The 123825-nt window shown below is 43.6% G+C and overlaps 14 protein-coding genes across 18 annotated transcripts; 6 read left to right on the plus strand and 8 right to left on the minus strand.

Moving 5' to 3' along the window:
- Window positions 1-6927: 6927 nt before the first annotated feature.
- On the plus strand, window positions 6928-61208 carry LOC6496091 (exostosin-1). 2 transcript variants are annotated; one of them, XR_004310015.2, is made up of 11 exons: window positions 6928-8741; window positions 31387-31539; window positions 39132-39206; window positions 39400-39526; window positions 41018-41137; window positions 58650-58753; window positions 58826-58976; window positions 59047-59385; window positions 59447-59763; window positions 59927-60211; window positions 60817-61208. XR_004310015.2 is itself a non-coding variant. In XM_001960170.4 (10 exons), exons 1-10 carry the CDS (start codon window positions 7939-7941, stop codon window positions 60033-60035), a joined length of 2298 nt encoding a protein of 765 aa, XP_001960206.1. In that variant the 5' UTR covers window positions 6928-7938; the 3' UTR covers window positions 60036-61208. The 2 variants fall into 2 exon arrangements, 1 of the variants encoding a protein (XP_001960206.1); XM_001960170.4 differs by having other exon boundaries at window positions 59927-61208.
- Window positions 23365-25635, minus strand: LOC6494505. The gene is made up of 3 exons (XM_001960171.4): window positions 25018-25635; window positions 24834-24910; window positions 23365-24771 (listed from the first exon to the last, which is right to left on the minus strand). The coding sequence occupies exons 1-3, from the start codon at window positions 25030-25032 to the stop codon at window positions 23442-23444; spliced, it is 1422 nt and encodes a 473-aa protein (XP_001960207.3). The 5' UTR covers window positions 25033-25635; the 3' UTR covers window positions 23365-23441.
- Window positions 46862-51726, minus strand: LOC6494504 (lamin-C). 2 transcript variants are annotated; one of them, XM_014907331.3, is made up of 4 exons: window positions 50878-51726; window positions 48384-48978; window positions 47513-48324; window positions 46862-47445 (listed from the first exon to the last, which is right to left on the minus strand). In XM_014907331.3, exons 1-4 carry the CDS (start codon window positions 51276-51278, stop codon window positions 47325-47327), a joined length of 1929 nt encoding a protein of 642 aa, XP_014762817.1. In that variant the 5' UTR covers window positions 51279-51726; the 3' UTR covers window positions 46862-47324. The 2 variants fall into 2 exon arrangements, with proteins under 2 accessions (XP_014762817.1, XP_001960208.1); XM_001960172.4 differs by having other exon boundaries at window positions 47596-48324; window positions 50878-51702.
- Window positions 61209-69751: 8543 nt separating the features above from the next.
- On the plus strand, window positions 69752-72905 carry LOC6496092 (cocaine esterase). The gene is made up of 3 exons (XM_001960173.4): window positions 69752-70260; window positions 70318-70410; window positions 70471-72905. The coding sequence occupies exons 1-3, from the start codon at window positions 70144-70146 to the stop codon at window positions 72316-72318; spliced, it is 2058 nt and encodes a 685-aa protein (XP_001960209.1). The 5' UTR covers window positions 69752-70143; the 3' UTR covers window positions 72319-72905.
- A 4300-nt stretch (window positions 72906-77205) lies between these two features.
- Window positions 77206-81368, plus strand: LOC6496094 (F-box/LRR-repeat protein 14). Its single transcript, XM_001960175.4, has one exon. It carries the CDS (start codon window positions 77538-77540, stop codon window positions 79170-79172), a length of 1635 nt encoding a protein of 544 aa, XP_001960211.3. The 5' UTR covers window positions 77206-77537; the 3' UTR covers window positions 79173-81368.
- Window positions 81369-93928: 12560 nt separating this feature from the next.
- On the minus strand, window positions 93929-95480 carry LOC6494503 (YY1-associated factor 2). The gene is made up of 2 exons (XM_001960176.4): window positions 95089-95480; window positions 93929-94782 (listed from the first exon to the last, which is right to left on the minus strand). The coding sequence occupies exons 1-2, from the start codon at window positions 95225-95227 to the stop codon at window positions 94469-94471; spliced, it is 453 nt and encodes a 150-aa protein (XP_001960212.1). The 5' UTR covers window positions 95228-95480; the 3' UTR covers window positions 93929-94468.
- Window positions 95481-95760: 280 nt separating this feature from the next.
- LOC6494502 (lipopolysaccharide-induced tumor necrosis factor-alpha factor homolog) lies at window positions 95761-97087 on the minus strand. The gene is made up of 4 exons (XM_014907330.3): window positions 96948-97087; window positions 96563-96882; window positions 96359-96488; window positions 95761-96290 (listed from the first exon to the last, which is right to left on the minus strand). The coding sequence occupies exons 2-4, from the start codon at window positions 96807-96809 to the stop codon at window positions 96173-96175; spliced, it is 495 nt and encodes a 164-aa protein (XP_014762816.1). The 5' UTR covers window positions 96810-96882; window positions 96948-97087; the 3' UTR covers window positions 95761-96172.
- Window positions 97088-97321: 234 nt separating this feature from the next.
- Window positions 97322-98054, minus strand: LOC6494500 (lipopolysaccharide-induced tumor necrosis factor-alpha factor). The gene is made up of 2 exons (XM_001960178.4): window positions 97732-98054; window positions 97322-97667 (listed from the first exon to the last, which is right to left on the minus strand). Exons 1-2 carry the CDS (start codon window positions 98052-98054, stop codon window positions 97562-97564), a joined length of 429 nt encoding a protein of 142 aa, XP_001960214.1. The 3' UTR covers window positions 97322-97561.
- Window positions 97746-98898, minus strand: LOC6494499 (lipopolysaccharide-induced tumor necrosis factor-alpha factor homolog). The gene is made up of 3 exons (XM_001960179.4): window positions 98706-98898; window positions 98501-98636; window positions 97746-98436 (listed from the first exon to the last, which is right to left on the minus strand). Exons 1-3 carry the CDS (start codon window positions 98845-98847, stop codon window positions 98331-98333), a joined length of 384 nt encoding a protein of 127 aa, XP_001960215.1. The 5' UTR covers window positions 98848-98898; the 3' UTR covers window positions 97746-98330.
- A 3615-nt stretch (window positions 98899-102513) lies between these two features.
- LOC26515599 (lipopolysaccharide-induced tumor necrosis factor-alpha factor homolog) lies at window positions 102514-103125 on the minus strand. Its single transcript, XM_014908659.3, has 3 exons — window positions 103041-103125; window positions 102774-102908; window positions 102514-102708 (listed from the first exon to the last, which is right to left on the minus strand). The coding sequence occupies exons 2-3, from the start codon at window positions 102902-102904 to the stop codon at window positions 102606-102608; spliced, it is 234 nt and encodes a 77-aa protein (XP_014764145.1). The 5' UTR covers window positions 102905-102908; window positions 103041-103125; the 3' UTR covers window positions 102514-102605.
- Window positions 103126-104211: 1086 nt separating this feature from the next.
- Window positions 104212-105451, minus strand: LOC6494498 (protein TEX261). Its single transcript, XM_001960180.4, has 3 exons — window positions 105268-105451; window positions 104905-105206; window positions 104212-104642 (listed from the first exon to the last, which is right to left on the minus strand). Exons 1-3 carry the CDS (start codon window positions 105449-105451, stop codon window positions 104418-104420), a joined length of 711 nt encoding a protein of 236 aa, XP_001960216.2. The 3' UTR covers window positions 104212-104417.
- A 173-nt stretch (window positions 105452-105624) lies between these two features.
- LOC6496095 (protein mahjong) lies at window positions 105625-111711 on the plus strand. 3 transcript variants are annotated; one of them, XM_014908140.3, is made up of 11 exons: window positions 105625-106046; window positions 106105-106255; window positions 106311-107132; window positions 107188-107460; window positions 107520-109664; window positions 109733-109853; window positions 109913-110010; window positions 110069-110431; window positions 110859-110919; window positions 110972-111190; window positions 111248-111711. In XM_014908140.3, exons 1-11 carry the CDS (start codon window positions 105625-105627, stop codon window positions 111250-111252), a joined length of 4680 nt encoding a protein of 1559 aa, XP_014763626.1. In that variant the 3' UTR covers window positions 111253-111711. The 3 variants fall into 3 exon arrangements, 2 of the variants coding, with proteins under 2 accessions (XP_014763626.1, XP_001960217.2); XM_001960181.4 differs by having other exon boundaries at window positions 110972-111711; XR_004309850.2 differs by lacking the exon at window positions 111248-111711 and having other exon boundaries at window positions 110069-110919; window positions 110972-111060.
- Window positions 111712-111887: 176 nt separating this feature from the next.
- On the plus strand, window positions 111888-114156 carry LOC26514647. Its single transcript, XM_014908551.3, has 3 exons — window positions 111888-112378; window positions 112762-113106; window positions 113161-114156. The coding sequence occupies exons 1-3, from the start codon at window positions 112190-112192 to the stop codon at window positions 113959-113961; spliced, it is 1335 nt and encodes a 444-aa protein (XP_014764037.1). The 5' UTR covers window positions 111888-112189; the 3' UTR covers window positions 113962-114156.
- Window positions 114157-114439: 283 nt separating this feature from the next.
- On the plus strand, window positions 114440-117898 carry LOC6496096 (zinc finger protein 853). The gene is made up of 2 exons (XM_001960182.4): window positions 114440-114740; window positions 115137-117898. Exon 2 carries the CDS (start codon window positions 115169-115171, stop codon window positions 117698-117700), a length of 2532 nt encoding a protein of 843 aa, XP_001960218.3. The 5' UTR covers window positions 114440-114740; window positions 115137-115168; the 3' UTR covers window positions 117701-117898.
- Window positions 117899-123825: the final 5927 nt, after the last annotated feature.

Below are 123825 nucleotides of genomic sequence, written 5' to 3' on the forward strand. Positions count from 1 at the left end.
GATCAATACAATTGAAAGTATCAATACAATTTAATAATAAGGACTCTCCTATAATCCTTTAAACAACTCGATAGATAAACAGAAGCATAAATTGTCAACACCATTTTGTATCTTTAGTAGCTGTCCACACAAACTACCCCACAGATACGCACTCCCATCCTGCCATCCGGGCGCACCCGTTCAAGGACACTTTGGTAAAAGTTACTGACTTATGTAACATATATATCAAAATATGCATGGAAAATATGTGCATATATGTGTGTATATTTGACAGCTGACATCGAGGAGGAGGTGGCATGCCTTGTGCGTGCGAAAAAGGAATGCAATAAAAGAAAATGTGCTAAACAGGGAAAAATCTCGAAATACAATAATGGAAAAAAAATAAGAAGAGAAAGGAAAATTATTCAGGAAAAAAGAACACATTTGCATGGCGAGCTGGGAGAGAAGCAAGCTATTTTTTTCTGGATATAGGATAAAGGACTAAAGAGATGGTAACAAATAGACTCCTTATATGGAGTGTGAATTCCAAAGATCTAAAGGATTATCTCTATAAGGAGAAGATTAATATTAAATCCATATTACCTCGAGCCATGATCCTAGTCTAGAATATATATTTTATAAATAAGGATCAGAGATAATCAGTTTAAACTTCAAAGTTCTTAGTTCCATCTTTGGAAGCCTGATGAAGGCTTAGGTGGCACTTAGCCGAGTCCTTTGTGTTCTGAAGGATCGAAGCTCTACGGGCTGGGGGAAACAAAAGCTATAGCTTATGCGGAAGCTTGTTGATAAGCTCCATAATGTCGCCATATGCAATCCGGCAACTAAAAACCACCAGAAACAACAATAAAAGCAACGCAAAAACCGCGAATAGAGAAAGGCGGAGGCATTTGGGGGGAAAAGAGATAAGGCAGCTGGGAGGTAAAAGAGACAGACATACACTAAGTGAGAGAGAGCCAAGTTATCAAAAGTAATTATCAACAAAAGGCAGCAACAATGCCAGCAAGCGGATTTTGGGTCCAGCTGGGAGGTAGAGGCAGGGACCTCGGCATTCGAGGGTTAACAAGGGAGATGGTCCGCCAGGGACTAAAAACAAGGAGGTCCTGGCAACATGAGTAAGTCAGCGTTAATTAAGTCAGGACACAAAACAAATGGCCAGCGCATCTAAAAGTGCATTCCGTTCCTGAACATTTGCATTTGTGTAGAGCGAAGGGGAAAGTTTCTTTTTTGTGTTTAGAACAGCTTCAAGTTGTTGAATTATTGTCTTAATTTAAAGAATTTTTATATTGGATTTAAGAAAAATGTTACAAAATATTTGTTTTCTTTTTTTATAAGAAAATAAAGAAGTAGGGATACATTAAATCGTAAAAATATTTTTTTATCTCAAAGATCTTATATTCTTTAATTTTAGTTGGTATAGTTAGTATATCTACAAGTCGTATTTTTATTATTAAGATCGTTTCTCGATTCCAAATATGCTCCCATCTTTAAAATCCCATTAAAGTTCAAGAGCTGGGCCGACGAGGACGACTGTCAGGCAGCATTGACCCTGCAAACTCACAGATACACGAATAGCCCCAGACATGTGTAATTGTGGCAGCAATTTAAGCTGCATCATGCAACATCGCCAAACCGGAAGCAAGAGCTAACCACAAGGAGCAGGAGGACGTCTGTGTGTATGTTTTAGAGAGCGTAGAGCGTAGAGCGAGTGCATTGAAACTTCAGGACAGCTTTCGGCCGGGTACTTGGTGCCTGATGCCTTTATTAAGCCAGCAAATAAAATCCTAAAACGTCAAGGATACACTCGCACTCATGCATAGTCAGGAGTCGTTGCATCTGAAGTACACTGATACAGAAAAATAAATTAAAAGCGCATTATTTTTTATTTCAGTGGAAGTGCCCCTAAATGTATGCTACGAATAATAACACACATCTCGAATCTTTAATATTAATCCATAATCTTTATAAAAGTATTAAGAAATAAGAATTTAATATCTTTTTTTATAGTGCTTGGAACTCGAAGCCGCATTGCATCCTTCACGTGTTTTGTATACAAGCCCAGGCAGTTGCAATTTATGCACACAACTTGTCAACGCAGGGCGGTGGTGGCATGAATGGCTCGAAGGGTAATGAAGGGGCGTTTTCCGGGGGCGGTAGCTGGCGGATGGTAGGTGGGGGGAGGCAACATGCGGGCTCACAAGTACTGCATTGGTTAGCCAGATAGACGAGGTGGCAGGAGCATGGCAGGGGATGGAGATGGGGATGGGGATAGGGGGATAAGGTCGATAGCAGCAAGCAATTTACACCGCACAATGCGTTGACACACGTCGTCCGCAAATGTGCGGCCAGAAGACAATAGAGAAATAGGGAGCCAAGTACCATGGATGGCAGCCACCAAGACGGTAGGACGGCAGGCACTCGCTCTCTGCCTCATTAAGCCTGAAAAGTGTCAAATGTCCTGGCTGGCAGTGGCATCTCATCCTTTAGCAGCAAGGACCCGAAAGCTCATCTCTTTCGGCTTCAGTTGCAGTTTGCTCCGCTTAAGCTCTCTAATCTTGAGCCTGAATTTACGACTGCAGGATTGCGAGGAGTCCTGCAGACTATCCTGGTTGACTTTCAACGTCCTGGCAGCACCACCCCCCACCCCTTTCCCCCATCATAATTCACAAAAGTGTTGACAATGAAAACGAAATTCCCATTAAAATGCAATATGTTGCAGCAACAGTGCCACATGAAACTCACTTGGCCAGGACAAATGTTTATCTGGCTAAGTGGGCTGGGGAGGCCTGAAGCCGAAGGGGATTGGGCATTGGAGTTTGGAGTTTTGGGGGCGGAATCCAGATCATGAATTTTGTGAGCCTCAGCCTGTGAAAATTTGCACCAAGTGTATGATTAGATTTTCTGTGTGCTTTGCCACGTAATTCAATTCACAGAATTTAATTGAATCGAGCAACGAGGATAACGAGTTAGGGGTGGGGGAAGGATAATAAAATGGAAGCCCGGAAAAGGACTTAATTTCTCTTTAATGTGGTTCTTAAAATTATTTATAATTGTAGTAACCTTACGGAATAATTTGTGGCAGTCATGTTTAATTAAATGTTTATTGAAAATAATTTAGTCGATTTGCATAATTCTATAATTCTTCCGGTCGCTATCGCAAAATAATATCTGATTTTGTTTCGCAATTCAATTAAAATGTTGCCGAGCCAGGCCAACTGTCCAAATTAAAGCAATTATTTTCCCAGAAATTTAATTTATCCAGCATGCATTTCCTTTGGCAAGCAAACAAATCACGGAATGTATTCCGCCGTAGGGCACTTTGTGTGGCTGCTTAATCGTTCTTTTAATCATTTTGCGGTTGAGATACTGAAAACAAGAGGTGATAGCCTTTAAGGACCCTGGAAACTGTCTATCCCAAAAAAAGCTGGAAAATATTTAAAGCTATTCATAAAAGTTGAATGGTTGTGACTGATACATATACAATCTCAATGGATTTCCGTAAAAATGACGACCTTGAAATCAGTGCCGCAACCTACGCACACAGCAAAAATAAAACTCGTCCTGAAAGTGCAGTAAAAGTTTGTGATATTGCCTCTCAAAATTGCGTTACGCATAAAATAACACATTTTCCGGCTCACTTAGCAAGGAAAAAGGCGGAGAAGGAGGTCTCCTGTTCAAGGATTATGCATAAAATTGATGTTGTTGTTGGGGGCTGAAGCTGAGAGTTTCCTTTCCCATCGACATAAATACATATATTTGGGGAATAAAGCACATCCAGAGACTGAAATCAGCAACAGATATTTGTTTCAAGCGCTGGTTTTTTGTGCTTTGGTTTTTCCTTTTTATTAGCCTCGCTTATATTTATTTATTTTTATCTTTCTTTTGGCTAAAACAAATTGAATTATACCAGCGTCGACACAGTCGCACATGTTTGTGTTTATTTCGTGTATTTCTGCTGCCAGCATGTGCCACATGGCGTATGCGTTATATTGAAAGTCAAACACCTTTCTTCTTCGTTTCGAGGTTGTTGCTTTGATTGGCTGCCTTTGTTGCTACTGTTTTATTTTTTTTTAGCTCCTGTTTGATGTTTGCTAAACTAATTTAACTGAAGCAGCAGCAGAAATAAAAAGAGGAGTGTCAGCGGCGAAAGTTTCTTTCCTCCTGTTTGCATTTCAAGTATACGCAACGTTGATTGGATTTGTAAACTGACCAAGATACAGTCCCTCGTCCAGGACTCCCCCTAGTTAGAGGAACCAGCATAATAATCATCTCCTCCTAAAGTGCCTTCAGATTTATATTCACTGAAAGAATTAGAGTAGCTTTCCTCCATTTGAAATGGAAGTCCTTTAGGTAAAGACACTCCAATTTTTCTCGGTGTATGTGTCGGGCAAAGGTATGGAGTTGTATGCCAATGTGGGCGTGTGTGCGCCAGCGTTATCCTTGGCACGTCCTGCAGGCATCGACGTTGGGCCTGTCATGTTCACCTCCGCCATGGAAATCTGACAAGATATGGCATCTGTTCTCTCTGTCGCCGTGAGTTTTTGCATATAGATATTGCATTTTCGGCATTACGGAGCTTGATCGGAGCGGTGGAGTAATGGGTTGACACCTCCGCACCCATAATCGTTCACATCCGAGTCGTAAAACGACAAAACCAGTAACATGACCACTTTATATTGCCGAAGGGCTTTTGGGCTTTGGATTCAACAATGTGTGCTTGGCAACATTATATGTTTGCCAATAAATGTTATGTTTTAAAGGAATTTAGATACAAATCTCAACCACCAAGAACAAGGTCAGGTGTGAAGATTAATTATGAAAATTAACCACTTCTCTAAGACTTCCTAATAATTCTCTCAACCCTATATCAGGATGACATCCTTTTGGCTTTTCCCCCCAAACAAGCTCGTTACAAAATTTACAATAAAGACTTGGCCAAGTGGGGAACCGCCACTCCATCACTCCACCACCAACCAGTCAGCAGCCATAAACTTTAGGTGGCAACTAAAAGTGACGTCATAAAATTTTGGCGGGCACTGAAAGTGGCGGCACTGACTTACAGTCTTTTGTCTTGTGGCTAATGAATTTATGTTGCTGCTGCTGTTATTTTTCCGGGTTACTATTTTGATGAACAGGATGATGAAGAAGTGGCATGGCATGCCAGGGAATGGCAGCAGAACTTAACTTTAACTGAGCGTTTTGATTGCCGTCCTCTTGATAGTCTGCTATCTCAAAGTAGTTACACAGAGCGAAAATATTCATGAGAACGATTATATAATCGGGATGAGTGCTTGGACGGTCTAAAGCGAAAACGGTTTCATTAGCATCACAATATCCATCAAAGTGTTGGCCCAAAAAAAAAAAAGAGATAGGGAGGAAGTGGCCCCATCTGGCAGACAGACACCTTAGAATCTCCTTTAGGAAGTCAAATTATGCAGCGTGTGCATGATTGATTAACTTTGAATTGGGGGCGGTGTTCGTGATTTAGCAAAAAAAAAACAAATGTGAAAAAATAAAAATGAAGAGTAAAAAAGTGAGAGGAAAATGGTATGTGAGCAAACCCAATAAGCTCACAAAGAACCCAAAGGGAAATGTGGGAAATGGGGACGTCCTGGGGCACGGACGGCTGACACTTAATTAGAGGCACGCCGGAAACGGAACCGAGATGCATGGCCATCAAGTGGGTCGTGTGCAGTGACAGAGCGGAAGAGCAATTTGCACTACAAGGTCGCAAGGACATGGGACTGGGTTGCAAGTGTATGAAACATTTCACACACAATCATGGAGTTAAATTTAGCAAACCAGAAAATATTTCTTTTGAAGCTATTCAAATTTTAGGTAATCCCAAGCATTTTTTTGTGTGTGTGTCTTATTAGCCCCTCTCTGGTTTGATTCGCGGGGGAGTTTAGCCCCTTATAAGCCCATAAGCAAGGGTGGTGAGTGCGGGGCGGATAAAGGGAGAAAACAAAAACAGCAATGGAAAGGAATTTCCAGCGGAGTCACAGCTGCCTCGCCTCGCTATGCCTCGCATATTTCGTTTTCGGGCGAGTTTTCCATCTATGCGGCCATATCATAATTGCGGCCACATCGCAGGAAGTGCACAGGAAGAACAAGAGCACCAGGAGGTCCTGACCAAAAGGGGCGGCGGGGTGGGACGGTGCGGTAGCGCCATTCCTGTGCATAATTGAAATTCCAGCCTAAACGCGTTTGTAACGGGAAATTGCGCGAGTTGCCAAAAAAGAGCAAACCGGACGCAGGGATGCGGATGCGGGTGCGAAATGTCCACTCCACAAGAACAGTTTATTTATTTCAATTTTTAAAAATTACACGCATATTCAGAGTGCACAGCTAGAAAAAGTGATTTCTTTTTACTTAATAATAAAACGTCATATTTTAGTATATTTTTCCTAACAATTTTAATCTATAACTTCAATCAAAACCAATAGTATAAGCCCAGGAAAAGTAATATTTTATCCAAATAATAACCATGAATTACAGGTTGTAATTAGTTTGGCAAATAATTAATAATAAATACAATACCTATGGGAAACATTTGGGAAAATCTTCAATTCGAAAAACGTGATGTGTGTGTGACGGTCGAAAATGTAATTAATTTCAAACCAAACAATAATTATTATGATGCACCAGTGTTGGCTGCTTGTTTGCAACAGTTATTGTAGTGGTAATTACATTTTGTAAGCATATTACGCCTGGGGGATCATACTGCCCCGCCCCCAAACGCCCCATGTTGAGCTCCCTGAGCAATTAGGGACTTACAGGGAAAAACATTATTTCAAATTTTGAATTTGAATCAGCTGTTGGCGTAGCGTTGCCATCTGGTTTTCGGAGCGCGCGTTGATTTGCGCATGCGCATATTTTCCAATGGTTCTTCATTTACGATTTCCAGCGAGGCTGCTGGGAAAAGGCTCGTTGATAAGTTCGCCAGTACACGCAGAGCTATCAAAACGCATACACGCGTTGCATTTTCGCGTATTTTCGTGTTCTTATCAAAGCAGCGCGCAACTGCCTTCGTAGTAAACCCAAACACATGAACCGAAAAGTTTTAAGCTTAGACACCTACTATACCTACTATAAAAGAGAATGAATTTTTCCTGTGCATTTTCAATAGTTAAATAACATAGTTAAACTAAAATAATAACTAAAAACAAGCATTTAATAACGGCAAATTTTTGAATAAGTTAACGCTTTCTGATTAACGCGGCAACCCTAACGGCTGACTCTTGCTGGCTCTCTTTCAGTGTTGAACAATGCCAGGACAACAGTGCTGCTCAACACGCGAATGCCGTCTGATTTTTACCAGCTAGAAATGTTTTGTGTGTGTTGCTAATGTTTATATTCCTGAGAAACAAAATTATGTTTTACATTAAAATGAAGTGAAACAGAGTGAAGGGATTGATTTTTGTGCGATGCCACGCCTCGCCACGAGCGAGGTCCATTCCCGCCCCCGACGTCGTCGACGCCATCCCGCGCCGCCCCTCCGCCGCCCCCACAGTCGCGCCAGGAAATGAGAAATCATAAAAGATTATGAACGAAAATATGAACTATACCGGACGATGTACGTTAATACATGTGTTACGCGCAAGGTGTGTGTGAAGTGCATGAATAGTAGCAAGCCTTAGACTTGTTATCAGTCGACAAACAGCAGCGGGAACTCGAAATTCCGAGCCAACAAAAATGCGCGACAACTAAGTGTGATTCTTATATTTTGTTGTTGTTCGCGGTTGCTGTTGTTGTTGTTGTTGCTGCTGTTGGAATCCCCGCCTCACATAGATATATACCCCAACACACAGACGCACTTGCTCCATCACACCCCCTTCCACGAGCCACTAAGCGAGAATAATTAGAAGAAACCCAAATATTTGGGTAATCCGAAAAATAAGCAACAATTATAACGGAGATTAAGAAGAAATTAGCCATAAAATGCAGGCCAAGAAGCGGTACATCCTGGTCTTCGTGTCCTGCGCCTTTCTGGCCTACGCCTACTTCGGCGGCTACCGGCTGAAAGTCTCGCCCCTGCGTCCCCGTCGCGCCCAGCACGAATCGGCCAAGGATGGCGGCGTCCAACCGTACGCCCAGCTGCCCGGCTTCCTGGGTCGTCAGGAGGCGCTGGAGATGCAGCAACTGCATCGCAGCCAGGCCAATCGCACTGAGATTCCGGAGAAACCGAAGGCCATCAAGAGTTCCGAGTGCCGTATGGAGACCTGCTTCGATTTCACCCGCTGCTATGATCGCTTCCTGGTCTATGTGTATCCCCCGGAGCCGTTGAACTCCCTGGGCGCTGCCCCGCCCTCGTCCGCCAATTACCAAAAGATACTCACTGCCATCCAGGAGTCGCGCTACCACACCAACGATCCCTCGGCTGCCTGCCTCTTCGTCCTGGGCATCGACACTCTGGATAGGGACTCCCTCTCCGAGGACTATGTGCGGAATGTGCCGTCGAGGCTAGCGAGATTGCCGCACTGGAACAACGGACGCAATCATATCATCTTTAATCTGTACTCGGGCACCTGGCCGGATTATGCGGAGAACTCGCTGGGCTTCGATGCCGGCGAGGCGATCCTGGCCAAGGCCAGTATGAGTGTCCTGCAGGTGCGCCATGGATTCGATGTTAGCATACCGCTCTTCCACAAACAGTTCCCCCTGCGAGCCGGAGCAACCGGATCGGTGCAGTCGAACAATTTTCCCGCCAACAAGAAGTATCTGCTGGCCTTCAAGGGCAAGCGGTGAGTTTTTAGAAATAAATGATAATTTAATTAATCTATCTGTGATTTTAGGTAAGATATAAAATAGGATACTATGCAGTCTTTAAGGTTTAAGCCACCAAACTGGAATGGAATAACTTTCCGTTGACCTCATCGTCTGGCTTAGTCAGGCGGCAAATTGCAGGTTGCATCTATCACTGGCAACCCCCCATGACAGACATGAAAAAAGCCTCAAAAAAAATAAAAGGCGAATGCCAGGACCAATCGAAATCCGAAACGTTCGAGTTTTTGGCCTATACTGGCCTGGCCTATACGTTCCTTTTGTGTCCTTGCGGGCGGGGGAGCGAAAGAGGCGGCATTCAAATTGAAAAATTGTCTAGCAACGCGTCATTCGTCATGTCCTTTCCATATTCCAAAGTTGCTAGTTGCCAGTAGCTCCTGGTGTGTCCTTTGGTGTGCTGTTTTTTTGATACTCTTTTGTTTGTCTCCGCTTTATTGTTGTTTACTCGCTTGTGTCGCCCCCCACAACAACAACAAAAACTGGGATGGCCCTTCCTTTGACATGTAACTGGATTCAATAGCGTTGATACACAAGGATACATGTCCTTAAAATACTTGTTTTATAAACTGTAATAGAAATGTATTCAAAACCCTTATTTTCCGGGATAGTTTTTAGATCTAAAATATTTTGAAATATTTTTAAAATCTATTCCTATTGTTGCTTGAAAAGTTTCTCTCTCTGTAGGAAGCCCCTGTTCATTTGACCTATGCGCAACCTGTCTCAGGTTAGGAGGGGAAGGACTCCTATATCACCTGCTAGCCACGTGCCGACATGAGCTCATTGTGCTCTAATTTAAAATTGATTTTCGACCCGCTCCGATAGTGAGCTCCGGAAGAACTCCAGACACATCTATGGAAATTCCTTGAGGACAGGTTTCATTAAGCTAAGTGACGGCCAACAGCACTCAACACTCGACCAATTAATATTGCACAAGTGTGTGGCCAAGGGACTGAAGCAGCTCTTTAAAAATAAATTGTCGCAGGACACTCTCCATGCCCAGAGTTTCAACAAAAAAAAATGGTATGGAAGTGGCTTTAAGGGACAGTGATTCGGTTGCTTGATTTTCATTAACTTGATTATAATTTGGGCAAAAAGGCAACTATTTAATGAAGAAATTATCAAGAATAATGTAGTGACTTAGGTATGAGATACAAATAGCCATTTATTTCCATCATTTTGTCTGATATGCCCCTGATGATCCATTCAGGATATAGGCCGGCTCTCAAGCAAAATCGACAACAATAAACAGGGCCAACACGGCTGGCACGGCTGGCGAGGGTACGCCAAAGTGATGTTCAACTTGTTAACAACACAGCAACGTAAAATTGTACATACGCACTCTCGGGAGGGTTGGTAAGAGGCAAGAGGGAGTCCACCAGGACCTCCCCAGGACTACTTCACACTAGGCATACAATTAAAAGCGGAGAAGCAACGATACAAGCCGGGGCACTTTACAATTATGCGACCAAAACACACCGACACAGCAGAAAACAATGCCACACTGAGGGAAATCTTTTAAAAGCTTTCTATAAAGAAGGAGGAGGAGGGTAGCTAGAAGCCCCGTTTCTCCTTGTGTATCGATATGGTGGAGCCAAGTAGACGGAATGAAGCCTTAACCAACTAGCCACATAACCCAAGGACGCCCGCCGCCAGGACAACCACCCACATTTACATACCCAGTTGCCTGGACATCCTTTGCGGCTTCCCTGTTGGAAGACTGTTTTGGGGGGGGAAGTTTCCTTTTCCCCGTTTAATTGGTGCTCGTCCTGGTCCTCCACCTACCCGTGTGTGTGTAAATTGAGAGAAAAGTGTGGGAAAATAAGCACAAGATAGAAGTGTGAGTAAAATAACGAAAAAAGTAGAAATCAAGAGAGGGAAAGTGTATGCTTTTTGGGGTCAGAGTTAATCTGCGGTCGGGAGTCTGCATTTGACATTCTTCTCCGGCTAGCTGTGGTTTCTGTGGCTTCTGCTTTGTGTCCACTATGCTCACAAAAAATCTCACAGATTTCACGCCGAATAATCAATGAGCAGAACAGGTTCTTATGAGATCATCGCCCAAGAAACCGAAAGAGCTTCGTCTTCAATAATTAATTAATCATTATCATAGTTTGTGAATAGAAAGATAATGCATCCTCTTAAAGAAATCTCCCACAAGACCTCTCAAACATCAAATAATCAAAGAATAAAGTTGAGAATTTGGCGGCAATTTCTTTTTTGGGGAAACCCTCTCAGAAAATCAACTTGACAAGTTTTTCCGCAAAAACCCTCATAAAAATAAGCAAGTGTAACCTTTCCCCAGGTGACAACGCCATGGTTAGCACGTCCTTGTCTGGGTTTTATTAACTTTTTCATATCAGAGGGAATGGTGTGCGAACTTCATATGCTTCGGCATATGTACCTGTGTGTATCTCGTATCTATATCTTGGTTCTTGGTTCTTGTGACAATTGCTTGCCGCTTAACAGAAACTTTATGGAGGCGTGTGTTTTTGGGGTTTTCATGAGTGAGTTTCCGCAATTAGAGGGAAAAGTTGAGCAGTTCACCTTGAAGGGCCTGTGCCTGGGCCTGGGCCTGGCAAGTTGTGCTCATAATTTGGTTTCCTCCAATTAGCAGACTCACTCCTCATCGAGCAATTATTTGTTATTACTTTTTCCCTGCTACTGGGTGAGGGGTTTGGTGTGTTTTTTTTTTAGTTTGTTGCCTTTTTGATTGACCCAGGATGGACATCCATATAACCAGCTATCCAGTCCAGAACTTCTGACATTCGAAATTCGCTGCAACATGTCTATCCATTGCTCTGAGGGATGTAGTTGGCTGGTTGTAGTTTTTTCTGGTTTAGTTTGCTTTGAGTTTCATTTGGTCTGGGATTTGGATTTGGCCATGGACTGGAGGATTGTGAAATGTTGTGGATGTTCGATGTTGTGCTGTCGATGCGTGCGTTGGTGGGCATGCCGGCCATCCCGAATTGCAATTGCATTTTACAGGCAAACATTTTTTGCTGCCACTCCGCAAATCGCTCAAATCAATTCGTTGCGGTTCGCATTCGGTTTTATTTCATTGCGATTCAGTTCGATTCGATTCGCCTTTGGTGAGTGCGTTTAAAATTAGCTTGCAGCTACCATCTCGGACGTAGCTTTAAAGTTAATTAATTTTCCACAAAATTGCATTTCGAGCCATGAAACGGCCCAGCCTTGGGCTTGACCACTTGGGAATCATCCGGAGAAGAGCTGGAATCTAATCAAAGAAAGTAAATTGCAAGATTTCAGGTGTATATTGAGTTTGGGAATAATAGAACCGAGAAAAAGGTAAGAAATGATAATCATTTTAGCTCTGGCAGTCTGAAAATTAAATTCCTCAGCGATTAAATCATTTCAGGTTTAAACAATAATTTTATTATAATTTTTGGATGCTTCGAGTGCACCACCTGACCACCTAACAGATTCATAAACAAAAGAGCCATTAGATCCGTTGAACTGGAATCTCTAATGCCAGCCACATGTTCAAAATCTATGCTCACGATTTGAACTGATTCTGGGCCTGGTCGTGGGCCTCGTCCCTTAAAGATGCCAATAACCAGACAAGTTGTGGCGGGGAATCCGAGGCCCATCGGAGTAACCTTATCTGGGGAAGTGGAACAGAGACCGAGCCCAAGTACTCTCTACTTATGACGTGTAAGCGGCTCAAACAGTTTATGCGATTTGCAACTTTATTGGCGGCACGTGCCGAACGGGCCAAAACAGGGATGGATAGGATGGCTGGTTGGTTGGTGGAATGGGAATGGGGATGGGATACCCGTCCATCCTACGCCCCAAACGTGTGAAATATTATACGCCCAGGCCCTGCGTCCCACCACAATCTCGTTTGACCCGCCCAGTCGCCCGGTTTTAGGTCGCCCATTTCCTCGAGAAACTCATTATCAATGAACTGAACTCCGGGAGAGGTTATCGCACTAGAATTCCGCTTCCATCTCATTTCAGATTTGCGACAGCCGCGAGCAATTTCAAAACTGTTCTTAAATTGTCTCGAATTTCAGCCTTCAGTCGTCCTAAGTGACATTAGTTGGCATTTTTTGTTCATCTTGTCCGTTTACTTTTTATGCAGATTTCGCTGTGAGGGGGCTTGAGGTCAGCCAAGTTAGTATATTTGTTTTAGGAGGCCATTGCTGGGCCATGGTTGGGCCATGACTGGGCCCTCTGACTGGCTGCCAAATAAAAGTCAATAAAACGGCAAAGCGACTTGATGACCATAAATAATGTTTATTTCTCGGACCTTCTCGGAATTAGCTTTTCAAAATGGATTTCTTACAATGATATATGTATAACCACAATATATATCTTATTTAACTTGGTCCATTGCATATTTCTGCACTGCCACTCAATTAACATTGCCACACAATCTTCGACTTTTCCTGCCACAAGCCGAGATCCCACAGACGCCACAAAAATCTTTTAGTTTTCCAACTTTGTGGCGGATGCTCCGAAAAATGTATGAATAAAAAGGCCCGCCACATTCTGGGGCACTCTGAACAAATTATAATTCAATTGCACTCAATTGAGTGCCACCAAAAAAAAGTGAAGAGGAGTGGCAGAACCACTAGAACCACCAAACAAACCACCCACTCACCCCACCCAGTGCATTTTCACATTTTATTTTGTGATTATTATTACTCCGCAAGCGGCTGGCACAACGTTAATACAATAAAAGCATTTAATTTTAATTTAATTTCGTAATGAGTCATGATAAAGTGGCGAGTGGAGTGGGAGTGGCAGTGGATTTGGATCCTGATGCGACCAGGATGGCAGAAAGTTTGGCCTAAATATGCGATGGCCTCTGGTTTACCGACTCGCTCTCTCCCACTCTGACCGTTGCAAAATGCAAAAATGTTTTTTAATTATGCCTACATATTATGCCTGTATATGCGTGTGTGTGGGCTGGTCCTTTCACTTGGCTTGACTTTCCTTTCGGCCTCTTGGTTTTGCGGTTCGGATCCGTGCTAAATGCGCATATGGCGCGAAATGAATTTTCGTAAACCGAAATGAAAAATAGAGATGAAGAGACTTTACTGTGGGAGCTTGGAATCAGCAATGTGATGGGCTTAAAGGATACCTTTTAGAGATGCAAATATTACCAAAAAAACATCGTTCAATACCGTTATCAATAAAAACATCGGAAAACATCGCTCAAAATGCTATTCCTCAAGCATCGATAAACATCGGTATAAGCTAAAACATCGCAAAAGATCGGAAAAGCTTGTCAAAGAATCTACAATATATTAATCCCAATAATTTGCTCATGTTCTAAGAATAAAATGTGTAGTAGTTTTTTCGCGCATTGGCGGGAAAATAAATTTTCGTAAACCGAAATGAAAAATGGAGAAGGAGAAACTTCAGTGTGTGAAGCTTGAATCAGGAAGGGGATAAGCTTAAAGTATAGCTATTAGTGATGCAAATTTTACTCAAAACATCGCTTAACAAAGTTATCAATAAAAACATCGCTCAAAATGCATATTCGATAAAACCATCGATAAGATCAAAAAAGCTAGCCAAAAGAATCAATCTTAAGCCGTATGACTAAGATTTCCACTCTTTTACAGTCTGATATCCTCCTATTTGAAATGAACTTGCCACACAACAGCTGCCGTTGCAGGAAAAACAGCCATGTCTCATACACTCCCATACATAGTTGAAATAATATGTCATATGTGCACTTTCCAACCAACAGAAGCAACAAAAACACGAGCTGCGAAAACAAGCATCACAGAATTTTTGTTGTTGTTATGGGTCTGCTGCAGTGCATTTATTTATGTTTTGTTGTTACTACTACTCGTACAGCTACAGCTACAGCTGGTCCTGCTCCTGCTATTTGTTTTTTCCATTATTTTCATGCTGGCCAAAGTTTTCGGGGGGCTTGAAGAGTTGATTTTAAAGATTTCGCGGCTTGCCTACTTTCGGGGATCTGGTTAAAATTTATGGCCAGAGGCGGGGGCTGCCAGGAGCTGGAGCTGTAGTGTTAATGTAATTATGATAAAATGCGTCACCGCAACGGGTTGAATGGTAGTCGTTAGCCTCCCTCCTCCGATACTACTCTTGTTGAACAAATTTGTTGCCAAAAACACGCAGCAACACTTGAGTACACGCGTCGTAGAAAACAATAAATTTATAAACGTTCGCTATGCGCCTCCTCCTTCTCCATCTCTAGCTCCTTTCACATCCTTTTGCCTTTCCCTTTGTGTGTGTGTGTGTGTGTGTTGGTGTGGAGTTATGCCAACAATAATGGCACAGAACGTTCTCTGAAGAGGAACCAAAAAAGGGAAGGGGTGGAGGACTGACAAATGGGCGTGTTTGGGTAGGAGGCGGAAGAGCCAGAAGGCTCTTCTGGCCTGCGTACGTGCTTGGCAAAGGAGTTTGTAAAGGATTTTCGTTTAGTCCTATTTCCTTACCCTAAAAATCGTGTTCTATAACTTTTTCCCAGAGGTTTGCCGGAAAAATTAACTAAAATTGTTATTCGTCTAAGAGAGTTAAGGACCTAGTCCGAGTAACTATAAAAAATATCCTTAAAATCCAGCTTGGACATGTCGCCTGCAAGCTCATCTAAACTTCGTTTCAAAATTGTAAACTTTATTTCCCCTTGAGTTCTTTATTTTTTGTTTTCTCTTCAAATATTATGGCCCAAAGAAGCGTCGCGTCATGTTTGAGGGTTTGAGTGTATAAATATGTGTATGAGTATCTGTGTGAGGAGTATCTGTGTGTGGTTTAGTATCCCTGCGTGTGTGTGTGCGAGAGCTCTGTGGCGTGCGGTTATTCCCGCTTGCTAAACAATGAAACTTTATTTGCGATATTTCAGCTCGTTTCCTTTGCTTCTTTTGGCTTTTGTTTCCATTCCATGTAGGATGTAGGTCCTGCTTTTGGGGAGTCCTCGCTTCCTTGCTGTTGCTACTGTTATTGCATTTTCATTGTTTGTTATTTACTTTGGCACTTTTGCTCTGTTACAATTTTTAGTTGAGCCACCGACACACAGCGCTGATGTTATTTATGGCGGCAGTGGCAGGGGCAGCGGCAGGGGCAGCGGCGTGGCGAATCCGCTCACGTTTCAAATAAATTGATTAAATTTCATGACACTTCATCATGCCATACAGAAAGCCACAGCCCGAGGCAGCAACAATCAAATTTCCACGCTTTTCCACTTCCGTTTCAATATTTCTTTCTATGTTTTTTTGCTTTTCTCCTTTTTTTGGCAAAAACTTTTCCTCACAAAGCATACTTTTGAGGGCGGATGTGGCGGCCATCTTGCGCCATGATTATTATTATTATCATGCAGGCATTTCCGGGCAAAAAACCACAGCATACTTCTAGGAGCTAATTAACCCACTTGTCGCTGCATTTGCCTCAAAAACCCACAAACACCCCCTCAGTGCCCTCAGTGGGCGGGGCCCCTGATGTAATAAATATTTGAAAAGCGTTTTTTAATTGAATTTCCAGTGTAAACTCTCAGATGGGCGGTGTGTGACGTTCTTTTTGTGCATATTTGTAAGGAGGCTGCGGGGGCTGTGGCATAAAAACAAGACTGAAAATACATTAAACAAGCCGAAGCACAAACATATAATCAAATTAAAAAGCTAGCAGAGCCACCCACATATATATATTTGATTTAATTAAATTTTTTCCCCTCGTTGCCACGCTTTTTTGCCCTTTTTTTCGCCTTCGGTTGGCAAATGAACTGCATGAAGAGAAAACCCCAAAAAGGAAAGATCCGAACCGAAACGTAAAAATAAATATTCTTGTCAATAGGAGAAAGCCAAAGAAGTATTTCTAAATAAGTACTAAAGTCCACTTTTTTGTTTGGGGTATTTGAACCTTTTTGCCGGATCCTTGTGGGTTGCGTTTGCGTTTGCATTTGAACTTTGAAGTGAGGTGGCCGAGGAAGGTCCTTTGCGTGGGCTTCGACTGTTGTTAACGGTCGGAATTAATTACCCGCAAGTATTTTTGCAACCAAGACAGCTGCAACTAATTCGAGGGCATTATAGGAATACATTTGATAAAGAAGGTTCCTGCTACTCCTAGAAACTAGAACCACAAAACTCATTCCTTGTACTATTTGTTCTTCATACTTCGAATGCCATTCAACTTTTGGGATAGCCACTTGAAAATGCCAAAGCTACCGCAGGAATTCGCACTCTTTACTTTCTTTTTGTTACAAAATAAAAAGGAACTTCGTTTCATCCTTGAAGCCTGGAGGAAAAATCTCTTCACAGTTCACAGTTTGAGCTATTTTTTTGGCACTTGACGCTGGTAACCTCTGGACCGGACCAGAACCATTCGCATTTCTAACATATTTCTACTTTTATTTCACTATTAATGTAATTCCATTTTACGCTTTCTCCAGCCCATCTTTTCGCGCCCCCCCATGGAATTTGTGAAGGACTTTTCATGTGGATAATTAAGCAAAATACCAACAAAAGAAGCCAACAAAAATAAGCAAAAAATCTAAAAGAGAGAGCGGGCTGGCGAACCGCGCATTGAAGCGTAATATTTTTATGTGTGCCACTTCCACAGCTCCTGTATTTTCCCTTTCACTTCTTTTATATTAAATTGCATTTCTTTTATTTATCAAAGGACTTTGTTTATGGTTGAGTGTGTGTGTGGCTGTGTGTGTCGGTCCTTTTCGGAAGGTAATTAAATCAGAAATCCCTGGATGAAAGGTAGAAAAGCTCCAAACCGGAGTCTAGACTCTAGCCCCTATTTGGGTCAGTCTTGCTCCCAAGCTTTATATTTTATTTATCAAAAGTCGAGTATAAATCCAATTACTCTCAGATCAAAAAAACTTTATAGCTTCTGCTGGAGAATAGAAATATAGAAGAATCAATACAAAGGACCTTCGTTCGGGGCCAACAAATTGCAGTTCTTTCGTCAGTTAATTGAAAGTCTAACTACTGCTGCTGCACTCCTTAAATCTTCCCTATTTTTTTTTTTTTTGGGTTTTGCTCGAGGGCAATGGATGGGGGGGGTGGAGTGTCGAGGAGAAGCATTCAATTGCGGCAGCTGCCACATCCTGCCACATGGCCAGGATATGGAGTTTGGCTCTGCTCGACTGCTGCCTGCAATCGACAAAATGTGCTTCAATAGTTTTCTAATGGACTTCATCCGCCATTTAATGCACACACACCCACTGCCACATCCCCGGAGCACATGGCCATGGCAATTGAGGTCCGAAAAAGGCGAACACGTTGGCAGCTTGCAAAGATTAATGATCAATGCAGGCGCAGGACATGGCAGGATACGCCCAAGACCCACACACTCCCATACTCGAAGCGATAATATGCGATTTGGAGCTCGGCATAGGGGCGTATCAATAAAAATTCTCTTGCCACTTCAGCCTGCCGCCGTCCAGATGCTATGGCTCCTGCTATTGACAGAGCCATCGAACAGCGACAGGAGGACACCCACATCCACATCTCACATCCTCATCCTCCTTCTTGTTCAAAGCGAATCCTTTCGGAGGAGAACTGGCAACGCAACGAAGCATTTGCCATGCATGAAGTTATTTAATAAAAATTGAATGGCTCTCCTCCCTCGGTTGCCGGGGAAACTTTCTGTTCCGTTCTGTTCTGTTTGTGTTTGGTTATCGATATGAGCAGCCAGGCAATCGCTATCGCAGGACGAACTCTGCTTCCTTCCTTATTTCGGAGCTATTAAAATCATTGCAAGCGAATAAACAGAAAAGGTGGATCGGAGCTGTGTAGGAAAATCCAACAGAAAGCTGATAGAGTGGCAGGATAACTGGCAGGTTGATGGCAATTGGTTGATAAGTAATTTAAGATTTCATTTAAGAAATGCTTTAAACGTGATTTTATTTATATACTTTGTTGAGAAACACTTCAAGTAATCCCAATAAAAATGGAAAACTTATAATAATGAAACTTATTAAGTCCCAGCTGTAACCCCATCGAGTTCCATCGAGGCTCTAATGAGCCGATTGCCTCTCGAACTCCCCAACCAATCGCCATTCAAAAAAGTTTGCCATAATTTTCATGCACTTTTCCGGCAGGTATAGTTTTTCCACCTGGATTGATCCAGGTGGATCTCCCCACCACGAGGGAGAAGTAATTCAGAAGGTTCTCTCTATTATGATTTTTTGTGTTTTGTTATTTTTGAAAGCCAGAAATTCAATTCGTGATGTGAAATGTAATATTCATTAAAATTATAATGCGCACAGGTGGGTTAGAGAACGGCAAACGAGGGCCTGGTTTAGTAGGTTCTGGCACACAATTCCCAAAAGCAGGGGGAATGCCATAATGCGAGTAGATTTTCCGACTTTTCCGACCCCCCTTTTCGGCGCATTTTAGCCGTTTGCTCTCAATCCGCTCAGTGCAGTTTTGGCAAATTGGGCGGCGTTTTCCACTAACAACTTTCATGCCTACATGGGTCCAGGAATGGGGAATGGGAAAAGAGGGCTTTTACATACACACTCACACACAAGTGTCCGTAGTAATTGCCGCCGTGCTGTTGATTACACTTCAACGGTCGACCCACTCACCCACCCTCCAACTCAACTCCTCCACCATAAACTTCACACACACTCGCCCAGCTTCCTTCTGGTGGCACTCGCCCGTTGGGCTTTTAACTGCGCTAGTTTCCAGCCATAAACTCGCAGACGATGCCCCGGTTGCAGCAGCAGCGGCAGCAGCAGCTTCACAAGTGCAGCATCTGAATCTGAGGCTGGAGCTGGAGTTGGAACAGAGGCATCCACCAGCCTCCAGTCCCCAGCCCCCAGCCAGTGATTGCCAGCCGACAAACTTGCTTCTTACGTTTTGCCCAACTGACTTTGTTAATGAATAATGAATAATTATATCTCTGCCGATTTTTATCCTATTTGAACAAATTTCTCAATAAATATTTTTGTAACATTTTTCCATGAAACACCTTGGGGAGACGCTGTTTTTCATATATTTTACTTATACGACTTATAACCAAGATGCATATCTTTGCCATCTTCCCTCCAAATCTCATACTTTATACCCCCAAACTTCAGTAGCTTGATTCCCTATAAAATCAGTGTTGCAGAGAGTAAAGAATAAAACTCAGAATATTTATTTCCCTCCATAACCATATAGAATAAAACAATTTTGTCTCCCTCCATGCATGAATATGGATGTGTGCAACTGCTCGTGTCCCTCTTTAGTTCGAGAGTCCTGCATCCCCGAACTAAACGCCTTCTGTTCCACCCGGCCCTGCCCCTCTTGGCATACTGTGCCCCTTTCGTGTTGGATGCCTCTGCTGAGCTGTGGCAGCAGCTATATTTGAATATTTAATTTTTTAGCGAGCAGGGAACACTTCGCACTTCGAAACCTGACGCTAAACACTGCCAGAGAGCTATCGTTTCCACCCGTCGGTTAGTCCACACCCTCGCAGCAACCCATATATCCCCTCGATCCAGGCCCTGTGGGTGGAAAGGGGACTGTGTGTGGGTTTTGGAAAGCAAACAAAATGTTTTCTACGGCAAATGAATCAGCTCGTCGTATAAGCGCCGTCGACTTTGCTGATTGCGAGTTCAATGCTCGAACGGCAACGAGGACAGGCACAAATTGGCTTCAACAGAATTGTTCAAATTCATAATTAATATAATTTGGACACGATTCTGTTTTGATGTGCCACACCCACCCTACCACACCACCCGTTCAATCCAACCAATCCTACCATCCCACCGAACTGTCCATTTTTCACCTGTCATCTTTTTAATTAAAAGAATTTCGCTTTAATAAATTCAACATTGACAGCAGCAGGTCGCCAGAAGGTGTCGGGAAAATTAATGAAAGTGTTGGATGAATAAAATACATAAAAAAAACGTTAAATGCACGCATTTCATGTCCGTCTGCTTCTCTCGTTAAGTGTGCTACAATTTAAATGCTATTTCAATATTTAATGTAACTCACGGAGGCTGCATTGTAAAAAGGACATTTTCCCCACCCAAGCGATTGACGGAAAGAGAATTAAAATGAATCGTAAAAGGATTGACGGTTTTAAGGAAGTGCTTTTACTTCGTCTATATACTATGGTACTAAGAGGGGCGCTGCCACATATCGTACGGCTGGAAGATAGATAGTCCGATAGACAGTCCCATTAATCCATTTGACTTGTTGTCGTTGAGTTAAGACCACTCGTTTCTAAATGGACTTTACCTGTATAGGTTCTACTTTGGTTACTATACTATGGTTCTATTCAAAAGGGTCTTAAGTTTCTATGAGGGGCGCTGCCACATATCGTACGGCTGGGAGATAGATAGGCTGAGAGTCCGATAGCAAGTCCCATTAATCCATTTGACTTTTTGGCGTTGAGTTAAGGCCACTCGTTTCTTAAAGGACTTGGCTAAACAAATTTCAAAAACTACTTTTTTTTTTGAACCATTTAGAAGTCTTGCAAAATAAGGCAAAAGAACACGTTTAGATGGAAAAAGGTCAGACGAGAGAGAGTGGTAGAAGAGTACGCGCCAAACTGTATGACATTATGGCCATTGCAGGGGATGTGGTGTTGTTGATGTTGTTGGCCCACGCGTACTACGTGCAATGTCACCAATAATGTCACCCATATATACCTACAAGGACATACACCCACACACCCACAGACACAGTCACAGTCACAGATACAGATACAAAGAAATCCACTCACACCCGTGAAAACTTCCGCTCTGGTTGCATTGTTCATTTAAATTCTAATTTGTATTTGGTGCACCCGACTCGACTCGACTCGACAGTGGGACTTCAGCCTTCGGGGCATGAGCAGAGAGGGCCAGACGGCAGGACACGTTTCCTGTCAGTGGACAGGTGTAGGTAGGAGCAGGTCGACATGGGACCTGACTTCGAGATCTTCCACCCACTGCCACTCCATGAAAAAAACTGCCATGCCTCGGCCATGTTCCAATAATGTCCTTGAAAAAAGGCAAATTCCACTTGGCAACTTTTGGTGCGCCTGTTTTGGTGGGAGTAGGTGCGACGTGGGGCGTGGCACCGCACAAATTGTTATTTTATTTGTGCTCGCCTTGCTACAAATTTGAATTTCCCCAGAAATTTGCAATCATATTTCCCCAAAAAAATACAATTTTATTCTTGAGAAAATCCGCGGCAAGTATAGAAAGTCCGTAAAGAATTTAATATCCTGATAAATGAAAGTTTTGCAGAAACTTTCCGACTTTTTTGGCCAACTTAAGAGAAGAATCTTGCCATTCTCTAGAAAATAAATTAAGTGGTTTATTGCTTTTTAAAGATTAATCTTGGAATCGATAGCAAATTATTTATCTCGTTGGCCTCGCTCGGGTCTGAAAAATTAAGATGTTATATGGGGGGAATGGGTTATCTTGTGATCGGCGGGCCTTAATTTGTGGCAAGTTGTGTGTATCTGTATCGTGTGGTGTGTGTACTCAACCCAGTTGTACGTAAATCCAGCCCGGATAATTTCATTCCCTTCTCGGGCCGGGTCTTTCGACGTGCCATTCCGCAATCTAGAGTTCTCTTATCTTATTGCACGGCACATTGCCGGCTATCGGCCATTCCAATCTGTAGGCTTCTTCGCCTCCTTGGCTCGCTCGCCCCCCGTTTTGCCGGCATTTCCCTTTCATTTTCCTTGCTTTTCCCCCAGCATTTTCCCCGGCCTGTTAAGCCGACATGTCGTTTCATTTAAAGTTTATCGCGCGCTTTCCCTCCTCTGTCTCTTTCACCTCCAGCCTAGCCATCTCTTTCGTTCTGCTCTTCTTGGTTTTTAGTGGGCATTCTCGGTCTTTCTTCTTGGATTTTTTTCTCAGCTTTTAATTCAGTTGCAGTTTGTTGTTGTCGCTGCTTTAGTTGATTAAAAACCGCACTCAAAGTGGAAATGCGCTTTTCTTTGTTCGACCCTCTAGCCGTCTCTTTCACCATGGAGTCGCCCCTTCTCTTTCGGTCGGTGTGTCTTAGGGCTTTTGTTCTCCGGCCGCGGCTTCTGCTGGAATTTATAGCAGGTTTAACCCACTTTGCCGTAAATGTTCTCGATTTCAATCCCCCAAGGCTGTCGGCCATGTAAACTTTTTAAATTAGTTGTCAAATGCAAGCTGCTAAGCGGAATGCGATAACCCACACAACTACAAAAAAAATATATATATAAAAAGTATATAACTGGCATTAATTAAAAGGTAAAATATTTTCAGAGTTTTATGTCCGTTGCGGCATGTTGCATGTTCGTTGCGTGCCTTGGGTGCATTGACTTTGGATTTTGATGGGAAATTGCTGTTCAAATGCCACGTCTGGCTAAGTAAACTTGGCTAAAACGCCAACTTCAATCTCAGATAAGGCCAATAAAAAGAGTTCAAATACGCCTAAGCATTATTGTTCCACAGAAACCAAAAACTTATTATTTTATTTTTGTGTGTTTGATTTTATTTTATAATTTTCTTCTCTTCAACAAGGTTACATTTTATATTTTTCAACTTAGGAATTTTGTTTTATATTCTCTAGCATTTAATTTTTTCAACTGTTTAAATATTTTATAATTTTGTACTAATCAATTTTGGATTAAAAACAGACTTCGACCTAAAACCGAAAGTTCCCTAAAAAAACTCCTTTATTTCTCTCTGTGCAGCTGTGTAGCCTTGACTCTTTGGTTGACCCTGCTCCCCCTGTAAGTGATGTAGATTTTCCCCCTCAGGCCTCGTCGTAGTTGGGCTTATCCCCGAACTTGATGGATCCTCGCTGCCGGATATTTTCCCGGGTCTGCCGCTTGTACTGGCTTTTGGGCGCCTTGGGAGCCACCGGCTGCTCAAAGGCCACGGCACTCGGGCCGATGGGACTGGCCAGCTGGAAGCTACTGTGCGCCACCTCCGAGGGCCACTTGTCACCGTACATCGCCTCCACCAGGGCGGACTCCAGCTCCTCCTCCTCCAGCTGCTGCTTGTGCTGCTGCTTCTGCTGGCGCTGCTGCTCCTGGAGACGGGCTCGCAGACTGCTCATGGAGAAGCTGGGCGGCGTGGTGTTGGACTCGGAGTGATCCTCCCCCTCGCGGATCACATACACCTCCTTGTTGTGGTGATGATGGTGATGTTTCCTGGGCCGCCGGGTGGTGGTGGCAGTAGCCTCCCTTTCGCGGTACTTCTTGAGGAACGAGGCGGGGTAGTTGGGCGCCTCTGTGGTGCTGGTTGTGGTGGTGGTACTGCTGGTGGAGGGGCGAGTCCTGGGCCTCGCCGTCTGCCTAAAGCCCATGCCCTGGCTGGGAACAAAACCACTCTCCATGGAAGCCACCGACTCCAGTTCCTCGCTGCCCTCGCCGGTGTGCTCCGTGACCTCGTAGCGGTGACCCATCTGCTTGGCCACCTCGTTCTCCGCTTCGGCCTCCTCCTCCACATCCCGCTCGTACTCGTAGCTGACCAGCTTCTCGGGCTTCGGCAGCATCTCGTGATCCCCGCTGGAAATGTCCGTGTGCAGGCGGGTCAGAGGGTGGGGCTTCAGAGTCACAAACGAGCTGGGATGTTCGCCGGGCTTGTAGACGGGCTTCCAGCTCTGGTACTCCATGATCTTGCCGGAGATAACCTCGTTGGAGGAGCCACCGCGTGGTCTCTTCGACTTGAAGTACTTTTCCATAATGGCCTCGTCGCTGGTCATCGGCGCCTTGCCCTCGGCAATCAGCTCCTGCTCCTTCTCCAGCTGCCGCATCCTGTTGTCGTACTTGATGACTGTGGTCATCTCCGTCACTGTGGGCTTGGAAATGGGTCTCCTGAACTTGACCACCTTCTTGGGCGATGGCCGCATTTTGATGATCTTCATGGGCTTGTTGTTGTGGGGATTCCGAATGATGTACTTGACCCGGGTCATCTCGGTGGGCAGGAAGTCCACGGTTGTCTTCTGGTTGTGGCCTGACCCATTCGGCAGCAGATCAGTTATCATGGTCTTCATGGCCCGGGCTCCGTTGAACATTCTTCCCAAGACGCCGCCCATCACGGAGTTGTTCATCTCTTGCCACATGAAGCGTCGTTGAATTCTGGATGGGGAGGATATTGAAGATCCTCCTCTCTAGCAATAGACTCTATTAGTTCCACTTACCTGTGATCATCGGCCTGCTGCTCACTCTTAATCCCATTCAAGTTGAGCAACAGCAGCATCAGCGAAATCCCATAAATCTAAAGATTTAATAATCCACAATTCGAACCGGATACGGATCGGGTTGACAAGAAACAATTAGCTGATGTGCTACACTTCCTTGGTAATCCACTTGTGGCTTACTTACGCAATGCTTCCTCATGTCTCCAAAAATATTCCCACCGATTCGATTTGAATATCTGAAGTGGCAACTAGTGACTGTCGGACTGAAGTTGGCGGATTTCGGAATTGAAGTTGCAAATTACGAGCTTGTTTTGGATCTGTTGGCGAAAATCAACTGTCGGCGCATGCGCGCCAAGCACTTGCTTTTATATACTAGCTAGTAGTTGCAACTAGCTGTTGCAAGTTGCCACTGCCTCTTGCTCCAATTACAAGAGAGCTCGTTGAGCTTGGCATTGGCATTTTCACTTTCGTTGGGAACAATGGCTATAGCTTTTTGGGCTGGCCCGGGCTGGCCTGGCCGCCTTTCGTCAGGCAATTAGTTCCATTACTTTTCAAGTATCTTGTGGTTTGTCTATCTTGCCTTTACATATTTCTTTCCTTCCTTTAGTTTTCAGTTCACTTTTTTTTCTACACTTAGCTTTCAGTTTCCGTGTGCATTTTCTTGCTGCTTGATTTCTTGCTGCATTTTGCAGCTGCCTCTTGCCTACCGGGTGGCGTGAACTGAACGCTTTGGTTATTGTAGTAGTTTTAAATATTTGTTAAATTTTTCATCGAAAAAGCTTCTTCGATTTGCACCAGGCACCAGTGCGAGGCACCAGCCCCATCATCATCAGCAAGAGCCGCCGCAGCAGCAGCCAAACTGTTTAATTATGACTTAATATTTATTAATGAGCGTTTTCGGTTTCTGCCTTGCCTCTGCACTTCAATTTATTGACGCCGCACACTACATATTGCATCCTCATCATTATTATTTTCGCTTTTCTTCATCAATGGCTGGCTAGCTGGCCGGCTGGCTGGCCGGCCATCTCCATCATCTGTTGGCCAAAACGTGCCAAACGATTCGCTTCTCCAAATGACTTTGTAGCGTGTATGCATTTTTCAACTCGCAACGATGATGATGATGGGCATGCTGTTGATGTTTGTTGAGATATTTCCTTTTGTTTGATCAAAGTGCTCCACTTGAACACCTACAGCTACAGATATATGCATATGATATTATCGTATATATATTTTATGGCGCCAGGTGTCACCACTTCAAAGTCAAGTGCCTCATTACGAGGGGACGTGTGTCAACACCATATACTCGAACATTTTATTTAATAAAATGCCTTTTGTGCAGCCGAGTGGTCATGGGAGAGATTTATATACTATATTCAGGAATTTCAAATGCCAAAGGGCCGAAAGGGCAATAAAAATATGAGTTTAATTAGATTTAATTTGCCTTTATGGCAGGACACCCTTTGAGCGGAAATATGTGGACAGTTGCATACTTTCGAACTAATAAAGTGGAAATAGTTTTAAAGGAATTCGGTTGTGGGGCTAAAAGGGTTTTAACATTAAAATGCTTGTCATGCCATGGGAATAGAGAGCAGTTTGAAGCTATTAAAGTGTAAATCCTTTATTAAGTCCTTAGGTATCTATCAAATATTATCTAGTTTAAGCCCTAAATAAATTTTGATGGGCTTAGGGTGTTTAGGCCTGTTAATCCGATTTGTCATGCCCTTTTGCAAGGCTATCAAGTTGTAATAATTGCATTTTGTGTACTAATTAAACATCTGTTAAATGCAAACGCCGACGACACAGAGAAATTAATGTCTTTATGGTGTGTTTGCTTAGCTCTCTTGTCTTAGAACATTGCGTATACGCAGCGTTGTTCGTTCGTTTGTTCGATACGCGCTCCACGCTTCAGTCAATAATGTATTTAAAATGCCATTTGTGTAAATGGATTATTTAATCGATGCAACATTGTGGCACGAGTGAAAGCAACACAGCACCGAGCCATCAGTAGCCATCTCTACTGAACTCCTCTACCCCTGTAATGCAATATGCCTTTACATTGTCGGACTGTACATGCTCCTCATGTACGTCCTGCGTATATAGACATATTTGTGTTATTGCTGCCTAGCCTGACTTTCCCGATAATGCTAGCTTACAGCTAGCACTCCTTGTTGTTGTACTCGTCCTTGCATAAAAGCAAATTGATGCCCTAAGCCAAATATAAACACAATAAAACCAAACAGGCCACAGCAACAATGAACCAGCACACACGCACACGCCCAGAAAAAAAATACAAAGATAAATATTTAATTGTTTTTGGTGGCAAATAATAAAGGGAATTTCAAATATATGTTTTAGGATGTTTGATTTTTCAAAAGGTAGCATTTAAACCAATACTTATACTCATTCAGGAAAGCCTCTTTCATTTTCTTCCTGTGTAGTCGATTTGGAAGCCTGAAGGAGCTGAGAGGACTCTTGGGTTACCCGTCCTACTGCCATATCAGTTGGCCGAGCATAAGGCGAGAGCTAACTGCAAATTGTATGAGCTCGAAATTTGCCTGGATTCTGCGATATCTAGCTGCCTTAGATTTTTCGCCTCCACACCCCACCCCTAGTAACACTACCACTAACACTTATACTACATCCACCCCTAGACAGATACCTCACCCCCAAAATCCTTGATAACGTTCGCATTTCGGTGCCTTCCGTAGACACTCTCTTAGTCCGGATAACAGAAAGCATTGTTTGGTGCAATAACTCTGACGAGTAATGGAAACAGGCCTCCGAATCGTACCCTGATTGATACGGATCGATGGTCACTTACATGTGACGGCTGTCAGGATATCAGGCATGAAAGGATAGCTAGAGGCTTGGCTAGTTGATACCCAGAAGGTGATGCTTTCCTTCACAGGATGACAGATATAAACTCCTATTATGTAACGGAAGTGAACCGTTTCAGGCTTTTAATTTCCATTTATTTTAAAACACTTATAATTTCAGAATACAATTTATTGATATTGATTCTGTTATTGTGGCAGTTGTTGAACTTAATAGTGTATTTACGTATATTTTTCGAGGGTAAACAAGCATTTACCTGCCCTGTTTCCTTTCAACAGACTTCCCATTTTTTTCATATATATGTTCAGATCCCTACTATCCTGATGTCCTGCTGTCCTGGCCAGTCCATATACTGCTTTTCTACTGTTTTTTTCGGACTGATTTAATGCCAGGGGCGATTCCGTTGTTCCCGATACATTTTTTTCCAGTTTTTAGTGTTGTTCCTGGTGCTCTGGTTGCATTTTTGCCTTCAATGGCGACACCATTTTCTGCTCCACAAAAGCAGAGCTGAAAATATTGCGCATACGCCACGTATTCTCAGTTTTCTATCCATGGATTGTCAACTCTGCTGAGTTCGTGTGTGTGCCAGTGGGCTAGTAGTGGGTGTGTGTGTGTGTTTGAATGTGACTGGGCCATCACAAAAGCTTTGAAGTTGCATAGATAAGCTTGAGCCGGAGCCGGAGCAAATGCTGCATAACCCAAGGCGCTTGGCCCGCGAAGACGACAACTTCCAGACGACCAGAGTCTGTGCAGCGGGAATAGGATGAAAAAAAAAAAATATGGGGAAAAAACATAAACTTATGTCATAAGCCATAGCCCCTTGGCAAGCGCGCACAAGGGTCCGCTAAGGCATTAACCCATGTAAGCCGAAAGTGTCAGGCAATGGCCACGGGGGCTCCATTCTCCATCCTCCAGGGCGAAACAAAAAGAAAAACTATATCCCAGACACACACATACACATTTTAAGCTTATTTAATGCGCGCATAAATTATTCAGAGTGAGTGCGGATAGGGGGTGCAGGTCCTTCGCGTCCTGGGCATACTCAATTATTTTAGATTATGTTTGGATTAGTGGTCAGGAGCAGGACTCCCCAGCTCCACTATGGCCTGGTTCAACGGTCTTTGTGTCTGGTTATTGCACTTTATTGTCATTGGAACCGAACTGGCGATGACAGGCCCCTCGAAATGGATTTCGAGTCCTTTGGCCTCACTTCCTGTACGCCTTTCTTCCTTTTTTTGTTTCGCTTTCGGGTTTGGTCGTGGCTTGCAGCCTGGTCCAATCAATATTTAATTGACCCATTTCAGGGCATTCATTCCCTATGAATGGCGAATGTTTTGTTCTTTTTCCTTTTTTTCTTTTTTGGGTGAAAACAATTTATCCAATTGCAGCCGATTAAGAGTCGCCCCTATCCTTTGGCTTGATCCTTTGGCGTTGAAATGTAAATTGCAGTTTTCACAGAAATCGTAAATAAAATAGAGAAATATTTATTCATTCTTTTAAAAATCCTGTGCTTACTGCTTTAAGTGGCATTACCATTTGTTTCACGTTAATGTTGCCTTTAAATTCTTTGTTGAAACAGAGCCACTTTGTATCAGGATACTCGGATACTCGAGGCCATTGAGCCATTTAGGGCATAAATTAGATTAGAACAGACCATAGCCAGTTGGTAATGGGCGCTGAAAGCATTTTTTTAGCCGCTTTGCCAGGCCCTTACTTAATTTATATTAATGTGGCTGCCATCTTTCTCCCAGTCTCAGTCTCAGTCTCAGTCTCCGTCTCAGTCCCGGCTCCAGTCCCTGTTCCATCTCATTGTGGATCTGCGAACGTCCTAAATTAATTTACACGAGGCACGACAAAAAGGCACAAGTATCTGCTGAATCCCTGTTGTCCCATAAAATTCACGTCCCTCGCCATTTTTTAGAGGCCTCCCAATACCAGTATGATTCTGTTTTTTTTTGTTGCTATGGCGGCTGTCATATTCAATCAAATTTGTTATGGAAATAAATTGACAAATAAATTGTTGTATCCATTTATTCGTATCATTAGCGTGTCCCTTGGCGGCAAATTGGTTTTCAATTTGATTCACAAATGAATTGATGGAATTTGTAAAGATTTGGGTTTCTCTCTCTTGTGTTTTGTGATTATTTGGCTTTAATAATTGTTTCACTTCCTTAATCCTCATATATAGAATTGATTAATATCCTTTTAGGTACTACCATAGCCCATGTGACCCACTTCTTTCCTTGCCCATTGATACGCACACATTTGTGTTTCATTTTGATTCTGAAGCCGTAACCCCAGAAAGCGCCGCCGGCAACGACACGCTGATTAAATCAAATAACTTATGGCTTAGCCGCCGCTCCTTGCAGTCCTTCTCCTCCTTCAGCCAGGAAGAGCCAGGAGAAGTAGAGGATACTCCCAGTTGTCGGACAACGGAAATCAGCGCTGCCCAATCTGCTGTGTGGCCGAGTTTGGTTTGGCTTGGTTTAGTTTAGTTTTTTTTTTTTGTTACTTTCGTCCTTTTTGGGTGGATTGTTCGGCAAGGAGCAAGGACCAGCCGAGCAGTGCTGGCTCATTGTGTATGAAATTTGCTCAACTGCAAGCCAAGCAGAAGGAAATTGCACACACACAAGCACACACTCTCTGAAAACCGCACAACCTTATCCTGCTCAGTGGATTCTTCACTTTTTTTTTGTTGTTTTGCTACCAGAAGCTTCTCCTTTTCTGCTCGACTGCTGATGCGAAGGCTTCCTTAGGGCACTGAAAGAAATAACTTCAAACTAAAATAATATTATAATAAAAATATTTGATTAAATACTTAGCTAGAACTTGGTATAATTCGGATATTTCTGACATTTTTCAAACTTAAAACGCATTTTAGGTGTGCCCATTTCCTCTCTCACATAGAACTCCCTAAAGCGTGTGTTTTTAATACTAGATTGATTTTAAATACTAAATACTGTATTTAAAAAAAAGTTTCCAAAAATGAAGCATACTTAATAGCTTAAAACTATGTCCTAAGATGATTTAACTTTAGGTATGAATTTTTGTCCAGTGCCTCACTACCGCCACCATTTTTGCTTAGCCATATACATATACTTGAAAACGTTTACTACTTGCTTGTATCTGAGCGTGTGTGTGTTAGCCATCCTTTGTTAGTGCCCCTGTCGCAATGTTCATCTTTTGTTTCAATTGCTGTGCTCTGCTGACGGTCAGCTTAGATTTCAGCCCGTATCTAAGCGGAATCATCCCGTCCACAACACTCATTTTGGGAGCCCAACTCCCCAGTGCTGTCTGGCCTGCCTTCCTGCCTGCCTCATTTTTGCCGTGCGGTTGGTTTATTGCAATTGATTTTGACGCCGCTGTTTATGCCAACTGAACAATCGAAGCATTTTAATCCAACTGCCAACTGCCACTGCCACATTCGCATTCGATTTCGCATCTATTGCCTTGTTCGCTTTTGTGTTTGGGTAAGCATTTTCCCGATACGGAGCGATATGGATGCGATAGGATTTCAATGTAAGACAACAACTTCAGACGCTGAAATAAAATAGAAATCAGAGCTTAGGTGCACAGGGGGCGAGAAACAGAAGGCAATTTCATTGATAGACAGCCATAAAGATCAACTTTAGAGTTTTCTGGAAATCTCTAATAGTTATTTTTATAAAAAATTTAACCAGTTCTCTAGTGACAATCCTGTTTACCCTTCATTTTTCAGTTACGTGCACGGCATTGGCTCGGAGACGAGAAACTCGCTCTTCCATTTGCACAATGGACGGGACATGGTCCTGGTCACCACCTGTCGCCATGGGAAGAGTTGGCGGGAGCTGCAGGATAATCGCTGCGACGAGGACAACCGCGAATACGACAGGTAAGTGAAGATCATGATGATGATGGAGGTGGATGGACCTTAGATTCCAGGACATCCCCATCCAATATAGTCTGAGAAGATGATGGCCAGAAATTGTTTCGAGCTGTCATTGGGTCGGCAAGTAATTTGTTTAGCCTCCGCCATCGTGCTAATAGCTGCCACGCCCCATCCTTTGGCCATTAACCGGAGTATCCTAGACACCGCCCTGTTCGTCCGGCTCTATCTCTATCCATCCTACTTGGCTGTGCCTGTGCGTGGTGATTAATGTCCTGAAATCCGACTTGACAAGCTCATTTAAATGGCACGACACTCGGGCCAAAGGCATTTGCAATGCCAATGGATTTCGTTTAGCGCCAGAGTCGGATAACCAAGGGCGGTGACTTTTCAATCATGGTCAGATGATTTGAAATGTTTTTCGGGCCAGACGTGGCTCATTTACTTTCACCAAATTAATGGTTCGAATGAAGTTATAGAAGTGGTTGTCGGGAACTCATCACTTGATTGAGATTGAAGATAAAGGAACTACACAGTCTATTCTTGTATCTAGATACTTTACTTCCATGACTGATTTTACAATAAAAAGAAATCTATTATTTCACTTTAGAAGGAAGCAAAACTGTCACCTTTTACCTTTAATTGAATGCAATTTTTCAGATTTTTGCGCCCAGCTTGCCGTCACTTTCTTCGCCACTCGTGTCTACTCTTTGGGGGGCTGTCTGTCTCCTCCCCGCCGCCGTAATATGACATGACTTATGCGACAAATCTGCTTTTGGCGTCAAGCGTCAGCGATTTATGCTCACCCTCCACCGCTCCCCTATATCCTTTTGTGGGTCCTTCCTCCACCCCCCACACACACTGCCCTGCCTCCGTCCAATGTTCTACATAATCAAGCAAATTGCTTTCCCACTCACATCATTTTTTATCAGGGGGCCTTCGCCGTCTGGAAACTTCGTTAATGCACCTGTCAGATATATCTTTTCCATACTTCCTTCTCAGTTCCCCTACATGTTTCTATATATATATATTTTTTGGTTGAAAATTGCATAATGCCCTTGAATAGCATCAGCGATTTTTCCATTTTTTTTTTTTTTTGTATTCAGACAATCTCTAAAAGCTCATGAAAGTTCCTTTGGATTTTTGATGAGTTTCCCTCCCCGACATTAATATGCAAAATGAGGAAGCTTGTTGTTGTGAGTTCCTCTTGATATACATAGTGATGAGGGTACCTCCTGTGTATATAGTAGTGGGATCCAAAGCGTATCAGAAACCAGCAAACCGAAATCCATTCAATACGACAGTGACTTGGGAAACTTTTCCCATTTTCTATGGCCATCAAAAAAGTCAGTCGCCGGCCGGCCAGTGGAGGAGTATCGAATTAAGGTTATTAGAGAACCAAAGATTGTTTTATGAATATTTATACACGGTTTTGAAATTTATTTATGAGCCATAACAAATTTCTTGAAGGCTTTGATGAAGTACTCGCAGTGGCTCGTAAATTTTAAGACATATTGCTGTATATTTTCCATTTTAATATTTATTTGCAATTTCAAGTCCATCCGAAGATCGTAAAAACTTAAATTTAATTGTTCTTGAAAATATGTGTGTGTGTGTGTGTATTGAATAAATAGCACCATATTCTTTAAGGGAAAATCCATTAAAAAGTTTTGTTATTACTTCATTCTTACGAGGCGGCGCCCCTCGACACCCAGCCGACTCCGCAGCCGAAAAAAGAAAACTTTTCCAAACTGCATTCAGAAACCTTGAGCTGCTTTTAATGAAATATTTTTTTGTTGCCACCGCTGTCGCTTTACAAAACGTCTCTCTCTCTGTTTTTTTTGGCGGTTGTGTTGTAATGAGCCTAAGGCGTCAATGGCTTTTTCCGCCACGACCACATTCGCTGGCGCTGTCGTGCAACATATGTGTGCAACAAGGACATTAGGGAGGCGGGATTGGAGGTTGATGAGCCGCCGCCGCCGATGATGACAGCAATGAGTGCAAAAACATGCCGCACGGCGCCAGTTTCAATTTTTTTTGTTGGTTCGTGGTTTCTGATACGAGGTCAACGATTTTATCCATTCCTTGCCACAATCAGTTGGACTATGCGGTTGCCAAAGGACGCTAAGGACCCTAAGGACTAACCAGCTTTGCAGAGTGTTTTTTGTGAAGCAGTCTGTGCCTATTTTGGAAGTCGGCTCAGAGCGGCAACTGTGAGAAATAATAAGAGACGCCATGTAAATGTCCTTGGGAGCAAAAGTTGTTCCTCATTTTCTTTTGGCCTCCTTAGTGTGTGTTTTTTTTGTGGCTAACAGCAGACGCGACGAAATTACGTATACGCCACGTAGCAGCCAGGCTACGCCAACTGTTGCAGCCACACGTAACCAAGTTTGTGGATGTGTGTGTGTGTGTGTGCTATAAGAGTGTATGTGTGTGAGTAACACCCCATTTCCTCAAGGTTGTCCCGCGGCAACTTTCAACTTTTTGTGGCCCTTTAATTTGGGCTTAACAATTTATAAAGTTTTCTTTCTTTTTCTTTTTTTTTTTTTGCCAATTTTCAATACGTAATTTTGGAAACTTATTTGCGGGTGTGTTGGGGTATGCCTAGTTGTGTGGAATGAGGTGCAATATAATGTTTCCAGTCTGCCAGAAGTTGAAGGACACATTAAGGATACTCCTTGGAAATTAATTTAAAGCTCAACCCCCCGTTTTCGAACATGGAAACTAATTTAAACATATGAAAATCGTGAAAGCCAGGATCTTTGGCAGTCAACTCATTACAGGACTCTCCTTCCATCCCTTTCGACCTCCTCAAATCCGGCTTTATGCATTTTTCATAATGTAATTTCCCAAGTAATAAATTTTCATGCCAGCATCATCATTATCAACAACAAGCAGGAGCAGGCAGGAGTGAAAACTTCGGTAGTTCGGTGCAGCAGCAGCAAGGTGCACCTGCCATTGCACCTGCTTGTGGAGCCTCGCCTCCTGTCCCTATACCACCTCCACCCTACTCGCACTGCCGCCCTACTCGTTGCCACTTTCCACGTTAATCTCAGATTTCCACATAAATCACTTTAAAAAGGCGACACACTTGCAGGCGGCGAACAAGGAGCAAAGGTAGCTGCTGGAACAGAAGGCGCCGGCTCCTGAAGACTCCCGAGGAAAGGCGAAAGCAAGCAAGTAACCAGTACTGCCAGTGCAATGGCAATTTCTTTGAGTACTTTCTCCTATTTCCCCTTTCTGCTATTATACAGCTTTCCTGGCTAGCAGTGAGGAGTGTGGCTGTGAGTGTAAGTTGCCCCAAAAAACGTGCCAAGTAATTGCCGGCCATTGCCTTAATGTCCTGGGCATAAGGACCTGCCATGAACTGAGAAAATAATAACCAGAAACTTTTAATTTTCACAACGTTCGAAATTGTATATTTATTAAATTTCAATGGAAATTGACAAATAATTGTTAGGTTTCGAGGGGAAAGGATGTGTCTTTCAAAGGAAATAATAAATGATTTCTTTCTTCAAACTTTTATGGAAGTTTAGAGCCACACCGTTTTCATGTTGGGCCATAATAGTGTCTTTGAATCTCTGTAATAATCATAAATGCATTTGTTTTTCATGCATTTGGAATGGCCTGGCCAAGTGGGAAACCAAAAGGAAAAACCTTTTTCCCCTTTTTGCGGAAAAAGTCCCATACGCATTTTGTGCAATTGCACAGCGTCTTCGTGCGGTTATGCTGCCTTTTCTGCTTTCATTATGAGCCATTATCACAAGCTGGCGACAAGCGACTACCACGATGGCCACAAAGAAAGCTTGGGAAATGGCCAGGAGAATGGCCAACAGAGAATGGTGGGTGGAATGGTAGAATGGGCCACCATGGCCTCTCCAGAGAACGTTTGATGCGAGCTTTGCACTTGTAACTAATGCGCCATGTTTAATGTTTCGCTGCCTTTTCCACTAATTTTTATGCTTTTCTTGTTGTTCTTATACACTTGAAAAAATTCTCAAATAATTCTAGATTAGATAAAGTAAAGGTTTTATGTTCTAAGTAACACTTTTGTGATTTAAAATCTGTACTAAACTATTTTCCCGCGGTGTCCTTTTTCTTATCATCTCGTTTTTGTCGTGGCTGGTACCCTGCTTTTTGGCCAAACAATGGCAACTTTTACAGCTGCGTTTTCCACCCACTTTTTCACCATTTTTCCTCCTTATTTTCCCTGTTTTTGCTGCGCTTCTCTATCTGCTCCTTTTGTTTAATTTTTTGTTTGTTCTTTGCTCTCTGGTCTTGTTCGCCAACTGCAGGAACGACGACGGGCAGTGCATTCGAAATGCTTTCCAAATTGTCTTTATTTCAAATGCTGTTTTTGAAAAATTTAATTTCCATTGAAATTCATCGCCATTTCTCACACTCCTCCTTACGCCTCCCGCTTTTGGCTTAAAGCTATCGGGCCAAAAAAACTTTTTAGCCAAGTTGAGTTCTGGCTTGACATTTCGCCCACTTTTCATTTTTGCTCATTTATAGTTTTTGCTTCATTTTTGCCTCACTTTTGCTGTTTTAGGATCTTTTTAATTAATTTTGCATTTCGCTGCAGTTGACAAACAATTCCCAGCCTTCAAGCAATTAAGTAAATGTTGCGTATACGCCACCGGGGCCAATGAAAAGGAGTGTACAAGAGCACTTGGCCAAAATCAAAGATGACAAGGCACAATGCAAAACACACACAAAAGAAATAAATGCCTACTTGGAAATAAGGATTCTCAAGTAGTCGTGAGCCGATATGCGGAAAACTACAAAAGGTGGATTACATTCCAAAAGAAAAACAACATTCCATAGAAGAAAAAAGTGGAAAAGGGCCAAAGGTAGAGGCTGCTGTGCCTGTCAAAGGCAAAGCCCAAATGATGGGACTAAATAGGAAATCACAATGGCCCCCGCCCCCAGTCAGTCAGTCAGTTTGTCAGTCACTCAATCAGCTTGAGCTCCCAGAACAACAGAAACAGCAGCAATCATGGCACAGGAAAAAATCAACAGAGGCCAGGAAAATGAAACCACAGGAAGGGCAACCTTTGACAGCTGGAAACCACTTAAATTATATGCCTGCTGCGAGCTGGGAGCTGGGACTGGGCTGGGGCTGGGCCACCCTCTTCTCAGTTTGCCAGTTGCTTATGTTAATTTTCTGCTGGCCTAGGCTCAAGCAATTGACATGAACTGAAGTGACTTACTTTGTGGCATGAGCTGACTTCCTGCCCAGAGACTAGAGACTCGGCAACAGGTGGAGACTGACAAAAATCGAAATGTAACCAATACTATAACATTCCTACTCTTATAAAGTGAAGGGAACTTATGAAGTCAACTTCTATGAAAATTTTTAAAAGGAAATACTTCCCTTGCTTAGTGATGCTTAAAAATGCAAATGAGAAAAATCAAAAGCAATATTAATTATAGCTGCACGGTGGAGAGCCTCGGTGGTGCCTGGAAGCCATCTCTGCCGCTGATCCTGTTAATTCCCAGCCATCTGTCTAATGCCTAATGAAGTGGCCAAGCGCTTTTCGAGCTTAACTAGGCTGGCAGGGCCGCCGGCATAAACGGGCAAAACACTGAAGCAGTAGAGATGTAGTTGCTGTGCCACTACCAGTGGCAGCAGTAGCAGTGGCAACAACTTTTGACAACAAACGCGTGTAAATAGCAAAAGTTTTGCTCGCATGATGTTGAAATAACCCGGAGCCCCGACCAAACTTAACTGAACCAAAACAGTATACACTGCTGTATAGTACAGAACTGTTTGCTTAACTTGGCTGAAAGCTAAAAATCATTTAATTAAAGTTGGGCCGGACGGCATGGTGGGGCAGGGCAGGCCAGGGCATGATGGGTGCCCTGGCAAATGGGTGGCGAGTTTGCTGAGAAAACTAAGCTGCTGTCTAAGCAACAAAGGCAACAACGTTGCATGTTGGCGGCTCTTAATTGCTTAAACAAGTAGCTAACAAGCGAACAGCAAAGGGGGCTTCGCGAAGGTAGGGCTAGCAAAAGGATAGCACAGTGCCAAGTGCAGTGACCTGCACAAGGAGCTCACATTTTTGCTTCCTATTTAGAACCGCGAAATATGCATACAGACATGCATTATGTTAGTTAGTCTAATTAGTTAGGCGCTAGCCACACCTCCACATAAAATACATTCTATCACTTTTTGAAATCAAACATGCAACTTCAGATGGTGCTCCTAATCAGAGGCAGTTTTTTTTTGATAAATGAATAAATTTTAAACGCTTTTTAGTCCTTGTTGCATAACTGGTCTTGGTCTAAGCTTCTAAGAGAAGCAGTCATCTCGGAAGCAGAAATTGTTGCCTGCCTATGCAGTTGGCAGTGCAATTTTTCAACTCTCGCCGAAATGTCAGAAGCAAGCCAACATGCAATTTATGTTGTTTGCTCAAGATTATTCATACCCGAAGTCTGGAACTGTTGCAAGTTGGCCCTCTCTCTTTCTAGCTCTCCCTCTGCTGCTCTATCTCCCTTGCTCCAATGCGGTGCGTTGTCAATGTCCAAAAAGCTGCGCATGCAGTTTCCTAATAAATGTTTTTTTGCTGATTTTGCTTTTAAAACGCGACTGTACGGAGCTCAAATTGCTGACCATTTAGGGGGAGTTTCAGGACGAAAGGGGGAACTAGGAGCAGCAGGGGTGGGCTTGTGGAATTGTGGGCGGAAAAAAGGGAGCAGCGTTTGCTGCCTGGAGGGCTGGACATGCCCAACTACATGTAATTTTACGCGCAACTTAACTTGTAAACTGGTAGCTCTACTGCCCGCCACTGCCCCCTTTACAGGAACAAAGCACTTCACCGCCCCACGCATACACCTGGATCAATGTTTGGCGTACATGGCGTATGGGTATTATGGCAGTTTGAAGCATTTCGTGGCTTTGATTTTGAAATTAAAGATTAAAGTGGCCACACAAATCGCGCTCTGTGGTCTCAGTCGCCATTGCCCTATCCCCGAGGCGCCCCCTACACACATTCACCCCTTACGTAGTCGGATAACGTGGCGTATGAGTAATGTGATCAAATGTTAAGCATACGCCCTGTTGAGCATTAAGCTGGAATTACTGGAATTTCCTCCGATATCAAAGAGCAAAGGAAAACGAGTTGAATGAAATAGATTTGGATGAAAGGGTGGTTTTAAATTAATTCTATTCTAAAAATTCAAAGGAAAGTAATCTGGCCAAGGACGAGCCAATAGTCGAAAGGATAATTACACTAATGCAAGGAAAAGAAAATCAAAATTCGGGAAATTCGTGGTGTAACAAGAAAATGTATCCAGGAAAGGTGAATAATTTCTTCCGTTTCTCTTTTTAAAGTTCCTGTGTCCAAATGGCATTAGCAAGGAAATTTTCGTCCTTTTCGTGTCCTTTTTCGTCTTTTTCACGTAACTATTATCATAGTGGAGCTCCAGCGGATGTCTACATCTCCTTGGGGTCGCATTTTCGTCGCCTCGTGGCATTGTTCGATTAATTGCTTCAGAATCCCATTATGCAATGCCATGGCCCTCACTAATTTACATGTCCCCCTCTCTCTTTCTCTTCCACTCCATCCTCATGCTATCCATCTCTTTCGTTGCAGGTACGACTACGAGACTTTACTGCAAAATTCCACTTTCTGTTTGGTGCCGCGTGGACGTCGTTTGGGTTCCTTTAGGTAAGCAAAAAAAAAAACAAAAAAAAAAAGTATAATAAACTTTTGCAAAAAGAGTAATAAAAGTGGTAGAGAAAAAAAAAATAATAAAAAACATAAAAAACAATTTTCATTTTACATTTCACAATTCCATTTTTTCATGGCTCTTTTTTTTTCTTTCACTTGGTGAATTTTTTTGCTTTTTGTGTTATTTCAGATTCCTCGAAGCCCTGCAGGCTGGCTGCATACCTGTGCTATTGTCCAACGCCTGGGTGTTGCCGTTTGAATCGAAAATCGATTGGAAGCAGGCCGCCATTTGGGCCGATGAGCGCCTCCTGCTGCAGGTGAGCCGATCCGGATATGGTCTGGAACATATATATATATTTATTGATATCTACGAATGGTTATATAGTTGGGGGCTATACACATGCACTATGGGGGATATGAAATATTGAATGCCCATTGCACTGGCCTGCCCGTCCCTCTGCCACTTTTTTTTAGTGGCAGTTTTGTGTGCCACTTTCGGAGTCAGTCGTTTGGCCAAAGCGATTTCATTTGGGCTCCCCCAGCCTGTCTAAAAAGGGAAAACTTTCCATTGTTTATGGGCACGATGGCTGATGGCGGTGGCAAAGACACACGCCGTAACTCTGAAGCTCTGAAGCTGCATGCCACTTTACAGTACAGTCGCAAATATTTGTTGCACTTTTTATTGCCGGCCCCATTTGCCATTGATGAATATTTTGCCAGGATTTACGGAGATTTGTGCACCTGTAGCCGGTGCTCAGGTGTATCAGGCAGTAAGTCAGGTCCTTGGCCAAGTGCATTCGAGCGTAAAATGTATTTTTGTTTTTGCTTCAAGAAAATTGAATATATTATGTAAATATATTTGCGGACAAATAAGCTTATTTTTTTTGTGCCGGGCACTTGAGTAAATATTCGTATGTTATTTTAACCTGGTTTTCTGCCAGATACTTATGCTTCTCCTGCCTCTGTTTAATTTTAAGTTACAGAAAAAATAATATTAAAGCTGTTAGAGTCCTGCGTCTTAACTCTAAGCTGGCCTGTGTTTGCGGCCAGGATTTGCCAATCACATCCACGTGAGTGGCTTTCCGAAAAAGGACATTCCTTTTGGATGACCAAGACTTACTTTTGTTCTATTCTTTATGCATTGAAAAAAATATGGATAGAATATATAATATTCCTTAAATCCTTTCGGTTGATACATTTTCTCAGTGTCCTTAGTGCCACTGTCGCACTTCATTCGCGACAAAGTCTTGGCGCATTGTTTGCCAATTGCCCTGGCATCGTTCCTTTTTCTCCCACTGCTCTGCTGCTCCTTTTTCCTTCACGTCCTTCCACTTTTTTTTTCCTCCTGCACTTCCTGTCCCCAGTCCCTGGTCTTCAGTCCCCAATCCCCCGTCCATTGGCATGTTTGCCTTTGTAGTTTATTGGCAGGAAATGCAATTAATTAAGTTAACTTGAGCAGGAAACTTGAGCACGGACTCCAAACTCGAGACGACTCGAGCTCGACTGGCTGGGCAAACTCTTTAAACTGTTTGAATTTAGTGCCCCACCTACTGGGGCGCCATTGCTACCGCATTTTCCATTTCTCCCCTTGGCCCGGGTGCCCCATTGCCCTGCAATTATGATGGATGGCACCCGTGGGTGGCTGAAATCCTTTAACCAATTAAGTTGTGCATGGTAAATTAATGCATTGTGGCTCAGGTGCCCGGATGAGCTGCATCTATTAAGCTGGGATTACGTATACGCCGGGTATAACGCCGGATCTCTCATACCATTCTATCTTATTTCTCTTCTTGTGTTTTCGCTTCCAGGTACCAGATACTGTGCGCTCGATATCGGTGGAAAGAATCTTCGCTCTACGCCAGCAGACTCAGGTCCTGTGGGAACGCTATTTTGGCTCCATTGAGAAAATCGTCTTCACAACATTCGAGGTGAGTCCCTAACTCTCTGGAGAAACATTTGCATATGTACACTCTGCCACCTATTTGCGGTTGATAAGTGGGGGGTGGCAGGAACTTTTGTGGGTTGATGTGGGATGATGGCCTAGGAGAGTAGGGAGAGTAAGGCTTCGAGTGAGAAATAGCGACTTCAAGTTACTTCTCCAAGTTGTTGCGGCTTTTGTTGGTTCACTCAATCGACAAGAAACAAGTAACGAAAATGTTCTTTGCTCTACTTAGCATGGAGGATTGCCGGGAACTTGCAACCGGGAACTTGCTGCTGCCGTGTCCTAGAGTGCTCTACACTGCGTGCAGTAATTAAGCGAACAGAACTTTCTTCCGACGATGTGTGTGTGGCTCTGGCCTTTGGCAACTCAGCATTCTTTGTATTTTTATGTATTTCAAGGATCTTCTGGGTGGGAAAAAGTAATAAAATCTAAACAGAAATTTATTTTCTAAATGTCCTTCTCTTGCCAAAAAAACAAGTGCATAAATTGTAGCTCCATTTCGGAATACTTTTGGAGGAGAGTGTATTTTGGCCATTGATTTGTCGGGAAACTAGAGTCTAAGCCGCTCAAATGTATCTTCCAGATACTTTTGCTCCTTAAGTAGCAAACTTCTACTCCAGCCATTGAATTTGAATTTGGATTTGTCTACGCTTAGGGGGTGGTGTTAGTGGCAGTGGTAGAAGTAGGGGTGGTGGCAGTTGTGGGGGTGTATAAATAAAACACACACGCACAAGCGGGAAAACAACAAACAAGCCTAACAACAAAGTTATCTGCACACAAATGGCAAGCAAAAATTTGCGATTCCCGCCTGAGAGAGAGGCTGAGAATTGCTGTTTGCCGACAGGGGCAGGGGGAGAAGATACATAGAAGACTAGGGGGGCGAAAAGCAAACTAAACCGCCGCCACTGGAGACCACTTTTCAACACTCAAATTGACACACAGACCGGGACGGACGACCATGTAGAGATGTAGCAACATGCACGCGAAGAGGATGCACGGCCATTCAATTTTGCGTAATCATCAGGGGGCAGGGGGGCGGTTGGGTAACAGGGCGAGAGGGAAGCGGTGGAGGGTCTGGAAAGCTGAAGCTGTCAACTGAAACCAGAGACTCCCAGCTCGCATCTCAGTTCGCGTTTGTGGCGAATCTTTCGAATATTGAAGCACTGGAAGAAATGGAACCTAAAACAGAGTATTTTTAAGGGAAAGAGTTCTAAGGTTGATGTCTAAAAAGTATCTTAAAAATACATACCAGAGAAAAACAATTGTTATTATAATAATACTAATATTTTTGTACAGTGCAGACACACTTTAAGACCTACATAGTCATGTTAACCCATGACGACCGACAACACGGCCATGTCGTCGTCGCCGTCGTGCCTGTCGTGGTGCCCTCTGCTCGTTCACAAAAACCGCAGTCCAATGGAGCGGCAAGGGAAATGGGAAGCCGAGAATTGCGCAGATTGCGGCTCCAATACCACGATCCTCGTCCCTCATCCTACCTCCTGCCAAAAGTCCCTGTTACCAGCTCCTACACTCCGGCTAGTAATAATCAATTTGCAGCTCCTCCAACCCGAAATGTGTGTAACCAAATTAAACACAAATATTTTTCCTTTACCTTGTGACCAAATGGAAGGCGGTCCTGAGTCGTTTGCTGAGCCAATTAACCACTTGGCCCACACAACCGACCAGAATATGGTCAACAAAGGACATGCATACAGGGTTTAGTTTGATTTATGGGCAGAGTAGGCCCCGAAAGGTCCTTGTTCTCCCCTTTTGCTCGATAATTATTGTTATTGGCCGAGTTGCCGGGCCACAGCAGATGCTGTTTCCTTTAGAAACCGAACATTAATTGGATTTTGATCGACCAGGTTAGCAGATTATTATCATTATTAATAAAATGATAAGGGCCTTTAAAGGACTAGAAGTTCCTTTAATTTCAATTTAATAAAGACAAATTATTAGTTATTTTTTTAAAACTAAAATAAACACAAAAAATGACCATTGCCATCCTTTGAGTCCCTGGAGAGCAATTACTATTACACAGATTTCATCTTTATATATGGTAATTTTTACCTATCGCCTCTAATTTCCACGGAAAACTTAAAGCCCGCCATGAAGTGTACCTGCAACACCAGGAATTTCTCTTTTGGCCTGCATTTTTGCGGCGCACATTTGATTTATGGGTCGCGATTAAAAAGATGAATTGTGGCATTTTCGACAGAGGCGGTAGAGAAGGGCGGGAACTATTGCGAGTAGGGGAGGGGGAGGGCCGTCAGAGACATTTGGCCCCGCCCACATACTGAGGTGTGGCACGTGCATCACGTAATGGTTCTGCGCGCAATCCTTTCTGGCTTATTTGACCCACATTTTGCATATGGCCAAGAATGCAGTTGCTTCACAAGGGTCAACATCATGTCTATCCCGCCCCTTAGCCCTTCGCTTCACTTTGCGGCTTTAATATGCGAAAAAGTTCCTGAGCTGTAGTATAGCTATGAAGCTATGGAGCTGTGGAGCTGTGGACCTGAAGAGCTGTGCATTTTTATGGCCAAATACTTGATGTGTGTGTGTGTGTATGGAAGGCACACAAAACGCATTCACCAGCAAGCAGCGAAAACAATTCCAGAATATTTATTAAGAGATAGCACAAATTCCATCTCTCCCTTACCGTGCTACAGAATTTCCTTTATAATTTGTTTTTATTAAAAAAAGAAAGGGGAAAATAAACAAAAACAAGATGGGAATAAGCACAAAAGCCCACACTACCTCCCTCTGTAGGCCACTCACGTCTTCTCACTGTTGCCGAGTGGAAAGTTCCTAATAATCCTTTAGTTTGGGACACGTATGAATATGAATAGAGGAGAGGAGGAGGGGCTGGGAATGGGAGAAGGACAAAGGCTGGATGCCTTTGGGGAATCCTTTTCCTTTCGCTTACACTTAAGACCCGTTCATGCAGCAAATTGATTTAGGCATAAACAAGCCCGGAACGCTTTTAACCCCCTCAACAGCTACCGAAAAAGTGGCAAATAATTTCTGCTGCCTCAACTGGTCTGGTCTGGTTTGGAAATTTCATCTTTCTGGGCGTTGAACCGCATGTGACCATCATCCGGTGTCAGTTTTTGTTTTTTTTTTTCGTACTTTTCATGGTAAAGGAGGCGGGTAAAGGAGCCCCCTCTCTACAAGAACTCTGGTCCATTAAAGTCAACAAACTAACAGCCAGGCCAGAACAACAACAATAACAGATGACGGTCTTTGGGTTTTTCGGGGTTACAGCTTTGGGTTTTTGGGTTTGAGTTTGGGTTTGGGCTTGGGCTTGGGCTTGGGCTTGAGTTAAAGTTTGAGTTTGGGTTCAGGTCAGCCTTTGTTTGTCCCCATCGCCTGATGTTGCTCCGGCTGCCATGCTTTTGCTGTGGAAGCAAACAGCAAAGGTGAAATGGCTGGGACGGGTTAAAGGAAAAACAAATTAAGCAGTTATTTGGGTTGTTAGACGCATCGAGTTGAGCTCTCCATCCACCCCCAGCGGAGACAGAGACATACACGCATCCTCCCGACATTGTCCTGAATGACAATAGCCCTTCAGATTGTCGAGGGTGCAGCATAATTCTTGGCTTTTGAATATGCCATTAAACGCAAATTAGATAATTAAGCTGCTTTGCTTTGCCATTCATAGCGAAGTTAAGGTCTTCATTTTGTTAGAGACATATGGAGTATGATTTATATTTAATTTTAAAGCTTTTTGAAGCTAAAACTAGATAGTAGATAGTACCTGATTTCCATATCAAAGAGAGATTAAAGAGAATCGTAAAAGCCTTAACCACGAACCATTAAATATTCCAAGAAACGGATGTCTTCTTCAGCAGATTGAATTCCTTGGGAGGCCCTTTGGAACTCGAGCAATTACTTTAATTAATAAATCAAAAATTGAACCCAAAAGCAAAACCACAACGAAACTTTTGCCTTGCCACTTGCCACATGCCTGCGAAAATAGCCTATTGCAACACATAGAAGTGCGAGTGTGTGCGGCTGATCCCAAGATTTGCATAATTTTATTGTGTGTGTTGAACTTTCGACTAGCCGACCATCCGACAGCGGTCCAATCTGAGTGGGCCAGAAACCGAACGGCCGCAGGACGCAGGACGGTCCCCACAAAAAAGGTCACTCCAAGTCCACTTACCGAACTCACTTCTGGCCCCACAGTTGGCCCAAAATCTTGGCCTAAGCCCCAAAAGCCTCTCCTAATGCGTATTGTGTGTGTGAGTTTCTGGGGCGAATGGATGTGACCGATAAGCGTGTGGCATGCACTTAAGTTGCACAGGGCGGAAAAGCGGAAAGCGGAAGCTGGTAAAAGTTCAAAAGTGGTCACCAAAAATTCACAAAACAACAATATAAGGGACTGTAGTTCGAGAGGTTCTGCATATGAAACTACACAGCAACAAAAAAAGAATAATTGTCTTTAGTTTTTTATTTATAACTAAAGAATGTAAACTCTTTAAATAAATATTTGTTTAATGAGAAGCTTATATGCTCTAAAAGCATTTTTAATAGCAAGATATAATCGCATTACCTTTCCTTGAAAAAGGTTTTAAATTTCCGTTGATGCTTTATGGTATTTATGGTATTTTATGGTATTTTTTGTGTGGCTGTGGCGGTGGCTTTGGATTTCTTGCAACAGAATATGTTGCATACTCGCAGGCAGCTGTCGAAAAAAGTTAGCTGCTCACCTGTCGCCTGTCTTTGTCTCGTCGAGATTTGAATTTCAAAGTACTATCCCCAGCCCGCCTTACCCCCCCCCAGCCTTGGTTGAGAAAATCTTGGTAGCAGTATCTTGGTAGCATCGAGGCGGCCAAAAGTGAAAGAGAAGAACAACAACTTATTACTTTGAATAATCCTATTATGCGCATGCAAACTTTTCGCCAGGAACACTACTTTGAAGTCAACTGTCTGGCTGGCTGGTCGGCCGGCCGCCTTCGCATTTCTCCCAGCACTTTCTCTCGGATTCATTCCATTGAATCGTGCACTCACTCAAGCGCCACTAACTCGCCTTAGTGGCCGCCCGCCCGCCCGTGCACTGCAAGAAATATCCGAGCACTAGATAACCCAATTTGACAGCAGTGGGTGGAGGTGGACTAGCACAGTAGGAATAAGTAGGTTAAATAGGTTTTTGCGTCCAAAAGTGCCAACACGCTGACACGAATATTTTTGTGAAAATTTCCTTTGGACCTGGCGCCTATTAGAAACTCCACCTTCGACCTCTTGCAGTGATCCAACCTAATTTATTTTCAAGTTGCTTTGAAAAACTTTGGAAACTTTTTCGTTGACCTCGTTCGGTTTTAGCTCCCATAGTTTTGCTCCCAGCTCACTGGTTAGCCAGTCAGTCGCCAGTAGCCACCTCTGGCCCTCTGGGTTGTCCTGTTGTAGTTAATTTCTTCCACTTACCTGTCCATTATGGCCAGGGTCCTCGGACCAGTTCAGATCCTGGTCTGAGAGCATCTGAGCCCCAGAGATAGTAGAAAATGCCGCGACAGCAACTCAAAAAGTTTTCTTTCGCGCAAATCCTCTGGCCTAAGCTGATTTGGCTTCCTCGTAAAGCCCGGCAAACAAATGCAAGCTGCAGAAACTTGTTCATTAATTGATTTTCTGTTAGCTGCTTCCCTTTAGCTTAACTTGGCTGTGATTATTCGATTTCTTACCAAAATATATGAAAGTAAATGGCTTTCTATTTTCATATCTTTTTATTTTTTATTATATTTTTACCAAAATGCATTTTATCTTCTCATAAGGACAAACATAAATTACAGAAACTGTAAGGCGAAAAAATCTTACTTAGCATAGGATACACATAGAGCCAAATATAAACAAAAAATAGTTGCGTCATTAGATCACTTAAGGCACTTAAACATTTAAACATTAAGAGTTGTTGAACCAAAGTTGTGTTTCTTGTACATTATTCACTTGACATTGATATGCTGGTACGGGCATCCTTTATAGGGGATATTCGGATATCCGTGTGTGATTTCTGTGAATGTGGGGCAATATAGCAGTTGCTCTCGGAGTCTGTGAATCTCTGCGGTGAGTTGTGAGTTGGTGGCGACTTGGAGATGTTACTTCTCCAATCCGATTCGAATTAAGGTCTGGCTGCAGACCGCCGGCTTAGAAGAGCAGCGAGAAGAGACTCCTTACGCCAGTGGAGCCAGCTCCGGAACCGAGGGTAAAGCCCGTGCTGGGCGTGCCGCTGCTCCTGTGACGCGAGACGTGGCTGGAAACGTTAGCACGGACACGGTCGTAGCTGGCAACATCCTGTAAGAAAAAAGGACAAAAGTTAGTGCTAAAATTCTAATGGCGAGAGGGGGTGGGGTTCGCGTACTGGTCGAGCACAAACTCGAGGTGTCTGCAGTGGCGGCAGATGTCACAAGTGCCGCACGTGTTGTATATCGACAAGACTCTCACCTCTTTGTCGGCGTTGGCCAGGACGGAGCGCATCGAGTTGGCCACCGGCCACTTCTTCTTCATCACCAGGTTGGTGGGGGGATCGTGAGCAGTGCCGGCGTCCACCGACCAAATGGTAACACTGGCTCCGCCCAACACCTTCGATCCGCGCGAGAACTTGAAGGCCAGCTCCTCGTCGCCGGCGATACGGGTCAGCTGCCAGCCGGTGAGATTGATCTCCTCGGTGCCCTTGTTGTGCAGCTTGATGAAGCGTCCCTCGACGTCCGCCTCGATGATCTCCAGGTCGCCCTTGGCAGCGGCGTTAACCGAGTACTCGGACAGGGTGCGATCCTCGCTCTCGTCGATCACAGTGCGACGGCGCTTGACGGCGCTGGAGCCCGAGATTCCCGGGGTGGCTGAACGACGTCCGCTGGGGGTGACCCTGCCGGATCGGGAGCTGGTGCTGGCGCTCAGGTGGGCGCTGTTGCCGTTGCTGGAGATGCCCGAGTCGGTACCGGCGCGTCCGGGGGACTCGATGTTGAGGCGACGCTCCTCGCCGCAGAGCAGCTTGTCGTAGGCGGCGATCTCGAGATCCAGGGACACCTTGATGTCCATCAGATCCTGGTACTCCTGCAGCTGGTGAGCCATCTCGTCGCGCATGCGTTGCAGTTCGGCCTCCAGGGAGGCGATGTACTGGTTGTGGCGCTGTCGCTCCGTGTCCAGCAGGTTCTCCAACTCCCGGATGCGAGCCTAGAAAAGGGGAGAGGTTACATTACAAGAAAAGAATTAAGCCTTAAGATGGCACTCACATTCAATCCTGCATTGGTGTTCTCCAGATCCTGCAGCTTGGCGTTCAGGCCGTCGATCTTGGTGCGCATGAGACGAACCTCTTCGGTGGCATGAGCAGATCCCTGAGCGGCCCTGGCGGCAGCAGCCTTTAGGTTCTGGATCTCGTTGTCGTAGAGCAACTCGATCTCCTCGCGATTGGCGCGCATCTGGGCCTCGTACTGGTCGCGCAGCTCCTGGAGGGATTGCTGCAGCTTGGCCTCGTACTGGCGAGCCAGGCGGCCGTCGATCTCGCTGATCTCGATCTGACGACGCGACCGGGTCTCGGTGAGCTCCTGGGTGTGCACCTGATCCTTGAAGGCCAGCTCCTCGCGCAGGCTCTGGTTCTGGTTCTCCAGATCGACACGGGCCAGGGTCTCGGCCTCCAGCTGCTTGCGGAGATCGTCCAGCTGGCGACGCAGCCGCTCGTTCTCCAGAGCCAGTTCCTTGGCCTGATCCTCGAACTTCTTGCGGTCCAGCAGGGCCTGGTTGTATTTGTTGTTGACCTCATTGTAGCGAGATTCATAGAGGCGGGCATTGTTCTCCGACACGGTCGCCTCCTTGGTCTTCTTGTCGAGTCTGGAAGTGAGAAAATGTGGTTTAGATCGTGGAATAATAGTGTAATGTTTTTGAAACCATGTGCTATGGATATGACGTCATCTATTCACTTTTTTTGCCTTAAACTGAGTCACATTTTCTCTCGAAAGCTATGGCCTGCTCTCTGCCTCGTATCTCTCGGATGTATTATTCATTTTATTTATTTAAATTCGTATCACTCGCTTGGAAACTCGTTCACCGTTCCCCCATCCCCCCATAGGAGACTCAAATATTTAAGCATTTTAAGATTTTTGTTTGAGGCCTTGGGAGGAGAAGGCGTCACATGCCATTAGCATAAAGTAGCCCGGCTATTTCTGACCAACCACCCCTTCTTCCCCCAGCCCACCTGATTTATGGCCCCGATCGCGTTCAAAGCGTTTTTTTATTCTATTTCCAAAGCGATTTGGCCGAAAACAAACTTGTTTAAAAAAAATTCATAGCATAGCTATAGAAAATTCCGCAAATATTCCCCAGAATACTTGTGACATCTGTCGCCAATGGAGCTCCTCGCGTGGTCGGCACGTTTTATGATTCAAATATAGACTGTAATATAGCCATGAATATAAATATGGAATAATTGGCATTATGTGCTATGACTTTGAAATGGAAAACAGTAATTTTAATAGCGGATAGTTTATCCCGCCTTATACCCCCTGGGACAGCCTCTAGAGTTCAGTCTTACTCTGACTTTTGTAAACAGTTCGCCTCAGTTCGCGTAGCTAATCAAGAAAAGTAGTGTAAAAATAGGAAATAGAATCAAGGTTGTTATGTTTGTGTTTTAGTTTTTTCGTAGCATTTTTCCTAGTTTTCCGCTTGTGCGTGCTGAAGTTCCATCTCTTTTTCCCTCAATTTCCTTCTCTGACCCAATTTATGTGACTTGTTTTTTATAGAAAATGACGTAGTAACAATAAAATTTCATAAATATTTCATAAAAAAGCTGGTATAATTTGGTTCAAAATTCCTCATAAAGCCCTCCCAAGTGTTGCAATCTTATCGGGTTCGAATTTCCTTAGTTACTTATAGTTTGTTACGTTTTTAACCATTTTCTGGCACACCTTAAAAACCTGAAAATTTCAAGTTTATCCACCATCTATCCCAACTCCGTCTGAACCTCATTATCACCACCATGACCATCTGTAGCTATTATGAATCAAAAAAAGCTTCAGGTCCATAAATACCTTTTTTATAAACATGCCCCTGATAACGAAAGCCCGCCGAGCGGAAACCGCGGAAGGGGAAAACTAAACATTTGTTGACATCATACCGAAAAAAATAAAGAAACTGGTTGGGATTACATCGCTCTTCGAAAAAACTGCGTGCTGCGATTGCTCTAATGACATCATAGTCTTGTAACCTTCATTGAGATTTACGGCTTCTGGTTGGTGTATTTTTTGTGTTTTTATTATCGTTGCTCATTAACCGAGAAGCTTAAAATTTGCATAAAAATAACCGAGAGACTTCTGGAAGTGTTAATGTAAAAAATAAACAAAAACCCGAGCGATAGGGAAGGAACACCATGTGCGTGGCTTTCGAAGTGTGCTTTTTGGCATGACATCATCGGACTCATTGGCTCTCTCTCTCTGCACCTTGAAAAATAACAGAGTATATCTTACTTTTTATCAAAATATAAAGCTATTAAATGGTATTCCTTTGTTATTATACTCTATTACTGTTTACGGATAGATGATACATAGTTTGGAACTTTCTTTCTCTAACAGATTGCCAGATAGCTTAGTAGCTTAGTAGTCAGATACCTTCCACTAACAAACTTTCCTGCCTTTGTTTCTCCCTGTGTATGGCTTTCGCGGTGAGCTTGTGTACATGACATCACTGGCTGATAATACTCTGCTACCATTCCACCCATTCCCTGGCGAGCTTTACCTCTGCTTCAAGTCGTCGTTCTCCTCCCACCAGCGCTTGCTATCGATCTCCAGCTTGGCCTTCTCCTTGGCCGTTTCGTCCAGGAGCTTGCGGGCGGCGGCCAGCTCCTTCTCGTAGACGGCCTTCAGGTTGGAGGTCTCGCGGTTGACCGTATCCTGGGCCAAGTGCAGCTCCTGGGTGAGACGGCTGTTCTCGTTCTCCAGGTTGCGCATGCGATCGATGTAGCAGGCCAGGCGATCGTTCAGGTGCTGCAGTTCCTCCTTCTCCTGCAGGCGGCTGGTGCGCGTGGGCGAGGTGGGGCTGGTGGCACCCACCCGCGACGAGGTGGACGCTCCACCCACCGGCGTGGAGGTGGAGGCGCGCGATACGCGTGTGTTCAATGTGACGCGGCGAGCTGACATTTTTGTTTCTTATTTATTATTTTTTTTTAGCGAGGTTCAAGTACAATGACGATTTCTTAAGTACGTAATATTCTCTCCTATCTCGACGTATGTGCTGGCTGATATAAATATTTTTTGTACGTCCGCTTGGCTTGACTGCTTGGAATTGACTGAAACTTTGCCTCGAGAAGCCGAACGAGCTGAACGGGGCCATCATCGACAAAATTAGTCGACGTAGCTGGCCCGGCGGTGGAGCAGCGGTGGGGCCTCCATAAAAAAAAATACACGAATGTGTGCGGCTCTCTCTCTCTCTCTATTTTGTTTCGTCTCTTGCACCTTTTGGCTTTATTATTATTGTTGTTTCGCCTTCCTACCATTCGTATTTCGTACTATAACTATGTACAGCTGTTTGTGTTGCTTTCCAGCCGCAAATAGAAATCACCTCAAAAAAAAAAAACAGAATTAATGCCCAGTTTGCCGGCTAGCCTCAAAGAACTCTATCCCTAATGCTAGTTTAAGAAAAATATTAAAAATTTATATCTTAAAAGTATAAACACATAGCTTACTGAGGAGGTGTATCTCAGATACAAGTTACACTGTATCTTCAAATGGAATTCCTGAAATGCACTCCAATTGCCAACTTCTGTGGCTTTCACAAGGTTAATGAACGAAAGGAATGCCTTAAGATACTTTTACTTTAAAGATATAGCTAGGTCTAGGTCTCTCTCCACCAAAGAATGCATGAAAAATTGCCATTTTCCGTGGTATACACTTTTCTAACCAAATATTATCACTTTGGCCGAGACTTTCATTATGATTTGTTAGACTTTGGCTGGCCGCATGAATTAATGGCCCTTAATAGTGATTGCGACACATGAACATCGACCACAATGGACACCCACATCATCAATTCCGTTCCATTTGGCCCACAGCCGGTCTACGGCCTATGGTCTCTGTGCTATGTACTGTGTATGTCACTCGAGTTTATCGATCAGCAGCGGGTCAATTATGGCCCAAATTATGAAATACGGCCAAGAGTGGGTGGGTGGGAGTGGGAGTGGGTTGGCGTTGCAATGTCGACTTGTCATAAGCGGAATATTTATTGACATTGACTTCGGGAGCGTTTTAGGAAAACCAACAGTCATAATAATAAATAACCAGTCAGGAGGAGAAAGAGAAAGCTATAGTGGGGGAAAAGAGAGAGCTGTCAGACAGAGGGACAGAGACAGCAGACCTTTCTATTTTGCTTTTATTTTCAAATGTAAATAGCCGGCAAACCATTTTTTATTTCGCCCCAGAGTATAGCCACAGAGAGAGAGCTTTGGCTTCTCCCAAGCTCTTTTTCTCTATTTTTTATTATTTTATTTGTTATTTTCTTGGTATTATTCCCCAAGTGAAAATATGTGAACTTATCATGCAATGTGCACGCCTGTGACGTCATCACTAAACTCGCTCAAAAGTATACTAGTGTGAGAGTGTGTGAGTGTGTATGTGTTTGTGTTGAAAACAGTGACCTCCAAAGGCAGCCGCTTCTCTGTGACGTCATCAAATTATTTTTAATCATGCCGTCGTCTATATTTCTTCTCTTTTTTTTTGTTTTTGTTTCTTTTTTGCTGGCATCTTTCGAAATTATAATTATACTTTACCAGTTTGGTCTGCGAACCGTGCGCGTTAGCTAATTAAGCCTAATTAACGTGCCCAATTGTTTGGACAAAACGGGCATTTAAGCCTTAACCGATGTTGAATTGCTATTTCCCTTCTATAAGTATGTTTGTCTTTTATTTTTATGCTCCCTTGGCATTGGAATTTTGAGACTTCTGGCATGCCCGGCTTGTCAATTTGTCACTTGACGAATTGCTTGGGATTAAGGTTATAAATTGATAAGAATTATTCCGCTGCCCTGTGGGAAAGGGGATTATTAATAATTGAAGTCTGTTCTGTTTACACAAACAGAAACCTATTGAACCATTGTAATTTAAATAGTATAACCCCGGGCTTTTCTAATTTAAAAATATGTCTCTCTCCCCAGTAGATAGTAGATAAAGTATCTATTAACTTTCAATAAAGTTCGGTAAACAGAACGCCCTTTGGGCCTAAAACAAACTGCCATTGTAAATATTGATTTAGTATTTATTTGCTTTTTGTTACATTTTGTTTCTGTTTCTTTTTTTTATCCCGAATCAAATACAGATTCAGATACTGACTAAATGCAAACAAAATTGAAGTTGGCTGGCCGGGCCGGGCCGTCCAAACTTGTTTGTTTTTGAAGCTTTTTGTGTTTTGGTTGTTTTGGATGTTTTACGAATTTGTCAAAGCAGCTTCATAACTTCGCGAACGCGAACAGCGCCAGCGACAACGACAACGACAGCTCCCAAGTTTGCTAACAATAATGACATCATCGTCAGCTTAAAGTTTGAAGTCATGGCAAATGACGTTATGAGATGAATGAACGCCAAGAGCCCCGAACTCTGAAAACTAAGCTGGGCGAAAAAAAATATGCGACTGGGCAAACTTTAATTTACGATTTTCTATACAAATATTTACGAGTTTCACGCTTAAATCATTGAAAATTTGTGTTTGTTGAACTGACAACGCGAAAACCGAAAGAATTTTAAACCCAATATATATTCACACATCGCCAGATAACCCGTATATACATTTTTCCCAATTTTTCCAAACTTCTGCCTGGTGTCGCACTTAATTAACATCGGTCAACAAGTTTAGATCGATATACGAATTTTTTTTACAAAAAAACACGTTTTAAATAAAATAAAAAGTAATATAGAATTCAGAGTGGAATTGGTTTAGCGAATTGTTGCTGTTTTCGTTTAATTGTCAAAAGCCAGAAACCGACCGCTGGGACCTAAATTGTTTGCGTTTTATGCGGAACGTGCTTGTAATTTTTTAAAAAATATTTCCTACCCACTGGATAAATACATATATTTTATTATTTTTCTTTCATAATTGAATTTGTGGGATTCGGAGTTTATTTTTGGGAGAAATCAAGAGCCAGCGCCATTGGAGTCATTACGCATACGCCATGTTGTTCTGACTTTCCATTTGTGTTCTTCGACGTTTGTTAATTTTTAAGCAAGGAAGTTTCTTCGGCAAGCATTTACATAACATTTTTTCACTTCCTCCACTCGGTATCTGTGTGTGTCTGCTCTGTCAGCTACTTGCATAAGTTAATTTAGTGTTTGTCTTCGGAGGAGTTGGTTGCCCGTCTCCTTGGGTCTTGCTTTTCTTTATTTTTTCAACAGCTGCCGGTTGTGCCGGAGCAACGTTTGAGTGTTTTTGGTGTCACCGAGTGCAACTTTTGGCCTGGTCGACAAGGCACAACATTTTATGTATGCAGCTGCCTTTGCAGAGCTTCCAACTTCCACACTGCCAACACAACTGGCAGCGAATCTTCAGCGCCCCATAAAGTATGCTAAGAAAAATATCAAAGAAAAAAAATACATACCAGAAATACCATCCTTTTTAGGGGAATTGAATTTTCAGTTTTAAAAATGTATAAAATAATGTTTTTTAAAAGGAAACTCGTAAATACTGTGAAACTGAGTCTCTGTTTGGAGCCACAAAACTCCTCAAAGGGATGCCTGCTCAAAAGGCTCAATTAAAATTGCATTAATGGGCCACAAAAAGTCCTGATCAACAAAATAAACATGTAGACTGCTAAAAGCGGCCCAAAGGAATCTTAACTTGGCTAGGCCAAAAGAATTTCTGTGCGTTGGATTGCAATTAATTTACGCAAATTTCCCCCCACATGCATGCAACAGACTCGAGTGTTGCATGTTACTTATGCGTGTGTGTGTGTGGGTGGGTGCCAGAAGATGCAAACTTTTGGGCAAAACTGTTAAGGGGTTATATACAGTCAGGCGGTCAAAAAAATGCAGTTTTTGGGTATTTTTTTTTTCAAGGAAATATTTATTTATTAAAGTTGAATTTTTTCTATATTATTTTACATATTTTAAAGTTTAAAAAAATATATTATATCTGTAAAAATATTATTTCCTTTGGCCTCTGCAGCTTATCTCCCAATGGTCTTCGAAAAAAAAGTGTCTCGCGGTGAACATAATAACTATTTGCAGAATCATCAGAAATCAAAAATTCAAAAAGATGCTTTTAGTATATTAAAAAATGTAGTCCTTAATCGAAGGAATTAAAAAAATATCACTTTTTGACAAAATGGCAGCTTCCAAAAAAAAAAGTTCATTTTTATGGAAAAAAAAATCGACTTCAAATGTTGATATAAATTATAATTTTAATTTTATTTAAAAGATCTTCGATTAAAGACAGCAAAAAGTAGTTATTAATTTTGTGTGAAAATTAGAGCTAAATCGGTTCAGTGGTTTTCGAGAAATCGTGTTCACCGATTTGAGAAACATAGTTTTGAGAAAAACGATTTTAAAGTTTCACAAACAGTTTACATTGAGTCAAAAATTTTTTCTAGTTTTGTCTGTAACTTGGGAAATATTTCTCGAATCTTCATAAAAATTTTTTTCACAACAGAGAAATATATATTCTTTAAGAAAATGCAAAAAAAAAAAAATCGATTTTTTGAAAATCCTGACTGTATATAACCCCTTAATGGAATACCAGTCAAGTCGACTGAAAATGATTTGGTTTGTTTGAGGGCCGCCCGGCAAGCACTTTAAAATTCGTCTTGAAGCCAAAATATACCCAAACGGCATGCAAATTTGTAACGCTTACAAGGTAGACATGCATCCACCTATTTTATTTGCTTACATTATCCACTCTATTGGGTTTTCGGGGGGGCCCCCAGCAACCGGCAGATATTTTGCAAAACTACCTAAGTTGGCAACTTAATCATCACTCAACTACGCAAACCTCCACACCCCGCCCCAAGGTTGATGCGAAACGGAAATGAAGTTTTCCTTTCCTTCCTGCCACCTCACCTCACCTCACCTCACCTCACCTCACCTCACCTACACATGTATGTATGCACTCCTTAAGTAGTGCCACTGGGGGGATTATTGTTGTTGGCGGTGCAGCAGCGATAAGTCTCCTGGCTGGCATCCAAATTTCGCCTGGCACGGGACGAATGATGGGAAAGAAATGGCTGCACTTGAATGGGACGCTCCTCCTGACATGTGTAGCCAAGCAGATGCAGGAATACGGAAGGAAGTCGGTAATGAGAACCATTTTCTAAAGGGCATACCCTTAAAACATTTTTAAAACTCAATCATTACGCGACTTGAGTTAAAGAAATGCACGGCACTGCACTGTCTGAAAGCTTCTTAAATATTCTCCCTGTGCAGCAGGGCTTTAAGCCAATTAAATGCACTTTGTTGGCCAATTAAAATGTGGGCAAAAGTGAGTCGGTGTCTGGGCCAGGCCAGGCCTAAAACATATATGCCATGTGCATAATTGAATCGTAGGCTATGGCCTCTCCATCCTCCTTCCATCCATGTTGGCTATCCTCTATCCCTCAATTATGCTGGCAACGTCAACAGTACGAGATTGACTTAATTATGTCGCACAGGCTAACGTGAAAAAACACACAAGCAGCATTGGGCCAAAGCTGCAGATACAGATACACAGATACAGATACATCCACACTTTCGCGCAAAAAGGAGGGAAAATGGTAAACAAACACGCGCTACGCTTCCCGCGTTAGTTGAGCGTTGATTATGCAAAAATAGCAGCGGGATGGGGGAGTGTGAAAAGGTGAAGCTCCCGCTAAAGAAGAAATTATAATTACAAAATATAAAGCAGGCACTTGAGACACGTTGGCAGACAGACAAGGCAGGAGCAGCTGGGAGGAGCAGCGGGCAGGAGCCAAGGATCGGCAGGAGCGAAATCCTAGTTTGGTTAGTTGGCTGCACCTGCACCTGCACCTGCACCTGCAGGTGGTAGCTTAACGAGTTAGGTGAGGTGCAAATGATGGATGTAAACAAAAAGGATGCAGAAAATGAGTTGAATCCTTGCAGAATGGCTGAATGAATTATAAAACAGAATTACTAAGCTTAAGAGGTATTATAAAGATTCTGGCAATAACTAGAATATGTGTTTGACCAATTAAAGGACATTCCATCCGATCAACGGCATTTGCTGAATAATTGCTGTGAGTGGTCCCCAAACGTCTCGTTAGGTCCTTTAGCCTGAATAGCAACGGAATTCCACTGGGGACTGATTGTTCCCGCATTCAAATTCAACTAACCACACGCACAAAAGTAAAGCGTGCCAACCAGAAATAATACGATGAACCGAGTGCTTAGCTTAGGAAAGGGAGTGGCAGGTGGCAGGTGGCACAGTGCCGATGGAGATGGGGCTTGCATAACGTTCTGTCTTCTGTTTTCTGTCAGGTGCACGTGGCTGCACTCGTACTTGCATAACTCAGCCCCAAAGCCGCGCACTAAGCTCTTAGTTGGGGTCAGGCTTTGCAATTATAATTGCATTCAACCCGGACTGAGACTCGACTCAAACTCGGGCCAAATGCAGAAAACCCACTCTGCTGTGCTGAAGCGAAGCCAAATGGAGGAGGACTTGGCGAGTTAACTGCGGCCGGGATGTCTAACTAATTTGGCATGGCATACTTTAAGGCGCGCTCACACTTTGAGCGACAAATTAACGCCGCATTAATGACACGCGAGGTTTGCAACACGCTTTCCACACCTCCTTCCCCCTCTGTCTTTGTCTAACACTTAGTGGGGAAAAGAGTCAGATGGGTGGGGGGGATAGAGATGGGAAGGGAACGGTGGCAACATCCGCCCATGGAGGTTGCTGTGCGGCTTCCGTTGCGCAGCGGAAACTGCGGTAACGCCCCTCGCTCTGCATATATGCCACAGAAAACAGCTACAGCCGAGGCTAGGATAATAGAATCCATAAATCCTAGTCCTGGGGAGTATGTATATTTAATCGTACATGGATATCCCTAAGTGTAGACTAAGGATTATAATGCTAGTACAACTACAATCACAAATACCTTTTTTGTTTATAATTTTAACCGCATCTGTGCCTCTGAATGGGAAAAGGTGGCCATCTGCGCCAAGCGGAAAATTAGGCAACAACTCAAGCCCATTGAATTATCGCACTCGGCGGAGGACAAACCCAACAGATAGACAGGGGCCCAGAGACCAGAAATTTGGGGTGGAGGTGGAGATGGAGGTGAGAAGGATAACAGACATTTCGGGGAGGACTATTCAAAACGCAATTTGGCTCGCTCCTTGAAATGCACTCGAATCCCGTCAACGGAAGGCATGGAAGGCAAGTGCTTGCTCTCTGCCCTCCGATGCTCTGCTTCTACCTCTCCTCCTCATTAGGCAATCAATTGGCAATCACCACTCGAACGTATCGACAAACCATTAAACAAGCCTTAACCTAACCCCCTCTGACTCATCCCCCTCTTTTTTTGTCGATATCTTACAGATCATACGCGAACGACTGCCGGATTATCCGGTGAGGAGCAGCCTGGTGTGGAACAGCTCGCCGGGTGCCCTGCTCACGTTGCCCACCTTTGCCGATAGTTCAAGGTTAGTTCCTACACAGCTAGTGAGTTATAACAGTCATTAAAAACAACTGCAATCGATTGCATTCACCTTCAGATACATGCCATTTCTGCTGAACTCGATGGGTGCTGAACCGCGACACAACTACACGGCGGTTATTTACGTCCAAATTGGCGCCGCCCTCGGGCCAAATGCAGCGCTCTATAAACTAGTCAAGACCATCACCCGGAGCCAGTTTGTGGATCGGGTAAGTAAAAGATATTTTCCAGCATTTAATAAAATTCCTAAACAACTTCCATCTACATTATTTCATTCAGATTCTTGTGCTATGGGCAGCGGATCGGCCACTGCCACTGAAGAAACGCTGGCCACCCACCAGTCACATACCTCTGCACATCATTTCATTGGGCGGAAGCACAAGAAATCAGGGAACGGGAGCGGGAGCTGGACCCACAAGCCAGACGACTGAAGGACGACCGAGCATATCACAACGTTTCCTGCCCTACGATGAGATTCAAACCGATGCTGTGCTCTCCCTGGACGAAGATGCCATTCTTAACACGGATGAGCTGGACTTTGCTTACACAGTGTGGAGGGATTTTCCGGAGCGCATTGTTGGCTATCCGGCAAGAGCACATTTTTGGGATGATTCCAAGGTAATCCGATTACATGATTAATACATGCAATCAAATAAAAATGTGTATTTATTAATTGCAGAATGCCTGGGGCTATACGTCCAAGTGGACGAATTACTATTCTATTGTGCTAACGGGAGCGGCCTTCTACCACCGCTACTACAACTACTTGTACACAAACTGGCTGTCGTTGTTGCTCCTTAAGACTGTACAGCAGTCCTCCAACTGCGAGGATATCCTAATGAACCTGCTGGTCTCGCATGTGACCAGGAAGCCGCCGATCAAAGTGACGCAGCGGAAGGGCTACAAGGATCGGGAAACAGCCCGTTCGCCGTGGAATGATCCTGATCATTTTATTCAGCGTCAGAGCTGCCTGAACACCTTTGCGGCTATTTTTGGGTGAGTTTTTCTTAAAACTTTAAAAAGAAGTATGCTTTACTTGAAAGTTTCTTGTTTATCCCGCCATTATCCTTCCTCACCCCAAAAAGTATGCTTTAATTTATAGTTTCTACACTTTTCCCGCCATTACTTTAACAAATATCCTTGTGATTTATCTTTTTAGCTATATGCCGCTGATACGTTCCAATTTGCGCATGGATCCTATGCTATATCGTGATCCAGTTTCCAATTTGCGCAAAAAATACCGCCAGATCGAGCTGGTCGGCAGCTAGCGATATGTGCATCCTGGCAATAGCTACAAGCGTTAAGAGTACTGACTACATACATATACACCACAATCACAACCACACCAACACCCAAAACTACATCCACATTTACACGAAAACCAAACACGTACATAAGTTTAGATGAAATGCTGTTTACTGACGCTGGCCAAGCGACGCAAGAAGTATGTTAATTATTATTAGTAGAAACTACAAAAAAAAGGGAAAAAGAAAAGAAAAGTAATGAGATGACCTTAGTTAGGAACCACCCCAAAAAGGGGCGTATGTAAATGTATGTATGTGTACATCGGTGTAAGCGCAGCCAGAATTGCAATCATATATGCAATTCGTGTACATATAGACTTTAATATATGATTATGTGTATTAGCCCAGTTAACTGCAAGCGACGGAAACGATTTTGCCATCTTTTTTGCTAATTACAAATTAGCTAAGCTACACGACATTTTTCTACAAGAATGCATACATGCATACATACATACTATAGATACATGTAAAGAGATATATATATATATATATATGTTTAGGTATATAAGTAGCCGATTTTTTGTACTGTGCGAGTTGAGTTTTTTGTATGTGTCATTGTAAATGTTTGTATGTCATTGTTGTAACTCTCCTCCATGTATAGTTAGTGGTTTATCAATGTGAATGTGTGTGGACATGGCAAGTATTCTCAGTTTGAGGCTCACGCTAAGGCAACATTAAATTCCGTATCGATTTAAATGTAAATTTTGATTAACTATGGCCATTTTATATACTATATGTGTACTAGCGCAACAGCAGCAGCAACACCAAGAGATCGAACGACACTCTTTCCAGGCCATTATTCAACAAATTGAAGCACAAAGTCAGTTAGAAGCGAGGCAATTGAATAATTTTAAGTTTAAAGTTAAGTAGCTTTCCATTTCCAATTTGTTATGTGCAATTTTTATTTGGACAATTCAGCTTTTAGTTTTTAGCGTGGCCATTTTACTACTGTACGTAAATCAATTAACAATATGCAATCAAACTTTTGTATCATAGTGTCGCATATCAAAGTAATACTCCCCAGAGAAAGGGGGCACCAAGTTTTATGTTTAAGAAACCAAACATTTATATATACAATATCTTAAGTGTGAAGATATTTTTTACAACAAATATACACGATTACGAATGAATTTTCAATATATTTTGTTTTATTTGAAACTATTATTTATTTAGCATTTTGTTGACAAAACGTGAAAAATGAGCAATAATAAAACAATAAAACGACTGGCTTCTACATATCACAGAAATTGATTAATAATTTTTAATTATAATACGTTTTATTTGCTAATAAGATATATCAGGAGATGAAAAACATGGTATTTTTTGTTGAAATTGAATAACTATTTCATTTTTATTTATGACAATTTCATTACCAGACTATTGGCTCTTGAACTGTAGAGCGGCAGGGATGCCAACCAAGAATGTTGCCCAAAACCCTCAAAACTCTTGACTGCCAAACGGCAAAATTGTTTAGCATTTATCAGTCAAATATGCTTATCGGCAATATGAATATATGTATGCGAATAGTTGCTGTGGATGTCAAAACATGACTGCACCAAAAAGCAACGGACGGACAGGCGGACTGAACGGACAGACCAAAGGACCGAGACGACAAATGCAATGAAATGTTCCCTATCAGCATGCACATAAATCAAACATTTCAAACAAACATTTTTGCCGTTGACTACGAATAATAATAATCAAAAATGCCAGCTATATGGATATGCATATTTGGAATGTGTGTGGCCCAAGGCGAAGGATATGCACAACACATATACAGTCAGTCACACATATACAAAACAGAGAAACATACATCTACATACGTATACACTCGTATATCCTTACGGATATATGCAACTGAAACTGAAGGAAATCAAATTTTGTACAGTGCGTTTTATTTTTTGTATCTGCGTGTAAACTATATTTGTATTATAACTCGTATATATAATTGTATTTGAGAATTTCTATTTGACACGAAAAACAGAAACAGGAACAGAAACAAAAACAAACACAGAAACAGACAATTGCACTTTTTTATACATATTTAAAAAAAAAAGATAAACATAAAGAAATAAAAACTTAACCAAGACAGAAACAAAACAAACAACTTGACCAAAAAATATTGAAAAGGCTCCTCGATCCCGCCCCGCCCACACAATTGAACAAACAACGTGAAAACGTGAAATAAAAATGAGAGAATAAAAAAGCCAAAAAATAAACACAAATTAATTGCAAAAGCCATTAATTAATAACAATAAAATAGTTATCGCAGCCTGCAAAACGGTAATCAAATTTATGGCATTAACATTAACATGAAGCAGCATCCTGGTGGACCAGGGCTCACCTCCTCGCATCGCACCAGTCTTGATCATTGAAATACGAATAAATGGATATATGGATGTTGTGATACGATCGATAATGCATATAAGCCTGTAACCCCACAGTCCTTGTCCTTACCCAACCCAATAACTGTCGCATATTTATCCACTTTACTCACTTTTTTTTGTTTGAACTCATTTCTCGTCACTGGGATAATTGTGCATAATCAATTATTTTGCCACATTTAACTGGACACGTCCAGGACAGAAAAAAATCCTCCACTTACTTATTATTCCGATGGGTTATTCAACGAAATGAAATACATAGCTGTTGGTTTTACATGTTTGTTCGCTTCATATGCAGATTTTTGCATAAATGACAGAACGGTCGGGATTCGAGCTAAAAGGGTGTAATGTTAATGGACTTATGGCCGAAAGGGGGAGAAGAAACGACCACTTTCATGGCATTCTCATGGCAAAATGGTTAATATCCGAAAATAGAAAATCGTTTTAATTATTCCTACTAGTCCTTAAACTTCTAATGGGTCAAAAGGGGAAAATTGATAGTCCTGGATAATTTGCATAAAATGGGATGACAAAAGAGACAATAACGTATAAGAAAAACCAAGGATACGAACTACTCCCAGTTATTATGTTTACTAAGCATGTGCAGACTCTACCAAGTGTAACGATAATATCATTTTGTATAACGAAAGCTACTACTTACTAATATCTGTGTGTTGGCTATGCTTCAATAAAAACATATCTGAGCTTAAGATTGATACTCTGAGATAGAATCACTCACACAGTCCATCATCGCCCCATCCAGACCTTGATATTCACATCTATCTGTCCGTTTTCAATTTAATTTTCAACTTAATTTTGAAAATTTATTTTCATACGAAAATGTGAGATGATTGGAGAATATTAATGGGATTTAATTTGATTTTCCAAAGTAAATAATATTTGAAATTTGTACAGAATCCAACCAAAAAGTTAATGAAAAAACAATGTTGAACCGCAAATAAAATTAAATCAATATTTATATATAGTGAATGTGCTTAAAATATTGCCTAGTAATGATTGTTAAAGCTTAAGGCAAGTTTACCACCCACTCCCACACAGACAGACATTGACCCGCCCACACCCACAGCCACACCCACATACCAACACACACACATGAATAAATGTAAATTACATAAATAAATCCATGATTGCGGATACCTAGTAAGCGTAAACCATAAAATATTGGCAAAACATTGCAGCAGAAATAATATATATATCTTTATATATAAAAAAAACAACAAATGTGATTTTTAAATAAAAATTTAACTGAAACTTATATGCATTTTCTTCTTGTTTTCTCTCTAAATAAAGCTGCTAATGTATTTTCAATTAGTCAAGTGCCAAGTAGCATCTAAGGTGCAAGAGCATCGTGCCACAAATACATTGCAGCTAAAGTTTTCCCAAGGAATTAGCGGCAAACTTTCGGGAAAGCGGAAAAATTTGTTGCTGTTCGTCGTGACGCTGTCTGGTTTTCCAAACTATCTGAAGAAATTATGTACTGCATGTACATATATAGACCTCCTCCCAAAAATCTTGGTTATGCTGGAAAATTAATAAATTGCACTACCATCTGAAGCCAGCAATGAAATTTTGTGGTTTGTATGCGTTTTTGCAGTTTGGCTTTGTAGCACTTATCATTCTGCACTGACGATGTGCTGTTGCAAGGCTGCCGTCAATATTAATGGCTTTGCCAAATAATTAAATTAGTTGGCGAATGCTTTTATATTACAAACCATGCCACCTCCTCACTCCATTATTGTCTTTAATGAAATTATTCAAGGGAAATAGCCTTTTGTCGTAAGAAACTAACTTATGGGGGCTGTAAGGCCTCAAAGGAAAATTTAGTTTTGGTTTCAATTATATGTAGGTGCATTTGGGAAGTACATTTTCTAAGTTTTTATGGAATTTAAAATTTCCTGCATAGGCAGACGTGATGGGTGATTTGCGAAAAATGGGTGAAAATTTAACTTGGTCTGGTTTGAAATAAGAATTTCGATATTTTTCGATGGATCCCCTTCAAAAGTAAGAAAAAGCTAGGACCCCGAAGTTGTGGCCCTTGCGAAGGCCATAACTTGGCCAATATCGATCCGATTCTTGAGCGCGATACCTTTTACGACTCGTGGATCGATTCTCTTTAAATCTGCATCAAAATCTGGAACAAAAGTTTTGGATCCCATTTTTCGATATTTTTCGATGGATCCCCTTCAAAAGTAAGAAAAAGCAAGGATCCCGAAGTTGTGGCCCTTGCGAAGGCCATAACTTGGCCAATATCGCTCCGATTCTTGAGCGGGATACCTTTTACGACTCGTGGATCGATTCTCTTTAAATCTGCATCAAAATCTGGAACAAAAATTTTGGATCCCATTTTTCGATATTTTTCGATGGATCCCCTTCAAAAGTAAGAAAAAGCAAGGATCCCGAAGTTGTGGCCCTTGCGAAGGCCATAACTTGGCCAATATCCCTCCGATTCTTGAGCGGGATACCTTTTATGAATTGTGGATCGATTCTCTTTAAATCTGCATCAAAATCTGGAACAAAAATTTTGGATCCCATTTTTCGATATTTTTCGATGGATCCCCTTCAAAAGTAAGAAAAGCAAGGATCCCGAAGTTGTGGCCCTTGCGAATGCCATAACTTGGCCAATATCGCTCCGATTCTTGAGCGGGATACCTTTTACGAATCGTGGCTCGATGTTCTTTAAATCTGCATCAAAATCTGGAACAAAAATTTTGGATCCCATTTTTTGATATTTTTCGATGGATCCCCTTCAAAAGTAAGAAAAAGCAAGGATCCCGAAGTTGTGGCCCTTGCGAAGGCCATAACTTGGCCAATATCCCTCCGATTCTATAGCGGGATACCTTTTACGAATTGTGGATTGATTCTCTTTAAATCTGCATCAAATCTGAAACAAAAATTTTGGATCCCATTTTTCGATATTTTTCGATGGATCCCCTTCAAAAGTAAGAAAAAGCAAGGATCCCGAAGTTGTGGCCCTTGCGAAGGCCATAACTTGGCCAATATCCCTCCGATTCTATAGCGGGATACCTTTTACGAATTGTGGATTGATTCTCTTTAAATCTGCATCAAATCTGAAACAAAAATTTTGGATCCCATTTTTCGATATTTTTCGATGGATCCCCTTCAAAAGTAAGAAAAGCAAGGATCCCGAAGTTGTGGCCCTTGCGAATGCCATAACTTTGCCAATATCGCTCCGATTCTTGAGCGGGATACCTTTTACGAATCGTGGCTCGATGTTCTTTAAATCTGCATCAAAATCTGGAACAAAAATTTTGGATCCCATTTTTCGATATTTTTCGATGGATCCCCTTCAAAAGTAAAAAAAAGCAAGGATCCCGAAGTTGTGGCCCTTGCGAAGGCCATAACTTCGCCAATATCCCTCCGATTCTTGAGCGGGATACCTTTTACGAATCTTGGATCGATTCTCTTTAAATCTTCATCAAAATCAAGAACAACAATTTTGGATCCCATTTTTCGATGTTTTTCGATGGATCCCCTTCAAAAGTAAGTCCCTTCCCAGTTCCATATTTCAAGCATGGACACATTATTATTATTTAAGTAGTTCAGTTGGAAGATTCGGTTATACTAGAAATATGGCACACCATATATTGAAAACTATGTTTAAAAAATGCAAGCTTTAGTTTTAAGCAACCCCATATGGAATTTAAATTTTTTAAGAATTTAATTTAACACTCTGGCACACTGGCGACCCCTGGCGGCGGTCACTCGTTTCCGCCACACTGCCTGCTGTTGACATTGCCAAGGTTGTTGTTGGATGCTGCTGATGTCGCAGTTGCTGTATTACACACTTTTAAAAATATATGGTGTATGAGTGCAATGCTTTGTTGGTTGCAGCACAAAGAAACCGCCGGTCCACGCCCCTATAACGCCCCCGAAAAAAAAACCAGCATCCTTACAGGGACAAGCCAACAAACAACCTAAAAGTAGGCAGCACATATGCTAGTTAGTTTTTTGCAGCTACAATATTTTGCATTAATTAGAAAGTGGGCCACATGCCATGTTCGGTGCCACGCCTCCGCCATACCCTCTCTCCTCTTCCTCTTAGTCCGCTCGAAAGTCCGTTAAGTGCTGCCAACTTGTGTGTGTGTGTGTTGGTGTGTGTGGTTAGCGGTATAAACAAAATGGCTGCCTCTATACGCCATTCCCGTTGTTTGTCTGCGGAACCGTTAAATTAGGCTTAAAGCAACAACAGCAGCGCGAAATGCAGTGCAGGAGCCATTTTAATGCATTGTTTTGCTAAATACTTTACGAAAATTGCTTGCGCGCCCCTTGCTGATTGTTGTTTCAGCTAATTACGTAATTAAAATGGCTGTCTCCATTGTTATGGTGGTTAGAATCCGGATGCACTTCATTTGTTGTTCTTGTTTTTAAAGTGTAATTGAATTTATATTCATTTCTAATTGATCGAATGCTCTCAACTGATTTATAAAGTAATAACTGCAATAATAATTGATTTCATTTAATTTGAGACATGTGAGACATTGAGACAATGGCTTTAATGTCTACAGCCTAATGGGAATTTGCCCAACTAACGAATTTAGGCAAAAATGCATAGCTTGAAGGCCTGGTCTGGTCAGAATCTATCACAAGTGTTTACGACTCGTTAACTAAACGATTTGTTATGCGCAATTCTATCTATGCTAACATGCTAAAAATATTGCAGATATTCTGTTGCCATTGTTTGGCAAAAATATGAAACAAAATATGAATTGTTGAGGCAGGCAGGCAGGTCCTCAAATCGTAGCAGCAGGAGCTCCAACAGAAGCCATGGCTCCCGTTCTACATTCAGAAATAAAACTAATCTTTATGAATTTTTATAGTTTTAAAATTATTAGAGAATATCATATAATGATATTTTCCTTTTCCAAAAATAAAAATATTAATATATATTGCAACAATCATTTTTAAGGTATATCCTTTTTGAAGAATGGCTGGAACCATGTTTTCTGTGTACCTCCATTATTGAGCCATGAAAAATCTGGGCTGATGGTCTGGCACAAAACTAAAAACTTTTCCTGGCATTCTATATGTATGGATGTGTATTTGCACTCATATATATATATATATGTATAGGAAAACGTAATCGAAAAATAAAAACAAAAATAACAGCAGGATGCCAAACAAGAAATAATTGGCTTTTATTGAAGTAAAATTTAATAAAGAAGTTTTCAATATGCTTTGGCAATATGTAAACAATCAACTCGGCTCCAAAAATCATAAATATTTTCATTACAAGAATGCAACAAAACTGCAGGCCAGAAACTTTCTTGATGCACTCGACGGCAGGTCCTGGCATGAGTGCAGAGTCCTTGTTGTTGATATTCCTTTTGTTTTAAGTGCAGCTGCCAAAAATTTTCCAATATGCGCTCTGCAAATATTTGTAGACATTTTTGTACAATTTGTATTTCTATTTAAGGTCCTACTCGGTTACAAGTGTTGACTGCAAGTTTTGTGTCAAGCGTTTTTATGATGAATTTATTGGTAGATGGCAGAAAGTATTACCAACATTTAAACGTCACAACAATCTGCTTTTGGTCAACAGCAGCTTGTTCGGACAGTTTTTGGCGAAAGGAGGAGGTCTGAGGTCTTGGGGGGAAAAGAATTCAAATATTTTGAAAAGGCATTTCGACAGGTTGAATCTGTAAATTGATTTGTAGCCATGATACGAATATTATGAAAATAGTTCTCTATTTTCTTGGGAATTTAAACGACATGTAAGAGAAGTTAATAAACAGGCCATGGTATTTGACAGTCAAAATGCAAGCTATAATTTATCTCTGTTCCCCTATCATCCTGTGTATTTACAATGGAAAATTTATAGAATTTTAGCCGGCCTACCGTCATATATAACCCATCAACTCCAGCCGCGATTTTTACAGCACTTGGCCACGCTAATTTGTTTACAGCCCAGTGTCCGTTGGCCAAACTAGGCCGTCATTGCCATTTATTATAATTGAACAGCGACCCGCACATGGCCCAAAAGCGAATTGGCCACGTTTACTGGCATAAATTGATTAAGTTGCCATGGTCTACGGGTGGCTGCGATCTCCCCCCACCCACCCCCACATCCTGGCGGGAATCGACAACAAGGACAACAGAATGGACCCCAGTGGAGAGACTATTTAAATGTGCAAAGGGACCTTCATAATTGACGGAAAATGGTATGCATCTCTATGGCAACACAGGTAATGTTCAGCAATTATGCAGATAGAATAAATCTTTTTAATATTTTTACTATCAAACAAAAAGGACTAAATATAAATCAAAGTATTTATTCAAAGGTATTTCAACCTCAAAAACATTTTTGTAATTTAACAAAAAAAGGCTTACAACCTTTTTTTGGAGTGCAGAACTATGATGGCAAATTGGCTTGCCTGCGAAGGCGATTTTGTGCTCGTAATCCGCGCAGGTCAACAAACAAATTACATTTTAAACTAATTAAAATACATAAATGTGGGGACATGATGCTGGCAAAGCAGAGTCTCACTATGACCACATTCACGTTAATTGCGGGCAGTGGGCATTCCGGCAGTCGGCATCCAGAGATCGCTCGCTAAACTCTGCAAACCGGAACTCCGCCCCGTCGAACAGACTCGAAAACACAACTAACTAAGTCCAGCCATCCATTCATCCAACTATCCACCACCACCACCACCAGCAATTCCATATTGGACAAGTGAGAGAATTACAGCCGTATTATTTAGAGCATTATCTGTTACAGGCCCCCGAAAGCCCCGCGATAACTTTATTTTCCACAGTAGGGAAAAAAATGGGAAAGTGAGTGGTGAACTGAAAGAACTGAAAAAATTACGTTTGACATTAACAGCAGTGCGGAATTCAATGAATTATAAATAACGAGGGTGGTCCAAAGAGTTTAAACACTAGTTACTCCAAAATAAAAAGAGTTATTCCAAAATAAAAGTGAAAGAAACACAATATAAAGACTATTTCCTAACCAGAACCCAGACTTGCATCTAGCTTTGAAAATTTCTCTAGAAACGATGAGACACAGTCCGATCTTGATTAAATTAATTAAATGGTTGTAGAATGATTAGAGAGTTTTATTTTGAAAATGTGTGAAAGCTTCTGTTCGTCCCACCCTCGTAGTAACTTTTACAATTCCATTCGAGGGCGTTACTGTTTGGTCTTTAGGGTCTATATAGGGAGTTTAGGTCCGTTGCCATGGCTATCCGACTCCCTCAACCTCCAACTCCCCGACTTTCCCGCTTTCCACACCCAGTTGGCTGGTGTCGTTGTTGCTGGGGATGTGGTGGTGTCGCTGGCATTTTGATCTATGGATGCATGAATGATTCGCTGCGCACCACAGCCACAAACAGAAACAAGAGAAACAACAGCAACAGCAGCCGTAATGACACCAGAAAACAATTGAAATAATTCTAGCAGAAATTTTATGTTAGCTCACCGCACCAGGGCAAGCTAAATGTCGCTCAGTTTCCATTTCAGCTTCGACGGAACAAAAAGTTGCAGGGCCAACAAATATTTTTGACAAAAATATTTATTCCCCCAAAAAAATATCCACAGAACGCGGCGAGTAATAATTAATAGATGCGCTTAAATGCGCCATAAACTATGCAAAAACTATGTGCTAAAAGTGAAAGCTAAAAAAGTGACTGCTGCAATTTGCAATCATGTGGAAAGCTTTAAGGATTCATCGGTTGTGGCTCCTGCTAATCCTGTTGCACATATTCTCCTCGTGTTTCGGCCAGCAGACGCACATCAAACTGGAGCAGGGAGATTTAATTGGTGTATGTTTTGAGTTTATTCAGATTCGGTAAAATGTTAAAGGATTACTGCATTTTCAGCTCAAAGTCTTTCCGGATGGTACTCGTGGCGCTGTATATGCTTTTCTGGGTATTCCGTATGCTCAGCCGCCTCTCAACGAGCTCCGATTTGCGGTTAGTCCTTAAAGGATAATAGTTTACAGTACCACTTGACCTTTGGAACTTACTTTTCAGCCTGCCATGCCAAGTCTCAGTTGGAATAGGACTCTCCAGGCCACCTCAATGCAACCCATTTGCCCACAACTTTCAAACACTATTTACAACGAGAGTCCTGATGCCAGGATACCCAGGCCAGTGAAAACCGACGAGGACTGCCTGTACCTAAACATTTGGACACCGGAGTCGGGCTTGCGGTATGGAAAGCTGCCCATTGTGGTCATTGTGACTGGCGAGGAGTTTGCCTTCGATTGGCCCGTGAACCGCATAAGCGGCTTGGACTTGGCCGGTGAGGGAATCATGGTGGTCAGTGTCCAATACCGGAACAACATCTACGGCTGGCTGGGATTGGGTGAGCAGCATCGCCATCTACCCGGTAACTATGGCTTGAGTGATGTCCGAATGGCATTGAATTGGATTCAGAGGAATGCCAATGCCTTTGGCGGCAACCCGGATCAGATGACACTTCTGGGACACGGAAGTGCCGGAGCTCCCTTGGCACTAGTTACGACTTTGGAAGAGCCGGGATTAGTGAGACAACTAGTGCTCATGTCGCCTGGTCCCATACTACGAGCCCTGGGTGAAAATCACGATAAAAGGATTATGGATACTGGACAGGTTTTGGTCCAAAAACTCGGCTGCCAGTTCGAGGAGGCCCAGCGCCGTCAGTTGATTGGATGCCTGAGGAGGAAGAGTCGCGAGGATCTGCTCCGCGCCTATGAAAGTGTCTACAACCACGGCAACGGAAGTCACCAGCTTGGAGTCATCGTTCCAGGAGGACTAACTTTGGAGCAGCGTCTGCGAAATGAAACACTTCCAACCATGCTGCTTGGGATCACCTCCAACGAGGGAGCCTTTCTCCAGGACTACTGGCTTGATGTGGCCCGGGAGGGTCAGCTGGCTCTCCAGGAGTACGTCAACCACACTTTACTACCAAATGTAATGCGAGTACTGGAATCAGTGGGTGAGGAGAGCTCTTCCCAGCAGGCGGCCATCCGATGGAGGTACTTCAATGGAAAAGGCGAGGGCGTCATCCATTTGTTGAGTGGAATGCAGCGGCTGATCTCGGAGTCTCTCTACGAACTGCCCTTCTTCCGTTTACTGGATTTCCTGAATGGAACCACCAGCTATGCTTACGTATTCGACCAGTCCCACTCGATGGATATGCGGGGCAGGAGGAATCTCTTCGGCGGAGCTTCTCACAGCTCCGATCTTCCACTGCTTCTGGGTCCCAGTTTATTCCAGCAAATAGCTCGCCGGAGATTTAGCGGCGAGGAGGAGCAACTATGCCGGAAGCTGAGAGGAGCCTTTGCTAACTTTATCAAGAGCGGCAATCCCACGCCCGGCAGGATCTACGATGGCTGGCTGCCCTACAAAAAGGATATTCCCTTCGTATACAGTCTAGGAGAGCAGCCGGCCAAGTCCTCCCAGGCGGGATCTGTAGATGAGGCGGAAGTCGAGAAGCTCCTTCGTGGGGATTCAGGAAGTACCGGACTTGATCGCAGCTTATCCCGCAGCAATCGCCATGACACCTACCGGGCAACCCAATCCAATTCCTACACGGCCACCAACCAGCAGGACTCCGGTTACTCCAATCACTTGCAAAAGGTCTATGGCTTCTGGCAAGTGTTGCTCCCGCTGGAAAGGGAGGAGGAATTACGGGGAGGAGGAGCCCTGGGCCAGCGGGTGAGACTTCTAGAGGCGAGTGCCGATGCAGCTCGTTACCGCCAAGGATTCTATGCCATGCTGGGACTGGTTTGCCTACTCCTGGTGTGCTTGTGTCTGTGCGTCTATCTTCTCCGCCGAGATCCGGATCCGATGCGAAGACGCAGTGAATCCTCGGCATCGGATTGCTATAGCTTATGACATAAGTGGTTTCGTTGGACGACCATCTTTGGGGGCCGGACTGAGAGCGCGGGGCCGTCGACCGCGGGCATTGCCAATGTCGAGTCCTGGCGCAAAGGTGGTCGTGCAACGAAACGGGAACGGGATGGCGGAGGAGGTGAAACAGATGGACTCGGTAATCTCCAGCGGCGGGAGCAGGTCCTTAATAATCAGCGTGCCCGACGGCCCCGTCAATTACAGCCGTACGATTTCACGGCTACCCACGCTCCTGGAGGAGCTGGAACAGGAGCAGGAATCGGATCCGGTGGCACGGCAGCCGGAACGGGAGTTGGAGCAGGAGCAGGAGGTGCAGTCCTTAGAAACGGAGGAGGAACAAGAACAGGAGCCGGAGGTCAGCCTGGAACTGTTGAGGAACTCCTGGACCCTCTCGGCGGCAAATTCGAGCCGAGTGTGGCTGTTAGGAACTGGCAATACCAGTTGACTTGTGATAAGTTCTGATTGTAACCGAAACCAAAAAATTGTTAGCTGTAGTTTTGTAAACGTGTTTGTACTTTAAATGTAATACGTCCGCTCGTCTTTTTACGAAATAAATTATACGATATTTGAAATATGGAAATCTTTCCGTTAAGTCCTGTAAGTCCTGTGTATTTAATACATTAACAGTATTTGTTTTTAAACCTCGGCGGGAAGTATTCAAACATTGGCTGTTGATATTCCACGAAACACCCTATGCTTTATATCCATCTTGGTATTTTCTGGTATATTATTTCCAGGAAACTTGCCACATCTTTTAATTTCTTTGTATTTTTTGTGTACGTCTGATGATTTTAGGTGCCCGGAACTCAATTTTAATCACGTTATTTTATAACTTAAGGCCGTATTATATTTTAAGCAACCAGATACAAATATATCGATAAATATTAAACTATCGGTGGATATTAAACACAGCTCAAATGGCGGTGGTGGATAAAGGGCGCCAAAGTTCAAACTAATGTCTAAGCTTAATATTATATATGCATATTATTGTAAGGAAGAGATAAATACGATTAAATTTATTAAATGATCTTGTTTCTTATAAACGTTGAAGTTTGAATACCTTGACTCCAAATTGCATTGTTCTAAAAAATTATTATTAAAAAAGTTTTTTTTAATTTTATAAACTATCTCTGCACAGTAAACTATACACACTACATAAACAGAGTATATTTATTGTGAATATTTATGGATTTAGGAACTTTAATGTTTATTTTACTTTGTTGGCCAACGGCACACACCCACCAAATTTTTTGGACATAAATTGATTTAAAAATTGGTCACGTCGCACATTAGAAATGCAAAACGAATTTATCATTAAATGGAAACGAAAATACTTAGAGACTTAAGCCGATGAGGAGGTTCAAATACATTTTAACAAAAACTCCGGTCGTGAATAGAATCGGGTTGGGAAATTAGAGAAACATAAACCAAATCTAATCTATAATTTTATAAAACTTAGTCAGTACATATGTATATTCCAAATTTGAAATACAAGTACCATTTAAACACTAGTTTTCTATTGAAATGTCTATCGGTTTTCTTGGAAAAGGTTTAATTGGCTCTTGACACAAATGATTTATTAGATCTTACATCTTACATTTTTCGGGGTAATACTTAAAATCCCTATCTGCAAGATACCCTCCCCACGTTGCGGATATTTGCTTGCTTGTCTCCGAATCTCCTTGAAGTACAGCGGAACTTGGCACTTGAAATGATTCCATGACCTCTCAATCCCGTCTCAGTTTACAGAGTTTCCCAAGCCTCTGGTCTGGTGGCCATGTGAGAGTGGAAGTGGAAGTCTTTCCGAGAGTTGAACAAGTGCTAATTCCCTATAGGACACTTTCAGTTCTTATGAGTCCTTTTTTTCCTAAAATTCCACTCTAAGCTGCAAAACCCGCCCAGGGATCTCAAATTTTTGACAACTTTCCACGAAATGTAAACATCAAAAGACTGCCTAGATATCCGAACTTAGATCTCGGGAGTTTGGCTTAAAAAGTATCCATGGATTATTGTCTTGGGAAGATTCATAGATACATGAAAAAGTAGAGCTTCTAATTGATGGTCCAGTCGATAAAATGTTGAAGCCACTGTTGCTCTAAATCTGGTTATTCGATTTCGTGTTTGTTTTATTTGAATGAGGGCACTTTTCAGCGTCACAAATCAGATATGTTCGGTGGGTGATCAGATTGCCATCGGAGGCAAATTATGTGATGTTCTGTAACTAATCTGTCACAGCTTGACGCCATATCCATGATGCTGGCGATCGGCAGTGTCCAAAAACCCGAAATCAGGCTCCCATCGACTGGCTTACACCCTTTCCGCCGGCAAGAGGTCAGAACCGAACACCGCGGAGCGATGTCAGCTTGGTGAGAGATGCGGGCAGACCACAAATTGGTCAGAGATGGCGATACCATCAATTGGACTTGATGGCGGCGCCTTTTGTATGGTTTATCATCCCTCCCGAAGCACAAATTGTTCCACACTGACTGGAACCGGATGAAACTGATGTCTGGATGCAGCCAAGTGGTGACATGCAATGATCTTAATCCTTTTCATCGATAGGAAATGGAGAAAGGTCACCGAAAAGTGGTCTAAAGGTATTTAATTTCAAGTCAACTTCAAAATAAACTTTGACTTTCGTTGGCAGATATGCCCATTTGAAGATAGATTTTATGCATCTCAGTATCTTGTATCTTCTGCCTGAATAAAAGACAAGTAGCTATGCAGATTGAATCCGCTGGGTTGGCCCAAAAAAACCGCGTGGGCCTTTTCCTTGACTGCCTTCGCGTTTTCTGCCCACAGATTGCATTTGGCCCTGTTTGCATTGCGTCTGCGTGTTGCACCATTTCCGCTGTTTCTACCTGTGTTTCTACCCAGCGGCAGCTTTAATGATCGTGATCATAGTACGCAAAACGCAAAAACGTACGAAGATGGCAAGATGACGAGGGAGAGGCAGCCGAAAACCAATCGATTATTATATGTGCCGCACTATATTTCAGATACCCAAGAGGTTGGCCTGGCGGCTCGAGGATTGTGCGAGTATCCGAGCCCAGAGTTCCAGCGAAGAGATTATTTTTATTTTCGTTGGACGCCTTGACACGTCCAAGACCAAAGACTGATAGAGGGAGAGGGAGAGATTGGCCCTTTTTGGCCAAACCGGTTTGACAGGTAGAAGAAGAAGAAGCAGCAGCATCAGCACAGCAACAGCAACAAAGGGCAAAGGGAAGAAGGGTCTGAAAAGGCCAGGATGGAATAGGGAGGGAGGAGTTGAACAGGAGAGGCCGGAGGGACGCACGCCTTGCCCTTCTATGGCCCGCCAGGATAATGACTGTACGACTACGAGAGTCCTCGGCAGGAGGCCCAAGAAATCAACATAGACTCGGCTTCCTTGCACTGAAGAAAATTGTAGGGTCTATATTTCTTGATTAGTAAGAAATATAGATTTGATTAAAGATATAATTAAGAACTTTTAGATATAGAAAATAGATATATTTTTCAATCTACTTTATTCCAGATGTTGAAGTTTGGAAAGGAAATATTTTGTATCTTGTGAATAGCTGAAAAACTAAGAATATTTTCATCTACAACACAATATTTAATTAAAAATAAACTATGTATTTGCACATTCTGGCAGGATCTTGGATAATTTTCTGTCAGTGCACAGTTCAAGATTCTAATACTCATATAGTATATTGAGGGTGCGGGTGTGAGCCTTCGGGGTCAGGTAGCGGCACAGATTTTCCCAGCGCAATAGTCCCTTTTCCGAATTTTCCGATCCTGGTCCCTTTTCTTTATTTTTTTTTATAAAGCAAAGAAGACGGCGGCGTTTTCTTTTTTTAGGGGGCCCTGCCTGAGAGCATATGGTGGTGTGCGTGTGTGGCAGCGAGCATTGCATTCCTAGTATCAATAACAATGCAACTCCGCTATTGTTGGCCATCCGTCGGATTTGTGCATCACAATCTGTATCTGTGTGTGCGGCAGAGGTTTTTTGGAGTTATCGTTAATATTTTCCTGGAAACCGGGATTGTGTTGGATGTTTTGTTGTTGTTGCTGCTCGCAGGTAGCGAGAAACGATCACACACACACACACTGATGCAAGTGCAGATAGAGAGAGAGAAGACAGGTACCTGCTCGACTTCGGAATGCAGCGACTTAAGCAGCAACAACAAATGCGTCGGAGTTTGGCATTGAGTTTGGTTTTTGGTGAGCGAGGAATAACCTGAAACATGGAGCTGGGGCCCAAAAACCAAAACCAAGATGAATCCAAGCCAGGTCTAGCACTCAGCGTTAGTGAGCTTGGCTCTCTCTCATGCCATGGGTTCTCCCTCAGTCTAACAGTCAGTTAAAGTGAGGAAATTCCTCTCGCAGACAGTGATGCGAAAGTAGTAACAAGCTATAGAAATTATACTATATATTATGTTATTTCATTATAATTTTAAATATGACTTGTTCTTTCAATACTACTGACCCTATCTACTTTAGAAGTAAATATGCCGCAGACATTTTTAACTGAAAAGGTTAACTACAAATGCGAATATATTTATTACCTTTTAATCATTTAAGGATTTCCTTACACACAAAATATCCTAAAACTTATAATACATATAATACGTTGCTATTATTTTATAATTTAGTTTGTAATTACATATGTCTTGTATATTACATCAAAATATAGCATCAAATACTAGCTAAACTGGCTGTAAACCGCCGTTGACTCAGCAGTCAAGAGAGAGCAAACAAAATGGTGTGAGAGAAAGCGTATATGGCTACCTGCTCTGAAACACAGGCAGCCATATTGCTGAATGCCCCGTTCTGCTCGCACAGATAATCCGCCCTCTCACACACACACGCATTTAAACGCTCTCTGGGTCCTTGCTCTCAGTATCTGGCTATAAGCAACGCTACTTGCCCGAGTATCTTTGAGTTTCAAAAATATCTTCGTCCGGTTCGGTTGTGCGCGCAAGTTCTCTTTCGCATAAAGAGACCTCAGTGGGACCTATAAGTTGTTTGCAATCAACTGACTACCCAACCAAGTACTAGCGCGAGTGAACCACAGTGAACACTACTAGTCTTTAATCACGATATAAACTGTAAACTGTAAAATGCCTCGTACGTAAGAGAGCAATCTTCACAACTAAACTAAAATCCAAAAAAATAACAAAAGAAACGAGTGAAACAAGCTAGAGGCGAAGGCGGAGTAGGATATGGCCACTAACACGGAACTGCTGCCCTTCCATCACCAGACAACGATCGCTGTTCTCAACAATCTGAATAACCACTGCGGTGGATCCGGGGCCGGAGGTAATGGAGCCGGAGCGGCTACCAGTGGATCGGGAATGAACGGTGGCGCCGGAGCTGGAGCGCCCAGCTGGGCCATGGACGAACTGTATCAACAGACTGAGTTGCCAGGGCTGACACGAACTGGAGCCACCGGCACCACACACCACCACCTGCTGCGCTTCACGCCCTACGCCCTGCACCACCGCCCGCCCCACCATCAGCTGCCCGCCCTGCCCCCGGCGCTCTACCTGCAGCACGCGGCAGCAGCTGCGGCGGCGGCTGCAGCAGCGGCAGCCCATGCCCAGCACCATCACCACCACCACCATCATCTCCACCCGCACAGACCCGCTTCGCCGGAGAGTCCACCGCCCGCGGAGGGCACACACATCAGTAACCTGTTCCCGGAACTCCTCGAGCAGATCTTCGAGCACCTGCCGGTGCGGGATCTGGGCAGGGCTGCCCAGGTTTGCACCGCCTGGCGGGACGCGGCCTATGCCAAGAGCGTGTGGAAGGGCGTGGAGGCCAAGTTGCATCTGAAACGCTCCAGCCCGAGTCTCTTCAACTGTCTGGTCAAGCGGGGCATCAAGAAGGTCCAAATCCTCTCCCTGCGTCGCTCCCTCAAGGACCTGGTTCTGGGCGTCCCGGCTCTCACATCGCTCAACCTGAGCGGCTGCTTCAACGTGGCCGACATGAATCTGGGACATGCCTTCAGCGTGGATCTGCCCAACTTGAAGACCCTGGACCTCTCGCTCTGCAAACAGATCACCGACACGAGTCTGGGCCGGATCGCTCAGCACTTGAGGAATCTGGAAACCCTGGAGCTGGGAGGTTGCTGCAACATCACCAACACCGGATTACTGCTCATAGCGTGGGGCCTGAAGAAGCTGAAGCACCTCAACCTGCGATCCTGCTGGCACATAAGCGACCAGGGCATTGGCCACCTGGCGGGCTTCAGCCGGGAAACGGCCGAGGGCAACCTGCAGTTGGAGTACTTGGGTCTGCAGGACTGCCAGAGATTGAGCGACGAGGCGCTAGGACACATCGCCCAGGGCCTGACATCGCTGAAGTCCATCAACCTGAGCTTTTGTGTCTCGGTGACGGACAGTGGCCTGAAGCACCTGGCGCGCATGCCCAAGCTGGAGCAACTGAACCTGCGCTCCTGCGACAATATCTCGGATATCGGGATGGCCTACCTCACGGAGGGCGGCAGCGGCATCAACTCCCTCGACGTGAGCTTCTGCGACAAGATCAGCGACCAGGCCCTCACCCACATAGCCCAGGGCCTGTATCGGCTGAGATCCCTGTCGCTGAATCAGTGCCAGATCACCGATCACGGAATGCTGAAGATCGCCAAGGCGCTACACGAACTGGAGAACTTGAACATCGGCCAGTGCAGCAGGATAACGGACAAGGGACTGCAGACATTGGCGGAGGACCTCACCAACCTAAAGACCATCGATCTCTACGGCTGCACGCAGCTGAGCTCCAAGGGCATCGACATCATCATGAAGCTGCCCAAGCTGCAGAAGCTCAACCTGGGCCTTTGGCTGGTGAGATGATGCGTTCACCACGACTGCAACGCATGTGCGGCGGAGGAGGCTGCGCGCATCACTTGCAATTCCCAAACATAGATTCAGGGGGGAACATAGATACTGTAGTGGATGGGGGGGATGGAGTAGGGAGGCGCTGGAAGGAGCGATGTCGGGCAGACAAGATACACTGAAAACTCATAGCTTTCGTTTGCCATACCACGCGCTGTACTAAATTTTTTTCGTACGAATCGAGTAGAAACGGGCAGAGAAACAGAAAACAACGCACCAACAACAAAAAGCAAACAATGAAACACACACACACACTCAGGCTGCGTTGGGGAATGGGGGGACAGAGATAGACGGCGTCATGAACAGTGTTGCTGGCTTAGCTTTTTTTTTTATCAAATAATGTAATTTATTTTCTTTTCTAAAAAGTAAACATTTTCTTGATTTTCAATTTTAAATAATTTTTATTAAATTTTAAAATCTAAATAACTATTTTTTTCTACAAAAACTACCTTTAGATACTGTTAAGTATCTTTAGTTTAGTTTTCCAAAAGTATCTTTTTCTCTGGCATACATCCTGGCAGCACTGTCCATGGAGCTGGCTTCGCTGCGTTTGTTTAAGTCTGTATGCGTGTGTGTGTGTGTGTGTGTGCCGCAGGTTCCTAGGTGTTGGCCAAGAGCGAGGGGAGAAGCCAGCCGCTGCCGTCGGCAAAAAAAAAAATAAAGAGAAAAAAAGAAACAGCTAGCGGCCGAAGCAGCAGCAACAACAACAACTGCAGCTATGGCCGACAGCAACAAAGTGCATGGCGATGGAGACGCATGATAAGTAAGGGGGAGTAATGGCGGAGAGGTGGGCAGCGCATTTATACACACACACACACACACACACGTGCATGAATGAGAGAATGCGTGTTTGTGTGTGTATGTGTGCAATGCAGGCCGCAGTTAAGCAGATGCAAATAAATTTAAATAGTTTATTTTAATTCACGCTTCGGCAACAAAAGCCAGCGTCCTCCATTGCCACAGCAACAAAAACAAAAGCGACTCAAACACCAACAACAACAACAAAAAAAAACATAGTGGCAGGGAGAGTTGGGGCGAGGAATTAAAGCTCTTTTGGAGACTGTTCTGCGACTTGACTCTCCTCCGCTCTTTGCTTGGGGCTCTCTCAGCCGCATTTTTCTTGCTTTGTGTGCTCCCTTTTTTTGTTAGTATCTTTTTTGTTTTTATGTTTCTCCTTGATTCCATCAGCATTATTATTGTTTTTTTTTTTGTTGTGTTTTTTTTCACTCTCGTCTCGTTGCGAATTTGTTTAGTACAGCGTCGTTAGTTATGCCGTTTAATTTAGTTGATTAAAAACCGTAAACAAGAAGTAACGAAAATTTAAGCAAAAAACAATGTTAATAGTAGACACTTAATGAAGATGCGTAAACTTAATTCTTAGTTCTTAAAAATTTGTCAAGCCACAATTAGTCAAATAACAAAAACAAAAAAAAGCGAGGGGAGATACTACAAATAACACAAGTTATTTAAAAAAAAAAAAAGAAACAACCTTGTTTAATAGAAAAACTCACCTAAAAACACATACACAAGTAAACACATACCACACACATACACTGACACAAAAAACGTTAAAGAAAATTCTGTAAATTTTTTATTGTTTAATTTATAAGTAAGCAAAAAACGGAAATGAGAAAAATGAGAGACGATAACGATTGAAAAGAATATGCGAATTAATTCTTTTTTCTATTGTGATATAAAATGTATTGTATAAAAAAAAACCACATAAACAAACAAAAACTAATGCTAAAAAACAATTAATTAATTTTATTTAAGAAGCGACGAGAATACTTCAAGCAACCACACAAAAAACAAAAAATAAATGAAAAAAACAAGAATAAATTATATTAAAATTAAATTTAAAGAAATATGTACAATGTTAAGTCAGGTTTTTCAAGCCAATTTTCTCTGTTTTGGAATTAGTTAAATGAGCCCGATTCGATGAACTTTTTGTTGATCCGCAATATACCGAATGCCTTAATTATTTTGCAAACTATGTATATTATTAACTATGTTGATCCTGAAAACCACTGAGTTTCCATTTTTCCCTAGACCTAAGTTTTCGATCGATTGATATTTCTGTTTTAGGAGGATATAGAAAAGAAGGCCCCCAAAATAAATTGAAAAAGGATGGCGATTAGAGATGGCGACGCGAAAGGAAAAGAAAATAAATTAAATATGTATAAAAAAAAAAATCAAACAAATGCCAGTACTTTTATTGATCGAACTGGGGGAGTTGCCTGTTTATCTTACTCAACAAACTGCGTAAATGTTTTGTGGGATATTTATTTTATTCACACACATACAGAGAGAGAGGGTCCTGTGTGTCTGCATTTTGTAATGAACAAAGGGCCTGCACTAATGCAATTGCAATGAAATGTGCAGCCAGCCAGAGATTCAGATGCCGATATATGCTATGCTAGCATATATGGCCAGATAAATGCGTATATAGCATATGCGGTTATGCAACCAACACACACACACACACACACATACAATCAGAGCCCTATGTACTGCAATTATTTATATTGCCTGCATTATGTATAAGCATCGATGCCCAAACGTATTCATGTATGTATTTACACATATACAACTGAAGCTTCATATCCCTGTGTACACATAACGGCTTTACTTGCTTGCTAACTGCTTAAATTTGCATTAAATGTGCGTATGCGTCAAGTGCGTATGCCTGTATGTGTGTGTGAGTGTGCGATTATGTGCACTCACACATACACCCACTTACGAAAGCCCTGTTATATGCAGAAACCACCCAATTGGAAATTTTGCATTTATTCAATCGCCGAAACCCCAAAAATTAAAGCTTTAAATTCTTCCCAGGATGAAGAGCTCCAGGTCCCAGCTCATCTGATCCTCATCATGTATGGTTCTGTGATTTAAGCTTTGAATCCTTCTTGTTTAAGCCCTTGACTATATAGTACTTTTTTAAAAGAACATAACACAAACTTTCCATAAATATTTAGTTGATTCTGGAACTATTTAATTGAAAACATTTTTTTTGTGTATTGCCCCTTAAATCCCCTAGTATTATTATTTCTAATCATTATAAATAAAAAACTTTTCCTCAATCATTAAAAGAAAACATCTCTAGCCTGGAAATTCCCTACTATCTTGGGACAATGTAAACCCCACCAGTAAGTTGGGTATTTCTAGTGTTATAACCTGGACTGGCCGGGAGGGGGAGCCTCTAAGTTGGTCTTACTTAAAATTCAACTCACAAAACCTGACTTAAAACCTACCTGGCTCCTCCCCGCTGCCCCATTCCTTTTCTAGCCGAGACCTGAATCGGTGTGGTCTCAGTTTCTGTTTCTATTTCTGTTTGTGCCTCAGCTGGCGACTGGAAACTGAAAATGCGACTGGAACTGGGGAACTTGGATATCGGGGAACTGACTGGGAAGTGGGAGTAGCGCGGTCGTGTGCCGGGCAAAATTGTTGTTTAACCAACATTTGCATTCTATGAATTTTGAATTTTCTGAAACGCAGCCGTAAGATATCGTCGAGTCACGACAAAAACAACAATAAACAAACAACAAAAGTGATACTGAGGTAGGTGGTGGGGCTGCGGGGGTCTCTGCTCCCATGGTTTTCGGCTACCCTACCCCAGGCTATCCAGGTCCATCGGCCAGGCCGCCTGATGTCAGCTCAGCCTTGTCTGCAGCCAATTGCTGCTATCTTATCAATGCGTCGACGTTGGCAAACAAACGGAGCCAGCCACCCCCAACGGGCAACCACCCACCGGACGGGAAACGGCAACTGGGAACTGGGTACCGGAGTGGGCCGTATGACTTATCGGTCACGACGGGAGGAGTGAGTAAGGTGGGTCGAGTGAGAGCCGAGCGGTTGGTAGTAGTTACGATATCCAGGGGAGTTGCAATTGCATTCTGCTGCATCAGCAGCACGAAGAAAATAAGCCAAAAAATAAATACAATTTTTAATTTAAATTTGTACAAGAAATTTTGGAAAAAAGGTCTCTTGAAAAAATGTTTTTTTTTAACTACTTTGTAAGTAAAGTAAAATATAAATATATAAACAAAATATAGTAAATTTTTCCATGTGCGTTCAGACCTTCTTGTGGGGGTCTCATTAACATGGCCATGGCAGTGAAAACGTTCTAGGAGATCCTAGTTCGAAGTACATCGTATCTGAAGCCTAAGACCCATTTATCAGCATTTTCCACACACTCGCCATGAGACGAATTCCGAAATCGATTCGATGTTGCTGCTGGGCTGTCGCCGATGTTGCTCCCGTGCTTTGGTTGCTGTTGCTGCTGCTGCTGCGACAGTAATGTCGCACAGGGAGTTTGAGACTCGACGGCAGTCTGGCATCCAAATGTATTCCTTTTCATATGCACTCGGATAAATATTCCTTCTTTCCTGTGAATTAAAATACATTTTTTGAAAGGCATTTTTATCCTTACCTTTGTCCTACAGGATAGTGGCATATACTTTCCATTTCGAAGAAAACTACAAAGGAGTTTTAAAATGTGAGCCCAGTTTTTTCGACTGCACACTCACTTACACTCACTGGCACTCACTCATACACCCAGGATACAAGGATACAAGGATACGAGGGGAGCGGCCGTCGAGCAACCCTTCGCACGTTTTCATTCCCTTTCGCTGCGATTCGTTCGGTCTAGCGCTTTGAATTTGAACCCCCGTTTTTTCAAAGGACTAACTTCAAATGCCGAAAATAAATGCCCCCTCCTTGCTTCTCTCCGCTCCCTTCTTCGTCAAGGGAAATGCATTCAGTTTATATGAAAAAAAAAACGTTGAAGGAACGAAGAAATTTTAATCCACAACGGACCTCGTGTGTGTGTGTCCCATGGATACCCCCGTGTGAGTTTAAATGTGTGTATGTGTGCGTGCCATGGATACACATTTCGTGAATGCCGCCCAAGGTGACCAAGGAAGGATATTTGAGGCAGCAGCACCACCACCACTACCACCACCACCACCATCGACAACAAAAAACGGCACCACCATCTGCAATCGCTGCAAGGTTATCACAGCGGCAATAGCTACCTGCCTCTCTACAAGACGGATGTTGCATGCCAAGGATCATTTGGCGTGGAAAGTGGAAACAGGTGTCCTTGAACGGAGATAGCAGGAAGTGCAGGCCCTCAAATTTGGGAGCCAGGATCGAGATTTTCCCAGGATTTTCCCCCAAAGAGTGGCAGCTTATCTTGATTTTCTATTTAGGGGGAAAGTTTATATCCTTTGGAGTAAATGTTTTAAAAATATTAAATTAGTTTTTAGAGTTTAAAGTAAATAACTTTGAAATAATAAAAGAATAGTTTATTTTATAGATTTGATAAAAAAAACAATAAATTTTTTATTACTATTATTTTTATTACTATGTAGTCTCACAGATTCTTAGGTCATAATGGAATAGAGTGAAGCTATCGCCAGCATTGGAATGTGAGCAAAATAGCAGCCACAACAACAGCAACAACACCATCAGCGAATGCGAAACAACCTGAGATACAGATACAAAACACTTATTTTTAATTTCGATGAATCACCATCGGTTTGGTTCAGTACGCTTTGGGTTCGGTTTGGTTTTGGTTTTTTGGTTTTTGGTTTGGTTCGGTTTGGATGAAATGAAATTCAGCGACGTCGCCGATGACTGCATGCCTTGGAAGCCAGAAGACAGAAGACAGGCGACAGAAGACGGGAGAACGGAGAATCCGAACACGAAGAACAGGGGACAACGACGACACAAAACAAACTTGAAGAATGCACAAAAAGCAGACGACGATCGGGGCTGGAAACGAATCGAAACCGTACGTAACGAAAAACGTTAAGCGTTGGGGAACATATCCCCGGTTCAGGGGCCCCAGTTCAGAAAACCCTCGGCTCTTCTCCCCTCCAAACATTCCAAAGACCCTACGCTAGTTGGCAGAGATAAGGGGTTATCGTAGCCCTTTGCGTCTAAAAGTGGGTTCAGCTTCCTCGCTCGCTTGAAATTCTACACGCTTTTTGATTGTCGTTTGGTTAGAACCCAGAGTTCCCTTTTCAACATCACGGGTCTTGACATGTGCTGCCAAGGTCTAGACTCTGGAAGTTGGTGTGCTTTTTCAGGGGAATTTGAAGTCCAAATAAGGATCAAACACTGAGAAAAATACTCCGAAAGCACAGAGAGACTAATATCTCTACAACATAATTTATTTAAGTTTTTAATATAAAATTCCAATAAGTAATAAATACTTTACGTTTTCTACCATACCCTACTTTCTTTATAGAAACTTTCCTTCAATTGCAGAGTTTTAAGAAGTTGGCCCAGCATCCTTTTGTCCGATAACAGAGGAGCGGAAGTGCTTTGTCGCCATTGATGTGACAACGACTTCCGCTGTCTCGGCCTGACCTGGGCAGCCGGTCTTTTCTGTTGGCCCTCTTTACTCCGGTCTGCTCGCAAATATTGATTATTCGAGATTGCGTGCCATATGGGCTACGGGGCCTGAGACTGAGACTGAAAGGTGTGCTAGCTCGGAGCGGAGCAAGGAGCACGGAGCACGGAGCACGGGGGTGGTTAAGTCAGCGACAACGGCGCACATCAAAGGCTTCGTCAAAGTTCTCGTTCTACGTACTGATGTTGTTGGTGTTTCTCTTTCGGTTTCTGTTGTTCGTCATTTGCATTTTGGCGGGTTCCCAGCGAGAATTGAGCGAAGGTCTCTCCAAATTGATTGTGAGCCGTGCAACCTGGGAAAGACCTTTGCATATGCATGTCAAGAGTTGTCCGGCACTCGCCATTGTTGCTGCTTTTGTTGCATGTTGCTGGTGTTGCAGCATGTTGTTGCTGTCCATGTTTTCTGCCGTGTGCAAGTTGGCTTCGCCTGTTGCTTGGCTTCGCTGCTTGGCAGCCCCGGTTTCTGTGTCAGCCACCTGCCAGCCAGCCTGATCCGCCTTAGGATCTTTTCGACTCGTTTTACCCCCAAGCCCCGTACCCCTTCCCGTTTGGCATATCCCATATCCCAAAATGCCCCATACCATTTTCGCCTTAACCCGCTTCTGTGTTAATTGCAAAGGCCGGACGGTGCCACGCCCCGAAATGAATATTAAAATGTGTTGCAACAAATGCAAAAAGCGCATAAATAAGTAAAAACTGTTGACCACCGCAGTCAGGAGACAGGATAGCACTTCCTTTCAACCGCAGCGTAATAATCGGAGAGCCACAAACTGTGCTGATACTCTTGCCCCTTGGCTTAAAAACTATTCAAAAATATAGGTTATAGAAATTAGAATGTAGTTTAATAAATGGTTTCATTCTTCCTTTAATGGAAAAGGACTTTATTCATCTGTGTTGCAGATTCATTTTCACAAAAACTCGCAACTCAATTGTAAAAATTCTTCAAACAAGACCAGCTAATATTTGGTTTGGCTCTCCGGTTCAGGAGTAACACTTAGCCCCAAAAATGTAAATTACTGGCTAGGTTAGGGTATTATTTTTGCATAAAAATAGGCAACCAAATCAAATGTAACCAAATCATTATCCACAGCCACACACAAAAATGATGTGCGTGCAACAAAAATGCAATCGAAATCGGAATTGCTGATGGCGATGGGCGATTGTGTTGCAGTTGTTGCAGTTGCTGCCTTTGCTGCTGCTGCTGCTGCTGCTGTTGATGGAGTTGCTGCAGTTGTACATGGCCGGAATATATTGTATATGCTTAATGGGGGGCAGCGGTGCGGAGGGGTGGACCTGGGCTTTTTGGGGGTGGTATTTGGTGGACAGGAAACTTGATAAGTTGCCCTGTACAAAGGAAATGCATGAAATGTGCATGGAATGCACTGTTCAAAGCATCCACATGAGTGTGTGTGTGTGTGTGTTGGAGGGCATCCTTTGGCAGCAGGAGTGCCATTATCTGGCACTGTTTGATTATCTGCGGCCTATGCCACAAAGTAGGCAATAGTTTTTAAACTTCACTTTCCAGCTGCTGCGGCTGACATTTTTGAAGCAGTTTTTAAACAAATAGAGTTTCTGGATATCCCTCTTGATAATTCTATTGATAATTTAATCTATATGATAATTTTTGTCATTTCTAAAACTATATTTTTGCAATTGTTTTGAGTCTGTGGATGTGGCGACCGTTATGTTTTCGAAACGCATTTCAAGCTCATTCAGCAACTGAGAGATACATTCAGCTGGCTCACACAGATACTCCACACACCAACACCAGCTAATGGAAGAGCGAAATCCGAGAGCGTGAGAGTGCCAGCCATGCTCAATTCATCTTCCCCCTTAGGTCTCCCCCGTGCACTCTCTCACTCGCTCTGCTACCCACCACTGGGCGAGCGAATGCGACGAGCGACAAGCGAAGTAGTTGGGGGGCGAAATTCGCTCCAGAAAGTATCTGAATCGTTGGAACGTCTGGCCTCCGCATGAATATCCAGATACTTAGCGGGGCGATTGGCCCCAGCAAGTACAGACCTCGTTGCCAATGCCCGTACGGAGCAGATTTATCCGGGCCATTTTGGTGGCGGACGCGCCATAAAGTAGCGGGTTCTTTTATCTGCCGCCTGCCTGTGTTGAATTTCATCGATTCGCAGATACTTTTTGGGGCTGCGCGCCATCAAGTATGGAGAAATGTCAAACGCCCAGCTACGTGCTGTCGAATACCATACTTTCTGGCTGCCTCAAATGGGCGCTGCGCCCCCCGCCCCGACCCCTTGGAGCCGTAGATGTTGTAGCTGTAGCTGTAGCTATTGCTGGAGCTGGCCGTCTTGCCTGGCCGCCTTGCCTTTCGTTGTTGCTGTCGCCGTTGCCCGTTGCCGTTGCCGTCGCCTTCCCTCCATTTTGGCTCCATTCTACCAGGGCTGGGTTTCCGTATTCCATGGCACTTTGTTCTCCCCGGGAGTTACAAACCTTTTTTTTTTTGAACAACGGGGACCTTATCGGCTCCGTCAGCTGTACAAACCGAAAAATATCATTTAATTTTCGGTGTTCGCTGATAAAGCACACTTGGCGTTGATCGCAGATAGGCACTGCGGTCTGGATGACCCATTTTGGGGAATTGAATGATGGTCAAAGGTGTCCCAAAATAGTGCACCAGATGATCGATAGGGCGGACATCCTGCTGGATCATCTTACTCTCTTTCAGAGACTGGAAGATTCCCAAAGTTCTGAAAATATAAAGAACAGTAATTGCAGATTACAAGCAGAGAGTATCCGTCATTACATTATCACAGGGACTTATCAGAAAACAAACATTCTGAATGAAACTTTTGATACTTCCGTGTTATAGCAATCATGCCCCCCATAGACCCCTATTTTTTTTTAATACACATATCGCTCTATAAATAAAGCCCCCCAACGGAGTTGGTTCAGCTGCTCCTATTTAGGGGGGCCTCGAGTATTGTCAAGCGAATTGGTTCACATTTTAAAGCTGCTGCCGCAGCCCTGGAATCTTTTTGCTGTGCTGTCGCCTGGCAAGTATTTTTCTTTCTTGGACTTGGACACATAGCGTTCGTCCGTGAATTTTCTTCCCCCACCAGCGGCTGCATACAGGGTGTCCCACCGATCGTGTGCCTCCTCCTGGGCCTCCTTCTATACATACATGCATGCCTCCCCCTTTTCCAACCCTTTTTCAAAAACAAGCAGACGAACTTTGCTCCAAGGCTGCACTGCGAAAAAATATTGTTTCTTAAATTCGTTTAAGGTGTCTTGCAATTTAATTCTGGAAATGACTTAATTGTTGAGATATTTTAGGACGAATTGTGTAAGAAATACACATATCTTTCAAGTTAAAATTATTTTTATTAAATATGTATATAGATTTCTCTGCGTGGGGCTCCATTTCTCCACATCTCTGGTTTCTCAGCACGCAGCGGGCAAAAACAACAAAAAATATTGTTTTTTCTGTCGAGTTGCTCGTGGCCCTGTATTCCCAAATATATGTATGCTTAACGTGTGGCAGTCTGTGTGTCGATTGTGTCTGTGTGAGTGCCAGTTTGCGAGTGGGGGAAGCGACCCAGCGAGCCAGCGAGCGTGTGTGCGTGCAAGTGTGCGAGAGTTTAAGCTTAAAGCTATTGTACACTTGGTGTGTCGTGTCTGCCTCTCTGCGCCCCAAGTCTCTTTCCCTTCACGTTTCTCAAATTCCCCATTCTTGCAGCCACCCACCCCCCAAGCTCGCTTCTTCATCCCCTCCGTAGTCCTCGTCCTCGGCGGCCTGTCGCTGTCCTTTCAGCCAGCCAGCAAGCAGCCAGGCAGTCAGCAGGATGGAGCGGCTTAGGAGGTCCAAAGGATCCAACTACAAATACTCTTTAGATATTCTTAAAAATTTTATTAAAATCAATTTTTCTTAAAATATTTATTTAAATTATGTCTCATTAGTTACTTGGAACTTGGAAGATTCTTTGAATTTTTTGATTAGACTTCCGCATGATTAATTAGAACTGATTCAGACTCCCTTCTTAAAACATGTTTTAGGGCTAACTTTATCGTATTATTTTTTTCTAATTCAAAAAGAATATTCTTACCCTTTTTGGAGTAGAGTATTGGACTAACGTTGCCTTTGCTGTTGCCAGTGTCGCCATCACCATCGCCATCGTAGTCATCGCAGCCAGCTGCCTCTGCTTTTGCTTGTGCTTGTGCTTCTGCCTTGCCACGCCCCTCCTGCCGCATGTTCCTCCGCCTCCAATTGGTGTCTTTGGTTCTCTGTCCCTGGTCCTACGCTTTGCCAACGCATTTTTGTTTTGTTTAGAGCGCAAGTTATGCGGGCGCCAAGGAGGAGGAATATAGAACCAAGAACCGGGAACCAAGAACCGGGAACCGAGAAACGCAAAGAGATGCAGATGGGGCTGGAGAGTGGAAACTAAAAGGGGAATGAGGAATACCTCTGGGTGCCCGACACATGCCGACAGGTATCGAAAATGTTACCCAAAATGCAGCTCAGAGCTAGCACTAAAAAATGGAGGTGGAGGTGGAAAAGCGTAAGAATTGAAGCTGGCGGCCAGAAGTTTGTAGGCAAAGTTGTTCTTTAAGCTGACTTCACCTGACGTCAGACAGCACGCCGGAAGAACCAGCCAAGCAATCACACCACCCGCCCAAAAAAAAAAAAAAACACCACCTATCCCGCCTCCAACCACCCATACACCTCGGCGTTTCCCCGGCACACGCACCTTTACACATTTTTCCACTTCCTTTTCATTTCTCCGCCGGGCTCCGGGCTCCGGACTCCGTACCCCGGTCTCCGGACTCGGGACTCCGGCTCTCGGGCCAAATGAAAAATTGCACACGCGGGAATTTGATTTTAACATGAGAAATAAACACAATGAAGCTGACGGCCCAAACGGGCCAGGGCCAGAGCCAGAGACGTTAAGGGGCGTCCAGGGGAGGTATCCTGGGGGGCTGGGAGCGGTGGTGACAGTGCGATTGTCGTACATTCTCGAAAAACTTTAATTTCCAACTTTAATCAAGGAAGGCAGCAAGTGTGTCAGGCTAATCAGTTTTTTAGGTCAGGTTTTGGGGGATGTAGATGGCTTATTGGACGTTATTTGGATTTAAGAGGATTCTTTAGATTCTAATAGACTTGAATTTATTGAAAACTGTTTAAATAAAAACTATATACATCCTTACAGTAATTTTCCGTAATTTATTTTAAATCATTTATGATTTATTTGACAGTCTCTGATGGGTAATGAATAGTAATTTCATGATGCATAAAATTCGACGTGCTGTGGCACATTCGAAACAGATAAGCGATGGCGAATTTTCCTACCCAGCCCATTATCCTTTCCGTCGCAGAATCCCTTTGGCAGCCACCCCTTTCGGATAGATAGATTGTGTTTTAGGTTGGTCGCATTCCGTGCCTAATGCTGGAATTTCAATTTTAAAGACTAAAGTTGATTACCGGGGGGGAGTGTCGTGGCATGCCGGGGGTAGTTCCCCATTGTCTTTCGCATCAGTTGGCCCGAAGTAACTTGCCAGGATCAAAGTGACATAAGTTCGCCGTTCGCTGCCAGCCCCATCTTCATTTTCATCTTCGGCTTCAATTTATTTAATGCCGGGAGAAAGTTTTTAATGTAATTAAAACGGCTAAGGCCTAAAGTGTGTTTAAACCGGGAGACTATAGCTATAGCGGGGCTTTAAAGGGATTCCCCATCCACCCACTGCAGCCTTATCCTCTTTCAGGTTATCTAACACCCATCCAAACACACACACACATACCGAGATACATTTGCACAGATTCGGATACACGTGCGCGCTGTGCCATAAAGTGCTCAAGTTACTTGCGGGGATTACCAGTCCCGCATCCTGCCTGTCCCTGTTCCATCTATCCTTCAGCGTAATCCCTGCCTCCGCCTTTTGTTTTCCAGGCGATCCTCGGGCCGGACAACGCGGCGTATGCGCCATGTGAGAGCTGCTGTGCCCAACAGCACTCCTAGCATCGGTAAGGAGTTCAACATTTTCCAAATGCTGCACCACCGCCTTTTTTCTCGCCCAAAACGAAAATTTTCAACTACACACAAGGACGAGGCGCGAGGAGGTGGGCGGCTGGGTGGCCGGGTGGCCTGGTGGCGCAGGATGTGCGGACGGTCGCACAGATGAGGCGGAAGCACGGACAAACAAACGGATAAGAAGGCGGAGGACCACGAAGGACGGCAAAGGCACAGGCACCAGAGGACGAAGCACAGTGCCAAAGAACGGAGCGCACATGGAAGATAAGCGCAGAGAGTGTGGCGCTGATAACGCAGGTCCTGCCGCCTGTGGGGCCAAACGATGGTATGCCGGGTGTGGAGCGTGGAGTGCGAGGGGTGTCGCGGAGGTCCTGTGAATTTTAACATTTTAGAGAAAATGCGAACGGGAAAATTTCGAACGCCAGGCTAGAAGTCTGAAGCGAATTGTAAGAGGGCTGTGACGGGGTGTGAGAACTTTTGGGGGTCTCTTCTGTGTGTCTGTATGTTAGTACAGTGAGGCTACACTAACTGAAACTTCAATAAGGAATGTGTAAATGGAACTACAAATTAATTGTAGATTAGGAAATGGAAAATGGAAGAAGGACTAAACAGATAGGGATTACAAAAACTAGCCTTACCCCTAAAGAAATTATCATAAATTCTAAGCAAATATTTAAAGGATTCTGAAACAAGAAACTAGTTTTTCAGATTCCTTAACATAAGAAATGGTGGTTGAAAATATAGAAGCTCAACTGTGGCAGCTGAGCTGGAACGAAACAATTTGTAATTTATTTGCGAAGCGTGCGATGTGCTCCGGCTCTGTGCGAAAAGTTGAGGCAGCTGCCAAAGGCGTAGCCATCGACCAGAGACACTGGCTGGTGCTCCAGCTCTAGCTCCGGCTCCGGCTCCAGCTCCAGCTTTGTTACCCATTTTCTCTGTGCATTTGAAACTGAAACCCAGGCGGGGTCTGGTCTGGGTCTGATCTGAGGCCCGAAAAGCGAGGCTGGGAGCACGCGTAAGCAGATACTCAGATACAGATACAGATGATGCCTCCCCCCACCCACCACCACCCATGGCACACAAAACACACACACACACACACATATTCTACATAGAGACAAAGGGAGCGAAAGGCGACGCGTGGGTGGTCCTGGGTCCTGGAAAATGGGTGGATGTACTGGCATTCACAGGGGGTGGCTCGATGGCACGATGGCTTGGTATGGTAGCTCGGTAGCTCGGCATGCTCCTTTGCTCTTTAAAGACCTTTAAACTTTAAGCCGAATGTCAGCCATAAAAAGAATCAAAAGTAAAACTTGGCAACAAAAGTTTAGCAAGTTGGATAAGTTCAAATAAAAAGAATTAAATTCATCTCTTAAAGGCAGTCGTAACGACAAAGATTTGGAATAGCGTTTTTGAAATTTATTTAATGTATTTTATAATGCTTTAAAAGTTTATGCTTTACAATTTGAATTCAAGTTTTAACTATCTCTGTGTGGGTCGGTGTCAGTGTTGTTGCTCTAATTACTTTTGTTTTTAGCTTTTATTTTTGTTATATCTCTTGATTAATGCTCGATTGGCTAAGCACTTGGAATATACAATTCATATTGATTGTAAATGTTATGGTAATTCTTGGTGAATTTGGTTCTATTGGAAGTTACTTTTGACTACAGTCCGGCAGTTTTGAAAGAGTGTATACGGGTGTACGGGTGTACGGGGTTAGGGTGTATGGATGAACGGTGTGGTGTCCTTGTTTTTCGGATTGTGGCTAAATAATCTATCTCAAAATACAAATATCAAGCACATTATAAACCATTGTGTCCTTTATCCAATATTAAATACAATCGTTCATATCAAAAATCTTGTTTTTTTTTTGTTTTGTTGTTTGCTAAGTAATTATTTCTATGGTGGAAGAGCCTTTAAGCTCTGCTAAGTACAAAATTCTCTTTCTGCGAGTTTGAGTATTCGTCTATTGTTTGCTTGGATATTCTCCAGGGTACAAAAAAAACCAAATAAAAATTCGACTCCGGCTGGGTGCGTATGGGTGGTGCCTATATATGTAGGTATGTATGTATGTATATCTCTGGTTGGTAACGCTTAATCAGTCTTGTATATAAACAAATTAAAATTAGCAAATTGTCTACAACCAAGCTACGTGGCTTCTGTTTCATATCCTCGCTCTAAATCTCTCTTACTCTGTTCGTTGTAAAGCAGCATTTTCTAGTAAAACAAAGGTATATTTTATAATAGTTAGACAAACCATGTAAAGATGGGCGCTGCTAGTGGAACATTGAGATTAGCTTGCACTTAGTTAAAACATATTTTAATTCGACACTTACAAAACAAATGATATCTTTGTTGAACATGTACACGGCGGTTACACATACTTTGCCTTTCATCAATAAATTAGGAATTAGACGTAGTAGAATTAAATTATAACTAAAATTACGATACGAGACAGAGACAATCGAAGAACTCTTGCATCGCTATATACAGGGTTTTAGCGCATTCAAAGATTGATTTTTATATCTTTTCTTTTCTTTTCTTTTCATTTCATTTAGTTGTGTGTGTTGGAGAGCGTCGTGTAAATGCAATCGACTCGTCGCTTCACTTTCTTGGCCTGGGCTGAAAGTCATGAACTTGGGGGAGTGGCTTGTTGTTATCTTCTTTTTTTTTGGAAAGGAGAGGTCTTTGAACGTGGCCTAATACTTGGTAACTTAAACGGATTTCGATTTACAATTGTTTCGCCGGGGGCCTAACACTTAGAATTTACAATTTGTAACAAGGGACCGAGGACCGTGGCGTAGAATATTGAAGAGCTCTGGTTGGGGACTAGGAGTCCCTTTTCTAACTCCGGCTGTCATTGCTTTCGCTGAAGCTCTGCTCGCTGGACTCTCGCCGGCTGCTCACCGGCTTGGCCTTGTACTCTGTGATGAACACGGTCACCGAGTTGACCGTCACTTCGCGCGTCTGTGCCGTAGACCGGTCAACATTCTTCAATCGGGCGGGGTATCTCTTATGCCTCTGTCTGTCGTGCCCGCTACCGTGTCGCGATCCGGAGGCGGACTTTCCATTTGGCATGTTGCCACTGGCTCCCGGCAATGTTGCCGCCTGCTGGGCGACTAGCGCCGAGTTCAGCCGTGGCTTGCGCGTAGAGGTTCCTGGAAAAAGGTCAAAGAGGCATGAGTACGAGGTCAAGGTAATGGCTAATTGGGTTCCGGTTTTTGCATTTTGTGTAATCTTTAATGGGACAGATAATATTAAAGTGGTTGCTGGTAGTTGTTCCAGGATACATGTATTATAAACTATTATTTAACTAATATATTGCCAAAAAATTGCAAAATTGATGAGTAATGAGTAAACATTTATAGCATACTATGGTATTTCCCAATTGTGAAAACAAAAACCGGAACGCGACGCGACGCAATCATCGGGGGATCCGGGGCATCGGAATCGAGGTCACTCACCTTTCCGCACGTCGCACATGCGGCACTTGAAGGCCTCCGCAGAGTTTCTGTAGGTGCACACGCTGCAATCCCAGAAATTCTCCTCGATCACTTTCGCCTGTCGCTTCTGTCGACGCACGGGCGAGGATTTCTTGTCCATAATAGATGAAAACAAACGAAATCGGGGGGCCGAATTTGCAGCTGGGGTGTTTGGGTTTTCCTTTCGTGGCCGCTGCTACTGGCGCTGCTGCTGCTGCGCTGCACCGCGTTAGTGCTGCTATTTTTCTTATTAATATATTATTTTTATGTGCCACCGCAGCTGCTTTTAGCCTAATTAGAGAGTTTTTTTGTTGTGAAAATGCAATGAAAAATGTAGTGTTGTCGAATGTGCTGTTTAGTGTTGGTGAATACTCAAAATTACTAGCTCCATCTGGTGGCTAAATTGCGCACCTTGTATTCTTGTAAATTTTTAATTTTACCCCAAACATAATAATAATTATTTTAAATGTATATTATATCTTGTCTAATTAACTCATTTTTTCATTACCTCAGTTTTTTTTGTAAATAAACCTATAGAAATATATAAGTGTTGGATTCCTTACAAATTTTCTCTATCCACCCTGTGCTCAGTTCAATATAGTGCTGGTAAATGGCTATAGTGTTTGATTGGCGCCAAAGTCAAACGGGAAATGGTTACCAAGTCTTTTGTTTACTTTTTATTGTTGTTATGAGCAAAACCAACACCCACGCACTTCGTTTTAGGCCAACTTAAGGTCGGCATCTTCAGGTATATTAAAGCATAAGGTAATCTGCAGCTTTTATTCGTTTTGCTTAGTAGAAACTACTAAGCAGTTTCAATTTTTTTCTAGTCATCAATAATATTATCTCGTTATTAGTTTTTCTTGCTCGTTTTTATTTTTTAGGTAAATAGTCACTGAAGTATATTAATTATTTGCAAATAAATCAGCTGGTTTGTAGTGAGATAAATATATGTATGTATATATAAACAAAACAGTTTTACGTAATGGTTAATATATGCATTTCCTCTCACTAATATATTCTCTTGTTTATAGACCACAGATCACATCTTATCACAGTCTTATAATCACTTCGTTCCTTTGGGATCATATGATCCCAAGAATGTGTTGCATTTACGGCAGTAGTGGTTTCCGGTGCGGCAACTTCTCATGCAATAAGGAACTATGCAGGCACAGCAGCACCATCTTAAAAAGTAAAATTATTTAATTTTTAAAGTATTCTTTTTATGTCTTCACGGTGGAACTTCACTCACCCCACCAAGCAGAGCAAGCCAGCTCCCATGTGTGTCCTTGAGTTGGCTGTGTGGGTCATCCTAGTAGTTTTCTGAACACCACACGCTGGACAAGTAACGCGGCATGGGTTTGGGCCCAAATTCAAAGCATCTGCAATAGAATAGAATAGAATAGAATAGAAGTGACGTCAGAAGTACTTATAACTTATCCACCAAAATACCCACCGATCTGCACCACTGTAGGTGGTTGTGGCTGTGGCTGTTCGGTTACAACAATTACTGGCTGGGGCGGTGTTGGGGCAATCGCTGGTGTGGCAATCACTGGAGGAATTGCAATTGCTGCATCGTACGATGGAGGAGCCTCTACGGGATGGCCCATCGGATTGGCCAAGTCTCTTGTGGGCGTCGGAGAAGGAGCACTCGGTGAATCGAAATCCACCTGCGGATACAGCATGGCCCTCTTCTGATCCATTCTTACAAAAAAAATCCGTCAGGTACGAAGTTCAGGTTTCGGATCGCAATGAGTAAGAGATTCAAGTTCCAGTCTAGCAATTAATTTTGTTTACTTTGCGCATTTGCAACTCGACGGCGTGTCTTTAGCTCCGCTTACCTCTCTCAACTGTCAGCGGAATTGGATACAGCTTCGGATACGTACTCAGATTTGTGTTTTTTATTTTGGCTCATATCGGAGCGAGCTTCCAAGCTCTCCTACATCGGTTAGCCAATCTTTTTTAGGCCGTTGCAAAACCAAAAGTATCTCTCGGATTGTGTGTACCGAAAGCTTTATCTAATGCACACAATGCCAAAGATTGTTTATCCAGCTTATCTTCACGTTCAAGAGGATGTCCGTAAAAATATATCTTTCCGCAGATAATAATTTTTTATCTTTTTTTAAAGCTGATTAAACAATGTCAGTTTTTAAAAATAACGCGCAAAATATCCACCACCTAGGGAACCATATTTTAATCTTAAAAAAAGCTTTAATTAACTAAGTATTAAGTAATAAACTTGTTTATTTATTCACATTGCAAGGTAGAGTCTGCAATTTCGAAATAACAAATGCTTTTACTTTCAAGTTTTTCCAGTGAATATGATATGAATGTAACAAACTAGGGAAAAAATAAATTAAACTTTAATAAAGGACTCTTTTAGTTTAATTCAGTAACACAAACGCATAATAATGAACAGAAAAAACGAGTCAGAAACCCCGACAAATCCGCCAAATCACTTGCGATTATAGGTGCCCAAATAGCGATCGCACATGCCACAGTAATGATTCGCGTTCATGCAACTTGATATGCAGTAGGGGAGGCACACGCAGCAGTACAACCTGTAGTTCGATAAGCAAGAAAAACTGAGTCACGGATACCACCCACATTGGAGAGCACACTTACTGGAACAGGCACAGAATCAGGGCAATCAGATGGGTGCGCGAATTGGGCTTGTAGGAGATCCGGGTCCGGGCGTAGTTGTGGCAGTGAGGGCACTGAACGTCCATGGGCTCCGGGCCGTAAGGCGAACTGGGCACCACCACCACTGTGTGATGGGTGGTGGTTGTTGTGGGAGCAGGCCCCGTTGTCTCTGCCGGTGTGCCTGTTGCTTGATCGTAACTCGGTGGAGCGGGCGGTGTCAAGAGCTGCTGGTGTTCCGGAGGTGACTCCACCTCTCCGGATCCCTTGGGCGCTTCCAAAGGTGTAGCCGGATAGACACGCTCCATATTGCGGTTCTGGGTGTGTTTTCGTAAATGACTCAAGGGAACGCGGTGGAAAAAATGTGTGTCCAGTATCTGACTTTGTTATCAACCCAAAACCCAAAGCTTTCCGACCCCGCCGAGGAATATCGTTCTCGTAGCCGTTGTCGCCGTCGTCTGTTCACACCTGGCCAAAAATGTTCGCTTTCCAATGATTTCCGATGGGGGTGTTTCAATCGGTTCGATTTGCTTCGTTTTGTTTGGGGTCCGACTGTTTCTTGTTTGTTTATTTTCGTACCGGGCTTAATCACTACTATAGACGCCCACGAACTTGTTGCAGTTGCCGCAAAAGTGGTTGGCGTTCATGCAGCTGGTGGCGCAGTAGGGTAGACAGGCGAAGCACCACAGACTGTTTGAGGAAGGTAGAGATTAGATAAGGCAGAGCAATATAATTAGATCTTGGAGTCGCTTACCCAACGATGCAAAGGAGGGCGGCCATGCAATGGGTTTTCACACTGGGAGCATACTCCACCCGGGTCAGCTTCTGGACGTGACAGTGGGGGCAGGTGATAAAAGATGGGTCAGGACCCACAGGCGGTGCATTTTGATCTGAAGATATCGTGGAATTACTCTTAATATTATAAAAATTAATACAAACTTAAAAACCCAAAAACTTACGTTGTATGATGACCACTGGTGGCGGCTGAGATGCATGTACCACTCTTACTGGAGCCTGAACGTGCACCACCTGCTCGTAACTCGGCGGTGGCGCCGGATACGGATAACCTGTAGATCCCGGCGGTGGTTGATTGTACTGCATCTTCGTTTGCGAGCTGATGACTAACTGAATCTCAGACAGATACTCGAACTTTCGTACTCGTACTTTGTATTGTGGCTGAAACAATTTAGCCAAAAGCTCTTTTCGAACGAAAGCTTTGCTTTTCAAGCGTATGAAAATATCTTAGCTAATGAATTTATATATCTATATATCCACCACTTTATTTGCGAATGAAAGTACTACTAGAAGTTTTAAGAAAAGGTCCTATTCTATATTTTAGATTTTTTATTTATAATTATTTATTAATTTATAATTAATACCGGTTTAGAAAATCCCTTCTATAATAGCTGCATCTGAAAGTTTTTTTGGTAAATCCCTTCTATAATAGCTACATCTGAAAGTTTACTTTGCCTATATTATTTTCATTATAATTTTTTAAATTACCATATAATATTATTTTCAAACACCACCCATGACTCATTGTGTTTTCATCGCCATTTAAGAACTTTATTCTTCTGACATTGCAAGTTGCCACTAGTGTGGCATGCAATGGCTGCCATTTTGTTGCAATCTGTGTATTGCGTCAGCACTATTGTGTAAGAATTATACTTATTTAGAAAAATAGTATAAAAAACCAATGTAGTTTAGGGTACACACATCGGGAAAAAATTTCATGGCGAATTTATAATCTTAATTGAAGATTGGTCACTAAATTTAAAAAGAATACTACAAATTTTAAAAGTACATTTTATTTATGAGTCATTCTGTATAATATATTTATAAAAGTGAGATTCCGGTGAATATAAATAATTTCTTGGTTCAATGAATAATCAACGAGCTCTACAATCAAACAGAGATCTGCAACGTAAACAAATCTAATACAAATTTTCTTTTAAAAATATAAATAAATTACCGTAAGTTAAGCCAAATTTTTTGATTCCAAGAAATTTTCACGTCTTCCGAGATAAGTGATCCCACGGAAGTATTTCTTTTTGGCTTCTCCAATGGACTTACTGTTTCCGGTTCAGACAAGGTTTTGTATACTTCCTGCGATCGGTTCCCTGGCACTCCATACTTGCCTGTCATTTCTATCTCCCGTTCTGGTCTGAGTATTACTGAGCTCAGCAATCCCGAAACTTGTAGCAACCTCCCGAAACGCACATCCAAGTCTAGCTTTGATGATAAGAAAATGTTCTTATCAATCGTTTTTTTCACTTAGCCCACATATTGCTGAGACATACATGTGCGTGTATGTATGGCATATTTTTCGAAATTATTTTAAAAATAAATGTTTTTGATATTCCTTCCACTGTTTATTTAATTTTTAGATAATGGATTTTATTTTTATTAAAACATTACACGGTTAAAATATTTATGGAAGTTTTCTTAGAACTTTGAATATAAAAATTATAGTAAAATTTCGCCTTTCTTAGCCGCTGAATGTACCGATAAAACAACCGCACTTTCCGCACTTATGATTCGCCGACTTAAAAGATCTCATAAAGTACGGAATAAGGCAGCATCCGCACCATCCGCACAAAAAACAGACCAACAAAGACGTTAGATGAGTCTTCGAACTTATATCGTAATGGACCGAGGATACTTGACGAGCTTGACAACTCGGGCAGGTAATAACACATGGCTTGTTGCCCAAAATATTTTGTGGTGGGGCTGTCAGTAATAAAAATATTTTTAATGCATTTGATTTACAGGATTTTATATGGTTTGTTTTTTTTTACCTTGAATTACAACCGGTTGTTGTTGTGGTGAAGTAATGGAAGGATTCCATCCTGGGTTGCCAACTGGAGTTCCTTGGTTCATTTTTTTTTTTTGGTAAGCTGACTGATTCCGCTGCGCACCCAATTCAAACTCTGCCACAGAACTGAGCATTGACTTAAAAACTGATTATTTTAGTTTAACTCCGAAAATTTTTCTATGATTGTGTGAATAAATCCCATCAAGCATGTTTAGGAGCGAACCAAACCATGTGTCTGAAAAGAGCCAAGCTTGCAGAGATTTTTTTGAGTAGGCACATAAATAAGAGCGTTTTTGGATTCTTTCGGACTGCTCAAGTTGCTTGCTTGGACAATACATGAACTATTATGCCTAAATCCTATAATATCAGAATTTTTTTTTCATAATTCTCTTATGTTTATCACTGTGGATGACAGCCACCGAGGTGACGAAACGAAACAGATATTTTGTGCATGGCATGCGAGTTCGTCACCGGCATTTCAGCTCGTTAAGATTTTTTTTATTTATTTATTTTTATTATTTTATTTTATAGAAAAAAGCTTAATTTTTGGATATTAATAAAATAAAATAAATTATTTATTTGCTTTATACAAATATATGAAACTGTGATATAGTAATTAAAACTGTGATATACAAGTTATGTGGAAATGGAGGTGCATTTGTGAAATATTATAATTAATTTAAAAGTTTGCCGCTCCCAGGAATCTATTGCATTGACTGCAAAAATGATCGGCACTTTGACAGCTTTTTAGGCAATACGGCAAGGGAACAAGACATATAAGTCTGAAAAAAAATAATAAATGTTTAAAAAATTATTTGAGTTTTCTTCAAAAAGCATACCCCGTTAGGCATAAAGCCAGTGCAAACAAATGGGTTTGCTTGGTTATTCGTTTTTCGATTCGAGATTCCATTATCATTTCGCAGTAAGGACATTTTAGAATTTGGCTAACGGGTCCCAATTGTATTGGAATAGGAGCTGCTAAATAAAAATAGATATTCTATATGTCAACCGAAAAATAGTATCCCTTTTTTACTTACCACTTGGATTTACAACCACAAGACTGGGAGGGTTCTGCTGAGCAACCGGGAGTGGCTTAGCTCCCAAACCTTCTAGGGAGAGAAACTCAGCTCTTTTTTGATCCATTTCAATATCTAACATAATTTTGACAGTTTTTACCCTTATTTATAGTCGGCAGGTAGAAGACCTTTTCAATTTCATCTAACGACTATCAATTGAAAGTCACTCAAATTTACTAAATAATTAGTCTCTATTAACACTCTATTAGAAATATATGTGGAATTGGTATAAGTGTATCATAAACTTAATGGATATTATTTTTCTTCTTAGTTGGCTATATTCTGTATGAGTTTGCAACCTAATTTAGTAAAGGGGATGGGTGGGTGTTTTTTTTTGCGACAAAGCTTTGTGACATACATTTTAAAAACTACCTTTCAACTTAGCGTGCATTTTGTCCATTAAAATGAAGTTAGAACAAGTCAAATTGAAAATTTAATTGCACATTCGCCATGTTCACAAACTTATCTCCGATGACTGGCTGCGCCCAGTAGATTGCAATATTCTCTATTTAAGCTAAACCAATGTTGTAATGAAATATTAATTCATGATTAGTTTAATGAGTCAAGTTCCTATCGAAGAATGACCGAATTTTTTTTTCTCCAAAAACCTTAAATTATAAAATGTTTTTAGGTATTCGGATATTCGAAACACTTTGTGGTAGCTGTTTTTCCCAATAAAAATACTATTTGCTTTGACAGTGCAATCTGTATGATGTCATCATATAGGTGAGTAAAAGGGTTCGTTGTTTCTGTGTCTGAATAAAGAAATTTATAGAAATACTTTTCCTATATAATATAGTCAGGATACAAATAAACTTATCCTCTAAACTGTACAAGTCTGTATGGGTTCTCTTTGTAGTCCTTGGAAAACTTACATTTTATTTTAATATAATGACTTTTTTATTTTATTTTTTTTTTATAAGAAATTAGAATATAAGTCATGAAAAAAAGGTATAAATCTTGATAATTTATCGATCATAGGTTCCCACATAGTTATTGCAAGATGGACAGTAATGAGTGGTGCTCCGGGCGCAATCCGTGCAGTAAAGGCAGCAAGCACAGGGCCAGAGGCTGAGTAATTAGAAAATATAACTTTTTAATATAATAAGTAAACTAAATAAATTAAAGAAGTCTACCAGGTAAGGCACATGATCAGGGCGAACAAGTGCGTTTTTGTCGTAGCCTTTGGCTCCGTTCGAGTGGTCACTTGGACCTGGCAATGTGGACACACCACGGTAGTGGGTTCTGGGCCAACGGCAGCGGACATTTTGCTATAAAATCGTATAGGAAAATGTGTAAATTTTAGTTGCCTGCAATACTGCTCTCTTTATATATCTTATCTTATCTCACATATAATAAAAATTGCATTTCCTTTAGACCAATATAACTGAATTATTACTTACTGTGCAGTTGAAGGAGCAGCAGAGTTGCCGATACGCGTTGTTAACTTCTAAAGGAACGGGAGGGAATTGACTTTTTTCCTGGCAAGAGTTGCTAAAAAGTAAAAACTATTGTTGCTATCAAATGTTGCAGCAACTTTGCTGCTAGATACATTGTGCTGCCTGTTATATAGTTGCCTGTATAATAGTAAAAATAATACATATATCTATCATCGTTCGTTGAGTTTATACGAATATAAAAAGAAGAGTAGTGTTTTATATATTTATGTTTGCAATATTTTATTTATATTTACTAGAAAAAAGAAAATAAACTTAAGAAGTTTGCCATATGATTGTTTCCAACAACTGAGTTATACAAAACTTTATTTAATAACAAATAAAATAAGTTTAAAACTTAATTTAAAAAATACACCGATTTCGTAAATTTTTTAGATTTTTTGTCACTTTTTCTGGAGGATCCCCTTCGAAATCTATAAAAATGCATGGGGAGGGCAATATGGCCCCCCTCGATGCCTATATCTTTGCCAATAATCACCCGATTCTGAAGCGGAATACTTTAAATGATTTGTAGATCGATTCTCCATCAATCTGCATCAAAACTTCGGAACGAAATATTTTTTAGATTTTTTGTCACTTTTTCTGGAGGATCCCCTTCGAAATCTATAAAAATGCATGAGGAGGGCAATATGGCCCCCTCGATGGCTATATCTTTGCCAATAATCACCCAATTTTGGAGCGGAATACTTTAAATGATTTGTAGATCGATTCTCCATCAATCTGCATCAAAACCTCGGAACGAAATATTTTTTAGATTTTTTGTCACTTTTTCTGGAGGATCCCCTTCGAAATCTATAAAAATGCATGGGGAGGGCAATATGACCCCCCTCGATGCCTATATCTTTGCCAATAATCACCCGTTTCTGGAGCGGAATACCTTAAATGATTTTAACATAGATCGATTCTCCATGAATCTACATAAAATCCCAGGAACAAAATTCCTATGTCAAGGTGCAGAACAAGTAGTCGAACGAGTGGTTATCAGTTTGAAGTATGTTTTCATTAATAAATTTTGGGCTCGGTTCTAGTTCATTCCCTTTGCAATTTATTATCATTATTACCCTTAAAAATACCAGAAATGCTTTTTTAAATAAATCCATAAAGACCTGATGTTGCGTTTTACATTCACATATTTTTTAATTAGATAAATAAGATCTTTGTTTGGTCTCCATCTTAATTCTTATTTCTCGACAAATATTGCTTAGGCTGCATATAAAGTGCAATCAAAAATAAACAGATCACGAATGTCATAGCATGGCGCAGTGTATACTTTTGTCTCGATTGCGGCTACAAAAATAAATAAACATTGGAACTTGATTACTCTTAGAAGGTCTTCTTGCTCCGACCCGGGAGCAGAGACTCTTTCAGATACTGGAACAGGGACAGCAGGCCTTGTTTTTTGTTCCGCGAAAAGTAGTTGCTGACCACATCCGGGCTGCGCCGGTTCTGGTCGCTGACGGTGGTGGGCAGGACGCTGTCGTTGGCGCTCAGAGACACAAACAATGCGAAGGGAACGATCCACATGCAAATCGTGAAATATGCCAGCACCTGGTAATGGAAAACAAATTGAGATTAAATTGAGTTTTTCAAGGGGAAGTCAAGTCGATAGAGCGAATAAAATTGGTATTAGACATGGTATTGCTTTAACAAAAATATACTTTGCGAGAGAGCCCGGGAAAATCATCTAATAATCTTATGTAATGAGCAAGTATGGGTCCATCAAGCATGCACCTGTTACATCCTTTATGCAATCACATTTAGAATTCCCAGTCCCTCTTCTCCCTTTCTAGAACCATTTCGCTCTGCTCACCTGCGTAAAAGGAACGTAGACGCTGGTGAAATACTGGAAAGCCAGGAAGTGATTGACCACCAACATGGCCAACGATCCCAGGAGCGGCAGCGACAGGAGGCGGATAAAGGGGAAACCGCCCATTATGGCCAAGTGGAAGCCCTGGGCCACAAAGCCGCATATTATCATGCTCCAGGGCAAATCCTCGAACACCATCAGCATGATGTACACAAAGATGGTGAAGCTGATGAAGCCAAGGATGCACTTCCTCGCCGCCGTGGTGTACTCCTCTGCCAGTTCAGCCAGGTAATAGAGGCCAGCCACTGAAAAATCCATTGCAACGTGTAAGGAGGAAGACGTAAGGAAACTACGCCGGGAGCTTACCTATTGACAGGGTGAGGAACACGATCTGTATGCCCAGGGAAATCCAGCCCAGAATGTATAGGAAACCCATGATGTGTACTTCAGTCGGTAGGTAAATTAATTTAGCACCGACAAAACAAAACAAACCCAATCCAGTTGGAATAGCGCTGGCCAAGTTCCGATAACCGTATCGATAGCGGGTCATCAGCTTTTCTGGCCTGCCGCAGGACGGTCTCTCTGTTCTGTGCAAAAAAAATCAAGCGCGTGGTATTTTCCGCCGCACGCTTTATTTCGCCACTTTGGATCTTTAAGGATCGAAGCTGATTGTGCGTTATATCCGAGCTACCAGGGATCTAGAGTTTTAGGCCACACAACCCGATGGACAGCGGAAGCGAGGCCGATGCTGCACCAGCAGCAGCATCAGCAGCAGAGGCAGAGGCAGCCACCGAAGCGGCGTTGATGGCCGAAGCGGTGGCTGTAGCTTACCTGAGCGACGAGGAAGAGGAAGAGCCCGAGACTGGGGGAGAGCCTGATCCGGACGTTGAGGAAGATGCAGTGGAATTCGCTGTCGAAGACGCTGGCGAGGATCAGGATGAAGGGGCTCCAGAGGACGAGGAGGAAGCCGCCGGCGAAGCTGGCGAGGAAGACGCTGTAAGTGTGAGTGAGTCGAACGGCAATGGCGAGGAAGCTGCCGCCGCCGACAAGCGACATGCCACCAAAAAAGAGCTCACCCAGATCATTGACAAGTGGGAGCAGCAACAGACCCAGAACGGCTACGACCCGGTCCCCACTTTGCGAAGGTAAGGCTCCTTTGCTTTTTGACAGAGATCTGTTTTTTAAACACAATTTCCCTTACAGTCTGGCGGAAATATTTGAGCGTGAGAAGGACGTGTATCGTCGGAAGGACCCGGATCCCTTGGACTCACGCCATCCCTACAGAGCAGATCCCAGCTGCCAGTACGGCTTGATGCTGAAACTACTGTTCCGCAGAGATTTGTTCATGAGCAAGGTGAGTAATTCATCCATGTAAAGGTATTTCGTTTCAACCCTTAAAAAAACTGCAGCTCCTGAACGACTATCTGCGCGAAAACTACTTCAGCCGCCAGAATGTGAGTCGCAGCTCACTGGAATTGAACATCCTCGCCTGCCGCCTCATTCTTGAAGTAATGCCGGGCTTGGAGACCACGGCTGTGTTCCAGACTGCCGACGACGACGGCACTATCAACCGCATCTACACCTGGGCGGAGGACAGCATTGAACCTTTGCAGAGCTATGCCACGGGACTGTTGGCGGAGGCTATGGAAGTCACCGATATCGCGATCAACTATCGGGATCAGAATATGCGGCTGGTGCCCAAAATGATTAAGCGCCTACACATGCTGCTGGCCATTAGCAAGAGTGCTGCGGCGGATGCTCCAAACACCTCGGCGCATAACCAGTCGGCAGACAGCACTGCCTCGGGAATGCTCAGTTGGATGGCCTGTGCCAGCAACGCCTCCGCTCCTCAGTCCCCGCAGCACAATGGCAGTGGGGTGGGGACGAGCTCCTCCCTGCACGGCGACGCCTCCAACATGTCCATTCTGTTTGAGAACAGTCGGGACGCCTTTTCGGTGTCGCGTTACTACAAACGAATGTACATTCCTCTGCATCCGCCCACGGCTGACACCAGCCAGATGCTGATAATGCGCTTTTTGACCAGCCTGGGCGAGTACCAGGAGTTCCTAGCCATGGCCTTCGAAAACAATGTAATGCAGTTGATCTTTGGCTATCTGGAGAACCTCGATCGGAGGGACACTTGCCTGGCGTATGAGGTGCTGAAGTATCTAGCATCCCTGCTCTGTCACAAGAAATTCGCTTTGGAATTTATATCCACCGGAGGCTTGGAGGTGAGTGACCTGACTATTATTACCTACATCTGAACAATTTTATGTTTTTGTGCAGATCTTATTGAAAGTCCCGCGACCTAGCTTGGCCACCACGGGCGTCTCCATTGCTATATACTACCTAGCATATTGCGAGGATGCCATGGAGCGCATCTGCAGCATGCAGCGGCCGCTCATCTCGGAGCTCGTGCGCTATGCGCTTTGGATTTTGGGCCGGTGTCACGACTCCTCCAAGTGCCATGCGACTATGTTCTTCAGTCTGAGCTTCCAGTTCAAGGTTATCTTGGACGAGTTTGATGCGCAGGATGGCCTGCGGAAGCTCTACAATGTGGTAAGTGTGCCGAAATGTTAAAATCCCGAAATCTTTCACTCATTATAATTGTTTTCTAGATCTCCGTTCTGAAGATCCTTGATCCGAGCCACAACGACAGCGATAACGACTCGGAGATCAACGAGGACGTGGAGTGTGCTTCCCGCCAGATGGTGCGTCATGTGTGCGTCGCCCTGAAGCGCTATATAGAAGCTCACTTCTTCTACAAGTACAACAACTTCCTATGCCAGCACTACGCAGCATCCTCGTCGCCTTCGTCGACCCACTTCTTTAGCCAGAATCCCACAGTGGCCGCCAAGCTCACGTTCGACCAGCTGCACGACCAAATACGTACTCTGCAGGAGCACACTTCCATCCGGGCCCACTGGCAACCGGTTGACCAGCTCATGAAGCTTGGAGGAATCAGCATGCTGCTCCGCATAATCGCCTTTAGCTACGATTGGGTCAACAGCGGACGCTCAGAGACCATCCGCTCCGCCCTGGACGTGCTTAGCGTCTGCTGTGTGATACCTCGCGTTTACGGCGTTCTCTGTGACCGCCTACAGATGCTGGACAAGACCACAACCTCAGGATTCTGTTCCGTTTTGGGAGCAGCAGCCGGGGAAATCACCTCAGATGCGGAAGTCATTAAATCCGCACTGGCAGTACTCTGCCATTGTGTCTGCTCGCCGATCATTCGCAAAGACAGTGGAAGTAGTCTGATCAAGTTCGGAAACTCTTCGAGGAAAAACAAGGCCAACACCAAATTCGCTGAGGAGCTGATCGAGCGCGTGTGGGAGTCGGTGTGTTCCAACAACGGCATTGTGGTGCTGCTGTCGCTTATGCAAACCAAAGGACCGATCACAGATGCGGACTGCATTCGGGGAATGGCATGCCGGGCACTGGCTGGACTAGCGCGCTCGGATCGGGTCAGACAGATTGTTAGCAAGCTTCCCCTCTTCGCGGGCGGGCAACTGCAGGCCTTGATGCGCGATCCCATACTGCAGGAGAAGCGTGCGGAGCACGTGATCTTCCAAAAGTACGCCCTAGAGCTGCTGGAGCGCATTTCCGGCAAGACGAAGCCCCTCAACAATCCATTGGATCCCTCCCTCTCGAATATGCACAAGGCAAACGTGATTGCCCAGACCCGCATCCATTACAACAAGCAGCAGCTGTACCAGCTCATCTTCGAGCACTTGGAAAGCAATGGTCTGTCGCAAACGGCTCAGATGCTCCAGCGGGAGGTGGGTCTCCCGCTGCAGACGCCAACCACGCGCAGCTTCCACCAGTCGCCATTCGATTACAAGACCATGCCCAGTGGCAGCGGCTTGTCGTTGTCCAGAAACCGCCTGCGCAGCCGAATGCAGGATGTGAACGCGGCGATAATGAGCAATGGAGAGTTTAATCGGAGCTTCGGCGAGGATTCCTCGCCAGCCCCCGGCGGAGGGGCAGGAACGAGCCACCAGGGAGAGCTGGCCAGCATACCCAACTTCTTGTCTCTTAACTCCAGCCAAACACCAATCAAGATCCGGCGAACGGACCGTTCAGTGAACTCGGTGAGTCGCTCGATTCAGAAGCAAATGCTGGAGCCAGGAACGAACCTACCAGTAGGTCTGCCGGAGGAAGGTCAGTGGGCACCTAAGCGGATCACCTTAAACACCATTGTAACAGAGTACCTTACCAACCAGCACTCGCTGTGCAATAATCCGGTGACGACGTGTCCGCAATTCGATCTGTTCGAACCCCACAAGTGTCCCGATCCCAAGCCAAGTCGCTTGCTTAGCTCGAACTACAACCTGACCAGTCGGCATGCTCGAACTCAAGCTGGTTTCAACACCAGTCGCTTTGACCGGCGCTACGTGCACACCCATTTCTCGCCCTGGCGCACCATTCGATCGGCGGACTACGAGGACCTGGAGTTCACCTGCTGTGACCTAGTGGGCAAGTTCATTATCGTGGGAACCCAGCAAGGAGATGGCCGGGTCTTCAATATGAACGATGGGGTGGAGCAGTTTTTTTCCAACTGCCACAACTTCAGTGTAGATGCCATTAAGGCGAATCGAGCCGGCGATCTTGTCATAACCTCCAGCTTCTGGCGGACGCCAACCAGCATCCTGTGGTCCATCGCGGACAATGAGTTCAAGCTGAAGCTTCGTCTGCCCGATGTTACCTATTGCGAATTTAGCCAGACGGCGCAGGATCGTCTTCTGGGCACTCAGAACGAGGTGGGTTAAGGAAAAAACGATCTTTTGATAATTCTGATATTTTATTTTCGCATTCTCGTCACTTCTAGTGCGCTACACTGTTCGACATAAACACAGGCTCCAAGGTGTCTACATTCACTCCCACGATCCCGAACTTGTACACCAAAAACAGAGCGACTCTGTGCCGAACCGACGAACTAATTTTGTCAGGTGAGTCTTTCTTTAAACACTTACTCATACCGCCGGCATTCATCCAAACTTAATTGCAGATGGTGTGCTGTGGGACGTGCGTTCTGGAAAGGAGATCCACAAGTTCGACAAGTTCAATCAGTGTATTTCGGGAGTCTTCCATCCAAACTGCCTGGAGGTGAGTTTCCGAACCAGACAAGAACTATCAAAACTTCTGAACCATCTTCTCCTTGCAGATCATTGCAAACACGGAGGTGTGGGATCTGCGCACCTTCCATCTGCTTCAGACTGTGCCTGTGCTGGATCAGCGCAACTGCACCTTCTCGCCAATGCATGTGATCTACGGAGCTAGCTTGGGAGCGGATAGAGATCATGATATGGAGCAGACCACGTACGACACCAGCTTCAATGTGCTGGATGCGTACGACTACTCTAGCATTGCTACCATCGACGTGAAGCGCCACATCAACGATTTGAGCGTGAGCGCCAACGGAAGCCTGATCGCCGTGGTGGAAGACTACAGCGGCTACGAGTCCAAGCAGGAGACTTACGTGAAGATCTATGCGGTGGGCGTGAAGAAGAGCGAGCGTTCGGAAGAGGTGCGTGCGGTTATAGAGCTGCCAAGCGAGGTGGCCGACGCCGTTGCGCCGGCACCTGGGAACATTAATATAAACGCTAACGACGTAGTCGCCGGTGGTGCGGGGGCTCCTTTACCGCGTGACTTTGAGGAGCAGCCCGCGCCAGAGATCCCGGACTTCGAGGAGTTGGAGCTACTCCGTCGACAGAGTCCTGCCTTGCACGCCAGTCCGAATATAATGCGCCAACATGCACCCAACAGCTCAATTGTTGGCGTGCGACGGCGGCCACGTACTCTGGGCGGAAGCGGCAATGGCAATGGCAATGGCATCGGGAACGGCGGGAGTCTCAATCTGAATATCAATGGCGGCATCGGCGCTGCCTTGGATCTGAGAACTCTCATGCGGCAGATGGATGATATTGAACTAAATATTATGTCTATGCTTGCAGGAAGATGAGGAGGAGGTGCCCGAATCTGATGAGGAGGGCTCGGACACGGACTCGGAGAACCGTAAGTCAGAAGAACCTCATTAACAGATCATCAAATAATGCTCTCATTTCAGCCGGAGCTTTCCCACGTAGCTTACGGTACCGCCACGCCCCGGACCTTCTCGAAGGTGATTGGGTTCTGGACGGACCAGATACCGACAGCGATCTAATCAGCTCCGACGACGAGGATATGGACGACGACGACGATGGTGATGGTGACGGAGACGGAGATGGCGACGGCGACGATAGCGACGATACCCTAGACTTCTTCGAGAATGCCAGCAGCGGTGACGGTAACTCTAGAACTCTTTCCTCTGTTCGTGTACGACTTGTATTTTCTCCACCCTTAGATTGATTGAGTCCACTGCTCTTCAATACCACTACCACTTCTGCCTCTCCACCACCGCTCCAACGATCCACTGCTCCACTGTTATCCCACTGTACCGTCTTCTCTAGTGTCGTCTCGTGTGATCTTTGTTATCCGCAGGAGAGAGACGCCGCCAATCTTTGATAGTTTTTATAGGTGTAGTCCGTAAGATGTTACAGTTAAATTATGTTGATTTTTTGTACAAAATATGAAGATAGCCCAGCCAGAGGAAAACACGTGCGTTGAAGCCACGCTAAGATTTTGAACTGGGAATGCATGATGATAACATGGAAATACCGACTGTGAGAATCAAATCTGAAAATTGTTCAACAATTTTTTCTGTACAAACATATTATAATGGTAACTTTTGCTGCAACAATTAAAAGAAGCCCAATTGTAAAATCGTTATTAAAATCCAATAAAAAGATACTTAGATTTCAATTTATACATCAGGTGGCCCAATTTGTGTTTATGGAAGACCCTTTTCATTAATAAATTGCATACCTATTGGCTATGCCTGCTATTCCTTCTACGATAAGTACGATACTATTTACAATCCATAGACCGTGGCTGTATTACACACATGGCCTAATCCGACTCGTACCTCATTATCTTATCGCTCGGTTTTCGGGACTCCCAAGTTAGGAAAGAACTGGCCCCGGTCGTTGCTCACTCGCTGGCATTGCGGTGAGGTGACGTTTTGGGTACGGCTGTTACCCAAAATCGAACCGAATCTCGGCCGAATCCTTCATCAGTAGATAAATATGGTGATATTCGCTGGCGGTCAAGTTGAATGCGTCCGACTGAGCATAGGCCGTTGCCCAGTTGTCAGATTTTAAAATTCAGTGACGACTTGTCAACCGACGTGCGTGCATCGGCTACGGCTACGGCTCCGCTGCATTAACGAAACCCAATCACTGCGGAAATGTTTTTGCAAGTCACCATCGGTTGTCTAGCTCTTCTGGTGGTCGGCTCCGCCTTGGAGGAGCACCCACATTTCTGCATCGACACAGAGCCTCTGCTCCTCTCGGAAATCGACAGGCATGTGGTTATTCCCACCGAGAGGGATCTGCAGTGCCACATTAAAGCCACCACGCTGACTCTCAAGGAGAAGGTTGGTAGTTCTAATGATCCGTGGTTCGTTACAGTGCTTTTGTTTTATATTGAACCGAAAACGGGCTCCTCACTCCGTGATCAATGTTTTCTAATTTTTCGCCAGTTTTTTGTAAGAGGCGACCTTGAGTGTAGACTCCTTAAATGGCGTTGAAACGAGATCGCTTCATCCAAATCCTTAAGTGAGAACTCCAATGCCAGTGGAGCCATAAATCGTTCGTGTGCCCACCTCGAGTGGCTGATATACCAAATTGAATTAGCTCGACGATAAAGAAACAGACAATATAGAAGATAATGCAAACAGGCCGCCGATAAGAGCACCGCCGGAACACCCGGTTCTTACCTGCCTATTTCCTTGATAATTTTATCTGGACTAATCCGTAGGCCAGCCTCGTGGACACCTTGTGTGCGGATCACGGATCAACGACGGTTCGGCGGGACAATCATCACTTCCTGCGGCTTCGCAACGGGGAGCTGAGTGGGCGTGGCTCCCAGTCGGATATTTGTGACAACAATGCCAGTTCCGTACTCTCATGGGTGCCATACGACACGGTGCTGAAGTACTATGCCCCTGAGTTGAACCCAAAGGAACGGCTCACCTACATAGCGAAGGCGACGAATGTGGAGCGCGAAAAGACGGAACTGTGCCACTTCCGGCACACGGACCTGGTAAACGCCGTCTCCGACAACCTGTTCACCTGTGTGGTTATGATATTTGGGGATAACTTTGTGAGTTTCTGAGGATAATCTTAAAAACTCTGCTAACCTAGAAATTCTTTATAGTACGGCTTGGAGGACAACATAAATGTGTTGGTGGAACTGGAACCCCTTATGCACCAGCTGCGGAACATCACCTACTTGCCGTGGCGCAATGTCACCAACAGCTACAAGATGCAGCTGGGCGAGAGCATGCTCCGGAATGCGGGCAGCGAAAAGAAGCCTATTTACGGGAGCATCAACTACGCCTTTGTGGAGAAAATCCACCTGAATGTCAGCAGCGTCTATCAGGACAGGCACTTGGCTCGGCTGCCACTTCTGTTGGAGCACCGCAGTTCGGTGCTGCAGCTCGACGAGAACGGCGTGGGCGGTATAGACGTAGAGGAGAAGGCTTACTTCGGACGCAGCATGGATCCTCGGAGTGAGGTGAAGGTCCAGGTGATTGGCCAGTGGGTGGACCAGCACCGCCAGTTTTCGGCCGACATCTACGAGTACTATGGACATGGCTTGAAGCGCTACAGGCAACCAATGAGCGGTGGTCAGGTTACGTTCGTGAGGATTGACAACACGGAGCCAGTCTTCTCGGCGCCGGAGTCCAATAATCTGGTCAAGGCATCCTTGTTCCGGGACTCCAAGGCCTCCAAACTAAAGGATGGGTCCACTGGCAACTTCACGGAGTGGGAGAATACCCAGGAGGACCCCGACGACGAGGAGTCTGGATTCTATGGCTGGTTTGTGGTGACATCCTTGTTGGTGGCCTTCGTCGTAGTGCTTGGCATCTATGTCATAATACGCCGGCAGCATCGCAAAAACGGCCAGCGGCAGCAGTATAACCTAGCCAACACAAACGTCCCTGCTCCAGCCTAACAATACAGAATAAGTCCCTTAATTTTAGGACTCCAAAAACAGGTGCTCCTCTCACCTGAAATGTCAGTTCATTTGAACGAGTTGGCAGCTCCTTTGCCAATTCCTTTCAGATTCTATTTGTTCTTTGTTAACCGCTGCAATATCGGTGTAAAATGGCCAGTTGTAATTTCTAAAATATATACTCTGCAAAAACAATTTCCAATGCAAACATTCTTTAAAAAAGAATTTATTACAAAGATGATAAGAGATCCCCGCCCCACCTACTCTGTTGATGGATTGAATTAGAATTTTCAAGGTAATTTCTCTGCTTTGTCGCTTTTTAATTAGCCAAAAGTTTAAAGTTTTTTAATAGTACTTAAATTAAGCTTTTTGTTTGTAAATAAAAGAGAGTTCGTCACCTACGTGGACCGCTCGTTGCAGTGATAAACAAAGCATGCGTTAGTCCCTTTGTGCTGGCAGACAGCTGCAGCCCTGGTTTTGGCAACACGCCTATCTCACTCACACACGAAAAAGACAGACGCGGCTCGCAGTGAAATTCATTCACCGAATTTATTAATTCTATCCGAGACAAATAGCTAGTTATTTCCTTCTAATTGACCCAAAACGACCCACTGGTGTGGCACTTGTTTTGGTTCGCTTATCAGTGGTGTAAACGTTCCGGATGGACGCCAAATATGTGATTTTTGCAAGAAATTTTGTGTGACGCGGCCATTTTTGAACAGTTTTGTGTGTTGACTTGCTGTGGGGCTTGCTGTGAATATTACATAAATACAGCGCAGGTAAGCAGTTTTGGGATTTAAATCACCAGCAGCAATATCCCCATTAAAGGTGCACAGAGTGCGGGAGTGAGCCAAATCGCAATCAAAGTCCTAAATGTGTCGTTTCGTGGATCGAAAATATGATTTTTCGCTCGCACCAATACAAGGATGGGAAATTGTGTATAACAATATAGCTGTCTCCGTCTGGCCAAGAGCCAGTGTTGCAAGCCGCTTGTTGTGCCAATTTGTCTTACAGGACTGTTATTATCATGAAGCTGTTATCAACAGCTGATGGATTAATCCGAGTTAATTGCCGGAAATTGGCGCGGAAACAATGCGATTTGATAGCTGCCGTACTAGTGCACCTTTCGGGGATCCACCCCAGTCCCTCATACAACTAACTAGTCCTCTTTACAGCCACCCACAGAGAGAGTACACCACACCCAGCGATGGATCGCAAGAAGGATCTAAACCTGGACAAGATCTGCCGCCTGTGCATCTCGGAGCGCAAAGAGATGCGTCCGTTGTTCAGCGAAAAGGTACCCGAGATGCTGATGGACTGCACCAGCGTGCGGATAGAGCCCACCGAGGGATGGCCGGACAAGATCTGTGTGCAGTGTGTTCATGCCGTCAGCCGGAATCACGCCTTCAAGACGCTCGTCGAGCGCAGCGACAAGGAACTGCGCGAGTACATCAAGGGACTGACTGTGCGGCTGGTCATGGAGGAGCAGGCGCAGCAGCAGCAGCAGCAATCAGCGGCCAGCGCCAAGCAGCAGCAACAGCAGGAGCGAAAGCAACAGAAGCTCCTCCAAAAGCAACAGAAGCTCTTAGAGGAACAGATGCATCAGCAGCAGCTGATTGAGCAGCACCACCAGCAGCCGATACAGCCCAAGCCCAAGCTGAAGCCCCTGCTCAAGAAGGGGTCGCGGCAGCACAAGCAGCGGCAACTGGAGGCAGCTCCCGCCCCTCAGACCCAAATACAAATCCTACCAGAACCAACGCCCCCACCACCGCAACAGCCAGCGACGCTTCAGCAGCAAATACAACAGATCCAGTTGCCCACACTCCAGTCTGCTCCCACCCAGCTCCTGTCCACAGCTGCCGCCACTACGACACTGCCCCAGCAGATCCTGCTGCCCAACGGCCAGTTCATCACAACGGCGCAGATTGTGGCGCCGCAGCTAGCTCAAATCATAAGCACGGCTCCACAGGCGACGGCCAACGGAGCAGCAGCCGCACAATCTTCGTTCCTGCCCCAGTTAATCCAAACGCCGAGTGGCCAAACCCTGCAGTTTGTACAGCAGCCAAATGGGACACAGACGCTTCAGCTAGTCCAGCTTGTGCCCCAGCGGAGTCTGGCACAAGCCGGGGTGACTGGGGCGTTGGGCACTACCTCGGCCACCGCAGACTTGTCCCAAAATCCCGGCACCTCCCTGGCGGAGGCCGATGTGCAATTACTGGAGGACGGCTGCGAGGTGGAGGACGAGGATCTGGATGAGGTGTACGACCAGCTGGACGGAAAGGGTGGGCACAACTTCGAGACCATTGTCTTGGACGATGAGCAGCAACACGAATTCCTCAAAGATCAGCACCAAGTGATGATCGACGAGGATCTGTCCCAGAGCGAGGCCCAAGAGCATGAGTACTTTGATGACCTGGACAACCAACAGGTAATGGACGAGGTGGACGAATCGGAGCATCTGAAGCAAGAAGAGGATGAGGATACCTTCATTATCCAGTTGGAGGATGAGGACATGCTTGAAGATCCGGACGGTGAGGCCATCAGTCCGGACTGCGAGTATATAACGGATGACCAAGATCCGAATCTGTCCGGTGACGTGGACGATGATCTGCAGTACGCCATCATGGAGCCCCCGGACGGCGAGGCGAGTGCGGACATCGAACAGGCCTTCCTCGAAACTGAACAATTGCACCACCACCAGCAGGCCCAGCAGCAGCATCAGGAGCATGTCGAGCTGCAGAGCATATCGTTAGAAAACGCGGTAGTGGAGTTTAGTCAGGCCAACACCACAACGGATGCGCTTGTGGCCCCCACCCTTACCGTGAGTTCCGCAAGTCCCACTCCCAAACGGGCCAAAAGAGGCAATCAGTCGTCAGCAGTTGCAGTCACTGCCGGTGTTACTCTTGAGCCGTGTGACCACCAACCTGCCGGTCCGGCCATCAACAGCAAGCTGGCGGCGGCGAACTCTCGCCAATTGGTGCAGACGGCCAGTGTGATTGCCGCCGCAGGAGCGGACGACAACTACGAAATAGATGCCAATCTGGTCACCGAGTTCATCCGCCAGCACACGTCCCCTCTGGGCTCGGGGCGCTACATCTGCCACCTGTGCAATACAGAGTTCCGGCAATTCAAAGGCCTGCAGAATCACATGCACTCCCACACCAACTGGATCCGAGCCAATTGCAAGAAGCAGCCTCAGTGCGAGATCTGCCTGAAGAGCTTCAAGGGCCCGGGAATGCTGCGCATGCACATGAAAACGCACGACGCCGAGACGAGCACGCCGGTGTGCACCATCTGCAACCGTACCTTCAAGTCCAAGGCGATCCTCTACAGGCACCGGCAAACGCACCAGCAACGGGCCTACTGCTGTGGGGTGGCCAACTGCCGGAAAAACTTCTCGTCGGCCGTGAACTTGCGCTGGCACGTGGAGCGCAAGCATCCCGAGGTCCTGGAACCGTTGTACAAGTGCGGTGAATGCGGCTCCGTCTACGATAATGTGGACGTTCTGCAGCAGCACGTGGAGACCACGGATCACAGCGCCGAGGTGCAGGCGAGCGGCCAGGACGATGACTCGTCCGCCTTCAGCGGAGCCGTTAGCATCGTACGAAACGGGACAGATATGTCTTCAATGATCGCAGCCGCCAGTCAAGGAACCACGTTGACCACATCCGCAGGCGGAGGGGACCATGCTGTTGTCGTCGGCTCCTCCGGGGAGGTGTACTTTGTGACGCAGGCGTAGCCAGGGGAATATGCCGCAGCAGTGGCTCCAGACGCTGGAGGGGAGTGCCTGCTCGGCATCTAGACGACTACTTAGCTGTAATATATAAATATATATATATTTTTGTACTACCCGTTTAGATAACACATTATAGCAATTAGCACATAAACACAAATCCACAAAAACACACTCAATACACACATAAATAATGCAATCCTAGATTTTTGTCGTAGTACTTGTTTTTGGTAGAAAAGGACCCTCAAAATCCTAAGCGATTCACTCGAATTTCGTAGGGTATAAGCTGGTTCAGGTCCCGACCGCCCATGATCCCGTGTGGTGGGCGGGATTTGAGCCAGTTTTTGTTTTTAATTTTATTAATCTAATATAAATATTATTTTGTTTTCCCGGGAAATATCAGACTGGCATTTTAGGCTAATCGTCTTACGGCTTTCGGTTTTCATTGTTGGGCTTTAAAACATTAATTAAGATTAAACTGTTTTAACTGCAACAAAATAAATTAACAGAACTTCTATAAAAAATTAATACACAAAAAACCAGTGTATTTTTTAATGCTCTTCTGTAAGAGGCAAGAGGCTTTGGGGCGCTTTGTTTATGTTTATTTTTAACCATGTAATCCCATTCGGTGGTACGTTGGCTCGCGTTTGTAGTTTATGTTATTCAATTGCTTAAGAAGAGGGCCGGAAAAAACAGAACCAAAACAAAATTGATCGAAAGAAAACAGCAATCAAGCCCAAGGTCCAGTCTATTGATTCCCGAGAGCCACGTGCCACCGGGTTGACTGTTCCCCGCTGGAATCCAGGAGATCTCAAGGGAATATGCGTTTTTGACTCTTAAAAAACAGTTTAAATTTCAATATTTTATGCCGTCCACTCCCACACCACTCAGACACGGATTTCGTGTTCCGAAACCGATTATGTCAGAGTCCGTCCGTAATGCGACGCAAATGAAAGCGGATACCAAGGCGCACTTTGGTTTACATTCCGATTTGCGTCGCCAAGCAACTCGAGAGTTTGTCTACTCGGGGTTGGGGTTTCTTCTTGGGGGATATGGAAACCATTGCGCAAATTTTAACTGGAAAAAACGGGGAGGGTGCCCTCCCCATTATAAGATCCCAATCTGGAGTCCCTTGCTGTCACATAAAACTGATAATTAATTGGGAAATAAGTCGCAAATATCATCAATTGGAATAACCACGGAAAAATCGCCTGCTGGCAATTTATTTTGTTCCGATTATTTATGACGGTCAGGCGAGACCGAGTGTCGAAAGATAAGATAACCAGGCACGTCAATTCGACTTTGTAATTACATATTTTTCAGTTCCGATCCCCATAATTTTCCGTAATACTTCTGGGTAATGTGCAACGCCCCCTTTCTTAGTGACTTGCCCACAGTTCCCACTACTAAGCAATTTGAATCGATTTTTCGGCCAAGTCTTAAATAATTCAAGAGTGACCTTTTAAGGGGTTGAACTTAAAGAATAATATTAAATATTCGTCATTTGTGGCCGGCTGGAAAACGGCCTTGAACTTTGATTCATCCCGGGAAAACTTGGCCACGCCGCCAAATGATTCGAAAACTGGGGGCAAATAAATATTGTTTTGAATGCATAATTTCAACATTTAGTTGAGCAGCAGCCCATTGAAAATATTTTTGGCATCATAAAAATAACTTGGCCAACACACTACCGAAGAGAATCCGACCAACAGTTGTCCTCCCCATTTCAAAATTAATTGATCCGACATCAAGGGCTCGGGGGACAAAATAATTGCCTACATTTCATTCTCATCCTTTGAAGAAACAATTTTTGGCTGATTAATTATCCGGGCATCTGTGTATAGGCGATGCGCCCCATCATGCTTAATTAATATTCATTTTATTGCAATTATTGAATCGAAACCACGACGTCATAGCGTTAGTCACGTTAGTCAGGCGGAATATAGAGTATCGTTGTTTAGGGAATTAAATATTGTTTACTGATCCGATCGGCTGATAATGATGGATCGCTGAGATCGCTGAGATCTCAGACAGGGCCGAAAACGTGCGAGAGGGCCAAGTAAGGCAAACACTTGTTAGCCCCACAACCTGGCCACAACAACCGCCCCCACCTTGCACCACCCCCTCGATATGGCCCAGTTCCGCCATTGACGCAATTGAAAAGAATAACAAAATTGTTTATTTGGCGCTCACTTCTCAGCAAATAGTTCCCATCTTAGCCCTGATTATTAACAAATTTTATTAAAAATTGTTTTTTCCTTTAACATACACAAGTTGTAAAAATTTCCACAAAAAAAACATTAATTTTTATGGCCGGATTTTGGGGGATTTCCAGTTCATGTTCCTCAATTCTCATAAGTGGATTTTCCAATTTATTCTCCCTACCAGATTAATTTGCCATAAATTCCTTTTAATTAAGTTTTCATTGATTGCAGGGCATAACTCTATCAATAGCTTAAAAGTATATCATTTTGTTATTTCTATTCCGTCACGAAATTTTGCAATTCACACGTCGAACAGCGCATTTTGTTTTCATTTTTCGCCGATATTTGCACAAAGAATTTGGTTTCTGGGTTGGGTCCATGGCCTAGGCTATAGATTTAATAATTTTACCAATGAAGGTGCCTTACACCACCTCTTTTTTGTGTAAACCCTTTTATTCCTACCGTTAGCATTAAATATTTAATTTTGAAATCTGGGTAAATACTACTTAAATATTTATATAATTTGTATAATTATAGACCCGCTGTGCAAATCGTGGCTATATTTTTAGCATTATCTATTCGATTCTGCTACCTTTTTGCTGCTTGCGGCGCAATTTCAGTTTCATTTCCGATTCGGCTTTTCAAAAACCGAAATTGTTTTATATTTGCTTGTAAAAAATAAAAAAATTGGCTATATCTGTATGTATTTTATGTGGGGCACACGAGCCGAGTGCCGGGTTAGTCTTCTCTCGGATAGGGGCGTGTGCTATTGACATTGCACTGATTTGGTCATGAATCCATTTTTTTCACTTTATTTTTATTTTTGTAGTCGTCTGGCGAACTTTTTGGCTGAATCCGTTGGCTGGGGGCACTTGAGCGAAGAATCACAAGGCTTGCATCTTTGTATCTTATAGATATACGCCCCTTAAAGTGGGTGAAGGATGCAGATGTTACATTTTTCTATTAAAGATGGGTTTTAATTTTTAAGAAAATACTTTGCTAATTAGGGACATTGTCCGGAGGGTCATAATTTCACTCGGATACTGGGGATCTTAAAAGAGATGTTTCGTCAGTGATTCCCAAATATTTATCATCAATAAATGCCGGCGTTTGGCATTTCTGATTTGGCAGCCGGCCAAATTATTCGGGCCACCCAGAACAGCTGGGAATGGGAATCATTTTGGCGTGGTCAGTGCCAAAGCGAGTGGCTTCGGATTGGAATTGTGACTAGTGGTAGCTAGTGTTTAGATTGGCCCTGAAATCGCGTCTCTCTGTCAGAGGCGGCCGAGAGTCCCGGGCATTTCCTCTTGCCGCGCCTTCTTGCTTTTCTCCCTTTCGTTTGGGGGCAGTGGGCGGCAGACGGACCATCCTCCTGATTATTCCCACCCAGCGCCACCAATGCGGAAATCAGCTTGGCGAAATGTGGTCATCGAGCGCCGGCGATCACGGCACTAACTCGTGGCCATTGTTCCGGTAGCCGGTAACCGGTGACGTCTCCTCTCGACGGTGCCCCCCATTTATAATCAAAAGTATCTAGATACATCTAGTATCGGGAAATGCTTGGCATAGTCGGAAAAGTAAGATTCGCTGGCACTGTGGGGAATTCTCTAGCCCTCTCGAGCCCCAAAAAAAAACGAAAAAGAAAAAGAGATTTTCGGATGGTTGAAATACATTTTGGCTTTCTTACTTTCTAAATGTGGCTTTCAATGTCAGGGTCGGTTAAAAAAGACCTGTTGCAGTCCCCTAATACGTGTACTAGCCACTAAAATACTAGACTGCCGTGTCAACGGCTTGTTGTTAAAAATAATATACATTTTTTCAAATCAAAATTCTGTTAATTAAAATTCAAAAATCACTTTTGCAGAACGTGGGAATATATGTTGTTTCAAATTGAATGAATTTCTGTGGGAATTTCTGTGAATCAATAAATATAATTATATATACACGATAGTCTATAGAATTCGCTGGGAATATTTTTAATATTAATGGCCAATAAAATATTCTTATAATATTTATAACAACCACGTGCCGATATCAAATATTTGAACCAAAATTTCCTTGTGACTCATTGCGATTATTTATCTTGCGATGAAATCTGAACGACTGAGCTATGACAGCTATAGTTTCAAATGGTTTTTAAATTAAATTAAAGCCAAGTGGTCTGTTGGGGACTGACTAATGAAAGGCAGCTGATAAACTCAATTTATTGGCTGTTTGTGAATCATTATTGGACAAACAATCAGGTAAACGAGGTAATTGTAATTGTTGTTGCAGCCGCTTGCCGTTTGCTGTTTGCCATTTGCCGGTTGATTTCAATTAAGCCTGACTGGCGCGTGTTTTCAATAACACTAAGTATCAATAACAATGCACCAGTCAGGCTGGCGGCCAGGCCGGGCCACGCCAGGCCAGGCACGGGATGGAACCCACTCATCAATCGCCTCCTGGCACGCATCCTAATCTGCTAATGCACGCCCAATGCCAGGCTCCATGTCCTTGCCACCTTGCCATCGATTTGTGGGGAGGAGCAGCAGGTGCAACTGGCGCTGCAGGCCCACTGTGTCCTTGCCACAGAATGAGGCTGTCCCCAAGGTCGTTGCTCACCCAACGCACATCCCTCAAAGCTGGCCCGTTTTATTGACAAGTTAATGCACCTGATATAGCCCAGCCGTGCTTAATTTCGCCAAATCTCTGGCTGAGTGACAGCTTCCCTTTCGGCCTGACAGCCAAATTGGCCAATAGAATGAGTAACCAGCCATCATCCTGCCGCCACTCTGACAGCGAACAAGCCCCAAAATACACAAACATTATATTAAAATAGTCATATATTCGCCGCCTGACAATTTCCCCCTTGAAACAAATAAATAGAATTTGTTTTGCGAAATTCTGCCAGAGAACACGATTAAATATTTACTTGGGAGAGTGTTTGAATTTAATTTCCATTTCAGCCCGCCAGCCAGCCATTCAGAAAACCGTGAAGCGGATAGTGAAGCATTTATGGTGGAATTAATTAAGAACAGATAATGAGATTTGGGATTTGGTCGGGTGGGGCACGTGTTGCCCGACATCTCTTTAAAGTCCTGTTCTTAGTTTTTGGAAAATATTGTGCTCCTCACACACACAGGCATGTCATTCAAGAGGAAGTCCTTGCCTTTTGGCTGCAGTCAGTGTCAAGGATGCGAGCTCTCGGAAACAAAGGAGGCGACAAGCGGTGTGGCGCCCTCTCTGCCCTCTCTGCCCACTCTACCCACAGCCCTGACAATGGCCTTCCCTCCACCTCCTCGGAATAAATTATTCATGGGTGCAGCCAGCAGGACGACTCAGGGTCAGAGTGGGATTGCTTCTGGGCGGGCTGGGGCTGGAATTCAGGCCAACTCGGTGGCATAACTCTTATCGCTTATGATGGGCTTCCCTGCTGTTGTAATTTCTGTTCCTGGGGCCGGAGGAATACCCATTTATGTACCTCATCAGGCCTACCGCTTATCGCCCACTCTGCGGGCTGGTGTAAATGTATCTCAGAGTTGCGTCACTCTTGGCATTTTGGGCTTTTGTTTCGGGATGTGCCAAAGAAATGGGAAACAAGTCACAGCTCACGCGATAGGGATTGTGTGGGCTCTGGTTTATTACCAATTTCCATACGACGTCGCCGGCAAACACTTTCGATAATGGCCCGTCCCAGGCAATTGCAAAAATGTATCTGAAGGGTGTCTGCTGTATCTGTATCTGTTACGGTTTCGTGTGACGCGTGACTGACACTTGGCGTTGGGAAAGTTCCAGAACTCCAGTAGCTTTTTAGAGGAATCCGGCCATAAACAGTAATACCTATTGGAATTCCTGACGTGTGGCGATAATATCGATCGATAACTTCGAGTATCTGGCACTTCGGGAGTGCCTGAGCCCATAATCTTGGCCCAAAGCCCCTGCTGTCAA

Source organism: Drosophila ananassae, chromosome 3L (assembly GCF_017639315.1).
Source record: "Drosophila ananassae strain 14024-0371.13 chromosome 3L, ASM1763931v2, whole genome shotgun sequence".
In the NCBI taxonomy this organism is placed as follows: domain Eukaryota; kingdom Metazoa; phylum Arthropoda; class Insecta; order Diptera; family Drosophilidae; genus Drosophila; species Drosophila ananassae.

Bases quoted from the DNA above. Each gene is read 5' to 3' on its own strand.
- LOC6496091 (XM_001960170.4), top strand. From the start codon at position 7,939: ATGCAGGCCAAGAAGCGGTACATCCTGGTCTTCGTGTCCTGCGCCTTT. The intron at 31,540-39,131 runs GTAAGTGAAGAT...CTTTCGTTGCAG, and splicing joins GACAACCGCGAATACGACAG to GTACGACTACGAGACTTTAC. The intron at 41,138-58,649 runs GTGAGTCCCTAA...GATATCTTACAG, and splicing joins TCGTCTTCACAACATTCGAG to ATCATACGCGAACGACTGCC.
- LOC6494505 (XM_001960171.4), bottom strand. The intron at 24,772-24,833 runs GTAAGTGGAACT...CTCCCCATCCAG, and splicing joins CAGCAGGCCGATGATCACAG to AATTCAACGACGCTTCATGT.
- LOC6494504 (XM_014907331.3), bottom strand. From the start codon at position 51,278: ATGTCAGCTCGCCGCGTCACATTGAACACACGCGTATCGCGCGCCTCC. The intron at 48,325-48,383 runs GTGAGTGCCATC...CCCCTTTTCTAG, and splicing joins ACACCAATGCAGGATTGAAT to GCTCGCATCCGGGAGTTGGA. The intron at 47,446-47,512 runs GTACGCGAACCC...TTTTTCTTACAG, and splicing joins CTCGAGTTTGTGCTCGACCA to GATGTTGCCAGCTACGACCG.
- LOC6496092 (XM_001960173.4), top strand. From the start codon at position 70,144: ATGTGGAAAGCTTTAAGGATTCATCGGTTGTGGCTCCTGCTAATCCTG. The intron at 70,261-70,317 runs GTATGTTTTGAG...CTGCATTTTCAG, and splicing joins AGCAGGGAGATTTAATTGGT to CTCAAAGTCTTTCCGGATGG. The intron at 70,411-70,470 runs GTTAGTCCTTAA...CTTACTTTTCAG, and splicing joins TCAACGAGCTCCGATTTGCG to CCTGCCATGCCAAGTCTCAG.
- LOC6496094 (XM_001960175.4), top strand. From the start codon at position 77,538: ATGGCCACTAACACGGAACTGCTGCCCTTCCATCACCAGACAACGATC.
- LOC6494503 (XM_001960176.4), bottom strand. From the start codon at position 95,227: ATGGACAAGAAATCCTCGCCCGTGCGTCGACAGAAGCGACAGGCGAAA. The intron at 94,783-95,088 runs GTGAGTGACCTC...ACCTTTTTCCAG, and splicing joins CATGTGCGACGTGCGGAAAG to GAACCTCTACGCGCAAGCCA.
- LOC6494502 (XM_014907330.3), bottom strand. From the start codon at position 96,809: ATGGATCAGAAGAGGGCCATGCTGTATCCGCAGGTGGATTTCGATTCA. The intron at 96,489-96,562 runs GTGGGTATTTTG...ATTCTATTGCAG, and splicing joins ACCTACAGTGGTGCAGATCG to ATGCTTTGAATTTGGGCCCA. The intron at 96,291-96,358 runs GTGAGTGAAGTT...TTACTTTTTAAG, and splicing joins GGCTTGCTCTGCTTGGTGGG to ATGGTGCTGCTGTGCCTGCA.
- LOC6494500 (XM_001960178.4), bottom strand. From the start codon at position 98,054: ATGGAGCGTGTCTATCCGGCTACACCTTTGGAAGCGCCCAAGGGATCC. The intron at 97,668-97,731 runs GTAAGTGTGCTC...ATCGAACTACAG, and splicing joins CTGATTCTGTGCCTGTTCCA to GTTGTACTGCTGCGTGTGCC.
- LOC6494499 (XM_001960179.4), bottom strand. From the start codon at position 98,847: ATGCAGTACAATCAACCACCGCCGGGATCTACAGGTTATCCGTATCCG. The intron at 98,637-98,705 runs GTAAGTTTTTGG...CGATATCTTCAG, and splicing joins ACCAGTGGTCATCATACAAC to ATCAAAATGCACCGCCTGTG. The intron at 98,437-98,500 runs GTAAGCGACTCC...TTCCTCAAACAG, and splicing joins GCCCTCCTTTGCATCGTTGG to TCTGTGGTGCTTCGCCTGTC.
- LOC26515599 (XM_014908659.3), bottom strand. From the start codon at position 102,904: ATGTCCGCTGCCGTTGGCCCAGAACCCACTACCGTGGTGTGTCCACAT. The intron at 102,709-102,773 runs GTAGACTTCTTT...CTAATTACTCAG, and splicing joins CTGATCATGTGCCTTACCTG to CCTCTGGCCCTGTGCTTGCT.
- LOC6494498 (XM_001960180.4), bottom strand. From the start codon at position 105,451: ATGACCCGCTATCGATACGGTTATCGGAACTTGGCCAGCGCTATTCCA. The intron at 105,207-105,267 runs GTAAGCTCCCGG...TGGATTTTTCAG, and splicing joins GTTCCTCACCCTGTCAATAG to TGGCTGGCCTCTATTACCTG. The intron at 104,643-104,904 runs GTGAGCAGAGCG...TTCCATTACCAG, and splicing joins TCTACGTTCCTTTTACGCAG to GTGCTGGCATATTTCACGAT.
- LOC6496095 (XM_001960181.4), top strand. From the start codon at position 105,625: ATGGACAGCGGAAGCGAGGCCGATGCTGCACCAGCAGCAGCATCAGCA. The intron at 109,665-109,732 runs GTGGGTTAAGGA...CGTCACTTCTAG, and splicing joins TTCTGGGCACTCAGAACGAG to TGCGCTACACTGTTCGACAT. The intron at 109,854-109,912 runs GTGAGTCTTTCT...ACTTAATTGCAG, and splicing joins CGACGAACTAATTTTGTCAG to ATGGTGTGCTGTGGGACGTG.
- LOC26514647 (XM_014908551.3), top strand. From the start codon at position 112,190: ATGTTTTTGCAAGTCACCATCGGTTGTCTAGCTCTTCTGGTGGTCGGC. The intron at 112,379-112,761 runs GTTGGTAGTTCT...ACTAATCCGTAG, and splicing joins CGCTGACTCTCAAGGAGAAG to GCCAGCCTCGTGGACACCTT. The intron at 113,107-113,160 runs GTGAGTTTCTGA...AATTCTTTATAG, and splicing joins TGATATTTGGGGATAACTTT to TACGGCTTGGAGGACAACAT.
- LOC6496096 (XM_001960182.4), top strand. From the start codon at position 115,169: ATGGATCGCAAGAAGGATCTAAACCTGGACAAGATCTGCCGCCTGTGC.